General features: G+C 38.3%; 1 protein-coding gene and 1 long non-coding RNA gene across 2 annotated transcripts; one reads left to right on the forward strand and one right to left on the reverse strand.

Moving 5' to 3' along the window:
• Window positions 1-968: 968 nt before the first annotated feature.
• Window positions 969-109,659, forward strand: pacrg (PARK2 co-regulated). Its single transcript, XM_058748363.1, has 5 exons — window positions 969-1,178; window positions 19,299-19,433; window positions 71,211-71,382; window positions 73,211-73,360; window positions 109,268-109,659. The coding sequence occupies exons 1-5, from the start codon at window positions 1,086-1,088 to the stop codon at window positions 109,426-109,428; spliced, it is 711 nt and encodes a 236-aa protein (XP_058604346.1). The 5' UTR covers window positions 969-1,085; the 3' UTR covers window positions 109,429-109,659.
• Window positions 31,900-35,105, reverse strand: LOC131522713 (uncharacterized). Its single transcript, XR_009266621.1, has 3 exons — window positions 34,988-35,105; window positions 32,642-32,698; window positions 31,900-32,528 (listed from the first exon to the last, which is right to left on the reverse strand). It is a non-coding gene; the product is annotated as an uncharacterized LOC131522713 (long non-coding RNA).
• Window positions 109,660-116,682: the final 7,023 nt, after the last annotated feature.

Raw genomic sequence — 116,682 nt, forward strand, 5'->3', positions numbered from 1 at the left:
TTAAAAGTGCCAAACTCTTATAGTGGAATGATTTAGTGCAGTGAAATTCTCTCTAGATTTAGCAGACAATGTGCTAGTAAACCTGTAGGATACAGCATCACTGCTTAAGCGTATGATGCAGGGCGGACACAGTGCCATCATTGAGGTGGAGTAACTGGGAATGTTTTTCCCAGGCCTTGTGGTGAGGAGGGCCCTAAGGTGACTACGACAGTGATTCTCAACCACTAGAGGCATCAGGAAACTTTTAAGTGGGCCAAAAGATGAACTAAAATGATTTAAAATAATATTTATATTGATTTATTATATAATATTTAAAATAATTTTAATGTTTACTAAATTTAATAATAGATTAATATTTCAAAATCTAGTTTCAGTAAAAAGTAAAAAAAATGCAAAACAATGCTGCATTCTTTTCTTTCTTTTTCACTGGGTATAAACCAAATTGTCACATGTACAGAAAGTTGTTTATTTTGCTTCAATGTAATGTGGAAAAGATTATTAATTACATGTCAAAGCATGTTAAATTAAATGACAAAAGTTGTATTGTCAAAAAGGTTGAGAACCACATAACTAGTTTACTCATTAGACCCTTAAAATTGTCCCTGGACAGACACATAAGATGTTATTTGCTGTTTTACTCATCTCTGGTGTCTACTTTTAAAACTACAAAGGTGAGCCAACCCAAAACCCTTAAAATATTTATTGGAAAACAAAATCTAATTAGACTGAATAAAAGATAGATGTGCAGAGAAAATCTATGCCTCATGCACTCACATATATCACTGGAACATAATAATGCTTTCCCGTATTGATTATCATTTTGCTACACTATAATTTCCCATCTCCCTTTCGTTTTTAATAACGTTTGATGAACGACTACAGAGCGCGATTTGTTCCATAGCATGATGAACATCCGGGTTTGTTTTTACCCTCCATAGCAACCGCAGCGCGTCCTCAACTGAGTCCTTGGCAACACAAACAGACAAGCACTAATGCGACGCCATTGAGTTAGCAGGTGTTCAACGTGCAATTTAGTCTTTTAATTTGTATTGCTCTTTTTGAGCTGAAACTGTGTTTAGTTAGAAATGTGTACGAAAATGAGAACATTTCATCCTTTGGCTAAAGGAGAACTGAAAACGGAGGGGTTTACGGTGAAATCCACCATGAAGAATTCAGTGGTGAGTGCATGTTGATTTGTTATTCTTGTTTTGAAGTGTTTTTAGTGATTTTTAAGTTAAACTAATACCAAAATATACTGACAATGAACACACAGTATTTCCAGCCACCATAAACAATACCTGCATAAAGAAGACTATATTACTGTCAATAATTTTCCGTCTGCATTAAACGAGTCAGACGTTGCGGGGGATTTTGATTCATCTTAATGACTCGATTCTTTTAACTCGGTTCACTATTACATTACGCCAGTAGGTGGTGACAAGTGAATGCCTTTTGTTAATGATTCATTCATATGCCTTGTTGTGAACGTAGTTTTGATGGTGAGATATTCATTCAGTTCGTTTACTAGGAGATATGCCTGTTCATTATTTTCGTTCACTAAATGAGATATCTAACGTTAATTGCGTGCCTCTCGGAGTCTTGTTCAGACTCGTTTAGTAAAGTGGGCCCGCGCTCGAATGCTATTTGCTGGCGCTATAGTCAGTCTTAAATGACCGTTATAAAAATTATATTAAAAAGGTTGACTGTTATTGTTTGTGAGGTGTGAATTATTGTAAATGCGATTTGGATTACTTTTATGAAAAGAAAAGCCTAATGACGTATGCAGTTCACATGGAAGCCTATGAGGGTGCATCCTTCGAAAATGAACGAAAAAATATGAGACATGTAAACAAACTGAACGATTCGTTGTTGGATAACGTAGTGCTAGTGTTCTGTATTAATGTTCTTCTGCTTATGTTAATGTGACTATATCTGTGTTAAAGGGATAGGATTCACCCCAAAATGAAAATTCTGTCATTAATTACCAGTGTTGGGCATGTTACTTTAAAAAAGTAATTAGTTATAGTTACTAGTTACTTCTCACAAATAGTAACTGAGTTAGTAACTGAGTTACATCATTATAAAAGTAACTAATTACCAGGGAAAGTAACTATTGCGTTACTTTAAAAAAAATGTTCAAATGTCAAATAACTTTGGATGCCCCCAATATTAAATGTGTTAAATTAATGAAATGGACACTAAAAAGAATAAATTATTATTATAAAACATTGTACATTAATCTACACTATTTATCTACTGACACTTAGTATCAGTCAGTCAAGCATTATAATATAATATTATGATAATTTAATATTATATGATGATACAACTTTAGTAGTTAGAATAACCAAGTATGAATGCATATTTGTCATCAATATAAAACGCACTAAGGATTAATGAGCTTCTGGGTTCATGAATATTAATCACGTTGTCTGCGTTCGCTCAAATTGATTTGCTGAAATCAAAACAGGGACGATAATAGGTGAGCGCCAGCCAATGTGTTTGTCGCTTGCGCATTAGTTCCGCCCATTAACAGAGAAACCGGCAGTTCTGAAGACTTCCAAAGGAACTCCGTTATCTTGACAGGAAAACACAACAAAGAATATCGTTTACATGTAGCGCGTCAATCCTGCATGTTATGAAAGACTCTCTTGCTCTGTATCTTTCTTTGCGTGCGTGTTTGTGAGAGAAAGCGACGGCGAGCGTGGGCTTCACACTAGAGTTTATGGTACGTCAAATACAGCTACACTGCGCATCCATTCAGATGAACTGAAAAATTTAATTCTAATAATATAATATAGTAACGCCACATTTTATTTTCAGTAACGGTAACGGCGTTGTAACGGAGGAAACAGTAATTCGTTTGATTACTCGTTACTGAAAAAAATAACGCCGTTATTGCCATCACTGTTAATTACTCACCCTAATGTCGTTCCAAACCCGTAAGACCTTCGTTTGTCTTCGGAACACAAATTAAGATATTTTTGATGAAATCTGAGAGCTCGCTGGCCTTGCATAGACAGCAATGCAATTGCAATGTTCCCAGTCCCAGAAACTTAACAAGGGCATCGGTAAAACAGCCCATGTGACATCAGTGGCTCAATTTCAATTTTGCGAAGCTACGAGAATAGTTTTTGTACACAAAGAAAATAAAAATGACATAATTTATCCAACAATTCTTCTCCCCGACTTACCGCCTTCCACTATTTTGGAGATTACCATGATGCATGTGTGCCCTTTCGCCCGAAAGTAATGAACATAATCAGCATTGTTTACATTCAGGAGAAAGCCACATGCTGAATGTAAACAACGCTGATGTGAATTAATGAAAGAATATTCTTTTTTTTGGGTGAAGTAACTCAACGTTTCAATTACAATTATTAGGTCATTAGTGATTTCATTAACTGATTCATACATTGGGAACATGCGTTTAGGATTCATGAAGATGCATCATTCCCATCCCTGCTAAAAAAACAAAACAATAGAAGCCCAGTAGAAACCATCACAGAAATTCCAATGCTTTCCATTAAAATACCATTATAAACCATTAGCTTTTTCCAGTAAAACCATTACAAAATTCCTTTTTGTAGTGTGTTTCGGGCATTTTTCCAATGGGATTTAACATCCCACCAATAGAATCCATCACATACCAGTAGACACCATTATAGTTTCCATTAAAACCAATACAATTCCCATTATAACCATTAAAACCATTACATTTTTCTATTGTGTTTTGGGCAGGGTTCTATTGGTTTTTTTCAGCAGGGATGCACTGATTTCTTTTTCTTTATATAGTGGATATTTTCTAACTTGATGATTTGCAGCATTGTTGGATGTACTACTGTACAGTCTTCTGTCTTTCTTTTTCTCTTTCTCTTTTTTTTTTTGCACATATACTGACATCTACAAAACAAACTGTCACTTCAAAATGGACTTTCTGCTTGCTTTAGACATTTATTTCAACACAATGTGGATCCCATTTTTCACCACACAGCTGACAGTTACCCATCATTCTCATCGTGCCCCACAACATCACCCCCATCAGTGCAGGCTGCGGTATAATTGCCTAAAATGGGCCTGTCTCTTGATAGCGTCTACGAGTTGGCCAGAGATGAAGATGTATTAGATGCCCGTAACAAGTATAAAAGCCCATCAGTTTAAACTGGCAGCTCTTATCGCCCTGTTGAAATATAGTATTTTCTTATTTTAGACTAAATCTGTGCAGTAGTTGAGAGGAGCATTTTAAAACATAAGGGCATATAAGGATGGATTTAGAGAAATCATTTAAGAGATTATATATGATTTACATTCAGTTTTTTGTCCTATTATGTATACATAAGCTGCATTTGTTACATCCACACACCATGAAATGAGCTATTTCACTACATGGATTGTGTTCATTTATTCTGTGTCTTTATGTTCACAACTATTAACAAATACACAGACAAACAAATGTCCTTTAGCCCACAGTTACTTCACTAATGAGCCTGTTTAGCATCTGCATGTGACTAATTAATTACCCTCCTACCCTGGCTAAACCCTCGCTCCTGTGCTTAAACTGACCTAAATTTCCCCCATGTGCTAATTAAGGTTGTGATCTAAACTGTGGTCCCTCACAGGAGATGCTAAATGTTGTTGAGGGCATGTCTGTTAATTTATGACTGTTCTTCATTATAGCCATCAACTCACGTAAATATGACAGCCGGCTTACTCTTAAGTTTAAATTATAAGTCTTCCCTAGAGCTAAACAGCTGTTTTGTTTGCTCACTGTCCTGCTCAGAAGGTGCAAATATATTTTGGACTGTGCAGTTTTCCTCACGCTTCACCTCTAGGGAAACAAAGTTGTCATGAGGATAGTTTTGATGGTAAAGTATTGTTAAATTTATGGACAAAACATTAAAGAGGTAGTTTGAATAAAGATTCAAATTCTAAAATTGATTCATCCTCATCTCAGTCCAAACCTATATGACTTTCTTTTCTCATTGAAAAACAAAGCCTTGTTTTAGCTGTACAGAGCAGTCTGTTACAGTATGTTGCTTAATGCTGCAAACTGGTGTTGCATAATATTTTAATTTATTATTATAATCATAAACACTAATTGGTTAAAGAGCATCTGCAGAAAGAGTTTTGACATTTACTGTCTTTGTTATTTTAAAGTAGGATGGATGGGTGGATGGCTGATTGGACCAGCTCTGTTTGCCAAATGTGGCACATGGCAGGAATAACTTGCTACAATCGTCATCTACAAATCGACACGGTCCTACTTTAAAAGTTATTTACCGATAGCGGTTAATGGATCAAATGTCCTGCACACTGACAGGAAATAGCTAATACTTCTGGATACAACAAAGGTGGATAGTGACCAGTGGCTTGTTAGAATCCTAAAAGGACAAAGAGCACCATAAAACAATTCTAAAAGTAGGACTCATTTGCTTGAGACTCATTGAAATAAATGACGATGGATTTTTTTTATTTTTTATATTTCTATTCCGCTTCTTTTTTTTGTTTAAAATATTTTTGGGATACATTAAGATATTTTATGGTGCTTTTATTGACTTTTTTGCAGCTTAAAAGCTCCCTGTTAACTTTAATTGCATGCAAAAAACATGACCAGCAGGCCTGCAGTATTCAAAATGTTATTTTGTGTTCCATGGAACAAGATGATGTTCGGAACATGAGGGTGAGTAAGACGCCGTTCACACAGAACTATTGTTTTTCCATGTAAATGTGCTAAATTATGTTTCTGACAGTTATGAAAACATGGTGCTGAAATTAAAAGTTTTGAAACATTCATTCCACTTCCCTGGGTGTCACGTTTTTAAACACAAAAAGACATTTTGTGTGAATGGCCCTTAAATGATGACAGAATTTTCAATTTTTGGCAAACCATCATTGCACGGTGATTTCTTTAACAAAGATTCTAGATTATATAAATCTGTTCAAATTGGATGGCTGATTGGACCAGCTCTGTTTGCCAAATGTGGTACATGGCAGGAATAACTTGCTACAATCCTCATCTACAAATCGACTCGGTCCTACTTTAAAAGCTGCTAATCCACAGAATATTGACACAGCAGCCCACATATCCTACTGGCTGCATTAAACATTAAGAGGTGTGTTGCTCATTATGTGTGTAAGAGGTAGAAGAGTCAGAGGCTGATTCATCCAACAGTCACATTCTCTCTCTGATGGCAAGCTCATCACTGGAGATGTTTAATATCTCCCATTACCTCTCCCTCTGCTTAGAAATGCAATGCAGAGGAAAGCTCTGCAAAGTTTGTTATACAACAAAGCGTGTCATCCAGTCTGCGGCGTGTGCGCTTCCATGTGCACACAGATTTTCCAAAAATGAGAAAGATCTACTACACATACGTTTCCTGTCAAACTCACCAGCAGTTCATCTTCAAGCGCTGTCTTACCGATTAGACAGTGTCTTTCATTACTGTTAGTGATTGCACCAGAAAGAGAAAGAGACAGAGGCAGGCAGACTGGAATATTTTTTCATGTCATTCTGTATTCTCCTTCATTTTTTTTTATGTCTGTTCGCTGTGTAAATTAATGACTGACACAGCCAGGGAGTGTTTACTTTGATGCTTGTTGTGAACGGGAGGGTTTGGTAGAGGAGTGCTTTTTGATATTTGTGCATTCTGGAAGGCTGTACTGTCAAGAGTGTGTTAAGTTCTGTAGGTCTCAAAGAGGAGAGTATGAATTTATGTAGCCTACATTTATTTCAAGAGCCTTGTTTGTTACATCTAGTGGAGTGATTCTCAACTGGTGGGCCGTGACCCAAAATTTGGTCACAGGTATGTTCTGATAGGATGAGAGGAATATAGCTGCAGTCAGGAGATCCGAAAGGGGCTTAAGCTTGACCTGCTTTTTGTTTCTGCTCTCCCCTTTGAAACTTTATCTACTTTATAGAGTTGCAGACAGAAGGCTAAAACAGTGCTAAATGCAAATTATAAAATGCAGCTAGCCATATAATCACACATAATTAAAGATAAAAAAAGGGCTTATCAAAGAGAAAAAACATACTTCCCATTTCTTTTGTTTTTAACATCAGGATATACTGTTAAACTTAATACTGTTACTTTTTTGTTCCACTATAAAATAAAAAAAAAGTAAATTTAAATTCTACTGAGAAATAACCATTATAGCCAGTAGATACTTGCTTGGCTACCTTTTAAGCTCACTAGATCATTAGACATTATATCATTTGGTCTTTCGGAAGCCTGTCTGAAACTTCTTTCTTATAAAAATTCTGTCTGTTATGTCATTGGCTGACTGGGCAGCAAGGCAGTTACCTTCACTCTTGGACACAGACAGCTACTTCATTACTTTCTGCGGGTCATAAACAAAGCCCCCATCAAAGGCCGTCCATAACCTAGCTACTTACATTGCTGGACATTTAGCATCGCTTCAGCACACACCACTGGCCTGAGATCTGCCTCTAAAACTATTAATATCTACCTCTCTCTGGTCCTTTCCTGTGGTCGCTGATGAATAGCCAGTCTGTGTGGTGAACAGCATGATTTGCTGATAACAGCAAGGCCATTTGATGCCTTAAAAGCTGTGAATCTTGAAGCACACAGGCTTATTATGCTGCCAGGTATTTGTGGCCATAGAAACTGAATCAATACAAGGCCTTGCATCACCGTCTTCTTTCCCATTTATCCTGACACAGAGGATGAGTGGAAGAGCATTTTATTTTTCACATGGAGGTCTTCACCTACTTTTAGAGTGGCAAATGCATCACCCTTTCCATGCCAGGGGCAATCGACGTGAAGAAGTTACGGATGTAAAAATGCCTACAGGTAGCAGTAGATGGTCCTATGGGTCCAATCAGTGACAAGCCTTTTGTCACATAATATGTCTCTTCACCAGTGTCTTGATGAAGAGTTCATTCATTCATTCATGCATTCATGCATTCATTCATTCATAAATCCACTTGACAATCCATCTGTTTATCTGACTGTTTCCATCCATCCATGTACCTTCTGTCTCTGTCCATCCATCCATCCATCCATTCATCCATCCACCCATCCAGGTACCTGTACTATCCAACCAACCATCCATCCATCCATCCATCCATCCATCCATCCACCCACCTGTACTATCTATCCATCCATGTACCCGTCTATCTCCATCATCCATCCATCCATCCATCCACCCATCCATGTACCTTTCTCCACCCATCAGTCCTTCCTTCCTTCCTTCCATCCATCCATCCATCCATCTGTCCATCCATCTGTTCATCTGTACGTCTGTCCATCCATCCATCCACCCATCTGTCTGTTCTTTCCATCCATCCATCCATCCGTCTGTTCATCTGTACGTCTGTCCATCCATCCATCCACCCATCCATGTCTGTTCATCTGTCCGTCTGTCCATCATCCATCCATCCATCCATCCGTCTGTTCCTCTGTACGTCTCTCCATCCATCCATCCACCCATCCATCCATTCATCCATCCGTCTGTTCATCTGTACGTCTGTCCATCCATCCATCTGTCTGTTCATCTGTACGTCTGTCCATCCATCCATCCATCCATCCATTCATCCATCCATCTGTCTGTTCATCTGTACGTATGTCCATCCATCCATCCATCCATCTGTTCATCTGTACATCCGTCCATCCATCCATCCATCCATCCATCTGTACTTCTGTCCATCCATCCATCCATCTGTTCATCTGTACGTCTGTCCATCCATCCATCCGTCTGTTCATCTGTTCATCTGTACGTCTGTCCACCCATCCATCCATCCATCCATCCATCCGTTCGTCTGTCTATCCATCCGTCCGTCCGTCCATCCATCCATCCGTCCATCTATCCATCTGTTCATCCGTCCGTCCATGTAGCTGTCAGTCTCCATCCATCCATTCGTGTGCCCATCTATCTGTCCATTTACTTGTCTGTCTCTATCCATCTGTCCGTCCTTCCATCCATCCGCTTGTCAAGTCTGATGGTGAAATGGATATGTGGATGTCAGTCACAGGGCTGCATCTCAGCACTGATGCTCTATTGATCAAACACCCTCTCTGCTCTGAAGGCCCTTGACTGAACACATAGCATCTGGAAATGTTATTGCCTGCATAATTTTTCACCTTTCTCCCCTTTCCCTGGGCACTTTACTTGAGCATTTCACATTTCAAACAGCAACATGAAACTGTGGATTAGTACTTTAGAGGTTGCATATGCACGCTAACTTCTAAATGCTTTCTTACTTTAAAATTAGATAGCTGTGGATTCTTCTGTGCTTTATAGTTTATCTCCAAAAGCGCCTTGTTATGAAAAGCTGCTTTAAAGATGAATGGATAATGTGCAGAATGGGCTCTCTGTGACCTTTTCTGTGGTGTTGAGAAAAAGTGGCACTCTGGAAGACATTGCCTCTTTAAATTAAGTTCCCTGTTAAAATGCCATCTAGGCTATATTTAAACATATTTTTCAGGATAGCTGATATATGCTTTTTCCGCAATCTATTTAACTCTGATGTACGTCACATGACTAAGTCATTATTCAGTAAAAACCTTGCAGTCCGTCATTGTTCTCCTCTTGTTCTAATTGTTTCATGATACATTCGTGGTGCATTTTTATAACAGCAGAAACAGCTTGTGCTGCTAAACATACAAAGTGTCTGCCTTCTAACTGCTTTCTAATACCATAGGCTTTGTATGAGTAAAATTACAATCACAGATAAATGTGTTTAAAAATGAGTTTTCAACAGGTTTGGTGTCTCAGTGAGAGTGATGGCGATGCCCAAGATGATGCTGATATGAGTGACAGTGGTATAGAAATGAAATAGTGAGAGTTAGGGCACAACTCAGATAAAGCTATTAGATAGCATCTGTGACCCATGATTGGGGTTCGATTCTGTGTCTTTATGGACAGCATGCTAAGGAAAGTATGATTGGATGTGTTTGTCAATAGTGGTTAGCGCGTGGCAGACAAAAGACAATCAATACGTAACATATGCTAGCCGCTCTGGAGATAAGACGACTTACAACTGTTTGGCAGGAAGGGAAAACATCAATATCACCTTTTCAGGCTAAAAATTAGAAAATAAATTCTAAGTTGAAAAAAATAAATCAAACCGATTTGTTTTAGGGTCGAAAGCAAATAGGATCCTGGAGGGAGAAAAATTGGAAGTAGACCAACGAGTGAAAAACTAATAAAACAATCATGAGCAAAAGGAAATGCAGAGTTTGAGTGAGATGAGCCTGTTGAAGCCTGAAGATGGATACGTGAGGATTTAGCAGACGGTGAACTTGATTCAAGATGACAGTACGAAAGAGAGTGCCCTTGAATCTGGTCCAGGGTCACAGCCATAGGATGATCCAGGTGTCATGGACTGTTATCTCTCAAGGCCTTGTGACTGCCCACATGCTGTTAGCACATGAGGAAACATGGCTGGGAGGAAATCAATACACTCCAGAAAAGTGAAATCATGCCAATATGCTGCACAATGTCCTTTCTCTGACATTCTTCTTTAAAAATCTATAGGAAGTACATCGCCATTATGTCGACCTGACCTTTTGGGAAGGGTGGGCTATTGGGAGTCCTAAATGAATTGGATCAGCTAAAGAAGAGACTAGTTAAACAAATAAATAACAAAAGGATGCATTGTGATTACTCCAACTAAACCTGTTTCCTTTCTTTAGCTGATGCTTGTGACAGACGATTTCATTCAAATTGACTTACTGTACACTTATTACAGGGACAGTCCTTGTGGAGAAACCTTAGGTTAAGTGCCATGCTGGATAGTGCACTGGCTCATGGTTTCCAGTCAACTATAACAATTGCACCACATTAGCTACCAGCACTCTGTTTGCAACCCATGGATTACACCCATTTGTGGACCATGATGCAATTTTTTTCTAGATTATCTGACAGAACATTCAAAGAACAGCTTTTATTTGAAATAATGTTTTACTTTCTTAAAAATCTTGTATATTCACAGAATATTTCTGTGATGATGCTAACTTGAGAATTGTGTGGGATTTATACTTTTCTAATTAATATTTGTTCTAAATAAAATAAAATAAAATAAATATAAGTAATGTTAGCTTCAACCATCAACTTTTGAGACTTTTTTTTTTTTTTGCATATAAAGCTTCCAATGTGGCTTCTCCGTTGCCACATTTTGAAACTTAGCCTTTGAACTAATAAATTAGTGGAAACTACTGTGCAAAGCAGCCAAAAAAGAAAAACATTTTATTGCTTAATCTCTTTTCTTTGAGTAAATGGTTTTTTTTTTCTTTCTAACCTTTCACTAAATGTTTTTGTTTCTTTGAATCTTTTAACGTGTTTTATCTTTCAGACTTTGAACACTGCAGTGCAGACTTTCTCTTCTGAAGAGCAGTCTTTGTGTATATTTCTAAGGGAATGCCCCTCTTCTCTAATATTGTCTACTTTGATTAGGAATTGTGATTTTTTTCCTCCAGAGTAGGCAAGGCTTCTGTTGCAAATTCTCTTAAAGGGATAATGAAAAAATTTCATTACAGACCTGTATGAGTTTCTTTCTTATGTTGAACATAAAAGAAGATATTTTGAAGAAAGCTGGTAATCAAACAGTTGACTTCCATAGTATTTCTTTCTCTACTATGGAAGTCAGTGGGGACCAACAGCTGTTTGGTTCTTCAAAATTCTTCAAAATATCTTCTTTGTGTTCAACAAAAGAAAGAAACTTATACAGGTTTGGAATGACATGAGAGTGAGTAAATGAAATTTTTACAATTTTTGGGTGGCCTGTTACTTTAACTGTTTGGTTCCTCTTTGAGTGAAGAGGACAATTGCCTTTCAAGACCTGAGGGGACTCAGTAGGGATACAGTAGGTCCTCCTTTCTCTTTCCAGTTTTCTTTCTTGATGCTAAATGTTGGAAAAGTAATAGTAGTTAGTTCTCAGAGTGATATCAGTTTAGTTTGTTTGCATTCTCTTTGGTGATCTATGATTTTCTTTTATCTGCTTTCATGATTTATCTGGTGAAGTCACCGTTACTTTACTTTAGTGTTACTTTAGAGAAATGTGATGTATGAAACATGATTTGAATCGTATTTGTGCTCTTTTTTTGCTACAATCAATTATTTTGTCATTCAGTTTTTTTCTTTTTCTTTTCTTTTTGCTCTGTTTCCATTGTCTCCCGAGAAAATGCCCCTGATGTGTTAATCACAAAGCCTAGCTCTAAAACAATTGCAGAGACAGTAGATTTGATGATTAGGCTCTCTGAGATGTTGGTCCTCGGCAATTAATTGTTCTGATTACTCAAGCAAAAACCACAGATCAGCGGTTCAATGGAATTAACAATGGAGCATTTAGATAGCTAAATGAAATGATGAACACAATAGCTCTAGCTCATTTTTTAATGACGTGAAACAGTTGTCTAAAGAATATAATCATCCTTTCTATCTTTTTTGTTTATTATTTTTAATTGGGTTCAGAGAATGTAGATGAAATCCCACTCAGCTGCTTTAGATATGCCCTGGATCTCAGTAAGAGGTTCCAGGTGTGTGTGTGTGTCTGTGAAAAATGTGCCAGCTGTTTTATTTTTTGTGTAAATGTCGCACCTAAATTCATACATGCATAATCAAATGGGTTCTATTTCGTCACCTGAGCTTGAAATCAGCAGTGGGATGTTGCCTCAGTGTTTGTCAGCCAAAAGACGCAGTATCTTGTCATCTCTCCTGAAGATGACAAACATTATGAGCTTATTGTGATGATGAACGCAGCTCTGGCTTGATAATCTCATGGTGTTCCAATATAAGAAAATTTTCTTCCAAAGGCACTAGAAGCATAACAGGAAATATGAATAATTATAACTCTAATTTTCTAATTAAAAACGTCTACGCTGGCAGCATAGCATCTCCAAGTCTGCTTCTTGACAGCACGTAATGCACCAACAATCTGAAAAGAACTGCTGACCGACAGTCAAAAAATCTCTCAGTTTACACACATCTACAAGGATACACACTCTTAAAGGTGTCCAGATGCCTTTGTAGATTGCAGTGAATATGCTGATGGAATGTGTCTGATGGTTCACAATCATAGGTGTTATTCTTTAGAGTGCTGTTAAATTGGTCTGCACAGTCCTGAATAGATTCAGGTCTGATTACTTATCATGGCAGTAAATGTAAAGTGTGGCAAGACTGATCAATGTGCTGGATTCATTGAGCTGGCTCAGCAAAAAGTCAGCACCGGTGACCAGATGTGTGTGTGCGCATAACACAAAGAGCTACCAAATACCAGCACTGCTTGTAGCGTGTGAAACACAATAATGTCCTCTAATTCATTTAGAGCGTTCACTACTACATTCATTTGCAAAGCAACACAGCAGAAGACAGATTTTCATTGATTGAATGTGTAGCAGCTGGATGAGGTTTCCACATTACCCACAATGCACATACAGTTTAGTGTAGTGTAGAAATAACTATATTTTTTTTATTCAGTAGAAATATTTTCCTCCTGGAATTATTTCTAATTCTAACAATATAAGACATTCTTTGGCTTTTAGTCATATCAGCTGCTTTATTCATATAGACTGGCATTTAGTTGGCATTAGTTTCATCCGCTACAGATCACTGTGGTGTGTTCAGAGGCATAGAATAGAAATAGCATATTATAAAAAATAATAAATATATTTTCTTTACACATTTTGCTCCCACATTTGAAATATCTGGGACAATATTATCACTTACAGTGGCATTTTTGCCTTGAGCCTTTGTTAATTTCGCGTGCCAGTGTACAGTGTGGTAAACATATGGACAGAAAAGACTCATTCTGGTACAAATTGGAATGACAGATGTATTATGAAAATGTTTTATCGCTTTTCCTACAGCACATGGCTCATCCAGGTTTAGATTAAGGTTTAGACTATTAAAACAACATCTTCATTTTCTGCGAATATTTGTGGCGTCACTGAGTGAAGACGATGCTTATAGGATTATAAGATTATGGAGGAGAGTTTTACTATAGGAAAGCTGAAAAATGCAGATGAGGGTTGTTGAAAGAGGATATTTTTACTATGACTTTTCTTGTATTTGTGTTTTTGTAGAGCTGTGGAAATGTTTGTGATCTTTATATACTGTATGATCAGCTATATTAAGACTGAAAGCTGGATGCTTTGTTGTACAGTATGCTGCCGAGCTGAAGTCAAAATAAATTTATTTAGGTTTTGTACAAGAGTTAGTTACAGTCAGCATTGTACGTCTGACACCATCAATACAGAAAATCAGCATTGTGTGGCCATTTTCCAGCTTTTTATCTTTGACTCTTTTTCATAATTGAACACACAATGTTTGTTTCATCCCTCGTTCTCTTTTGTTCTCCACAGTGAGCGTTGGCGTCTTTGCCCGCATGTTGTCATTTTTCATCAGAATCAGGAGTGACTCAGTTGAGCTCTGTCTCCTCACAGGGGCAACACACTCACTAGCATTCAGCAGGCTACCGGCGGGGAGAACTGTTAAATCAAGCTCTAAACACGACTTTAGGCTCAGGATCTCCTGATGGCAAAAAAAATTCAATTTCTGTCATTTGCATATTTCCTATTCTCCCCAGAAAAGGAAAGACGAGGAGAGAAGAATGTCTCAAATGTCAGATTTGGTTTGCACAAATTTGATAATTAATAGGCTAAATGCCATTAGAACACATCTTTTCTAAATTGCTGTATTTGTTTAACAAACAACAAATGTAAATCTGTTATATTTCATTTATCTGCTAAACGAATAAATGTAAATGTATTTTAAAACTACACATACCCTTTAAAATTTTGGGGTGAGTATGATTTTGTTTTTGAAAGAAGTCTCAGCTCACCAACACTGCATTTATTTGATCAAAATATTGTAAAAAAATAATAATATCGTGAAATACTAATACCAAGTGTAATTTATTTCTGTGATGGGAAAGCTGAATTTTCTGCAGCCATTACTCCAGTCTTCAGCGTCTCACGATCCTTCAGATATCAAACTGCTTAATATGTGCAGCTTAATATTTTTGTAGAAACTTATACATTTTTTTCATTTTTTTTTTTAAATAAATAGAAAGTTTACAAAAATACCTTTATTTGAAAGGATTTTTGTAACATGCATCACTGCTGAATAATAGTATTAATTTCTTTAAATAAAATCTTACAGACCCAACTTTTGAACAGAAGTGTTATGTTTAGCATGTCACTGAAGAAAGTTGAAATCGGGCGTCCTCTTCAAATAAACCAGACAGAGTTTTATAACCATCACAGAAGGCTGTTGTTCTCATTTAAATTCTCACACTTCCAGTGTAAACGTTATATAATGTCCATCTGTCTTGAATAATTTAGAACATAATGTATTTGCAAAATGAGAGAAAAGCCTCTATGGTTTTATGGACATTGATTCCATATCAAACTGCTTACGTTCACATTTCCCCATTTGCATCTACAGTGAATTGTACCACTCATTTCAGATAGATACAGTGGGTCAAAAAAGTATTTAGTCAGCCACCAATTGTGCAAGTTCTCCCACTTAAAAAGATGAGAGAGGCCTGTAATTTTCATCATAGGTATACCTCAACTATGAGAGACAAAATGAGAAAAAAAATCCAGAAAATCACATTGTAGGATTTTTAAAGAATTAATTGGTAAATTCCTCGGTAAAATAAGTATTACAGGCTCCTCTGTCCTCCACTCGTTACCTGTATTAATGGCATCTGTTTGAACTTGTTATCAGTATAAAAGACACCTGTCCACAACCTCAAACAGTCCAACTCCAAACTCCACCATGGCCAAGACCAAAGAGCTGTCAAAGGACACCAGAAACAAAATTGTAGACCTGCACCAGGCTGGGAAGACTGAATCTGCAATAGGTAAGCAACTTGGTGTGAAGAAATCAACTGTGGGAGCAATTATTAGAAAATGGAAGACATACAAGACCACTGATAATCTCCCTCGATCTGGGGCTCCACGCAAGATCTCACCCCGTGGGGTCAAAATGATCACAAGAACTGTGAGCAAAAATCCCAGAACCACACGGGGGGACCTAGTGAATGACCTGCAGAGAGCTGGGACCAAAGTAACAAAGGCCTCAAATCCTGCAGTGCCAGGCGTGTCCCCTGCTTAAGCCAGTACATGTCCGGCCCGTCTGAAGTTTGCTAGAGAACATTTGGATGATCCAGAAGAGGATTGGGAGAATGTCATATGGTCAGATGAAACCAAAATAGAACTTTTTGGTAAAAACTCAACTTGTCGTGTTTGGAGGAGAAAGAATGCTGAGTTGCATCCAAAGAACACCATACCTACTGTGAAGCATGGGGTGGAAACATCATGCTTTGGGGCTGTTTTTCTGCAAAGGGACCAGGACGACTGATCCGTGTAAATGAAAGAATGAATGGGGCCATGTATCGTGAGATTTTGGTGAAAACCTCCTTCCATCAGCAAGGGCATTGAAGATGAAAGCGTGGCTGGGTCTTTCAGCATGACAATGATCCCAAACACACCACCCGGCAACGAAGGAGTGGCTTCGTGAAGCATTTCAAGGTCCTGGAGTGGCCTAGCCAGTCTCCAGATCTCAACCCCATCGAAAATCTTTGGAGGAGTTGAAAGTCCGTGTTGCCCAGCGACAGCCCCAAAACATTACTGCTCTAGAGGAGATCTGCATGGAGGAATGGGCCAAAATACCAGCAACAGTGTGTGAAAACCTTGTGAAGACTTACAGAAAACGTTTGACCTCTGTCATTGCCAACAAAGGGTATATAACAAAGTATTGAGATGAAATTTTGTTATTGACCAAATACTTATTTTCCACCATAATTTGCAAATAAATTCTTTAAAAATCCTACAATGTGATTTTCTGGATTTTTTTTTTTCTCATTTTGTCTCTCATAGTTGAGGTATACCTATGATGAAAATTACAGGCCTCTCTCATCTTTTTAAGTGGGAGAACTTGCACAATTGGTGGCTGACCAAATACTTTTTTGCCCCACTGTAGATAGATGAACCATCACATCCTCTGATAGTTTGGTGCTGGTTGACTTTTCTAAGGGACCTTCCCTTTACGTTGTGTGTGTATGTCTGTTAGTGGGTGGATCGGTGAGTATGTGTGTGGAGTGTGGAGGTGAATGCTCCATGAATAAAGGGAGGTAATTTAGTTGCCTGCAGCGGTTGTGTGAAGTCTGACCTTATCAGAGCAGCCTCTGTTTTTTCTTCTAAACCTGGTGAGTCACCAGCCACACACACGCACACACACACACACACACATACACATACATTATCAGAAATTGAATGATATTGTCAGGGGAGTGTGTCCTGTGAGAGTAGGAGGCGAGAGAGAGCAGTGGAAATGTTAATGTGGGTTTCACCTGCCCAAGCGGAGAGCTGCAGCCCCTCACCAAGCATCCATCAGAGGCTCTCAGAAGCAGTTTAGGAGCCCAGAGAGAGCGAGAGAGATGTGGCCTCAGCTTGGGCAGGTGATTGATCACCTTCATGGAATTACACCATCTCCAATGCGAAGTCAGCCTGAGGATTAATGAGCTGCTCTCTCTCTGAGGTAGAGCGGTTTCCAGTGATTGAAACACAGCTTTCATAGAAAGAGATGGCTGAGGACTCACAACTCATTCCCCAGATGAGTGTGTGTGTTCTCGGTTTAACGGCAGATAGAATGGACTATGCTGTCATCATCTTCCTTCACTCACAGGAAGTGCTCACTTGACCATCACTGTGTGGAGAACATTTACTTCCTGCCCGTCCATCACAGGCTGAATGTTATCTGTTAAGATTATGCTGCCATCTAAATAAATTATTGCGCTAGTAAGCATTGTGTACCAGACTGAATCTTATCATAGACCTCTTTGAAGCTATTGAAAATGAATATGAATTTTCAGAAAACTCTGCCCAAAAATTAATAGTCATTATTCCAGTCATTATTCAGTCTTCTGAAGTCATACAAAAGCTTTGTGAGAGAAAAAGATCAAAGTCATTATTTGTTGAAAAATGGTGACAACATCCCTAATTGTTCTTGGAATGTTCATGAAAGTTTCTGAGAGAAGTAAATGAATAATTATTTTGAGATCTTTTCAATCTGATCTGTTTTGCTTGATCAGTTTCGGTTTGATCAGAGCAGTTTAAAGAGCTATTCACACAGAATGGGTTTTGATGTTAAAAACGTGAGACACTGGGTAGTTGAATAAAAAAAAAAAAAAAAAACATTTTGAAAGTTGAACTTGAGCGCCACATTTTTAGAATGCTGTATTATGCATGAGATGCTGCAAAAGACATGAATGCAGCGGTCAAACACAGCAAGTTTACAATAGAAAAAAACGATGGAAAATCAGTGCAGCAGAATACACAAAACACATTTTGTGTAAATGGCCGCTATTCATGTTTTCTGTTGTTCATCAAATTTTTGTGGGTGAAATGTACTCATTTCAGTAGGAATCCACGCTTTCTGAAATTTTATGTGAGAAAAAGATTTTCCTATGAAGATTGTGCAACAGATTTGCCATGTTGACTGACAGGAGGCTGCTTGGTTTGAAATATTGGAGTGGTCTGATTAATTTTCAACTTCAACTCACTGATTCAGTGAGCTCAAAATCAGCTAACACCAAATTAGTTAAACAGCTAGTGTCCGTAATTCATGTTTATAACAAGACTATGTCAACCACAAATTCAGGATAGTAGGGCCAACTCCTATACTTCATACAGACACTGATTCATTCCTGCAAATAAACGTTGTTGTGACCACAGAGAAGATATGTAAAGCATTTCAAGATATGTATTAATGTGCCAAGAGCATGTTTCTCATATAAACACATTAGCATAGTTGTTTGTTAACCATTAGCTTTATGCATTAATTTAAATTTGAACAACCATAGCAATTAAGCAAAACAGCATCACTGGGTGACTCTCTGCATGATTTTATTCAGATGAAGTCAGAGTTTAATGCCAAAGCCTGGAGCAAAGCCCCGGGCTGCCACATTCTCACTACAGGGGCCTTCACGAGTTCAACTGTGTTCCCGAATAAACAACTCTTATTTCATTTTCTTTAGCTTGTCACAATCTTGTATGTTGTGGCGAATGCACCATTTTATTTATATTGCTAATATGTACTTTGTGTGAATTGCTAGACTTGAATTATATGAGGCAGACATTGTGAATAATTGATGGTTTGTTGTGTGCCGCTATAAAGCAGATAGATGCTTCCTCTGACATCAGACAGAGAGCAGATTTACATTGGGACGAAAGAGGATCAAAACCATTTCATTTTCTGTGATGGTTTTCAGACTGCTATTCACTCTGGTGACACAGCATTTAACAGGCTTTCTCTCTCTGTGTGTCCTGTAGGTGGTGGGCCCTCCGGCTGCAGGGGCTTTCAGAGAGAGGCCAGCTAAACCCACAGCCTTCCGTAAGTTCTACGAGCGTGGAGACTTTCCCATCGCACTGGAGCATGACTCTAAAGGCAACCGCATCGCATGGAAGGTATTTAAAAACATAACTTTTGCTCTGTTGTCTTTGCAGTGCAATATATTTATCAGCTTTCCTTGCACATCACTGTTCACATACAAAACAAACTGTAGTTGATTTCTTTACTTGTCATTTAGATACCAATTTCCTGAAGTAGAACATTTGGTGTGACCATCCTTTACGTTTAAAGCAGCTTTTGCTCTACCTGTGCATAGTTTTTCAGGCAGCCTAGCAGGTTGGATTTCTTGAAGCATTTCGGAGATGATGGTGATGGTAATGGTGTAAACTGATATTTCTCTAGTGCAAAAGATAGATAAATGACTTTATACAATTTTTTTTAGCTGGTGAAAATACTAGTGGCCTAAGACTTTTGCACAGTACTGTATATGTAAACAAAATTCCTATCTTGATAGAAAACACAAAAGTGTGTGTGTGAGAGAAAGAGAGAGAGAGAGAGTGAGTGAGTATTATGCTTTGAAAAGAGAAAGAGCTCTGATCAATCAGAGCAATGCTCATTGTCCCCTCTGCACTACAGTTGCGTAGTGATACAGCTTGTAGCTGTGATTAACCTAATAGCAGACTGTCACGAGTCTCTGTGTGTGCCTGCAGGTTAGACATAGTGTTTATTTCATGAAGGTCGGCAGTAGTATTATCAGTGTTAACCTGCTGTCTGCGCACTAATTCAGAGGAATCAGTACAGTGCCTGACAAGCACAACTTACAATAAACACATGCTCACCTCTCTCTCTTTCATGAGTATTTCTCTTTTTTCCTGGTTGGAAAACTCTGAAAGCCTCGGCATGAATTATTAAAAGCAAATTTCAGAATGAATTTTCCTACGCTTTTGAAAAAATAATGTCTCTTTTTCTTTGTGTTGTTATGAAATTGCTGGGAGCCGACAGGAAGTGGTGTATGAAATTGTAGCTGTCACATCTAATGCATCTGTAATGCTTATTGATTTTCCTTCTCATGCCGCTGTTGATTTGATTCTGCTTTTCACACGCAGTATTTACACGCCTTCACTCTGTAAATATGATACACGTAAGCGTGAGTAAAACCGTGCCCTCAGCGACCCCTGTAATATATGCGGTACCAGGTCACTTAGAGGTCATGCTGGGGTTAGGTGTATGTTAGGTGTAAGTGGAAGCAGTGCATGTGTATATGAAAGGCTAGTTTATTACATGAAGTTTGTGGGCACAGCTGTGTAAGCACAGAGGAACCTTTGGGGCAATAGTTCAAGATACGCTGACCAGATCAATCCGTCTAAAAGAGAGGGAGAGAAAGCTGTAATAGATTTTGCAATTTTTAGATACATTGGCCTGAATAACCTCAATTTTTTAAGCGTTTTTTCCCCTGAATTAAAATTCAGTTTGCTATTTTTTGGGGGGCATGAAATAAAAATGCCAGGGTGGTACAAACTTGATAAAGAAAAAAGATGAAATTCTTAACAAAAAACAGAAGTACTTTGACAAAATCTTTTTATTATTATTTCTTAAAGAAAACAATTTAAACAAAATTGCTTCCCTGATTAATATTATTAAAAAACTGTTGTCATCAAAATCAAAGTCATGTGATTTAATCTACCCAGGCTCATTGGAAATATGTGCTTGTGGTGACGTTACTGCAATATGATATTACATACCTTACTGCACATTCATGTCAAGGTCAAAAAGTTTCTTAATATATCAGATAATTTAACCTTTTTATAACAAGGTTTTAAGCAAGGTTTGTTTGGCAAGTAAAATGTCAAGTGGTATGACTTATTTATTAAATTTAGTTTGAGCGACGAATGGAGCTCAAGCGTAGTTCGGCAGACCACGGCATGACTGCTGCATCAGCTGACGCTCAGCTGATCGTAACTCCTCCCACTACAATTAATAAGATATATAAGTTCATCCGTACTCACACTTGCCATAGTCAGTCGCACAGACATCATGCGCTTACCCTCCTCCATCCTCAACTCCTCCTTATGCAGATACATGATCACTTAACTGCTATCTGTCTAGCTCATTGCTAAATTGTCCAAATTTATTCACATTACTCTACTTGGAATATATAACTGGTGCATGTAAAATATCTGGCAATTGCTTAGGCTTCAGGGGGGTTCAAACTTCAGCAAGGTTTGCCTGTGGATAGTTAAGAACTGAACCCTTCAGAGTGAAGCCTGCCGCCAAATATAAAGTTCAGGACCTCTACAATATTCTGACTCGAACAGACTGGTCCTGACTGAATTAATAATTCATGATATTTGTAAAAAAAACACCATGCAAAATATATTTGTACACTTTGATTAAGATGTGTGCACTCAAATGTTTTCAGAGTTGGAAAATTGTTACTTTTTATTTGATGGTATTTAGAGTTATTAAATTTAAACTTTTCTTGAAACATGTATACAACTTTTTTTGAAAACAACAAAGAGTGCTTCTGTAAGAATTTGAAAAACTGAGAATTTTAAACTCGATTTTTAAAAATATTTTTTCTTTTCTTTGTCATTGACTGCTTATTTACACCAGGGATGGTCAACAATGACGTTTCCTTACATTTAAATCGATATCTTTTAATCTATATCTATGTCTCTTTTTATCTCATCTCATCTCATCTCGTGTCCTCTTCTGAGTGTGTATCCCCCTCTCTGTGCAGCAGGGAGCAGCAGTGCATTCCTGCAGGCGGTTCAAAGTGTTTCCCCTTTTACTTTTTCTCCATACCTCCCTGTCTTTCTGCTTCATGGTAAACATGGTTCTTTAGAAGAAGGCCCTTTCGTGAGTTACGGTGTGCGTTTGCATCTTTAAACATTGAGTTTGAAACTTTTGCTCATGTGTGAGCATTCAGGTGTGTGTATTCAGGGTGGAGGTGTACGTGTGTGTTGATGTGTTTAAATGTCAAGGACAGTGTTTGAATGCACAGAGATGTGAAGTAGAGAACTGATATTTTTAGTTTCTTTCTACGAGTCCTCACAATTCTCACTCGTGCTGTCTCCGCAGTTAAAGCTTTGACATGTGGTGTGTTAAGAACATGTGCAGTAGACTGATAAGAGTAAGCAGGAGGTCTCTCTCGTTCTCTCTCACTATTTTTCTCTCTCTTTGTGTTTGTGCATCTCTTGCACATGGTCCTGCTGCTATCAGAGCAGTCCATCAATTTTATGCTGTTCCAAAGTGTTTTCCAGGGATCTCCATCGAGAGAGAGAGAGAGGAGAGAGTGGTATCTGATGTCGTGGTCACTGATAGGAATGAGGATCTGGCAAATCCCCAACAAACTTGTCTTTCTGCATGCATTGTTCACATTTGATTATTTAACACTGAATACACAGCACATATTTTTTTCTATCCTTAAAACATGCTTTATTGCGTTTACAAAAATTGTGATTAATTGCAGTTGAAAAGCCTGTTTCTTCTGTTCATTTGGTTCTGTGGGGTTGACAGGAACTGTTACGTCATCGCAATAGCAACGATAAGCAATGACGTCGGAAATTACACCGGACTGCTCAGGCTTCCCAAGACCCAACAAAAACTGTTTTTTGGGGCAATGTGAACTAGCTTTAAGGATTGTTCACAACAAGATGAATATTCAGTGTGAAAATGTGGTTAAATATGAATTAACAGCTGTTAATGAATCTGTTTAGACCCACACAAACATTTGCATGCTGTTAATGCAACATATTTTTTAGACAGAGGTGTTCTAATCTTTCTTTTCCATTAAACTGCAAAAAAACAAAACAAAAAAAATCCCCAGTAATATTTGCATTGGAATTGAAAGATTTTTCGTGTTGAACATTTGTGTTGGTGTGAGCAAGCCTGTAAAGAATTTAATGATTCTGTTTATGATTCTGTTTTTCACTTCTGGCTCCTTAATGATTATATTATTTATTCTTTTAGTAGCCTGCTTTCTTTTGTTAGTTTTGTTGATGACTTGTGGCTCAGTGAATAAGTCAAGAACTGATTCAGACAGTGATTGATTCGTTAAACTGATTCAAATCAGTAAATCATACATTTGAGCCTTTTTAATGGCTTATAAGAGACATTTGATTCATGATTCAGACCACAGGCTCTTCTGAATAAGAACAAGTTCTCCATCCATCCATGTCATCCTTCACCTTTATTATTCACCTTCACCTGTCTGTCTCCCACCTGTGATTCCAAGTCTTTCTGTGTTCTACTTTTTTCTGTTCCTATATGTTGTCTTTTGTTTTTTGTTTTTTTCCCCCCTGAATTTTGACATGAGTGTAAAATCGAAGAAGCATTTCATAGAAAACATCAATGTAAACTTGATTCCTACTATCATGCTGCTGACTGGGGAGGGTGGGGGGGACAATCAATTAATCTGATCAAGTGCTTCAGGAAATGGAGAGGGTAAGCGATCTCATCCATTCAATCCCCTGATTGAATTATTTCAGGAGGAGGGGGAGGAGAAGACCTGTATGTGTGAGTGTGTGTCAGTGTGTGTAACACTGCAGACACAGCGCTGAGGTGGTGTGTTTTTATTTCCCCTCTATTTTATCTCCATCTGCACATTAGCATTTTAATGGGCGGTACCTTATGTGAGCACAGACCCTCTCCTGACAGCTATATGACCCATCCAAGGAGAGGTATTACTCTCAGGAGTTAATCCCATGGTCCACTTTGGAATCCAGAGGAGAGAAGACCAGCTCCTTCCGGATGCCTTCAATATCTTAGCAAAAACACCCTGTCATTGGTAGTTGCCTGCATAGATGTTTGTATATTTTTATTTAAATTCCTGGCTGGAGAGAGATCAGGCCATCCAATAACATCCGCTTGCCTTTCAACGGGAGATAGTTGATATGAATAAAGGCGCAGGCATATTTCCAGTGCCGTTTCCAAATGTAAATGCCATCTTCGGCATGGGCGCTAAGTTGCGGGCACTGTTTTGAGTCTATCACCTGAGCCGTGAATGCCATGTGATTAATCACTCGGCATGAACATGATGTTTGATTAGCTGATGGCAGAACCAGTGACTATCCTGGGCTTTGACTTCAAAGGAAGCAGACAGGGAAAATAGTCCTCATTTGCTCACTCTGATTTGGTTCTAACCAAATGATGAATTTCTTGCTTTACAGAACACAAAAAAGATATTTTGAGAAATGCTTTTCAGTGGAAAAACTGTAAATGGTTTAACATCACATTTATGTAATTTTACTGTAAAATACTGGCAAATTCATGTATTTTGTAAAAAACAATGCATTACCATGCAATTTATGGTGAAAACGGTAACGGAGCATGCTAACCAACCAAAACTTGACCCCCCTGCTTAACACTTCCTTCCACTGTAGTCTGCAACTAGTCTTGGAACCTAACCGCAATTATCCAAGGGGGTGAAAAATAAAAAAAGAGAGGAATGAAAATAAAAGACCACTCTCTTGGGAATGGGGAGTAAGTGCTTAATTAATTTTACTTATGGGCTGCTAGTAGAAATGTGTTTTATCGATCAACCACTGTATATTTGCCCATAGACCTGCATAATGTAATGGCCTGGAATAACTCCAGCAAGGCATTGTGGGTAATTTACAGAAGGGCATTTGAAGATTTGAATGTCAGAATCTTCAAACTGACACGATATTTGTGTGGCAACAGTGCTCCAGATCTACTGGGGTTTAACGCAAAGGCAAAATGATGTGAAATGCTGGGAAGTCTGAAAATTGTGTTTTCTGAATGACTGATGATGCTCTTTCCAGCTCTCTCTCCTTCTAGCCCCGAATAAAGAGAATCTGTCCATGCCATTTATAAGGAGAAATATGGAAGCTGAGTGAGTTGCAGTCATTGATGTATCTGAACTTAAAGATGGGCGCCTTTGAGAGCCCAGATTTTGGCCGAAGGAGCGAGACGCACCGGGACTCGGGGGAGTTGGATCAGTCGTTCTGCCCCACCGTGAGCCATAGAGCTGCTATTGATTGACATGCTCATAGCCAGCAGGCTGCAGATCTAAATGGAGCCTTTAATTAACTAAATGGAGCCATAGCAGCTGGATGCCAAACACTCCTCAGCATAGAGAATGAGCAGGGCACACACTAATGTCAAATACTAATGCTAGCAGCGCACTGTGGCTGGTGGAGGGGAAACTGACTCGGGGGAGGCGGCCATTTGATATTCTACCTCCTTCTACCTCACACCGCAGTCTAACTGTCGCTGTCATGCCGGCCCCGTCACTATCTAAGACCCCTGTCACTCACTCCGTCCCCTTGTGCAAAGCTTTTCCCCTTTTTCTTCTTTTTTTTCTCAAAGACATCAGCCTCTCTCTCTTCTGCACACACTCTCTCTCCTCACTTGCTCTCATTCCTGTCCACTCATCCGTTCTGTCAGAGGTTAATTGGTTTGGAAATGATTCTATTCATTCTGGACGGTAATGCTGTTATCCTGAGAAAGAAGAAATACGCCACACACGCACTTAAGCCTAATTTAAAAGAAAGGATGGGTGGGGGGGGTGGAGGAGAGAAAGAAATCCAATTTAATCTACCCTGACTTTTATTTTTTATATATTTTCGCCCAGGCCTGTCCCCACAAGTCTTTTATTTAACTTATGGCGGAATTTCATTACCTTGAAAGCTTTTTCTCCCCCCTCTTTTGAGAGGATAGACGGCCCTAATGTCTTTCTTGTAACCTCAAGGTCGGTGTGTTTGGATTGGTGGAGGTGCTCGAGCGTCCCTGTGATTAATGCACTGTACGATGCGCACGCACATACGCGCTCGCCGCAGATGAAAGTGCCCCTGTCACTGCCCTTGTTGTGAATCAGGAAAGACATTCATATTCAAATTCAGACTCCCACGGGGTTGTTCATGTCTCCCAGGTGTAGCGACACCACCTCCCTGGCCGCATCTCTATCTGGCTTCTTCCTCTGTCTGTCTCCCAAACGGCTGCTCTGTAACTCTCTGCGACTGATCTGACCTTCTCACTCCCTGCAGCTGCTCAGATGATGACTGCCTGTCTCACTGACTGTCTCTCCGGCTGTTCCTGTCTCCCTGCAGCTCTGCAGTCACCCTACAGCTGTTCTCTCTGTCTACAGTCTCTCTGATTGTCTTTCTCTCTCTGTATCTGCTTTGACGGTCTCTGTCCTCGCATGCACCCTCTACTTTCTGTTACTTGTTGTTACTTGCTGTACTCTCATACTGAACAAAGCGTACTGAACTGCCGGTTTGTCAGTCTGCTGGTCTCCATCCATTTACCTGCCGCTCTCCAAACATCTGTCCATTGATCCATCCATCCATCCGCCTGTCTGTCTACCATCCGCTTCCTATCCATTCATTCACCTGTCTGTCTACCTTCCGTTCTCCAACCATACATCCATTTTCTCTCTCTCCATCCATGCATTCATCTATCTATCCATTTACCTGTCGTTCTCCATCCATTCACTCATCCATTCATCCATTCTGTCTGTCTGTCTACCTGCCATTTTCCATCCATTTATCCATCCATCCATTTCCTGTCGTCATCCATCAGTTCATCAATCCACCTGTACAGTCTTCATACTGTACATTAGTTCATCCTTTCACCTGCATATCTACTTGCATGTCTCCACTCATCCATCCACCCAACTGCCTGTCTATCTGCCATCCACTTTCCATCCATCCATACATACATTCATTCACCTGTCTGTCGGTCTGTCTACCTGCTGTTCTCCATTCATGCATCCATTACTCTCTCATCATCCATCTGTCTGTCCATCAAGCATCCATCCATCCATCCATTCATTTACCTGTCTCCATCCATTCACTCATCCATTCTGTCTGTTTGTCTACCTGACATTTTCCATCCATTTATCCATCCATCCATTTCCTGTCGTCATCCATCAGTTCATCAATCAACCTGTACTGTATATCTACCTGCATGTCTCCATTAATTTATCCATCCATTCATTCACCTGTCTGTCAGTCTGTCTACCTGCCGTTCTCCATCCTTGCATTCATTTTCTCATTATCCATCCGTCTGTCTGTCTGTCAACCATCCATCCATCCATTTACCTGTCTCCATCCATTCACTCATCCATTCATTCATTCATTCTGTCCATCTGTCTAGCTGCTATTTATCCATCCATCCATCCATTTCATGTCTTTATCCATCAGTTCATCCATCCACTGTATATCTACCTGCATGTCTCCACTCATCCATCCATTCATCCATCCATCCATCCATCCATCGTATAGACTTAGTATGCAACTCTACTTTACTCCTTATTGACTGTATCTGATGCATACAGTATGTACCCATCAGTTTGGGATTACAGATGCATTTCTGTTTATCCCGTGAACGTATTCATAAAGATAACTAACGCTATGGCAAAAACCATGCTGAATGTAAAAGTGAAATATATATATCATTTTATCTCTCTAGGCTCAGTAGGTCCCACTCCCACATGACACTAATTTCCGATGGCAGTGTGAGTAGGTAGGTTGTAGCCCCACCACACTCTCTCTTTCTTTCTCACTCTCTTTCTCTCTCTGACTCAAATGACATTTAAAGGTAGGTGAGATTAGGCACAATCACCGGCCTATTTCTAGTGCTCTGGGGAGCTCTGAGAACCCCCAGACATTTGCAGAACAGTGACTGATCTTCCGGCAGTTTAGCTATTATGTGTGGGATGTGATTGTAGGGTTGGTTCAGACTGAGGTTCAGGCTCTGTCTGAAACCTGAAAAATGCTATACGGAATATACAGAGGTAGGATGGTATTGAGGCATGCCTGAATCTGATGTTTGGACAAGATGCCTTTATTTTGTGTGTGTGTGTGTGTTTGGCTGAAAGGGATCATTCTACCATTGTCACGAATCCGGTCTATGAACTTCCATTCACTCACTATCAGAGATAACTCGCTCACCACATTGACTCTTGCACTACACTATCTGTTGCACTTCACCCAGGACTTCAATTCCCATCATCCATTGCACTGATGACTCACACACAGCTGATTTCACTATCACACGCTCACACCTGAGAACTATCACACAATCACACACCCTACATAAACCATGGACTTCCTTTCACAGATCGCTGAGTATTGTTCTAGCGTTTAGCACTCCTCTAGTGTTAACTGCCTTACCGAGCCGTTCTGTGTTTTTGTCTAATCTCCAGTATTGTTCTGCGTTTATCACTCACCAAGTGATAGCTGCCTTACTGAGTCTAGTCTCTTGTTCTAGTTAGTCTTGTCATTTCGTGTTGCCTTGTTTCCGGGTTCCCTTATTCCTGCCTGTGTATCTTGGATTAACCCTTGTCTCGCCGTTTGGACTCGGTTTGTACCTCGTTTAGATTATTGCTCATGTTATTGGACTACCCCTCTTCTCAAGCCCTCTGGATATTGTTAGCCGATCGCAGACCCACACTTGCCCTAGGATTACTCTTTGTCTTGCCTGTGTTTTACCTGTTTGCCATTGTTTGACTCCTGCCTTTTGTGACCACATTTTGGAATAAAAGCTTGCATATGGATCCACATGCTTCCTCTGTTCACTCTGTTACAACCTTCCTTTACTCACTCTCATGCACTCAGAGAAAAGGTGCAAAACCGTCATTGGGCGGTACCCTCTCAAAATGTACTAGTATGTAAACTTTAGGTACTAATATGTTCTTTTAAAGTACTAGTATACTTTTAAGTTTCTAATATGTACCATTTAGGGGTAAATAAAGTACAAAGATGTATCTTTTAGCTTTCGTAACTTAGGGTACTCCCTGAGTGACAGCTTTGTACCTTTTTTCTGAAAGTGTGTCATTCCAAACCTGTATGCGGAACACAAAAGTAGGTCTTTGAAAATTGTTTCAGCTGTTTTTATTTGTACAATGAAAGTCAATATTGGACAATGTTGGACCCCTGACTTTCATAAAACACTTCTTTGTCTTGGTCATCTGATGAAGAGCTTTTAGGCTCGAAATGTCACCTGTTTTGAGAACATAATAAATATTTGTGGTGTGCCAACTTTGATTTTTCTGTGTGCAGTTTTTGGTGGTTGAGCACCCGCATTGAGCTTTTGGCCTGTTGGATGTGCGCACTTTGATCATTATCTTTGTCTTGGACAAACCATACCTCAAAATATCTTTTGTGTTTTGCAGAAGAAAGGAATTCATGCAGGTTTGGATGAGTAAATGATGGCAACAGTTTTCATTGTTGGGTTAATTATCTCCTTAATATGTATATTTTTTCATTTTTATGACTTATAATCTATTTCAACTGAGAAATAAGCATTGTAGACAATGAATATATGCTTAGTCATGTTTAAAGCTCATTTGAATTAGTTCCAGATCATTAGAAGCACAGGGATTTCCATGAACCTTCAACCTTTTGCTTTCCATCCCAGATTTGTTCACTGCACCACCCTACCCATGATTACCTACATTAGCAGCTGTATAGATCCGTCTCATCCTGAGTGGATGCCACTGAATTTCCGTCTAGGTCACATTGTAAAGCTCATTAGCGAATTTGTCATGCTTTTCTCCATTATGGGGTCTGACGGCCTTTGTGTCCTGATGGATGTGGCTTTGAGTCACTACATCAGAACTGATGATCCTGCCCCTGAGTCCTTATCTCCCCACGTAACACACGCAAACATGCAGGATAGAGGAGAAATAGAGATGGATAGAGAGAGGGGACAGAGGAGAGAGAGGGGAGGGGTTGCTGACTGTGTGCATCTCTCTTTTCCTTCTTTCGTGATAATGCGAGAGTGATGGAGGAGATGAGCGAAGGATGCTGTCAAAGTGTCACCTTGCTTTGTTCTCATCGTGCATAAGAGGCAGAACGACTGTGCGTAGGCCAGAGAACGACGCGACGTCCTACTGGCTATCAAACACCTCCTTTCACACCAACTGCTCTCAACAAATGGACAGCTACTGTCAGCCTGTGTCAGAGAAAAAAAAGACAAAACAAAAGGAAAGCGAGGTTGAGGGAAGAAACAGAGGAAGAGACGCGGGTAGTGGCTTGTAAGCCCTCAAGAGCGGGGCAGAAGAGGTGGCGCTATATTAAAACGCTGAATTATGGATGAGGGGCCAAGGTGACAACCACATCTGTGACCCCAATATGGCTGAGAACTGACCCAGCACTGTGACTAAATCTTATTACAGCCCCAGAGCACCTCTGACTATGGCCAGCGTACGTGTGAGTTTGTATCACTCTGTGTGGTTGTACAGTAAGTGTTTGTTTTGTGTGTCGTAATTTATGAGTGTGTGTGTGTTTTGTTGTCACTAGCATGAGGCAGAGAGGTAGGCAGGATCCTAAAAGTGCTGAGCTGTTGTGTTTGTCTCCTCCCTTAAATTCCACAAATCAGCATATTTTTCTCTTTGTCACAGACGTCCTCTGAGAGACAGACCCCCCCTCTCACACCTTACAGTATGTGTGTGTGTGTATCAGACCCCCTCAATACTGCTTACAGTGTGTGAGACACAGACCCCCCACAGACCTGTTTACAGGATCTTTGAACAGCCTCTGTGTGTTTTTCTATTATCTCTGCAGCAAGAACACCCACCCAATAGCTCTGTTCCAAAACCTAGTGAACTCCTACATACAGTAGGCACCGACATGGAGATGAAAACTTGTTAGTGTCTGATATGAAATGCTCTCCAAAAGCAGGAACTCAGAAAACTTGACTGTAGTTGATTTCAGTAGAGCTTGCTATTAGCATGTTGCTGTGCTATAGGCACACACAAATATAGGGTAAATGAATCCATATTTCATTACATTGAAGTTTTTATTGCTGCCTTTCAGCATTTCTCAGCAATCTTGGATTTTGTTCACTGAGCTCAATGCAACACATTGTGGGGCTGTCTTTTTTTGAGAAGGATAAAAAGGGGGAATGGAGCACAAATTCTCACTGACGTTCACAAACAAAAACAAATCAGAGTTTAGCTCCAACCCAGTGTTAATTTTGACAGCAAATTTTGATTTTGTTTTAGTCATAGTCTTTTGACTAAAATTCTGTTTAGTTTTAGTCATATTTTAGTCATCTGAATTGCTTTTAGTTTTAGTCGACTAAAATCGAATGGGTTTAGTTACAGTGCATTTATTAAGCATTTCTCTAAAATTTCCAAACTCATTACACTGAAAAAAAATCGGTTGCACATATTAAAGTTATGTTTACTCAACATGATTTATATATGCTAAGTGCACATGATTTATATATGCTCAAGTTACATAATTTAAATTTGTTAAAGGAACATGATTTATATGTGTTCAAGCTATGTAATTTAGGTTTGTTAAATGAACATGATCCATACATGTTAAAGCTACATAATTTGTTATACAAACATGATTTTTATGTTTTTCTATCATATATGCAATGGTTTCAATAAAACTCACCTGGTTCTAAATTTTTATAATACTATAGGCTGGCTTTCCTCAAATGCATTTTGAACATCTACTGTACTTGTCTTAGCTACAACATTAACAACATTACTATAGTTTAAAAAGTACAAGACAAGGAAAACATTTCTTGAATTAAATCACTGTATTTCTAACATTACAATACATTTTTCACAGAGTATTGGATACAGAAATACAGCCTTCTCTGTGTGAAGTTAAAAATAGCATAAATTTCATGAATAATAACAACATATCCACTGTCATTGAGTACAAAATGAGACACCATCAAACAGGTGTAGTGGAAAAGGCGAACAGTAATGATGAGAATTAAGTAGTCCAAAGCTTCCCTTGGCGATTTTGTTTTCAGTTTTAAAAGCAGTAAGACAAATCAAATCACTGTATAATTTTAACAGTACAATAAATTTTTCAGAGCATAGGATGAATGGATGACTATGAACTATGACATTTCCTGTCAATAGACCAGATCAGATACAGTAAAATGCAACAATTCACCATCAAACAGGTGTAGTGAAAAAGATGAACAGTAATGAGTAACAAGTAGTCCAAAGCTCCCCTTGATGTTTTTTTTTTTTTTTTTCAGTTTTAAAAGCAGTAAGGCAAGACAAATCACTGTGTTATTTTTAACAGAAAAAAATATTTTTCAGAGTATGGGCTACAAAAAATAAGCTAAGTTAAGTTTTAAGTAAAAAAAAGCTTAAATTCAATGAACGAATTAAGAAAAACAAAATGAGAACGCTTGACTTTATAATGGTTTAGTAGTGCCAATCTACTGGAAACTGCTGCTCAGCACCCTTTCCACTGCTACATTCACTAGAGAGGGAGACAGAAAAAAAATAAATAATTTTTTATAGAGAGGAATATTTTAAGTAAAAAACAAAAATAATCATCAAATATAATTGCAGTATATTGAAAGAAATACTCACCACTACTACAGAGCCTTTGCCAATCAAATTGCACGTGAATAGATGAGTATCAGATATCTGTAAAATATTAAAAACAAAAATTAAACTGATATAACCTTTTTAGTAACACTTAAGAATGTTTTCATTAGTGAACAGTATTAGAATAATCGATCAACTAACATGAATTAAAAATGGGGGGAAAAAAACAAACTTTGTTACAGTATTTATTAAGCTAAAAAAAGTCATTTATTGCTTGTTAGTTTGATGTGCATTAACGTTTACAAATATAACTTTTCATTGAGTGGATGTAATAAAATAAACGACATTAAAAATAAGCCGGTTATCAGGTCTTTCAACAGTAAAAATGACTGTAAATCAAGACAGTGCACTAACACAATGAATGGAAGAAAAGCGCAACACGCAAAGTGGCAGAATATGTCTGCCCCCCACCCATTCTCACACCAAACTCGTCACATATTGAAGCTTGGTCAGGACCACTTGGCATCACTTTTTGACGCTCAAGGTACCCCTTAGCGTCATTTTTCGACTTGCAGGGTCCTCCGTTGCTTTAAACAGGAAACCCTTAGCGTCAATATGCCGACGCCATACTGGGAATTTTATCTTCATAATTAAAATATATATTGGGTAATAACATTGCCATTATTGCATATATGTTGGGGTGTGATTTTTCAATGTAAACAGCCACAACAGTTTTATTTATGATCACATAACATAACCCAACCCCTGCCCCTAAACCTACCATTTGTCAATAAAACACAAGATATAACGGGCAGATACAACTACCGTCATAATTTATTCCAAAAATATTAATATTCCAAGTCTTCCGAGGCAAAACATTTGATTTGTGAGAGGAATAGACGCGATCGCCGTCTCTGTCCGCCGTTAAGCTCATCCTGTATGCTGCAGTCTCTGTGCGCGAATTCAAAAAATGCCGCCAGAAGAAGCCTTACGTCAGCCTTGGTTGTGAAATGCTATTGGCTCTTGTGTGTCTCGTGACCGATTGCGTTATGCTGTTCTGACAGGCTATTGGCTCTTGTGCGTCTCGTGACCAATTGCGTCATACTGCGGGACGGGAGTATGCTTTTGAATGAGATGTGAGCATGTTAACAGAGCGGGATCATTTTCAGCAATTAAAACCTTATGTTTTGCTCTCTTCTTCTCATAAAGACTTCGTATGGCTTCAGAAGACTTGGAATGCAACACGACTTGTTTGTAATGCTTTTATACTGCTAGTTTATAGTCAGTTTTTCAATAAATACCTGTGACTGCACTTATATTTTCCTGGTACGTGTTTTATATTGTTCAGAAGTGGGTAGGTTTAGGGTAGGGGTGGGGTTAGGTGCTCCAATAAAAGTATAAATTTATATAAAATTATTTCAATTTTTTACAAATGCATGCAAACCATTAAACTAAGACAAACAACGGAGGAGAACATGTTGTCATTTTCCATAAGGGTCTTGACCTGATGCATAAAAGCAAGCAATTGAAAGCAATGGAGTTCCTATTTTGTCATATACTGACGCCTAGGTGCACTTTTTCATAGTGACGCGAAAGGCGTTTGACCATGCTTCAGTTTTTGACGCCTTGGGACTGTGAATGGGTTGGTCCGCCTTCTAAATAAAAAGGCCAATCATTGCGTTGCGTAGCTAGAGGCTCCATTTGCCAAGGTCCATTTGCCTGAGACACGCACTTTGGCTAGGCCGACATGAAGCTTAACGCCATTTCAGCATAAGACACAGCATGTAGTATTTTGGTACAGATTTAAAATACATTACTAAAATTTGAGTGTTGGCAAGCATTTTATAAAATTTAAACGATCTGTAACATACCCTCCCCCACCTCAAATAAATTGGCGCCACCAGTCACTCCCTGACAGGATTTCCACATTCGTTGCAATTAAGGCCTTCGAGTGAAATAACTTATCTTGAAAGAGAATTTGCAATAAACGCAGTCTACAGAATAACGAGTATGTTCATTATGATAAAATTTAAAAGATAGCTCAGCCAGAGGGCATTTTAACGTTTTGTACTTAGCATTCCCTCCCCCGCCTCAAATTAGTTGGCGCCACAAATCACTCCCTGATGCATAACTAACGGTATTAACGTTACTCATACACAGAAAAAAATAAATAAATGTATACTGCTTGAATGATTGTACACAATAATAATAATTTTAAAAAAAGCCCGTTAATATACACGTCATGGTTAACCACCTTAACGTTAAACATTAGCACTAACTTTGCATATCTGTGGGGTTGCTAGATAAAATCAGTACATAAAAACATTCAAAGGGACTAACGTTAATAACTGTTTTTCAAATGGAATTTCAGTTCAAAGTTTTAATTACCTTTTTACACTGTTGAAATCCACCGCGATGCATCAGCTTCCAGCTCCAAAGCGAGAGTGAAAATGGCGGACTGGAGAGCAGTTAATTAGTTTTCCTTGCGCGTTCCAATGGGGCGGAGTTTCCAGAGAAAACATAACTAAATTATTACATTTCAACATGATTAATTCTAAAAAGTTGAATATCCTTCAACATTAATTGAATGACACAGGACCAAAATATGTTTAGATGAGAAACATAAATTATTCATGTTGGAAATACTAAATGCATTTTTGCAAATTCAACAATCCTCCATTGTCATTTTTTTCAGTGTATATAGGTTTGATATTAAGGTTTTATCATGATAGACTGCGATTTAACTGCGGTGACACAACATGCCTTTGTTAAAATTAAATAAAACCACTTCTAATAAAGAAGATTCTCCCTTCTGTTTATGTTCACTTAAGATGTAATCAAGTGTGTTTATGTAAAACTCATCAAAACGGACATTTCAACATAATTTTGTGTGTATTTTTCTGTTCATGCGACGTGAAAGAGTACTCACGCACTGTGAGATGCGCTGTCTGTGTGTGTATGCTTCAGTGTCTGCGCTCAGAAAACCGGACCGAATTGAGTTCTCTCTTGCGTCGTCAGATTTATCCATATGCCTGCTCTTCTCTTACTCCCACATATTTACATTTTTGAATGTTTTATGCGCCGTGCAGCAAGTGTATTTACCCCTTATACAGCAGATTCGTTCTGAATAAATCTCTTCCCAAATCGTCCCTCCCTAACATTTTCGTCTCGTTTTTTAATCGTTGGCGTAAATGTCAATAGATTTACGTCATAATTTTTGTCATTCAAAAAGAGTTTTCGTTCGATATCGTCTCGTTGTCGTCAGTGAAAAAAATGTTGTTGACGAAAATTATGACACAAATTATTCGTCAAGGAAATTAACACTGCTCCAACCATAATGAAACACACCTGCACCAGCTAGTTAAGGTCTTCAGACTCACTAGAAACTTCCAGGCAAGTGTTTTGCAGCTGGCTGGAGTTAAAATCTGCAGGACATTGGCCCTCCAGGAGCAGGATTGGACACTCATGTATCATTCCTCTATTGGTCACATGTCTTAAAGGGATAGTTCACCCAAAAATGGAAATGACCCCATGATTTACTCACCCTCAAGTCAGTCTAGGTGTGAGTTTGTGTTTCTGGTCTCACGATTTTGCATGCATATGAATAGACGTCAATGGAATGAAAAGTCCAGTGTGATCACCCCTTTAGTCTCCTGGATGCGTGCGCAAACACTGAATCTTAATTGTGAGGATGATATGTTTCAACGACCATTATAAGGCTAAACAATAGGGAGAGAGGGAGTCTTTCTAGAAGAGAAGAGGCAATGTAAAGGTTAGAAAATGAGGAAAGGATGAAAACAGAAACAGGAAGCAGGTTTAGTGTGCCTTTTGGTGTTGAGTTAAACAGTGCATGGTCTGTCCTAATGAGGGACAGTTAGGCTGTGTGCATGTGTGCAGATGGTCTGTTTTCCTCTAGTGGAAATTGTTTTGGCCTGGGAAGCTCTGAGAACTGTCAATACAATCTGTTAGTCCAGTGAACATCAGTACCATCCATCCTTGTTGCTTGTTAGACAAATTACTCATTTCAGCACTCTAAAATCTTTCTGACATGGAGCTTTAGGGCGTGTTCACACTTGGCGTCTTTTTTGACTAGAAAAAGTTGACAAGAGCGCTTTTTTAGTCAAATAAAAAGCTGGCAGTGTTTGGTTTACGAATAGCAGCCGAGGGCGTCTTTTGTTGCTATAACAACAGCTGCAACGGTAGCCTAGCGCTGTGTGCTGCAGAAACGTCGGCTTTTGAAGTTAATGGGGAGGGTGTCGGTTCACAACGACGTTTGTGGGAGCGCGACATTATACGGGGAAGGAAACTGTATTGTGCTTCCAACATTTTAGTCCAGGAGCTCCGGTTGGATGATGCACGATTTCATACAACGATCTGTCTACCGGCTATCGTCTCCTTTTTCTTGTTGTTTTTGTTGTTATGGAAACGACTCGCCACTCGCTTGTCATTGGTCAACTGTCAAAAAGGCGCTTGACGTAGGGTGTTTTTTTCAGAAAAGTTAAACTTTTTTCAACTTGAAAAGACGCTCTGAGCTGCAGAAAAAGATGCCGGCGGTGGCGTTTTAAAAAGCGCTCAGGACTTTTTTGAAAACACGGTTTACTCCATAGGATTATAATGTAAAACAGACGCCGGCAGCTTCAAAAAAGACGCCAAGTGTGAACACGGCCTTAGATTGTTTTGTTGAAATATCACATTTTGGGATCATACAGCTATTGTGAACCAATAATGCAATGAAATGCCGGTCGTTTTCATTGTCCTGACTTCAGTTCATCAGCACTGCAAATGTTTTCTGCTGACATGCTGTCACGGTCCCTTTAAAGGGGGTCTAGTGGCATCCGACAACCTGCAAGGCTTCACATGCCGTAGTCAAGCCTAACATTATTAACCGTTCTGCACTCTACAGTTTTCCTATCTTCGTTTTCAACTATTTATTTGAATCTACAAATCCCTGCTGTGAACTCTCAGCATTTTTTAGTTAGACTTCCTGCGTGACACAGTATTTATGTAAAATTGTGTATCTCTGTGAACCATGCGCTTTGATGTTGCATCCGAGACTTTGAAGTGCTCGAACGCGTCCATTGGTCAGCCTCGATTTCTTCATCTTTGATCAAAGCAGGGGTGACTAGTTAAATAGCGGTTACTTGATATCACACCTGATTCGGTTTACTTTTCTGATGCGCAACCGCTTCAGACCACCAGATGAAATCATTTTTCACTCTCTCTGGTCTCTGATGGGATGACAGGAAACCCTGGAGCTCGAATTTGTTCGAGGAAAATTAGAAGCAAAGTGTTCATTCAGTCCTCAGAGCCGGCCCGCCTTCTCTCCCGCTCGGAGAAATGGCTTCCATTTTCCACAATCTTAATGACCTTTCATAATGGCTCTTTGTCAGGGCTTTTATTTATGACAAAATTCAGTGCAATCTGTCAGTCTGGGGGGCAATGGCGTTTATAAGAAATGGGCACACTAAGGGAGACTCCATTATGAGAAACATTGTAGTATTGCTTTCCGTCTGCAAATAATAACAATAAAACAACCTATGAGTAAATTTGAGCTTTAATGAAATTAAGCTGGAGCCAAATGGTGCATTTTAGAGAATCAAAGTAGGATGGAATTGAGTCGGGCTGAATTAGGATGTTTATTGGAAGTGGTGGGCAATCAGAGCTGCTTTTGATTGGTCAGTAGAGGATTGAGTGTGTTTACCATCTTATAGTCTATTGCTCTGTCTCAATGAACGTCAGTGCCATAGTCCAGCATCTCCAGTGCCACCTCTGAGTCATGAGCGGCCCTTTCATCTTCCTGTCTGAGCACTTTAATAACCGTAATGGCTTTCACGATAAATGACCCTTGGCCCAGGCAAGAGTGCGCATTGCAGGGTTTGAGTCTCACGTGAGAACTCTTGTTGTTACCCACCCCCAAAGGCCGAGGTCTGCAGCAGCACCACTGCTCAAGAGACGCTAAATCACTTCCTAAGTGGACACAAATGTTCTGGTCCTGAGCCATGGCGGTTCCGCCGTACTGCTTAGCATCTTTCTCCCATTCCCTCCCCTGACAGTTAGAGGTGAGATGAAGTGCTGTATTATTTGGAGTCGCGTGCTAAATGAAGACAGGTTGACCCTTCCTACGCTCGACTCTGACAGCCTGTCCACCTGACGGTCGTGTCTGCAGTCCCCTCCTCATGTCTTCATGCAGATGTGATTTTATTAAAGGCACTGGGGCTGAGGACACGGCTCAGCTCATTTACCATCAGAGGGCAGGACAAGGACAAATGCAAATGGAAGTAATAAAGAAAAGGTGGAAATCCAAAGAGAAAAGTTCAAACCAGTGTCCCACAAATAGACTGAACATATCAGAGCTTCAGTCAAATCAATTACAGCTCCTAATAAATTCTGTAATGACTTTATTGTTCTGTCTGTAAATAGTGCAGTCTGTAACTCATTGAGATGCTTTTATTTGTTACTAGTTGTTAGGACTTTTGCACTTTAACACAATTTGGCTCTGTTCTATTGAATACTTTCAAGTATAGTTTCAAGTACATTTCTTTTATATGATACATGTGAGTTGGTATCTCTAAACATGAAATTATGTCATTATTTACACACTCTTGTGTGTTAAAATTAGTTTTTAAATATATTTTTATTAGTGCTGTCAATCGATTAAAAATTTTAATCGCGTTAAACACAGTCGTGGACTGTGATTAATCATGATTAATCACAAATTTAAAATACTAGGATTTACCTGTAAATGTGTTGAAATAAAGAAATGCATGACAAACTAGTTTAAGGAAACAGAACCTTTCACACTTCCGCCAGGTATGAGACATAATCCTTATTATCCTTTTATCATTATTCTTTTGTTTTTATTCAGCCATTATCAGACTTTATACTGGCAATAAAATGTTTACTAAGCCACATCGCTTCAATCCCAGTATACATTTACCCAACTATTATCAGAAGTATTTCTAAATAAATACAACAGAACATTTTCTTGCGACCTTACGTGAAGTATTATGACAAAATGCATTATGAAGAAGAATTGGACCTGTTCTGCAGCTGCATTAGAGCTAATATTAACATCATGCTTCATAAGACAATTTATGAGATTAATAGTACACTTTTACTCAGAACTCACTTCAAACCACCATCGAGTGTTTATAATAACTTCCTTTTGCGATCACATGTGGAATTTGGTCGTTTACTGTTGTTAAAATATGCTATTTATAGCCTTTTATATCGCTTTACAAATTAGCATTTCAGATGTACACATTCAACTCAAGAAAGTCACATACAAATATCCTATCGTAATCGTGTGTTTATTATCATATATAATCTATAGTGGCTGTTGTCATGTTTATTTCTGCTGTGTAAAAGCCTTAACATGTAACGTTATGCTCTGGCTGAAACTCACGTTGTTTGATGTTACAACCGCCTCTCTGTTCTTAAGTTGCCAGGGATACATTCCAAGTATAATACACATTAGTAAAAGGATCTATTTGAACCGCAAAAAAAAAAAAAAAAAAAACCGCAACCCACGGCTCTGTAATTTTTCCCGCAACTGTATTTTCAAAATAGCCCACTTGTGCCGCTGCCTTGGCAACACTGGTTCGCTGTACCCTCATCACACAATGATAGATAACCTTCCGCGCTGCAGTGATGGGAAGAAGTTGGGGTCAAACCTTATCAAGTGATTAATTTGCATTAAAAAAAATATTAACGCGTTAAATTTTTTAGATTAATCGCATGCGTTAACGCGTTAACGTTGACACCCCTAATTTTTATCATTTATTTTCCTTTGTAGAAGGATTTTTTTTAGAGGAATATTTATTTATTTATTCACAATATTTCATCACCATATTAGTTATCTGAAAACTGTGTAACAGAAGATACTTAATGGATAGCAAAATTTAACATTATAATGTTGCAATGCCTAAATTCACAGCATACAAACTATTTAAAATTTTGGTGTGTTGTAATGGAACAAGTATTTTCAATTTTGGATTAGCTATACCTTAGAAAGTCAATGATTTTGGTTTTCTCCTGTATTTATTTGCATAATATGATTTTATAAAAAGTAATCTGATAATTCTCTTGGTACATTAGATGTGATGCAAAAGAGGTTGAGATTAAAGTGAACTAAATGCTCTTCTGGGTACTGCCAGAAATAGCTGTATGCATGAGGTCAGATTTCAGAGTTTTGTAAATGAATGCCTGCATTAGTTCTGTGATATTGCAGTCCTTTTATCAGAGGTGAGAGAGATGTTGAATGAGAATGACCGATAGAGAGAGAGAGAGGAAAAGAGCACAAGTGAGCTTTTTAGTCCATTCAGCGAGGAAAAGTGCTCCATTCACAGCATTTAATGTGCTCACATTCCCTTACACTTCCTCCACAATCCCTTTCTCCTGAAGAGCCGAGCAGGTGTCTGGAGCACACACACACACAGGAGCCTTTTCTTCCTCCTTCTCATTTATATTCTGATTAAGAGCAAAATGACACATCAGTGGAGTTTTTCTCCACCGCCTGGTTCCTCCTCACTGCAGTGGCCCTGAAGTCTGGGTCTGGCTTTGCAAAAGCTCAGCTGCAGTTAGGTTTATCTAGAGTACATGGATGTGTTCAATCATCTGAGCTTTGTGTGTCTTATTGCCTTTGAAATGGATTAATTCTCTGTCAGTTTTTGTAGATGCATACATACATAAATATAAATTCAAAATATGTACTGTATACACACTACTTTTCAAAAGTTTGGGATCTGTAAGATTTTTTATGTTTTTGAAAAAAGTGTCTTTTTTTGCTCACCAAGGCTGCATAAATTTCATCCAAAAATTCAGTAAAACTAAAATATTATGAAATATTATTACAATATAAAATAACTGATTTTTATTTAAATATATTTTAAAATGTGATTTATTCCTGTGATGGAAAAGGAGAATTTTCAGCATCCATTTCTCCAGTCTTCAGTGTCACATGGTCCTTCAAAAATTATTCTAATATTCTGATTTGGTGTTAAATCTTTATATGAGCATTCCATTCATTTTAATTGTAACACTATTAATGTCTTTACAGTCACTTTCGATTAATTTAATATAGCCTTGCTGAATTAAAGTTAATTTCTTAAAAAAATGTTACTGACCCCCTACTCTTAAACAGTATGTGACCCAGAACCACAAAACCGGTCATAAGGGTCAGTTTTTTGAAATTGAGATTTATACATCATCTGAAAACTGAATAAATAAGGATAGGATAGGGCAATATCTGGCCGAGATACAACTATTTGAAAATCTGGAATCTGAATGTGCAAAAAAATAAAAATAAAAATAATAATAAAATAATAAATAAAAATATTGAGAAAATCGCCTTTAAAGTTGTCCAAATTAAGTTTTTAGCAATGCATATTACTAATAAAAAAAATATGTTTTGATATATTTACAGTAGGAAATTTACAAAATATCTTCATGGAACATGATCTTTACTTAATATCCTAATGATTTTGGCATAAAATAAAAATGGATAATTTTGACCCATGTATTGTTGGCTATTGCTACAAATATACCCGTGCTACTTATGACTGGTTTTGTGGTCCATGGTCACATATATAAACATACAGAATGTTGTCCATTTATGTCAAGGATAACAGTAGCAGTAAAATTGCACAAAATACTATAACATTGCTGTATTTGGGAGCAATTACTTTTTGTTTACCATTTTTAATCTAATTTTACACAAAATACTTCATATTAGCTAAACTTTCTCAATACGGGGCATTTTCCCACTCCACATAGTATCTGTATCATTTTAGAAATGTGAACCTTTAGAAGGCTCATAATTACATGTCCATTATTGACTTATATCATTGTTCCACAACCCGAATTCCTGAAATGTTGGGACGTTTTTTCAATTTTGATAAAATGAAAACTAAAAGACTTTCAAATCACATGAGCCAATATTTTATTCACAATAGAACACAAAAAGAACATAACAAATGTTTAAACTGAGAAATTTTACACTTTTATCCACTAAATGAGCTCATTTCAAATTTGATGCCTGCTACAGGTCTCAAAAAAGTTGGCACGGGGGCAACAAAGGGCTGAAAAAGTGCGGTGGTTAGCGTGACACAGCGCGAAACCAGGCGTCTTTTTTTCCTCAATGGAAAGCATATTTTTACACTGTCTGAATCATTCCCTGTATAGTGCACTATGTGCTATTCACCGTACAGACAATAATAATTCTGTGAACAAGTGACTGATCTCAGCCACAGCTTCAGCGTCTATTTATAGTGTAGTGGGCGGGTGCTTCGGATTCTACAGAGCATTTGATTGGACAGAAAGTTTGATGAGAAGCTGAAGTACGAGGTGACATCAAAAAAATCGTTGATCCATTTTGGCTGAAGTGACGAACTGCAAGCTTTGAATGCTTATATCTTCTAAATGCGAATTTTGTCACTGTTTTGGAGCATACTTGCATATAGATAACCTCAAGACTAACATATTGATACTAACACCCAAAAAACTTCAATTTTGATTGAACCTTTAAGTTAATTGATATCAGGTCTGTAACATGATTAGCTATAAAAGGGATGTCTTAGAGAGGCAGAGTCTCTCAGAAGTAAAGATGGGCAGAGGCTCTCCAATCTGTGAAAGAGTGCATAAAAAGATTGCGGAATACTTTAAAAACAACGTTCTTCAATGTCAAATTGCAAAGGCTTTGCAAATCTCATCATCTACAGAGCATAACATTATCAAAAGAGTCAGAGAAACTGGAGAAATCTCTGTGCGTAAGGGACAAGGCCAAAGACTTTTGTTGGATGCCCGTGTTCTTTGGGCCCTCAGGCAACACTGCATCACTCATCGGCAGGATTCTGTCATTGACATTACTAAATGGGCCCAGGAATACTTCCAGAAACCACTGTCGGTAAACACAATCCGCCGTGCCATCTGCAGATGCCAACTAAAGCTCTGTAATGCAAAAAGGAAGCCATATGTGAACATGGTCCAGAAGTGCCGTCGTGTCCTGTGGACCAAGGCTCATTTAAAATAGACGTTTCAAAGTGGAAAAGTGTTCTATGGTCAGACGAGTCCAAATTTGGCATTCTTCTTGGAAATCACAGACGCCGTGTCCTCCGGTCTAAAGAGGAGGGAGACCTTCCAGCGTGTTATCAGTGTTCAGTTAAAAAGCCATTATCTCTGATGGTATGGGGGGCAGCTTGCATGTTTTGGAAGGCACTGTGAATGCTGAAAGGTATATAAAGGCTTTAGAGCAACATATACTCCCCTCCAGACGACGTCTATTTCAGGGAAGGCCTTGTGTATTTCAGCAGGACAATGCAAAACCACATACTGCAGTTTTTACAACAGCATGGCTTCATAGTAGAAGAGTCCGCGTTCTGCCTGCAGTCCAGATCTTTCACCTATAGAGAACATTTGGTGCATCATTAAACGAAAAATACGTCAAAGACGACCACGAACTCTTCAGCAGCTGGAAACTTATATCAGGCAAGAATGGGACCAAATTCCAACACCAAAACTCCAGAAACTCATAACCTCAATGCCCAGTTGTCTTCAAACTGTTTTGAAAAGAAGAGGAGATGCTACACCATGGTAAACATGCCCCCGTCCCAACTATTTTGAGACCTGTAGCAGGCATCAAATTTGAAATGAGCTCATTTTGTGTTTAAAAACATATAGGACAGTCTGAACCCTATCTACAGTACCATCTGCTAGTAGTAGTTTGTTTCTGTGCTTTATCAGCTATGCTGGCAAAGATCTCAGCATCCAACATACCAGCCAAAGGTGAGAGGTTTCTGCTGAGTTTGGTTTTCTACTCTCTCTCTCTATCCATATCTCTCTCACTCAGTCTCTTTACATTCTCGGCCGCTCTCCCTTGCCTGGAAAGCTCAGACAGATGCTGTGTCCTGTGTAGATGTGTGGGTGTTTGGTCTCCAGAGAGGCCTGACTGCATCCCTGCCTGCTGTGTTATAACCCCGCGCTGAGGCCGACCCCCTGACGACATGGATCGATACAGCACAGCAATGAAGTGGCCCATCGATTAAGCCCATGACAGGGCATTTAAAGGTTTAATCTGGCTAACGAGGATAACCTTTCCGTCTGAGGCAGCAGCCTGCATGAGAGGAATGTACTTACAGAAATCAGAAGGCCCAGAGCTGGATTAGATGACCTTTAGTGCTTTAGACTTATTTCTGGATGAATACATCCAGTGCAAATTTAACTTTTTGCAAAACATCCCAATGGTGGGTGAATTGAGAAAATTGACTGTACTGTCCATAAATTATCCTTACCACCTGCTATTCTTTAAAGACGTACTTGATTATTTTTTCAGCCCCTTATAGTCTCTATATTATTTTCTCAGTGAGCCCTGTTTGTCCTCACAATGAGAAGAATATAAATCAGTTAAGTTCAAGAATTTGTTCAAATGATGTGTTTTGAGCACAATGATTTCAGTTCTTAGCTTATTCAACAGGACTGTTCCTTTTAAGCTCACTTCACAAATAAAGTTATATTTATAGATTATAATAATAGACAAAGCATTAAATCTTTTCTGGCACAAGAAGCTTATCAAGCCTTTTTATCCAGTTTTGTTTGGTATCTTTTTTGTGAACATTCTCTTGCTACAGAAATCAATCTTTCCAAATTCACAATATTGCTTTTTTACTGCCAAGGAAATAAAGCATATCAGGTTGAATTTGATTGATTAATCTTTTATTTTTACAAGTCACAACAGTTTTGTCAATGGATTATAGAGAAATAGCATCTTTGGAAGCAAAGGGAGCAATATTTTTATGCATCTTCGACATGATCATAAATAACTAAAGATTCAGTTGGCTCCAAATACTAAGTGAAATGACATTAATAAACGTGCATTTGCTGTGAAACAAATCATGTCTCTAATGCCTTTGGTCTTTATTATATTTCAGCATAAAAATGAGTGGGCTTACGGTATGTGGACTTATTAAGGTCATTAGCAAGAGTTAGACTATCATTTTTAAAACACAACTTAAACCATGTATTGTGTTGCGGTGTAATAACATTATTGGCCAACTGGCAAATAATACCATTTTATTTACTCTAGGGCTGCACGATATATCGTTTCAGCATCGATATCGCGATATGCACATCCGCGATAGTCACATCGCAGGATGTGCGATTTTTAGTATACTGACCGTTATATTTATACTGATCGTTTTCGCGACAGCTATCGCATCACGCCACCCCCCGACGCACTGTCTTCACTGGACGCGAAAAAGCGACCGTTGCAAATCCTTTGAACTTTGTGTCAGTACGTCATAAAAAGAATGAGGGATTTACTCGCAAGGATTTGCCGTGTCGCGCCGCATCCAGTGTAGACGGCATCACTGATTATAATGGGTTCTATTGTATTTTGTCAGCGCCCTTTGTAGACACGGTGAGAGTCACTCAGATATATGTGAACACTGAATTCCATTCAGTTCCGTGTCTATTTGTGCCTGAAATGACACATACGCGCGAAACTGTCAAAATGCATGTCTCTGCAAGTATCCTTGTAAACACAGTTGCTTATGGCTTAGGTGAAGGTAAAAAATTGATAAAGAAAATGGATAGTATGCTCACAGCAGTTTAATGTTCCTAAGGCTTTCAGTGTCATGAATGTTAATCAAACAGCAAAACACAGAGAAAAATCACTTTTGTAGCTTTAACAGATTTATTAGATTTAATTTATACAGTGTTATTTTACATTTGATTATTCAACCCGTATACCTGAATACTGTTAGACTTACTGGAAAAAATATAAAGCACTATTTATTTATTTTATATCTTTGTTCTATTATATTTATCTATGTTTGTAATTTGTTCATTTTTCTATGCTGATTTACTCATCTACAATATTTTTTTTCCAAATAGAGCTTTTCAAGTCATCTGGAGTTTTTTTTTTTCTTTTCATATCGCAATATATATCGCAGAAATACAAAATATCGCAATGTGAGTTTTTTCCAATATCGTGCAGCCCTAATTTACTCACCAATTTCACGCATGTTTGTTGTTAATTTTGAACCCTGCATCCAGGTGTTTTATTAACCCTTCCAGCGATTCCCCCAGACCTAATGCAGGCTGTTGCCGTTATTGTCTTTATTGCTGTTCTTATTGCTATTGTTTGTCTGTCTATATGCCTCTGACAGTTTAACACAGCCTGGTAAGATAATCATTTCTGTATTTGTCATGCACATGTCTGAGTGTGAAGAGTCAAGGCTTGACTTCGAAAACACTTCATAAATATTCATGTGTGCCATTCTTTTAGATGTGAGTGTACTGTAAACACTGCGAACTGCGAGTCTGCTCATAAGCTGTGTTTGTTATTGCCGAGGACATTTTTAATTTCATGCTTTTGGTCTGTCAGCCCTGTTTCCTACTGAGAAGCTTTTTAAACTAAACTTCACCCCTCTCCACACACCATCAGGACTCTGCAAATGACCGTAATCTTTTCTGCCACTTTTAAGTCCTCAAACGGCTAATGCGAGCGAGTGTGCTCCAGCACCCTACTGTTGCTGGATCTCTGATGGGGCTCTGAATGCAATTAAGGACATCACAAACACACACACGCACCACATTGACCCCTGAATGTAGATACAGTAGCTCTTAGACAGAAAGACAGAGATTATGTGTTGATTATGCGATATTGTCATAATAGTACAATTTGCAAGCAAACTATATATTTTTGTGGCACTAGACTGTGCAAAACTCCCTGCTACAATGCTAAGATGTTTTATGGTGTTATGCATTTGCTAATATGCATTGATATGCATCAAGGTCCTCTTTCAATGTAAATCTAAGATTTTTATTTCAAATAAGTTTTTAAACATTATATTCATCAAAGATGAAGACTAGAGTAATGGCTGCTGAAAATTCAGCTTTACCAAAATATATTAAAGTAGAAAATATTTTAGATTGTAATAATACTTCCTTATATTACAGTTTTACTGCATTTTTTTATCAAATCAATGCAGCATTGGTGAGCATAAGAGTACTGTATTTTCAAAAATGTTTAAAAATCTTACTGAACCCAAACTTTTAAACATGCACACATTCTCCCTGTGTTGTGTGAAAGAAAAAAACATAACAGAACCGATTACATTTGCAAGATCAGTTAAACAAGTATGTGTGAGACTAGCAATGAAAACACAAAGTTTGAAAACGCTGCAGTCTCTCAAGGGTACAAACCTCTCTCTGTCCTCAAACAGCCTCTTAGAACATGACACGCCTCATATCTGCTGGAGGGGTGAAAGAGTCAAGCTCTCCTGTGAAATGAGGTGTGGGCATTCACACACGCGCACACACACACACACACACACACACACATCATCATCAGCAGCAGCCGTAATAACTTTAAATGTGTATGACTCCCTGTGAGCAATATAGCAGTACCATTACAGATCAGTACAAAGAGAACTCTCTGTATGTCTCCTAGAGAGAGAGAGAGAGAGAGAGAGAGAGAGAGGGTGTGTGTGAAAATGAAGATGATAAGGAAGCTGTATGAGAGGAGTTTGTGGGTACATTAAGGTTTCAGAGCCTGCATGTATGGCCTCAGGCTAGCTGCTAATACTTTCATGTGAGAGCTGTACATGAGAGAAGATGAGCTTCACCTGGAGTGAGATGCAAACTCAAGGCTTCTTCCTCTTCCTCCCCACAGACTGATTTTTGGCTTCTAATCTAGGTCTTTCTGTTCAGACACATTTTTTGTCTGTCCGTGTGCTGAAGCACTATTAGCATTGTTCTTCCAACCATGGGCCTGGAGAACTCCCTGTCACAACATACCTCCTAGCCAACGGCCTCGAGGAGTGTGTCGCTGCAAAAGGACTACAAGCTCCCAAGACACAATAGTGGCTCTGTTCCAAAATGTAGTGAGTTGACAGTGTAGTCAGTATTTTAAGACACAATTTAAGCCTATATATTGCCTTTTGTACAATTTGTGGAAAATGTCAAAGAGCTCAGTCGAAAAAGATGGTGGACAATGCAAAAGAAATGTTACATTTAAATATACTCACTCATTTAATGCCAAAAAGTGTATGTTTTTAGTTTAGCATCATGCTAACTACAAATTTTGGATTCGATTGGGTGTTAATTTGCAACCATATGCTAGTTAGGTACGTTTTGAAGCATGGCAGCTGGTTTGAGCTGGTTTAAGCTGGTCCTGAGATGTTTATAAGCTGGTCCTTAGCCAGGCGCAAGTTGCTTAGGACCAGCACATGACCAGCTTAAATCAGCTCATAACCAGCTTATAAACAGCTCAGTTTAAACCAGCTCAAACCAGCTGCCATGCTTCAAAACATACCTAACCAGCATATGCTGTTTTTTTCCACAGGGTTTACTCACCCTCATGTAAGTACCATTGTTCCAAACCTGTTCGCCATTGGTTCTTCTGTATAACACGGAAGATATTTTGAAAAATGTCTCAGTGTTTTTTGTCTAATGTCAAAATATTCACATGTTTGGAATGATATAAGGTTGAGTAAATGATGACAGAATTTCCATGCTTTCCTGGTAGTAGTTGTAGATGGCTGTAGTTAAAAACAATAGAAGTCTGTGGTACTTGTGCAGGTGCGTGTTTTTATGCATGTCCGATGCTCTGTATTGAACAGGCTCAGATTTACGAGGGTACAAAAGCGTTTAGATCGTAAAGTCTTCCCGTCAAGTTGTTTTTACGGCTCTGCTGCCGTCAGCTGTATGGTTTTAGCTTGTTTATTGCTGATAGTGGACTAATCATATCCAAATGACCAAATCATCAAAGCTTGCCTGACCATGCAGCTTATCAAAACCACCATTTTATGGTTGAAGACGCAGGAATTGTTCCCTGTTGGGTGTTTTCGCATGCCGGCATTTTATTGCTTGTGTGATGTAGGCAATGTTGCTTAGTTATTGCTCTTTCTTGGCAGTACCACATGTGGCATCTCAAACTGTGCATTTATCCTTCACATTCTCCTGATTAGCATAAAGTTACTAATAATTTCACACATCCGTAGCTGTTGTTTTATTCGTGTTGAAGCCGTTGTCTCCCAGATGTCTCTGATGTTCTCTCTGCGTTTGCATTTGTTTGCACTTTTAAGTGATAATTTTTCCCCTGCCAGCACTCTGGAAACAGATCTTTGATAATAATGAATCAAGGTTGTGGCAGCCATTAGTAAACTGGCAGTGTGCGGAATGGTAGTCTTTTACAATCACAGCCATCTGTGGATCGTTGCAGCATACACACACATAGACACACACCTTGTGAGTGGAAGAGAGCGAAGGAATGATCTTCACGTCTTGTGCTTTTGAGCTGCTGGATCCATCACAGCTTGTTCCTGTGTGTTCAATGTCCTCTGTCCCCCTGTCAGAAAATGAATAGAGGTAATAAAAGTATGCGTATGTGGTGTGTCTGACATGTGTTCTCTTTGTAGGTGTAGCCTGTGTGTTATGAAGGTAAATGTAAAGCTGCACATCTGAAATATGACAGTATAGTATATGCACCTGATTCATCTGGCAATACTTTCTCCTTAACTCTCTTTACTTTGTGGCATAAAATGCAATAAATAACAGAGGCAAAGATAGAGAGAGGGGAAATGAAAGAGTAACATCATCATGCGTGTGCCTGTAGGAACATTGAGGGCTTTATGTGGCGTGGAAGAAGAGAGCACAGATCTGTGGGAAATAAGGCACAATGTGGCTCTCCGTGCTGTCATTCTGGTTTTTATATAGTATGAAAAAATTATAGCTCTCGTAATACCAAAATGATTTTGTGTGCCATCATTTTCTGCAGAATCAGACATTCTCTGAATCAGTCTTGTTGAGAAACCATTGTGCTTGTAGGATGTTTATTATAGGATATTAGACATTTTGTCAGAGTGCAACCTCAGTGCGGTATGTCAGAGAGCTCTTCTTACACATTAGCACAAACAAACATCTGTCAGAAAACTTCTCCTTTGAATTTGATTTAATTAAATCCTTGCAAAAGAGCCTAGGGAGATTATGAGGAGGGGTAGAGATAGACAGAAAGGAAGGGAGAGTCTAATAAAGGGGCATTAAGAGCAGCTGAGTGTGCAGATTGAGCCCTGGGCACAGCAGTGGTCACCCGGCTGCTGCCAGCCACCGTCTGGCCAATCTGGAGTGGTGGAGAGCAGGTCTCTCTGAGGCTCTGCCTGCAGCTGCACTCTCACTCATCTGCTCATTAAAACTGCTACACATAATTGAAGCCTATTTAAAGTGGGCAGACTAAAGGGGCGGTCACACAAATAGCCATTTGCAGCAGTGAAGCAATCGGAAGTCATTCATTTACAGTGAGTGTTGCAGATGCAATGTGGCAGCGTCAACAAAGTTTTAAAAAATTTAACTGAGTGGAGAACATTTGATCCGTCTTCTGTGAGATATGTCTTGTCCCAAATGGCATTTTCTGTGTACATTTAATAATTCCAGATGACCTAAAACATGTGATGAATGAGCTGGAAATCATTTCAGATTTGTTGCTGTTATTGTTAACTCATTATTTGACCAGATTGCCAAGATGATTTTTTAATAAAACATTGCTGTCTATGCAGAAAAAACAAAACAAAAAAAAAACTGCTGCTTTTCAAGAGAAAATTGAGACAGGGACTGTGGTGTTTTCTTTTGCCATAAACCTTTGATCAATAGACGATTTAAAAGAACAGCATTTATTTGAAATCAGATGTTTTGTAACATACATGTTTTGACTGTCTTATTTATCAATTAACGTGTCTTTGCGGAATAAAAGTGTTACAGTAATTTCTTGAAAACTTATTGACTTACTAACTTTTGAATGGTAGTGTATATTTCATTATAGGTTTTAATTGTATAGTTTTTTGTAAACATTAACAGCGTTGTAGTGAAGGCTGTCATGTAGCATACTACTGTAAATATATATGAAAGAGATTGTATACTAAGTATTTTGTGTGTGTGTGTGTGTGTATAGAAAATAAATATATAAAATTATATTCCATTAGAGATGTCACAGTTGTATCTCTTTGATGTTTACAGATACAAGTCAGCTGATTATGGTAATAAATGGGGTTATTAATAAAACAAGCTTACAGTGCTCTAACGAGCTTGTTTTGTGTATAATTGGTCAGCATCATGCTCAGTTTAATTAGTCTCTGAGCTATCGTTGACAGGAGCAGGTTGTGTTTGAAGCATTCACATCATCATCAATAGCATCTGGGAGTGGAATGGGCGTAGCGCTTACTGCTTCTTTTACTGGATGGTTTAGTCAAAATTACCAGTCAGTTTTCAAGTGTTTAAATTTTAAAGTCTCATAAAGTGGCCGACATGAAGGCCACACAGCATTTTGATTTAATAATGAATGAAGGCAATCAGATCAGCATGTGTAATGGCTTTGGCTAGAGTCTCCAGGCGCTTCAGGTCCGGGACTTATTAAAAACATCCTCACAGGGAGAGAACAGAACTGATAACTCAGTATACCTATGCGCCTCTAAGCGCTAAACCAGCCGCTGAGGGAATCAAGTCTAAACCTCTGAACGTCCTCATAGCTAATGCCCAAGCAAAGGCTATTTTTTTTTTTTTTTTTGCTAAAGAGAGTGTTGCTAATGAACTCAGACCTAATCAGGAATGAAGTGATGATTGCATTTAAATTTATACTTGGGGCAATTGGTTTCTTTCCATAGCAACCATGGCAACTAAAAGAGCATATATTTACTCTGAATCCTAGATAGCAGATGAGAAGAGAAAAATGATTAATTATTAAGATTTTATTCAGTACTGAAAAGTGTCAAAAAAAATGGTGGTTAATGGTTGTTTACTATTACTCTCTGTTAGGTTAGCAACATGCTAACATCAAACTCTAATGAAATCAGTTTTATATTTTACAAATGTGTATTTTTGTTCAAATAATGGCAGCCTTGGTGAGAATACAGAATGTAACTATGTAAAACATTCTAAATCAATCACATTCTGGTTAGTTATGATCAGAGCCATTGAGAAACAGAGTTGCAACATGCTTTGATCTCACCATCACAGGGTCACGTGGTTCACAGAGTTCTCGATAGTTCCAAACAGCTGTTGAATGGGTTTAATCGGGACAGACAGCAGTTTCACATTCGCAGTAATTTCTAGTAATTATATTGTGTGACAAATGTGACAGAATACCTTAAGTCTAACTTTTAATCAATTACATAATTGCATTATATTTTAGTTCAGTTCTATTTAGTAATATGTTTGGTACTAAATAATATGTGCAATAATTATAATCCACAAATGACCATTTAAAATATAACATTTTTCTAATATGTCTATTATTTATATTAAAATTAGTGTAGCATTTAAGGTTAAAACAGAAAACGTTTTTAAATTACAATGGCAAATTAGAGACATTTGGTGTCCATAAAAATAATATTCATATGTAATGCCATGGTTTAACCACTAGATGCCTAATGAATACATGCATTTAGCTCTGCTAGTTACTCAGAAGAGTATTGGTGGTCATAATCACTTACTTATTTTTTTTTTTAGGTTAAATTTGAAAAGGTTAATTACTGGCATCGCAGTGTTATTTTATGATATTCACATAAGCATACAACATAAGTGAATATATTTATATTTATATTTATATTTATGCATTTAGCAGACGCTTTTATCCAAAGCGACTTACATTGCATTCAAGTTACAGTTTTTACATTTTATCAGCTCTTATCAGAATATTAAAAAGAGCATGCAAAAAAGTTTCAAATAATGTTTAAAAACAAGGCAACCAGTTGCATTCAGTTAACCTCCTACAGTAAGAGAAAGATTGCAGACTAAAAACTTGACAGAAAGTCTAAAACTATGACAACTAACATCTGGTTGTGGTCACTGTAAAGGTGTTATTCATGTTATCTAACTGCAATTATATTATAACTGTCTATTATCTAATGATAAATATTAACTTTAATGCGCTTCCTAAAATACCACTACTGGCCAGATTTCCGAGAGGTCAACTAATGCATTGAAATTTCAAATAATTTACCATTTACCAACGAGTGTCCTTGGGAAACACTGAAACGAAGAGGTTTAATGTTATTGGCTGCTCCTTGACACGCTTTACTTCCCCATCCCTCAGTTTCTATGGAAGCCTTTGCGAGTGTCGCAACTCTATTTCTCAACGGCTCTGGTTATGATGCCCTATGTAGGCAGCAAGGCAGCTCACTAGGTTTTAAAGTGGTTATTTTGTTTGTAGTTATATTAGCAGTTTGCTCACGATACAAGTAATGTTAAAAGGAGATATATCTTCTGTGTTGGTGAAATCTCTGTGCTTTAAATCTTTTGATAACCAGGTTTATGTGTCTTTGGTCTCCCTGTCTCTCTCTGTATCAAGACACCTCAGAAGCGATCAGAGCACTGTCAGTTGTACGGATGTGTGTGTCAGCAGACCGACAGCCGTGATTACGTCTGATTATAATGACAGATGGACGTGATGATGACATTTAGTCAGCACTTAATATTTTATTCTCTCTTTCATGTCTTCCCATCTTTCTTTTCATTTCTTCTGTTTTATGACTGTTCCACCTCAGCCAGGGTTCAGCATCCCCCATCTGCACTGGACAATGATTTAGAGCCATTAAACTCTAGTTTCTTCGAGTTTCTTGTCTTAAAGTGCGTTCACATTTACTGTTGTTTGGGGAATTTTCACAGACGAAATCCAATCATTTCAGTAGGAATCCATGCGATTGGTCATTTTGTGAGGACGAAAGATTTCAGTTCATTCTTTGCTTTGACGAACAGTAAGCTGCTTGGTTTGAAAGTGACTTCTGGGTGAGCTGTGCTTCATATATATTATAGACAGATTTGTTTTTAGCCAAAATTTTGCAGCTAATACAAATGTTTACCTATTCTCTAATTTTTGTCCACGTATCTCTTTTGTCTTTCGCTCGTTCTTTTTCACTTTGTTGATTGATTTGGAGAAGTGGCAACGGTGAAATGAGATAAAGGTGCGGTTTTAGTAAAGTGCTGTTATTGAATATCACTGCGTGCCGGGAATTGCTAATAAACCGTGTAAACAAAACATTCATCATTTAAATAGCCTTCTCTATTATGCCGTTTTTTTTATTATTTATTATTTGACAGAGTGCCAAGCACATTTATAGAAACAAATATTGGATACATGACTGGATCCGTCATCTAGCATGCTCTGTCACATGCTTCCAGACAAGCCTTTACTGTGAATACTGTAAACATTTATGCATACAAAGAAGAAGAGAAAATTGCCTCCAATTCAATATGTTCTCCAATTATCATGTGTAATAGGCTGTGAAATCCTCATATCTACGCAGTCAGTTGGAAAGGCAACAGAAATGGCCTGAACACTTAGCCTAGATTCTCTGCCCTCAGCGTGCTAATGACAGACAGCCCTGTCTCCACCGCACACAGAGAATATCAGCCGTATTTCATTCAAAGGCCTCACAAGAATCCTCATATTTTCTCATTAACTCGCACCTTTTCCATTTCTGGCAATCTTTCCCTAAGCCCAAAAGTGATTAGCAAAGCCCAAAAGTGAATTCCACTTCCACCTCTCTCCACACCCTATTCTCTTCATCTTCCTCCTGACTCTAGACAGGATTGGCACTAGTTACTAGAAGAGAAAAAGTTTGCTTTTACCAGCCGTTGCTAACCGTGTTTCAAACTCGTGCAGTGAGCAATTTAGCTAGAGAAGCTCCACTTACAAAGATAGACACAGAGAGGTGACAGGAAATGATGGCGAGAGAGAAGGCTGAGAAATATGTGAAGCCATATTCAAACTCACATTGCCCATATGAGTACTAGCTCAAGTGCCAGATCCTGGCATAGGTAATATAGGCAGTTGCCTGGGGCAGCAGTGTACGCATACAGCTCTCAAATGTGCACTTCACTTCTCTATCACTCATCCACAGCAGTTTCACTTCTGCTCCCCATTCTCTTTGGCCCTCTCATTGAAAGTTTTAATTTTACTTGCTTTATTAAAAAAATAAAATAAAATAAGTATAGTTTTTGAATGAGATTTGAACTGGAGAGTTTTATTAATGATATTTTATCAATTTTATAAATAAATGTAATTGTATTATTTTATTGTATCATTGTGTTTAATTATTAATTTTAGTTAACATTTTGTTTTTAACATTTTTATTTAATTTATATTGTTTTTTATTTTTGTTTTGTTTTTGTTGTCTTTTTTTGTTTTGTTCAAAGCATACGTATATTGTATAATTGTATTATTGTGTTTAATTATGGATTTTAGTTAATATTTTGTTTTTAACATTTTTATATGTTTGTATTTTCTGTTGTTTTTTATTTTTATTTTTTATTTTCTGTTTGTTCCGTTTTATTTTTTATTTTGTGAATTTTGATTTTATTTTCTTTATTTTGATGTGATCTTTTGTTTTGTCTTGTTTTCAAAACATAGGTATACAGTACAGAAATAATTGTTTTCTGCGACTGGTGAGTCTGGGCCTTTAATCTGGGTCTGGGTTCAATATGTTGTGGCATATATATTAGATTCTGTCAGTTTTTACATGGCTTTTTTTATAGTTATTTCTCTGTCTGTCTCTGCTCTTCCTCCTGCTGAATGTATTTAGTGCCTGAAGAAAAGAGATTCTGCTCTTAGAAGCAGAATGAGAAATAAGACCATCTATGTCTATGTATTGTGAGTGTGTGTGTGTGTGTTGTAGAGCCATGTTGGCTCAAGCTGTTTGTGCCCGCAGCTTTTTCAATAATCCCGTCAGAGACAAGCTCGTCTCCGTCTGCTGGCCGCTCACTGAGTTTCCTGACAATACCTGTCAACTCTCTCCCGCCTCTCACAGCCCCACGGCTGCAACTCCAGCCTGTCTGCTCTGGAGCACTGCTGTTACAGCCCGTCACCGTCCTGGAGCTCTTCAGCACCACCGGCATTAGATGTGTGCCAGTGGTTTCTCCTGACATTAGCTTAAGTACAGGAAAATGTGTGTTTGTTTGGTGATGGAAAGCTGGGGGTGAGTCACACAGCATTACTGTTATCCAGGCCAAATATATGATATACACACACAGGCTTTGGATTTCTTTATCTTATTTGCCTCTCCTATGTTATACGTTTTTCTTGTTTGTGTCTCTGTAGTCATGTGGCATGTGCTTTATTATCCTGCTCATGTTTGCAGATCAAAAGGCTTCAGTATAGTGTAAAGGAACTTTTTATATTATATTACATTACATTATTTATTATATTATATTATATTATATTATATTATATTATATTATATTATATTATATTATATTATATTATATTATTATTTTATACAGGTTTTTCTGTGGGTCTTACAAAGGTTTTAAAAACAATCTTAATTCACCCTTCCACAGATTAAGGCCTTAAAAAGTAGAAAGTCTTACATTCATATAGTCATGGAATTAAATGTTGCTGGCACGTAACGTCGGAGCCAGGGAAACGAGGAGGCGAGGAACTTCTTAAACAATAGACTTTATTGAGCCAAACACAGGGAACGCTGGAGACATGGAATGACAATCACAAAATGCCAATTAAGACTGGACACAGAGGCAGGGAAGCAGAGGACTTATAAACATAGGGGAAAACTAGATAATTAAGACACAATGCTGGGGACTAATAAACTAATGAAGAGAACTAGACGGGATCAGGAAACAGACCAAATATGGGCACGAGAGGAGGGGAAACACAAGACACAGAAAGACAGGACTGACATTACTCCCACCTCCCGGAAGACGCGTCCCGCGCCTTGCAACATCCAAGGGGGGTGGGCGCTCTGGATGCCTCAAGGGGTAGGGTTCAGGAACAGAAGGCCTCCAGGGCGACGCCCGTTCCAGGACCTATGGTGGAGCTGGGAGCTTGGGAGGCCATGGCGGGTCAGGGGACTCGGGAGGCCATGGTAGGTCCGGGGACTCGAGAGGCCATGGCGGGTCAGGGAGCTCGGGCGGCCATGGTGGGTCCGCCTCCGAGGCTGTGGCCCCAGCCCCCGCCTTGGCCTCTACGGCTGGAGTCCTACTACCGCCCCCCAAAAATTCCTTGGGGAAAGTAGGGGTTCTACCTGGGCGGCGTTCTGGAGGAGCAGACTCTTGGGGGCGCTCTGGAAGCGCGGACTCTGGAGAGGCGGGCACCGGAGGGCGTTTGCGAGGAACTGGCACCGGAGGGCGATGTCGAGGAGCAGGCTCTTAAGCAAATATGCATCTATATCATTTAAACAAATGTTTGAATGACTGATGAAAATTTTATTTCACAAACCTTGTAAACTTAGTTGAATCCAGCTGTGAGATCTTGTGAAGTGTGCATTTGTATCCTGCATGATCGCATGTGCTCTGCGTGACGGTCGGTCCGTGTGAATTGAATGCTTTAAATTTTAAACTTGTGATTTCAAATTATGCAGTGCTTTATGCATTTGCCCACTGTCATGTTCATGTCATGTCATCACTATGTGCTGTATGTAAAATGAGTGTTACCTTGGCTTTATTTGAAAAATATGATTCCCAATGCACACAAACTTCCCAGATTACTGAGTGTCCTGTTGGTTTCAGTGTTTACTTCCTTTTTAATTATATTTTTATTAAATATTTATTTATTTGTGAAAAATACTTTGTCATCTAAAGTGTAAGTATATTTATTTTACACATTTATTTTTTAATCCATTGTCAAATGATTTCAAATTTCTTAAATATTAAAGGTGCAGTGTGTAGATTTTAGCGGCATCTAGCGGTTGAGGTTGTGAATTGCAACCAATGGCTCAGACCCCCGATCACCCCTCTCTTGTAGCCTGAGACAGCAAAGAGTAGCCGGCAATGAGGTTTATTCATTTATTACAAAGGTAAATTAAGGAGTTATATTTACGTAGTTATTCAATAAATCGATATGTTATTGCGAATATTATTGTTACTTGTTCATCATTGTGTCAGTGTTTTATTCGCACTGAACTGTGCTCTGTTTGTCCTTTAAGAGCTACTGTACAAACATGGTGGTGACTTCCATGTAAGGGGACCCGCGGTGTATGTAGATATAAATTGCTCATTCTAAGTTAATAAAAACATAATGGTTCATTATATAAGGTCTCTATACACCTCTGAAAGCATAGTTATGTATATTATATTGCATTTCTGTCAATAGATCCTCCTAAATATTACACACTGCACCTTTAAGTAAAATTTTTTTTAAATATGTCAGCTTTATATCGGCTATCGGCCCCCCTGCTTTCCAAGATATCGGCATCGGCTGTCAAAAACCCCATATCAGTCGACCATTAGATGTGACCCTGTCTCTCTCTCTCTCACACACACACACACAGCGCGTTACTCTACACTGCGCATAACTCCGCATTTGAACAGTCAATAGCAAATACTTAAACTAATAACAAAACATACTTACAGTTGCTGATTCAGAAGTGCCAGATTGTCATAGCAAAGTTGGAATTGACCCTTTTTTTTTATAGAAATAGCCTTTGTGCACAGCCAGCCTTGTATTCTCCTAGGTTCACAAAATGGTCGTCTATAAAATGCGTTGCACAAATTCGAACATTTGGGTTATGCTGTTCTGTTGTAAACAAATCTTAACCAATGATTCCTAAATGCATCTACTTTCGGAAGGCCAAATAAAGTGCTTTTGCTTTCGCACAGAAACACACAGCGTCTCCCTGACATGGCTGCATCAACACTACTGTGGTTACTGAAACCACACCTTTCTTTCTTTGCGTGAACATTTGGGCAGCATTACGCAAATATTTCCACATCGTGACGTAGACATGTGGGGGCGTGTTTTAATGAGGCGTTTTAGCCCGGTCTGGATCTGCCTTCTCATGAGGTGCAACCGGCGTCAGCTTTTCTGTCATTCAGCAAAGCTCTGTGTGTGTGTCAGTCGCATTTTATGTTTTGTGAGTCTTATTTACTGTTGTTCGTCATCCAAAGTACATAAGCACAGAAACACAATGTCCAAGGCTGAGAGAAAGACTAAGCATAGTCAGGGCGAGAGCAGATCACGTTTTAGATTGTGTATTCCTCCCTGCCCTCGCTACATCACGAGTAGGGATACACACAGGCGGAGTGACACACTGGAGTGACACACACTCCAGTGGCCGAGGTGTCAAAATCGTGAGGTAAACCATTTTCAGCCCGCGTATTTCGTCCCCGCCTCTAATTATTATTGCAATGTGGCGGGACTGGGTAAACGCGGTTATAGAGCGATGCCTCGGGTAGAGCAGACACTTGCCAGTTATCTGTCCCCCGACGCGGCATCGTCTCTAAAGGCTCCGGTCTTTCCCTCCAAGGCGCTAAGAACAACATCAGCGCTGGTGGGCAAAGGGTACACGGCAGCAGGTCAGGCTGTTGCGTGTCTGCACACGATGGCGGTGTTGCAGGCATACCAAGCCGACCTGCTTAAAGAGCTAGATGAAGGCGAAGATATCAAGGCAGATGATATTTCAGAACTAAGGAGAGCTACTGATCTATCTCTACGCACCACAAAGGAGACCGCCCGTGCCATTGGGTGGTCCATGGCAGCTCTGGTGGCGGTGGAGAGGCATTTATGGGTGACCCTGTCTGATATGAAAGAGAAAGACGGGGTCTTCCTCATGGATGCCCTGCTTGTGCCTTCTGGTCTGTTTGGCGACGCCATCAATTCCGTCGTCGACAGATACCAGGAGGCTCGTAAACAGGCGGCGGTGTTCCAGCGGCTTCTCCCTAGCCGTTCTCTAGCTCTGGGGACTCCCGGGTGGGGGCAGTCTCAGCCTTGTTCCAGCTCCTCATACAGGGAGGTTCAGAAAGTGAGTGTCGCCTCTCGCGCTCCCCCGCAACGGGACCGAAATCAGCGGCGCTCTAAGCCGGGGGCTTCTAAGACGAGGCCCGACCTGAGGGTCGTGCTGCACTCGAGGAAGCCCTCGAGGAAGCCCTTGATGAAGCGGCCCTGACAACCAGGGGCCAGGACTGCTGAGGGCGGCCCCTACTGGGGAAGAGCGGGTTGCATCACATTACACGGTGTCCGTCTCTCCTCAGAGCCCTCAGGAGATCAGTCTGCTAACCCTGCCAGAGTTCCAGGTGGCAGCGATCTCCAGTGAGCATATATCTCACGGCCTTATGCCCGGAAACGTAGTGGAGCTGAGATGCTCGCCACCCCCTCAGGGGTCTCTATAGCAGTTAGTTCGGTTGTCTCCTGCCGGTCCTCTGCTACAGGGCACCGAGCTAGCAGCTCAAAGCACACCAGAGGCCAGCCTCAAGAGGCTGGTTCCCTTAGTAGATTATTTAGTAGCATGGAAACTACTGCCAAATGTATCTCGTTGGGTCCTGCAGACTGTAGAAAAAGGCTATCGTATCCAATTCGGCGTTCCACCGCTGCCATTCAGTGGGGTCTTTCCCACACTGGTGGACCCCGAGCAGGCTCTGGTATTAGAACAAGAGGTAAACACTCTCTTGAGGAAGGAGGCCTTCGAGGTGGTCCCTCCTCACGACAGAGAAACCGGGTTCTACAGCTGGTACTTTATCGTTCCGAAGAAGGATGGGGGGTTGCGCCCAATTTTAGATCTACGTCAGCTGAACCGCTCAGTCATGCGACTGAAGTTCAGGATGCTCACTATCAAGCAGGTTGTGTCTCAGATCAGGTCCGAGGACTGGTTTGTCATGATAGATCTAAAAGACGCATACTTCCATGTCTCCATCCTTCCCACTCACAGGAAGTTCCTGAGGTTTGCTTTCAGGGGCGAAGCTTACCAATATCGGGTTCTTCCCTTCGGCCTAGCACTCTCACCCCGTACTTTCACGAAATGTGTGGATGCTGCTCTGACTCTATTGCGACTCCAGGGCATCCGTATACTCAACTACATTGACGATTGGTTGATTTTAGCTCAATCAAAGCAGATGGCGGTTCGGCATCGAGATGTCGTTCTCGCTCATATGAAAGAGCTGGGGTTAAGACTAAACACCAACAAAAGTGTACTTTCTCCATTACAGTGGACCACTTATCTGGGCGTGGTGTGGGATTCGACCACGATGCAGGCTCAGCTGTCTCCTGCTCGTATCGAGTCGATCCTCACTGCAGTCGTGAGAGTCAGGGAAGGCCGGTCACTCACTGTCAAACAGTTTCAGAAGTTGTTGGGTCTGATGGGAGCTGCGTCCAATGTGATACCTTTTGGCATGCTGTATATAAGACTCCTACAGTGGTGGCTCAAGTCCAAGGGGTTCTCCCCGAGGGGAAACCCGCTATGCATGATCAAGGTCACGCGGCGAGCCTATGTGCCTTGGACATGTGGAGGAAACCTTGGTTCTTGTCTCAGGGCCCAGTGTTGGGAGCTCCTTGTCGCGGTGTAACGCTAGCGACGGACTCATCCCTCACCGGTTGGGGGGCAGTCATGAGTGGCCACTCGGCCCGATGTCTGTGGAGTGGCAACCATCTAATGTGGCACATAAACTGCTTGGAGATGTTAGCAGTGTTTCGAGCTCTGAAATATTTTCTCCCAGACCTGAGGGCAGTGCACATTCCTGGGCATCTCAATGTGGGAGCAGATGTCCTGTCGAGGCAGGGGCCGAGCCCCGAGGTGGTGAAGCAGATATGGAAATTTTTGGCCAGGCTCAGGTGGACCTATTTGCGACTCAGGAGACATTGCAATGTCCCCTCTGGTTCTCGCTGACTCATCCAGCTCCACTAGGGCTGGATGCCATGGTACAGACATGGCCGAGGCTTCGTCTGTACGCTTTTCCACCGATCACTCTGCTCCCGGGTGTTCTGGAGAGAGTGTGCCGGAATGGGGTTCGTCTGCTGTTACTAGCCCCGTTCTGGCCTGGCCGAGTATGGTTCGCGGACCTCGACGGCTCTCGTCTCCTCTCACAGGCGGAGGGCACGATATTTCACCGCCGCCCGGAGCTGTGGAAGTTGTGGGTGTGGCCCCTGAAGGGGCACAGCTCATAGCTTCCGGTCTCTCAACCGTGGCTGTTGAGACCATTCTCCAATCCAGAGCACCCTCAACGAGGAAACTATACGCCTTGAAGTGGAAGCTTTTCACTTCTTGGTGCAGAGACTGCCAGCTCGACCCAGTTAACTGCCTGGTTGGTACAGTGCTGGAGTTCCTGCAGGCCCGATTCTCCACAGGGTTAACCCACTCCACCCTGAAGGTTTACATGGAGGCTATAGTTGCCTACCATGCCCCTCTTGGTGGCCAGTCAGTGGGCAAGAATCCCCTAGTTACACATTTCCTCTGCGGTGTGCTGAGGCTGATGCCTCCGGTACGATCTCGTGTCCCTCCGTGGGACCTGGCTGTGGTGCTAGAAGCCCTCTGCAGGCCTCCATTTGAGCCCATTGAGGAGATATCTGATCGCCATCTTACGATAAAGACTGTTTTTCTTGTGGTGATATCATCTCTTAAGAGGGTTTGGGATCTACAGGCCCTTTCAGTGGCCCCTTCTTTTCTCAACTTTGCGCCCGGTCTGACCAGAGCGTTTCTCTACCCTCGTGTGGGGTATGTTCCTAAAGTCCCCTCCTCGGCATCACGGCCTGTTGTACTCCAGGCCTTCTGTCGTCCTCCCTTCGGGGAGCCCGACCAGGAGAAGCTTAACCCTCTGGGGTCTGAGGTCATTTTGGGGCCCTTGAGGTGTTTTGACATGCCCTGATATTTGTGCTTATTTCAGCTACTTAAAACATACTATTGACCAACATATAATTTTTTTTGTATTCAGCACAAACTGTGCTACAATAATATGTGACGAAGTTGGATGTACATGTTTGCATTTTTTAGAAAAAAAATATTATGCGTGGTTAGTAAGTTTTGGGAAAAAAATGTAGCTGAAATAAGGCCTTAAAACCCTCACTAAATAGTTCTGAATAAGACTTTTGAGTAATCAGTCTTGTAGGCTAGAATATTTACTTCAAAATTATGTGAAAATCATTCTGCTTACTCATTCACAGAAAACAATATATTGATTTAAATTTAAAAAGACAAAGGGCCCTCCCCTAATGGCCCATCAGTGCGACTGTGACTTTGAGGCAGGTAAGAGAGAATGTGAGGAGATTGGAAAAAAGTTTTTTTTAAATTATTTGTATTTTATTTACAACACAGTATAATCAAAACATACATAATGAAGGTCAAAGACACATTATTGTGCACACTTATCTAACCACAGAGATGTGAACAGACTTTGAGTCATTCCTGCAACAGATTCTGTTCAACAGGTGAAACAAGTAAATCATACCTGATATTTATGTGTGTTATTTAAGTGTTTCTAATTCTTTCCATGGATTCAAGAAGAAAAAAACATAATCAGTAAAAAAGGAGCTTGTTTTAACATAGAATATCAGTGTAGTTGAACATCTGATGTTGGTACAATGCTCTCAGAGGAAAACAGTTTGAAGAGACATCAGGATACATCTGGTGCTGGTATCTGATTCAATAAAATACAAACAAAAAAAACATTTGTGAGCATGTTAATATCAGGAACATCTGTATATATATATATATATATATATATGTTTTGTAGCCATAGACTCACACATGTTTTGTACTATCATAAAAAAAGAGAAAGACATCTTATATCTGAGAAACTAATTACCGTATTGACCCGAATATAAGACAATGTTTTTTTTTGAAATATATCTGAAAAAACGCGGTCGTCTTATATTCGGGGTCTAGAATTTGACATGTCAATAATACACCCACAACAATAGGTGGCGCCAAAAATGCATAAAACGAGTGTGCCGTGAAATATGTAGTGTAATGTGTGTTGTAAAGAACGTGAGTGAAAACACTTACAGCGGCATGAGTTGTGACTGTCATGTTAGTCTGATGAGAACAAAGTTCCTGTGTAAGTGATTTTAAAACATAAGACAGTACCCAGATTTGAAGACTACAATAAGATTTAACTTCTACTGATAATAAAATTTTGGTAAGCTACTATGAGGTGGATAGCCTAAATGTTATATAATTCAGATGGGCTACCTGTTATTTCAGTGGTATATCAAAAAGTGTATATTTTTGCAATGTCATTGTTGGTACATTTTACCAGTATTTACCATACTTTCAAAACAAAAATTAAAATAGGAAAAATATGCAATTTGAAAATAATTTAAGAAAAAATGTGTTTTACAGAGAGAAAAAAAAAAAAGATTTGGTTTTCAAAAAGCCTTTTTCCAAAAGGTACATCTGGAAAAAGGGGGGTCGTCTTATAATCAGGGTCGTCTTATATTCGGGACAATACGGTATTATTGTTTAGCACGTTATTAAAATCTATTTCTGAACAGAGTAGGCTATTAATAATAAACATGTACTAAACATACTTAGACTCGTAGCATTCATCATGTTACAGTGTACACTCATATTACTTGTATTGTTTTATATACAGTAGAGCATGAAAACATCATTGCGCCGTAAGAAATTTAAATAAAATGAATTGCCCATCATATTCAAAATATTTTACACGATTTCAAACATTGTAGTCAGGAATTATAGTTTGGGAAAACCCAACTATGATTTTGTAGTCATATAGTCTAGTATGTATGATTTTATAGTTGCCTATGATATGATTCTGTAGCCACAGACTCAAGCATGCTTTGTACAAAACTATGTACTTTGTACTATACAAAATGATATTTTATATCTGAGAAACTAATTTTTATTGTTTAGCACGCTATTAAAATCTATTTGTGAACAGAGTATTAATAATAAACATGGTTTAAACATTCTTAGACGCGTAGCATTCATCATGTTGTCGTTTGGGAAAAACCCAACTAACTGTTAGTAAATCTGTTCAAGTTTATGTCACAATAAAACGTTAACTAATGCAAAAAAGAAACATTACTTACTCATCAGATTGATCTCCTCTACTGGATGAAATCTTGTTCTTCTTTCGAGGGAAATCCTTCCTTTAGTCAGTGCGAACAGTAACAGTAGCCGCGATGAGGATCTCTTCTTTGTTTGTGTTGGGCGTTTGCACATGCGCACGTCCCACGCGGCTATTTACATATGAACGGCGCGAGCCGCGCGGGGACGGGATCACATTAGAGATAATGAGTCAGATGGGAAAGATTGAACATCGTGTTGGTATCATACGAATTACTTCATCACATAATGTTTGTTTTCGATAGGATTTCAACTTCAACAATTTCTAGCTTTCTATAGATATAACTCCCATGTCTGTGTATTGAGTATTTGCTGAGTTACAGTTCATTTTAGTGACGCATTTCTAAAAACAGTTCGCGGAGATGGAGAAGACAAAGAGCGCACCCTGTTTGTTTTCCAAAAGCACAAAGTTGTGTTGTTATTGTGAGATAGTAGACACTTAACAGTTTCGATTGATGTACAACACTTATTTGTGTGACCAAAATCAACAGAGTATTTTTAGTGTCTTTTGCACTGATCTTAAAAAAATACCGTCAAAAAATACAGACTGGCGATACCGTCGACCCTAGAGAGTTAACTGTATGTGTCCAGTGTGAGCAGAGCCTCAGTCGGTGGATTGTAGATGCCATTACTATTGCATACGAGTCCTCTGATCTCCCCTCGCCGATGGGGGTCAAGGCTCATTCGACCTGAAGTGTGGCAGCCTCCAAGGCCTTTCTATCAGATGTATCAATGCAGGACATCTGCAACACTGCGGGATGGTCTACGCCCCTCACGTTCGTCAGGTTCTATGACCTAGATTTGTGAGCCACTCCGGGCTCTTCTGTTCTCTTGCCTTAGTTGTGCTCTTCCACACTAGGCAGGGATTGGTAATTCTGGCGGCGTGGGCATCTCGTTCCCGTAGCGTTTTCGGACGCAGCTCGAGTTCCTGAAGAGGAACGTCTCCAGGTTACGCATGTAACCATGGTTCCTCGAGGGAACGAGACAATGCGTCTCAAAGCCATACTTCCAGCATCCCTGCCAGCGCTTGCTTCATTCCTAGAAGCTGACGCTGGTTGCACCTCATGTGCTTTTAAAGCTTCCTGGTCATTACGTCACTTGCCCGTGACGTCTCGCCCATCTATTGGACTGATTACACATACGATTCAGAGCCGGTCACGTTGAAGGTGTTCCTGTAGCGTTTTCGGACGCAGCGTCTCGTTCCCTCGAGGAACCACGGTTACATGCATAATCTGGAGACATTTTTTTTTCTTTGTAAAATTAATTTTAACACATTTGGAGACGCATATTGACGCATTATGTTCCATTCAGTTTATTGCTTACATTTTCTTTACGTTGTCTTAAAAAGATTTCTTTACTTGCAAAATCTTTACTTTTGTAAAATCAAAAAATGTTTAAATTATTATTATAATTGTTATTATTGTTCTGCTCAAGTTTCATGAATGAGGCCCATTATCTTCCAGTAGGACTTTTGTCTTTCCTGTACATGACATACAGTATATAGCATATATGAACAGTACTTCAATGTGGTGTGAAGAGTACGTACATTTCGACAGAAGAAGCCCTGCCTTTATTACATATGCCCCTGCATGTCAGCTGGTGATTTCATCACAGCCATCTCCAGAAAACAGAATTATTTCCTTGCAGAATGAGCCTGAAAATGTATACCCTCCTCCTCTCATGCCAGAAAAACTGCTCCTCTATCTTACAGCGACAGTCTGGCAAAGAGAGTGGATGTCAAGTTATTTTCCTCCCTCTGAAGTTCCCTGAAATGCAATGACATTTTTCACTTGCACAGGTCACACTCACATAGCCAGGACATTGCTTTGAACATTTACCTCCTCTTGCACATGGAGGGCACATTTCAAACTGTCATAATGTGTGTCAGGCTGACTGTCCAACTTGAAATTTGTGTAGTATTTGTTGAGAGCATGTCTGCATTGCATTTAGAACCATCTCACTCGTCCCCCATGGCACAGGGAACTCACAAAGTCCTTTGAGTGTCCTTGAGTTCCTCCTGTCTACAGTGAGTGCCTCTTCCTCTTCTAGTGATGGTATAAAATCAAGTGGCCAGTTTGGTCATTCATCTTCATGATAGACACCACGGGTTGGCCATTTCCCCCTACAGGTGTCTTTGTGCTCAGCACGCTGGGAGAAATGTGCTGCGGGCGTTCACATCAAGCCTTATGTCTCACCTCAGTACCAGAGCGTGTCTGGAGTGCCGGCAGTTAGTTTCGGCTCTGCCTCATCCGTTCCACTGCAGCCATACAAGCTCAAACCGCACCTGCCTGTCTTTCTGCCCAATCTGTCAGGCATTAAGAGCTTTCAACAGCTCTGCTCATGGGCAGTTACAGTTTTAATGGCTTCCAAAAGGATCATAATTGCATCCATTCAACAAAAACTCTTTCAGCGAGACCAGCACTTTTCATGTTTCACTGACTCCCATATTTGCCTTTTCCCCTACACCTGTAATTTCAGTGCTCAGTTATTTGCCACTGAAATCTTTGCTCTCCTCATAGCAACCGATATGGGACGAGCCTGGTCTCTGTCTCACTGACCACTTTTGATCAGATTCGCTCTCTTCAAATCCCACTTGACATTTCACCCTTGTCTTTTGAATAGACTACAAATTAAATCATGTGTAAGTAGTAAAGAATGGGCTTTGATTTTTATAAGAGTCAAAAATAAATCTGTTTCATTGTAAAACAATCTGTTTTATTTACTTCAAATACCTTACCAATGGTGTCTCTTTTGAGCCGATCAGTCTCATTCTGTGGTTTATGTATGTCACATTCGCAGCATGTGTGACGCCTCTCATATTTCTTTGTTTTTGCACCGGTGACAAATCATTTGTCTTTCCTTTAACATCTCTGGCTGCTCTAAATCAATATGTTACACAAATAGACGTGAGAGCTATCAAAATCCTTTTAAAGGACAAGCGCTCACACACCAGGAGTGAGCGCAGTTCACTATTTAAGAATTGGCTCTCTTTCTGTTCACAAGTGTGAATTTGAATTAAATTTGCCACACCCCACAGGATATTGAAATGGAAAATGAATGACAGGAAGTGGAATTTATTGGATTAGTGAACACAGGCTGTGTGAATACTGTGATGTTTTAATAAGTGTGGTAATATGAAAACACACTGCTTTTGTGTGTGTTGTGAAACAGGCCTGAAGGGTGTTGTTAGGCATGGTGCAAGATGGCCTTTAGTGCCTTATTGCTTTTAAAGTTGGTTAGACCTACTATATAATAAGAAAACATACAGTATTTTATTAAAATGTTATTTTAGTAGGCAGATTTATTAAGTATGTTCTGCTGGAAGATACAGTTCCTGACATAACAAACCGTGGCTGTGTGAGGGAGAATAAGTGACAAGAAGTGTTTTATATTTTAATTTAAATTTGTTTTCATTACAAAAAATTAATATACACAACAAAAAATATCATTAAATTAAAAAAAATCGATGAATGATTAAAATAAAATAGTTAATAAAATTAATGGTATTAATAAAATACATTTTTGCTATTGTGGCCTAGTAATCTAGACTTGCACTACCATTTAAAAGTTTGAGGTCAGTAAGATTTTTTTAAGAATTTTTTTTAATCAATTTTGTGGTGTCTACAAACATAACGTTAATAATAAGTAAAAGTACTGCTGAAAAAATCACAGGACAAAAATATAAATTAAATATAAAATATATTTTCTGTTTTTATTTTTCATATTTAATATTTAAAAATAGAAAACAGTTATTTTAAATTGTAATAATTATATTTTACTGTATTTTTGATCGAATAAATGCAGCCATGGTGAGCATTGAGACTTATTTCTTGAACATTACAATTTTACAGACTCCAAACTTTTGAAAGGTATAGTGCATATAAATGTTTAATTCAATAATTTAAAAAAACAAAAAACAATGTAATAATTATTAAGGTACAACTTTGCATTTGTGGCTTAATAATCTACACATATTCTGCTGTCTGTATGGGAAAAAAAAATTAAGTGACACTGGACTCTTTCTCTGCAGGGGTGTGAGTTTTGTAAAGGTGGCTCAGCACACTTGGCTATAATGAGTACACACATACATGTTTGTTTTTCTATCATGGCAGAGCCTTTTTGACTTCTATTGTCTTCTGAGTTAATTAAATGCGTTACATATAATCTTAAACCTATTTCCCACAGAAAACGTTTTGGATGTTTAGCTTGTCATTAATACATTATTTAATAAATCCATTTTTGTTGCCCGGTCCCCATAATGTTGGTGTTTTAATATCCATGTTGGAACATTTAGTCCTCACAATGTAGACAAAACCTGACCCGCCCACACATACACTCACAGTGTCCCAGTGATTAATGCTACAGGCAGAGATTGTGTCCCACAGACATCACCCCAGTGATGTGAGACATCTGTCTGTGGTTAGCTGCATGTGTCTCCTCTTGCTTTTCATGTTCCGAATCCCCACTATGCCTCTGTGTGTGTGTGTGTGTGTGTGTGTGTGTGTATCATCTATCTACCAGCACACTGCACATATTTGCTTTTGTACTCCAGTTTTGCTGTATGACTCACCAAGATGATCTTGACCGAGTCAGAAAAGGTCAAGGTTAGCCAGTAAATTGGCTCTAAGCAATCAGCCCTCTTGGTAAGCTTATGATGCCGTGTTTGTGAGTGTGTGCATGTGAGTGTGTGCATGTATGTGTGTGTTTGTGTGTGTGTGTGTGTGTGTGTGTGTGCTTTTATCTCAGAGGAGGGGTTTGATGAAGTTCTGGCAACTTTCAAGCTCACAGCTCCTGGTATCAGTGACACTACGACAAAGAACAGTTGTAGAGGGGTCATGTGACAGACACACACACACACACACACACATACACGTTTGTGTGCGTGCTCACACACTGTAAAATCAACCAATAGCAGAACAACATAATAAACAGCTACACAATGCATTGCAAATAAAATTATATATATATATATATATATATATATATATATATATATATATGTTCTTCATTAAAAAATAATGTCTTTGTTTTCCAGTAATATATTTAAACATTTTAAAATATTTAGTATTAATAAGTATTTATTTATTAATAATACATATTTTAATATTTTAACTACTTGAAAAGTACATGAAAAATAGTTTAGAGAATATATCTTGAATTATTAATATATTATTATTATTATTATTATTATTTTACATTTTACCCCAAATTTTGTTGTTGTTGTTTGTTTGTTTATAACAAAAATATAACACATTTAGTAAAGTTTATCTTAAAAATAATAATATAGAGTTATTGATTTAGGATATACTCACTGAAAACAAGTATTAATATATTTTCCTATGAACACAACATCATGAAACCTACTGACAGACTTGTGACAGAAAGAAGAAAAGAAAGAAACAGGCAGTAGTGTGTGTGACTGTATGTCAAATACTCAAGGACAGGAAACATGCCTTGTCTATTCACGTCTGTTTCCATGCTCATAACCCAATCAAAACAGGTGCGAACGTGTGATCCAACAGGAAGTCACATGTCTGAGTGTTCTAAAGCCCCTGAACAGCTGTCCCCCCCAGTCTCCCCTCCAGAATGTGTGCTGGCATGCTAAGGGGCACTAAAACAGGGGCTGCTCTTTATGCGGCTTGGAGCTTAGGAGTATTTGTTGAGGCTAATATAAGCACAGGCGCAAAGAGGGGTTATTTAAAAACACACAAACCCTTTGGCCTTCCACTCATTTGAAGCAGCTCCTACATTTTATAGTGATCAGACACACTTAAAATAACACTGACCCTGTATGCGTGTGTTTGTGTTTTAAACAGGTGGAGATCGAAAAACTGGACTACCATCACTACCTACCCCTGTTCTTTGACGGACTGTGCGAGACAGTTCACCCTTATGAGTTCTTTGCTCGACAGGGCATCCATGACATGCTGGAGCACGGTGGCAGTAAGATCCTGCCTGTTATTCCACAGCTCATCATACCCATCAAGAGTGAGTGTCATTAAGATGAGACCTGCTCCCTAGTGCTCTTCCTGTCCAATATACTAATTACTGTCCAAAGTAACTAATTCTTTTTTTTTTTTTGGTAAGTCACAAAATCATTCAATGGGGGTCAGTCTGTCCTTGGTACAGAGTATGCACTTCATCTGAAATCTTGGGGGAAGAATAGGAGAAGCATTCCAAAGCTTGCAAAAGAGAAAATAAAAATGGCATTAAATTAGTAATAATATTACAGTATTAAGGGAGGCCTCCAAGAGGCTACCTTCCAAAACTCTAAAGCAGTCACTCTTCATAAATCTGGCTTATGGAAGGTGGTAAGTAGCAAACCTTGAAATGCTGAAAATGCATATCACAGCTGGAGTTTGGCCAAAGGCATGTGAGGAGCTCAACAATTTGAAGGAGAATCCAGTGTGATGAGAGCAATATTGGGCATTGGTACTTTATTTTTTGTTTTAAAAACAGTTTTTCCAGCAAAGCAAAAAGACACCTTTTATGTTTCTGTATGTCTCTGTGTGTTTTTTTTTTCTTCTTCTTTTTTACAATGTAAATTTTTATTGGTTAATTTTTTGCTTGTCTTCCTGTTTGAAAAATGGTATTATAAATGCACGGCACATCTTACTGACAAAATAAGCTTCTTTCATGCAGACTTTAGAAAACTTAGGATACATTAGAAAATCATGGATAGAAGAAGGAATGGATGAAGCTAATTGGAATAATAATAAAAAAAACACAACAAATACTGACCTTACACATACAGCAAAGGTCACACTGAAGAGAGTGAAAACAAGAAGGTCAATGTTTTGTACTGGTCAAATCAAAGCCCAGAATCAAGAATAAATGAGCTCCTGTGGGATGATTAAATAAAATAATCCTTCTTTTTGATTGCAACATAGATAGATAGATAGATAGATAGATAGATAGATAGATGAGAACACTTTTTCTTCCCTCTCTCACAGGAACGACTGAAGATACGTTTGTATCAGGAGTTAAACTAACGCAATTACTGAAGTGTCTAAATGTCGTGCTCCTGTGGTATTTAGAGAAGGAAAAGGTATGTGAGGTCGTTCATTTTTAGAGCCTAATATGAGGGAGGAATTAATGGTTCCTTTATTTAGAGATATTTAGAAACAGATCTTCACTCCTCCAGACGCGTCACACACCATGAATTATTGAACACTCCTTCGGTGCAAATGTCACACCGCTGGAAAACAGTTTGCCGTGTTTGTTTGGTAATTAGAATTTCATAGTGTGTTATACAGATATAGGAGAGCAGTAAATGGAGGTGACTGGTAAAGTACAGCACACAGCTGCCACTCAAAAGATTTTTAGATGAACTATCCCTTTTATTTTTATATGAAGGTACCTCCTAAATCAAGCAGGCTTTAAATGCATCAAAATATCAATGATCTAGTGACATAATTCAAGAGGTAACCAAATATATATTTAATGACAACCAAAAGCTTATTTCTCAGTAGAAATCACATCATATGGAAAATACATATTTATGAATTAAATTGCTTCTTTCAACTGGTCTGTCATTCTTTCCACTAACTATTGAACCACAGGATTATACAGGCTGCAGATGAAGACTTTTTTTTTGTAGTACTGAATTGATGCTTTCTTCCCTGCATACAGAGCCTTTAAGGAGGTGTTTTTCAACTTTGGATGCAGAAAAAGAAAGTGCAAATATAACAATCCAATCAGGGTTGTAAAATGTTGTAAAAAAAATAAATTCCCACACACTGTCAAAATATTTCTGACTTCAAAATGTTTTTGGACCTTCTTTTTGTTTTCTTCATCTCTCTGTGTTTGTCTACAGATGCTCTCAACACAAGGAGCAGGCAGGTCATCTGCACCACGCTGAAGGTTCTGCAGCACCTGGTTGTATCAGCAGATATGGTTGGTGAGGCACTGGTCCCGTACTACAGACAGATCCTCCCCATCCTGAACATCTTCAAGAACATGAACAGTAAGCAACTCATATAAATCTGTAACTGCTTTTGGTTTTTCTAAAAGGTTTTTTAGCTTTTGAGATCACTTTTGTAAAATATATATTGTATATATCAAGCATAGTGTTAGTTCTGGCAGGTCACTTTAGTCAAGCTCGCGTCAGCTGACTCTAAGCTGATCTACATCTACCTATAGGGATGCGGCACCTATCACAACACCCATACAGTATATACGGTCCTTCAGTATTATCAGCAGCTTTCGTGTTGCTCAATGGCTAATTACCCTTCTCCATCCCCAGCTCCTCCTCTCATCCACTCAGGATTCAGCCTTCTAATTCCCCTTTGAATCAGACTAATTTCTAAAATGTTTACATTAAATTATTGAACATTAATGATACTTGCAATACATTCATGTTGTTTCTGTTCTGTTTACCCTAAGAGGGTTATCGCTGCTCTCTCTGCTCTCATCCGCTCTCATCCATGCTTGGCTGCATGGATGCTCAGGGAGTTCTTGCCCAGAACAGAACCATACCGCCAATCCAAACTATATGCTAATTGTCAATCATCTTTGATGATAGTGGTCCTGACAGAAGTACTTTTAAAGGGGTGGTTGACTGTTTTATTTCCTAGGCTTGTTTGTGTTTATGGAGTGCAGTCTAATGTTGTTAATGCTTCGTTTTTAAAAAACGCATTATTTTTCACATAGTTTACCTTTATTCCACACCGCTCTGTCCCTTCTCCTATAAACGCGCTGATAATTTCCTGCTTTTATGAAGCCCCTCCCTCAGAAATACGCAATAGGCTCAGATTGGTTAGCTGGTCCAGTGTGTTGTGATTCGCTAAACTGCCTCTAGTGCACGTCTAAATGTCCTGCCCCTCAGCTCAGTGGCGTGTGCTCCGGTTGTATTGTAAACAATGGCGTCGTCTATATTGCTTATCAGTTTGAGCCCGATTGAGACCCAGAGAATATTACTGAAGAGGATTGTGCAGAACCTGTGCAAGCACAGCTCTTAATGGTATGTTTTTTATTTGTTGTTTGTTGTTGTCTCATACTTTTAGATATGCTGTTATTTGTAAATGCTACTGCTTTTGTTAGCTTTTAATATATGGTTTTATCCAGATTAAAGCTTTAATACAGTATGGCAACCGCACGCGTGTCCATGTATAACGCTTCTCATAGCTATGTGAAAATAAGTGTATAAATGGAACATTTCATTGTTGGAGCTGATCTGATGATCTGAATGAGAGAGAGAGAGATGCAGAGCGTGTGCAGACCAGGGCAATGCGAGGAACAGAATTGAGAACCGCTGCTTTAGAACATTGATTTTGAAACTTGTGAATCCATTAGAATCGTTAGAAGATAGAATTGTGATTCATATATGAATAGATTTTTACGTGCACCTCTAGTTTTCTCTTCCTCTTCTCTAAAGCAGCACTACATGGCCTTGCCCCCTTTGCTGCATGTTCCCAGGGGCAGGGTTTATCTGGGTTCGTGACGTAGCGAACCCAGGAAGTAGCTCGTCGTAGTCCCTACGAGCCGTTTTTGTAGGCATTAAACTGCCAGAAATTTTAAAAGATATCTCCGTTTGCATTGAACTTTCAACGCCGCAACTTTGCAGATATTGTTTATGCTCAAACAGCAACATTACACACTAACTAACGTTAAAAAAGTGAAATTGCAATCAACCACCCCTTTAATCAGCAAATCTCTCAAGGCTGTGTGTAAAAACACACAAATGTTGTTCTCCAAGGGATGATTTTATGCACAATACACAGAGGAGTGCCTTGGAAAAAGGGCTTATTGTTTTTATAAAACAGCAATTTTTACTTCTATAATATGTTTTCTAAGACTACATTCATTGCTTTTTCTGTGGCATGGTTTTACGTTTCACTTTTCTTTTTTTTTTTTGTATCTCTGATCCGGCCACATAGAAAAACACTGACAATTAACATTGATTTTGCATTGATCCCTGCGGCCCTTGTCTTGCTGGAGATCAGTGCTTGTCTTTCAGGATTCAAGCCTTCAGCTGTGATCTTTAAAGCTGGTTTCAGATCAGCAGGCATTGGCACTGCTCTGAGTCACTCTTATTGAACATTCTACATCATTACTGAACATTTATGCCGACTTTCTACATGCCAATACAAGAATCTACATCATCTGGCGACTGAATTTCCATTGATTGTGTAGTTACATTTGTGTCTCTTTGTCATCTGATGTCTTTCATCCTTTTAAACACGGTCCTGAGGACTGATGTGAGCGTTCTGTATTCATTGTGTCCTGGTGTCGAACCGGTTCACGCGTCCATTCTCCACCTTTGTCAGGCAGACTATAGGCCTGCCAGACATCTTCAGACGTGAGGACAAGCATTGTGGATCAATCACCTCATCACAGGCTTAACCAGCCGAAATGCTGCCACCTCACTCCTCTGATCAATATCCAATTTGAATCTTTTGTCTTCTTAATTCCGTTACATTATCTGCTAATGTTTTGTTTGAGCAAAAGAAATAGCACTGGAGGAGCAGAAAGAAGCTTCTCTCATTAGCTCCAGGCTCCATGCTAATCTCCTCTGTGAATTAGCGCTAGGTAAAGTCTCTTAAGTGTTTAATGCCTGGTTTACAAGTTAAGATCAGGACTGGTTAGATTGGTTTTCTTTGGCTGTAAGGCACTACCAGACACTGTGCATCTTGTGAATTTGGAAATGAGCAGTTGCTATTTTCGTCTGCAGTTTTAAAAACAAACCTTTTAGTTCTGTGGCGTAGTTAAGTAGTCTGATTGTATGAGACAGAGAGATGTTTGGAGACTTGCGGTTAATTGAAGTTGGGCTAAAAATGATCCGCTTTTCTCCGTTGGATTCCTCTGGGGGGAGTTGGTGGTTACGTATATTCTGGACGTGCTGAACTGGATCACTCTCAGAGTAAGTCACGGGCCTCTTTGTGTATGTGTGTGTGTGTGTGTTTTCATGCCTTGTGGCAATGTGGCCAGAGGGAAATTGTGTCTACATAGTGGTCTTTTGTTCCCCAGGATGCAGCTGTTGGTACTGTGGTGTTGTGTGTCTATGTATGTGTGTTGTCCTCCTTTCTGTGGTTTTCAGATCTTGAATTTTGAAGGTCACATTTGTCCAGCATTTTTGCATGAATTAAGCTATATGACAGTTGTGTGTAATTTGGCCAGTTTGTGTGTATATTTTCTTTACACTGCAAGGAATTCCAGTGCTGTTAAATATTTTTACATACTATTTTTATATTTTATATACTGCAGTAAGGTCTCTTTCTTTCTTTAATATTTGTTAATATATTAATCTTTAATATCTTTTAAGTCTTTAATAAATTGTTAATATTAATATTTGTATTCAGCAGGGATGTGTTAACTTGATCAAAGTGACAGTAATGACTTAAGTTATATAATAAATGCTGTTCTTTTGAACTTTAAAATAATAAGAAGAAATAATTCTTGAAACCCAAATCAGCATATTAGAATGATTTCTGAAGGATCATGTGACACTGGAGTAATGGCTGCTGAAAATGTAGCGTTGGCGTTGCCAACACAAGAATTAACAACATTTTTTAGGATATTAAAAGTAAATTGGAATAATATTCCCCATATTACTGTATTTTAAACAAATAAATGCAACCCTGGTGAGCATAAGAGACTTCTTTCATTTTCCAAACAAAATATTTGTAAAAAAAAATCTAACTTTTGAACGGTATTGCATTTATATGATATGATACGATATGATATACATGTATGTAATGTAAATGTTTCTCAATTCTTTCTTTTTAACCTTTATAATAAATAATTATCCAGTATGATTTTTATGTACATTTTTAGATGCTTTTGTTCAAAGCGGCTAACAGTAAATTATACATTTTGTCAGCTTATGTTCCCTAGGAATCAAACCCCTGATCTTGGCATTCAGAGCTACATAAACCTTGCAATTTTTGGGTAGACTGTTCCTTTAAAAATAAAATTTGTGGTAAATTTGTTCTAGGCAGAACTCCTTGACCCTGGAGTAGTCGTAAATTAACTATTTCAGTGTGCGTTTTCCCAATGTTCTTCCACTCTGTTTAAAACATTAAGAGTCTGGAAGTTTAACCCCTTCAATCAATATGTAGCACTGATATCGTGCTGTCTTTTTTCACTTTCTCTGGGTTTCTAAGACTTTTGTGGTCAATTGAGCTTCAGGTAAACTTGATTTACCTCCTGATTAGCCTGCAGCATTTTCGCTTGTGTGAGTGCGTGTTTGTGTGCTGCTGTACTTGAAACTACTGAATATGCGGGAACTGTAAATGCATGCGAATCACAGATGCAGTTTACACGCTTCTGTTGTTTTCCGGCTGGGATGATTCCTGCTGTTAATCAAACACGGTGACGTCTCTTACGAGGGACAGATCTGCTCCATCATGCAGTAGATTACACACACGCACACACACACACACACGGCAGTAACTTCCTGCCTGCTTGCCTCTGTCCAGTACACACTCCTTGAGGAGAACACACTCCCTGCTTAGCAGGACGCTTCCTGACAAATGTGTTTGAACAAATGTCCCACTAATGATGCTTAACGACCCCGAGCTGTTCTGCCGTTAGCCTCTGCTTCACTCCTGTTCCCTGCATGTGTGTGTGTGTCTTTTTTATTGGCCTGCATTATCTTTGAGCCGTTAGTCTGCTTTTCACATTAATCTGCACCAGACCTGCTGTGATACACTCTTTTTGGTCCTATGAATCTTCCTGCTGGGAATGCCGACGAGTCTGATAAGCACAAACACACACACAGGAACATATATATAGTGTGGTGGCAATGATGCAACTCTGAGAGGTTTTTGTTAAAACTAAAAATACTATTTGTGTTCGTGGGGTGGTGAGTTCAGAGGTGTGGGGCTGGCGATATATTATCTTGGTGGTGGTCTGGTTATGTTGTTCCTTGTATGTGCATGGCAGAGGTGCTGTTAGCCTCAGGGGTGTCTTATCACATGTTGCCAGTAGTAGTTTGTACCTCCACTTAGCAACCTCCTCCCATTGTGAGACTGGCTCTGGAGGGCAACAGTCACTCAAGGCAATGCAGGCCTTATATAATTCAAATGCAATTCCATATGCACATAGATTCACATGTTTTTGAGTGATTAGCAGGCCTAGACAGAATCTGTGGACTTTTGGGGGATTTAAAACTGGATTTAAGCATGGTGAATGTGTTAAAGTTTAATACGGAGAATGTAATACTTATATTGGAAGCTAATAGTGTATTTAAATTAGCCAAAATATTTAATAAATGAACACAGAAGTCACAGGGAAATTATCGGTAATAGACAGGACCAGGACCAGAAAATGTATATGGCTAGACCAGGGTTTTTTAATGCCACAAGTGGTCATTTTGCGAGGGACCCTTTCCTAAATTATAAAGACCATATATTTTCTTGTATCAAGAGCCATTTGTACTGTGAAAAATAAAAATATTATAAATATTTGTTAAGTGTTCTCTGGAAAATATTAACCTTCTATTACATTGACAACAAATCTATGACAATTAAAAAAATAATAAATCTATGTGAATTAAAAAATAAAAATATTTGATTATTCTCACAGTTTCTGACTAGTCTTTAAAAATCAGAGTGAAAATGTGCATTCTGATATACTGGGAAAACAAATTTTATTAAATAAAAATAATTTGAATAATAATTATTACTAATTTATAGAATTTTCTGAGTGTATATATAAGTATACGTGTGTATGTGTGTGTTTATATTAGGCCTATATTATTATTATTATATTATATTATATTATTGCATTACATTACATTACTGTGGGCCCTATTTGTGACCCCCTGGAGATCCCCATACCCCAGTTTGCAAATCCCTGAGCTAGACTGTAGTGTGTGTGTGTGTGTGTGTGTGTGTGTGTGTTCAACTTGATTATGTGTGTATGCCTATACTTGTTCACTAGAGAACATCTGCTCATATTGCTACCGTATCTAGTGCTAGTCCATGTTTTTGAGAGACTTCTTAATAAATTTTCGTTTATCACTGCTGATACGAGACCCTCTACTCCTGTAAAAAGTATATTCATAAGAAAACGCTCACACAAACACAATGCAATACAATATATAGGTTTCATACCCCACACCCTACGGGCTCGTCATTTTCCTGTCACGTGTCTTCCTCTCATGGGGGATTTGAGCCAATCTGGCCTCCTGCAGGACTCTTACAGCAGTGATGAATTCATCATCTCAGCCACTGCTACCCCCAGAGAGAAGAGAACAGCTCTGCCAAACCCACCCTCATGCGTACGGCTCTCCCTGTGCCCACCTGACCTCTCTCGTCTCAGCATGCTTCATAGCCCTTAATGATGCTGCTTTAACACAACCAGTCAATTTATATATTCTACTGTATATATACATTTTATTTATATATATGCATAGAAGCATACGGTGTAGATTTCCCCGCCGGCTGCTGCAGTTTTTATCATCAGCAGGCTGGGGGCTTCGAGCCAGTCAAATCTGAGACGGGCCCCTCGGGTTTCGTGCCGAGCAGCGGCTCCAATTTAAAGGTCAACTGATAACGGCCCAGACTCATGAATACCCTAAAACATCCTCCCACCTGCCTGTCTCTGCATACATCTGTCTATTGCTCACATACACACACATGACCTCATGCACCTGTGTTTCTACCTTTATTTCTCTTACTCTATTTTTTTGTCTCTGGCCTCTCTGAATTTAATTATGTTTCCTTTTATTTTTTATCTTTCTTTTGGAAGACACTGTCCATGGAAGCCTTCACAGAGAGTATTTTATAGGAAAGCAAAGGTTCACTGGAGGTTAAACTAGAGGTTGTGGTAACCTTCAGTGTGCGTCTTTGGCATTGAGCTCTGGTAAAAATAGGTTTTAAAAAGGGATATACAATATATCAGTACCATATTAGAATTTTTTTTAAATGTATTGCATCATATTGGATATATATTGACTGAAATTGGATATTAAATTGTTCGTGCACATTTTCTGTTTTTAAATTTTGATCGCCTTTGCCATCTAAAAGTTAAATTAACAATTTAAAGTTCTTTAAATAACACTGTTACATGTAGTCTTTATCAAATCTCAAAATGAACATTAATTTTTCACACTTTACAATATAATATTGTGATGCTCAAATTCCCTTGTAGCCCCTAAAATTAGTAAGCTAGACATTTATTTTGAATTTATTTCGACAAAATAGTGTGTAATTTTAATATTTTTTGGTTTAATTTTTAATGTTTTCATTTTCTGTTTTGCCTGCTTTAGTTTTCCTTTCTTCTCATTTTACTGCCACTAGCTAGTGAGTTAGTTAAATTCAGAATTTGAGATTCTGTTTTCTGAACTGAAAATCAGTGTTTTTTGCTTTCTCACAGACAAAGCCGGAGTAGCTAAGCTGTTTTGTGAGTTTAATAAGTGTGTGTTTGCTAACTGTTTTCACCAGGTTGTGTTAACATGCAGAAGACATGATTTAAATTCATCTAGTTGATATTATTCTAGAAATATTCTAGTAATCTAGAATTATCCTGGAGTATCGAATTTAAGGGCTCTGAGTTGTCCAATGATCTGACAGGCATTTTATCTGGGCAATTAGTTCAAGATGGAGTTTGTGTGTGTGTGTGTGTGTGTGTGCATTAAACATTCTCTGTATTAGACATTCAAACACTGACTTGAATGCTGTGGTCTTTTAAAAATGACCGATGGGCTCATTCGCTTTCTTTTGCTCTTTCTATTGATCCCTCCAGTCTTTAAGACTTGTGATCTGTGTGTGTATTAATCAGTAGAATCCGTGATCTGCCGTCATCTGTTGTGCTTTTATCCTAAAGTTTTCAGCAATGTTAATGCAGCTCCTTTTTGAGGCTCCTTTTGAGCTGGGATTCCTGATTCAGACCACCAACAGTGCTGCTTCTGCCTTCATCTGATCTTCTCACAGATATGAATGTGCGTCCAGTGTTCCCTATAAGGGATGCATACGTATGAACACATACTTATAGTATTTTAGTATTTTAAATAGAGTCCATCTGCATATCCATTGATTTTTAGCTTGGACCTGAGGCTGTGATAAATATTGTTTGAAACGGGGCTGATTCATTTGCACGATAAAGAACAGTACAAGGACTTAAAGTTCATAATGGCACATATGGAGGCCCACAAAGGCATGCGCTACTATAATATAAAGTCTATTATATAAATCTCTACATTCTTTTTTTGAGAGAGAGACAGAGAGAGAGAGAAAACATGGCCTCTGGTAAAATTATTTATTAATAATTATGTTTTATTATAATGTAATTTAATCATGTGTATTTTAAAAATGTTTAATCATTTATTATTTTATTACATTTATATTTACGACATATGTAGATTTAAATATCTTTAATTTTATAGCTTTTATACATTTTGTAATGCTTTTTTTTTTTGGAACAATTGTTATAATTTAGACTAAAATGTATTCTAATTCACACACACACACACACACACACACACACACACACTCATGTTTACTTAGCTATCTAAATGGGGACATTCCATAGGCGTAATGTTTTTTATACTGTACAAACCGTATATTCTATCGCCCTACGCCTGAACCTACTCCTTACAGGAAATCTGCATTTTTACATTTCAAAACAACTTTGTTTAGTTTATTTTTAAACCTGTTTTACAAATAAGGACGTACCCAAAGGGAGGTTTTTGGAGATTTTGTCAGGTTTAGCTCACTTTTAGGTACAAATTTGTCCCCAAAATATGGTAAGCAATTATAAAGTAGGTACAAACACACACATACACACAGTGAGTGATGGGATGGCAGCAGTTTATACCGTGCTGATGCAGACACAGTAAAAAAATCTCCTGTGACCCAAGAGCAGCTAATCACACCATCACACTCTTACTGAGATAGAGAGAGAGAGCACTGACACCTGACCAGACCTGCCTCCATATGTGGTGAGAAGCAAAACCATCTGTTCTAGAGGGCAAATGTTCCACACCTGAACCAACTCAATATGTGTGTGCATACATTCTTTGAATTTACACTACTCTTCAAAAGTTTGGGGTCGGTAAGATGTTTAAAATTTTGAAAGAAGTTCATTTGTTTGCTCAAAATACAGTAAAAACAGTAATAGCATGAAATAGTATTACAAATTAAAATAACTGTTTTCTATTTTAATATGATTAAATGAGATCCATTCCTATAATGGCAAAGTTGAATTTTCTGCATCCATTATTCCAGTCTTTAGTGTCACATGATCCTTCAGAAATCGTCCTAATTTGGTGCTGCTTTGGTGCTCAAGCTACATATCTTATTATTGTAAGTGTTGAAAACAGTTGTGCTGCTTAATATTGTTTTGTGGAAACTGTAATGCATTTTTCCAGAATTTGATGAATATAACGTTCAAAAGAACTGTATTTATTTGAAATAGAAATCTTTGTATAGTAACGTCTTACTCTCATTTTACTGCCACTTTTGATCTTTTTAGTGTAACCTTGCTAAATATATATATTTTTTTTTTTCACAAAAAACATACTGACCCCCAACTTTTGAACAGTAGTGTAATTAGATTTAATTTTAGTGTGTCAAAGCCAAGGTATCAAACAAACAAAACTCAATTTGATTAGTTTAATTATATTTGTAAAGCTAAGGGTTTAAGGCATATCCCCATAGTGTCTTTACTAAAAATGTTTAGTCTCATGATGCAGCATATTCATGAGCACACTAGAGAATCACACACACACACACACACACACACATATATATACAGTAATACACACAACCAGGCAGAAGCACATATACTTCATGATAGATGACCGCTGTTCCTGTGGTAAGCTAGTAAACTCATCGGTCACCACTGACAACGCCATTTGTGCCTGTACTATCATACGTACACAATCGCACAAACCACACACACACACACACACTGCGTCTTGCGTGATAAAGCTTTTAAATCTGTGCGGCTACTATCCAGACTCCATTTCCACTCTACAGCACCTGTGTGTATCCTTAATTCAGTGTTAGCCCTCCAGTCCAATGCTTCCTCATTCACTACCACCTGAGACCCAGACACACACGTACACACACACACTCCTGACACCAGGCAGCTGAAGATGGTTCTATTTCAATGCAAATAGCATCTCATCCACAGGGTTGAGGTCTCTAGATTAGATTTGTGAGTTTTCCGTCTAGCTGTACTCTGCAGCAGGGACTCCGTTAATCGGGAGGATTGACTTCTTCACGCCGTGGATTCTGTTTCTGAGTTGAGCAGAGTTTGGTTTAATAGACTGCCGATCCCTTGCCAGACCTGCTGAAAGCACGACCCTTGCTGAGAGCTGAGCTTGACTCTCTAATAGTGACTGGAGTAGATAGGCCCTGCTCACACCTGCTATTAAAATCCCATGGCAAATGGACAGTCGAAACAGATCGCTGTTTACACCTTGTTTTGCCTCATAGAAGCATTTGCTTTAAGATGGTTATTCACAGGGGTGCACATAAGTTTTTCAGCCTGGTTCTCATAAGAGCACCTGGAGATTTGGTTTGAGCCTCACACTGCACATATAGTGTGACCCATTAAATATAACTATAAAAAATTAATTAATAATAGTGATATATAGTGATTTATAATATATTCATAATAGTGATTTTTTATAAAATAAAATAATAAACAAATTAATACATAAATCAAGTGTTATCATACTATTATATTTTAAAATAAATATTAGGGAGTAAGGGAGTATTACATCAAAATACAATTATTGTATAGTAGACTTAAAATAAAATGGTACTATGCACTTTTTTTCTTTTTTAATATGAATTTTCATCATTTTCAAACTTTTTCCGGCGAGTTTGAAGAGCATTAGTGAATGAAATGTCACAGTTTTGAATTGTGCTTTGAAAACGGCAGCGGATAGCCTAGATTTATGCTTTCAGTTCGAATATAAATTTTATACAGTATTACAGTTTGTGGATCTAAAATGGTAATTGTGCATTAACAGCTGTCAACTCTGTATGCAAATGAGCTGTCTGAACTCTTACATAGCGAGCGATTTTTATTTATTTTTTTATTTTGGTCGTGCATGCACACCTGTGTACCACTTATGTGCACCCTTGTTATTCATATCTTTTGCTTTAGTCTGCCAGTAGGAAAATGCACATTTCCAAATATTCCTTGTAAATACTGTTATAATCCATTAAGACTATGTACAGTACAGTATATCTTTTACAACTTCACTATTAGTGTATGTTGATTTTTTTTTTTTTTTTTCAATTTATCTTTATAGTACTTTTCACAATGCACATTATCTCTGTTGCAAAACATGTTTATTTATTTATTTATAGTTGACATTTCTATCACTTTGTCATATCTTTTTCCCCCTGGCGAGCTCATTACAGTTCATTCTGGGATTGCTTTCTTCTATGAATGATTCTCCCCTCCCCCATTTATCTCTATAACATTTTACAAAATGAACATTATCTCTTTTTCAAAACCTGTTTTATTTCATGCTTTTCAGTACTGAAAAAAAACAAACCCTTTTATATTTGATATTTCTCTCACTGTGTCTAGCATCTTGGATTTATTTATTTACTTTCTTTTCGGAATTGTTCCCCCCAAGGGATACCTGCAGTGCTGCCATAAAATTTGGGCAAAACAAGGTGTCTAAAGATGCAGCAAAATTAAGCTGTCAATGTTTCGGAACAGACTCTTTGTCAGGAATGCCTTAAAATACTGCCTCCTTATGCAGGACATTGGGTTTTGGAGCAGATTGTACTAGAGAAGTTTAATGTTCTTAAGCTCCTTCACTCCAGTGTTCTTATTCTCATCTTGTATCCTCAATCACACAGATTACAGCCAATTAATCTCTCACCTTTGTGCCACTCCCACAGGAGTCTGACCTAAATACATCAAGATGAGTTTTTAATCTGAGTGTGTATGATAAGAACGGTCTTCAGAAGGCTGGTGCATGAGTCTCAGAGTGTGCTTTGATGACCAGACCTCTGGTGGAGCTGTGAAAGATCTCATTTGAGATCAGCATGGATGCTTCATCTGTCACACAGCAGTGTGGTTTGATTCAAGCGTTTTGACATGGCATAAAAGCAAAGAAATTAGACAAATTAGGTTTGTGGTTGAATATTAATCTTCCTTTCATATAGTAGAGAGAGAGAGACATCTGCCATGTATATATCTCTGTTACTAAATTTGGGCCAGGCTTACACATTACACTTTTTTAGTCTTCAGTATTTATTTATTTATTTTTGTACTTTTGTTTGTGCTTTGGCATAGAAATCAAAAAATAGAAATGCAAATATGTTGTTAGACCAATAAAACACACTACAATACAGAAAGAATGATTTCCAGGGCAAAAAAATAAATAAAAATACAGGACAAAATGTTTTTGATAATGTTCAGTTTGTTAAGATTGGACCCTTTTTTAACAAAAACAGTAGAAACATGACTCAAATGTGTAGAATGGCCCACCCATCCTGTGTTTCACTTTCATTTCCTGTTTCCTCTGTGAGAGAGAGAGAGAGAGAGAGGGTAAAAAAGAGACTGGGCAAAAAAAAAGAATATAATAAAAACAAGAATTTCCTCAGAATTTGCGTCTGGCCTGGTGAGGGCTGACTGGAGCTCAATGCCCAGAGGTCCACAGCTGGCCCCTGACCCACAAATGAAGAATTAGCAGAACGGTCTGGCAATTATAGCCCAAATCTTTTGGCTGAGCAGGAATGCCAGAGAACATTCCTGCGCTGGGAACACCTCCCCAAACCTCTCCAATTTGATCCAGACATAAAACACTCTCACATGCATGCAAGACTAACCCCTGAGAGTTAAGAAAGAAAGATGGAGCATGTTGAAGGGCAAATAAAAGAGTCTCTCTTTCCCTTTCTTCTTTCTAAACCAACCAGCGTTGAAGGAGAACCTCAAGACGGAGGACCTCCCTGCTAAAGAGACCAGCTTAGGTCAATGTGGAATGGTCAAGGCTGGTTTGTTTCTGGTTTGATAAAGAAGAGAAGAGGACTGGACCTAGTCCTCCTAGTAGTTACGGTTTCTCTTTGAGAAGCAATCTGAGCTGTGGTTTTTTTCTGCTGTAACACCTTACAGAGTGAGAGAGAGGAAGAGAGAGAGATCAGTGGCAGTGATAATTGCATGGTTGAGGTGGACTGAGGTTAATGAATCTCTCCTTCATCGCTCTGACCTTTCTAGTATCAACCCTCTGTTCTTTCTGGACATTTTTTAATGACAACCTTTAAATAATTTATCTAACTTATTTCCCTTCATTAGCCGTCGCCTGTGACATTTTCCCACTCCGCCTCACATCTTTCAGAGAATATCGTCATTGATTTTTTTTTTTTTTACTTGATATTTCTTCAATCATGATTCCATTAAAAATGAAGTTATCACACACACACTTTCTCTCTACGGTGCATGGCTGAGGTTTGAACATGCAGGAGACGTTTGTAATCAGAGACTACTGTGAGCTCATTAAACGTACCTGGAGTATAGCACACTATGAAAGAGAAAGGGAAAGCATTTATTTGGAATATACAGGCTCTGTAAATATTATCAGCAAGTAATGATCAAACTCTGTTTACAGTATCGAGGGTGACTATTATCACATACCTAAATGCTAATCTAACCTAACCTAAGTTTTTGTCCAGCTGATCAAATGCAATTATTGTCAATTCTGATTGTTGGCTTTTTAAACTTGTCACCTAAAATGATCTAACTGGCTAATATAGATTTTTTTTCAAAGTAGCAAGAATCACTTGTGATAGGATGACTTAGTAGCATCAGTAGGAATGGACTGAATATTATGCTATTATAACTGCTGTCTTGGAGTTTCCTGTTTAATTATAATAACTGCATACATTTCAGCAACATTTGTTGAAAAAAATACTTTTATATGTGTGAAAAAATGTAAAATACCGATATATTCAATAGAACAATATCAACATATTATCATTTGAAGGATCATGTGACACTGAAGTAATGGCTGTTGGAAATTCAGCTTTGCCATTACAGGAATAAATTACATTTTAAAATATATGAAAATAGATTTATTTTAATTGTAATAATATTTCACAATATTACTGTTTTTTTTATCAAATAAATGCAAGCATTAGACTTCTTTCATAAACATTAAAAAGTTTTAAATGGTAATATAAATTAAATTATAAATATGCAAAATTATTTTAAATTATCAGTTTATAATTCTAAATATGAAATTACAAATTTAAATTCATAAAAATGTAGCATTTATAAAAATTGTTGGGGCATTGAAAACTACTGACCTGGCCACAAATCCTTACCGTTTAGCCCTGAAGGTGAAGTAAGATTTATTTCTGGCTTGTGCAAATCTAAGATGCTTTCATGGCTGGTTGCCAGAGCGTTTCTATGTAATTGCTAAGGTTTTTGGCGCGATGAATTCGGTTTGAGGTCACTAGGTGGTTGCTTACAAGTTTATAGGATCTTTATTGCCATACTAAAATACTAAAAATTATACTAAAAATGGAGGAATTAGAGAGATATGTGTGTGGTGTAGAAGAAGAATGAAGAGCGAGAACAAGGTAAGACTTATTTAGCAATGAGTTTGAGAAAATGAAATGCAGAACTACTCCTGATTCCAGATGTTGACCTGAACGGAGATTTGATTAAACTCCTCTGGCTCACAGTTTCAGTATGACGGGAAACTCTCGTTGGGAGCGGTGGGAACTCCTGCTGTTTCAGACACTCTAATGACTCTCAATACCCAGCCAAACGGCCGCACCCCCTCAGGCCGTGTGTACTTCCGCCTGAGCTTTTCACTGAACTGATCATTTTCATGATAAATGGATCAATTAGAGAGATTGTCGGTTCTGGCCATCTTTCCTTGCGCTGGACATCTGTTGTAGTTTTGTTTATTCTGCATTTCTGCACTTTGAAAGGATACTCCAGAAAATCTGCTTCTGGCAGGAAATGCAAACAGTATGTTTGTTTGCGCGCTTGCCCAACTTTACCCGCGTTCGGCGAGGGTGCCATCCGTGTCCATGTGCCATCTTGTATTGAGGTTGTCAGATGAGGGTTCAGATTCTCTTGACAGGTGTTAAGCACAGGAAGAATGAGGAAATTACAGAGAACGGGAGATGGAGAGATTAATTAATCAACGCCATATGTGGCTGCGTGAAAGTTGAGACAGCATCTGTACGTTCACAAACAAAGTAACATAATTAAACACACTGCCATTTATGAGGTACTGTACTGCTGTGTTTACAGGCTGATTTGATTTCGGTGAGTAATAGGGCTGAACCTCAGCTCTGATTAGAGTAAACAGATCTCATCTGATACGACATCAGCAGTTAATGAGAGCTGAAATGAGAAAACACAATACAGTCAGTAAGAGAAAGTATCCAAGTCCCACAATTCCATGCCAAGATGGACATTTCCTAACTTCCTGGCTTGTAAATTGTGTGTTTTTTTTTTGTGTGTGAAATGTGCTCTGTGTGTGTGAGTTTGCCTTGAGGAATGTTTCTCTGTGTGTGTGTGTTTACTTAATTATTCTTTGGGGACAAATTTGTGCTCAGAAATTAACTAAATCTGACATCCAGGAATGTCCTTATTACAAAAAAAAAAAAAAAATCATAAATATTTATAAATTAATTAATATATTTAATTAATCTGAAAATGTGAAACATTTTATTTTTGGATTTTTATCTAGTTTTTAGGGTTTATTGTGATTACAATTAACTTCATATTAAAATAATACAAATATTTTGTCCTTATTTAGATGAAGTAAGTAAAAGGGTGTGTGTGTGTGTGTGTGTGTGTGTGACTGTAAGAAATATTGGCTCACAGATTTATCTGTGGATGACTGTTGTGTCTGAAATGCATTTTGTTTTCCTGGGAAAGCACAACATACACACCCACCGATGCCACTCTAACCGATTGGATTTAAATCAAGTTGTATGACGGCTTTTCAAATGAAGCAGTGAAACAGATGGAAAGCCTCAATGAAACAAGAAATGCAGTAGAGGGTTTGGGGGATGGGTCTGTCTCCCACCCCCTTCGTCATTCTCTCATTTTCTGCCTCCTCACTTCTCCCATCTCCCTCTCTCATCCCATCGCCAGTTTCCGCTATTACACACATTCTCATGCTGTAATGAAATATCCTATTTCTGCAGCTGTTGCATTTTCTGGACAGCTTCCCTAGAAAGGACGAACCAATACTTTTGTCATGAGTGTGATAAACAGTTAGTATAGAGGCCTTGTGTGTACCATCTCCTCTACTATCTCCTTCACTGACTTTATATGTGCATCTACACGGATGTGTACCATTCAGAATCGATTAGAGAAATTCTGGGGTAACACTTTAGTATAGGGACCAATTCTCAGTTGCTTATTAGCATGCCTATTATTGACATATTGGCTGTTTATGTAAAGCACATATTCTGCATGACCATATTCTACATCTCTAATCCTACCCAATACCTAAATTTACTTACTATTAATAAGCAGAAAATTAGGAGTTTATTGAGGCAAATATTGTAGGTAATGGTTTGTTAATGGCGAGAATTGGACCTTAAAATAAAGTGTGACCAATTCTGAGAAATTCAGATTCAATTTTGAATTGAGGTAACAAATAGAATGTAGGTTATGTAATTTGCAATGATCATTTTCCAATATGTATTGCCCATAAATGTTTCAAATCGTTGATGCCAAACATTCCAGAAGCATTAGATTATATTACAAATTTGTAATCTATACACAAATATATAAATTAATTAACAGAATTGTGGTGAAAGTATATATTATATTTCAATCCACTTTTAAATATATGTCTTTTGTGTGCTAATTGTGACATTATTGACATGTTTTTGTTTCATATTTAAAAATTAAAATATATTTCTCAAATATATATAAATATGCTTTATATATATACTACCATTACAAAAGTTTGGGGTCGGTAAGATTTTTTAAAATTAATTTTTAAATAAATTAATAACTTCATTCAGCAAGGAAACAAATTTATCAAAAGTGACGGTAAAGACATGTTGTAAATGTTTTTTATTTCAAATAAACTTGAAATAATTTTGAAACAAATGTATTATGGTTTACACAAACATATAAGTCAGCACAATATTTTCAACATGAAATGTTAATGAGCACCAAATCAGCATATTAGAATGATTTCTGAATGGTACAGTAATGGCATTTTATATTCATATTAATTTATTTAAAAATCACTGAATGTTACTGAATTTTGCTTTTGTGAGCATAAGAGAACATTTCAAATTCTTACTGACCACAAACCTTTCAACAATAGTGTAAATATCCGCTACAACAGAAAAGAAATGGAATGAATAGCCTAATCAGTCAAAATATGTATTAATATTTATTAATGCTTTGTTGCAGCTTGTGTTGAACTTAGAAATATTCCTCTGATTTGTTACTGTGTTGAATGTGTGTAAGTGGCAATTGAGTAAATTCTCCCATTCATTCAATCTCAGCATCCTGTGTAGTATAGCCAATTCAAATTCCAGCTCATGAATTGAAAGCAAATTTTGCTCATCCCCGCTGTCATACCATAAATCTTTCAAAGGAACAAACCAGATAAAATGGCAAACCTGAAGTTGTCCCAGAGGCTTGTGTGAGTGTTATTTTCAGCTGTTGTTCTGCCCATGTCAGTTAATAATGCATTTTTGTTACACTATAAAGTTAAGCTGGCTAATCCCCTTTTCCCTGAGAAGAAGAAAGAATGTGTGTAAATTTTGTTTTGTAATGAATCTGGGGCTGTCATCAGTATTCACAATGTGGTATTGTACTGTAAGCTTGTCAGAGCTGTTTTTCATGAGTGGAGAGTATCCTAAAGGAGCAAAGCTGCTTTTGACCTGATAAGCTCATTTGAATTCCACATTAATTACTCAAGTACCCTCTAACTCTGTAACGAGACCTCACAGCGAGAGCGAGAAAAAGAGAGAACGAAACAGGAAAGGCGGAGGTAAAAAAGAGAGACGGAGAAAAAAGGGAGAGAGGGATGGTAAATTAGCCTGCCCGCCTCCAAGCATTTTCTCTGCCTTGTCAAGGCTAAACTGAGGGCAGCAGGGAGTGGGGTCCAACGTGTCAGAATCTCCGTGGCAACCAATCCCTCAGCCTCCCGTCTGCACACACACACACACACACACACACACGCGTGTGTGAAGCTGCATCCTACTGTGCCCAGGCTGGTGTATGGTTTGCATCTTTGGCCAGATTGCATCTGTTATGGCCACAGACAATTTATGACACATTTCTCCTCATCTTTTTTCCTCTTCAGACATTGCTGTTCTTATCTCTTCCCTCCTGTTTCAGCTCAGCTCTCGCTTCACTTGAGCCTAAAAACTACATCTCCCACAAGCCTCCTGTGGGTTCTCTGATTTTATAATGCACCTAAAAAGATTTTTAGCCTGCTTGTTCAGTTGACTTCATTAAAATGAACTAACTTAATTTCATCATATTCAATCCACAGTTACTTAATCGTTTTGTGTTGCCACTACATGAATCTCTTGACAGTGTGTTTCTTGTTGCAAGCGTGTTTTGGGAGAGTAAATGTTACACAATGTCCGTCGCTTTATCATAAATGTAATACATGTAGCATGTTGTTGTGTGCTGTTTCTAGTATATTTTAATACTAATGCTTATTAAATTAAATTGAAAGAACATAAAATAAGCCTTTAAAATGAACCTGATGATGTGTGAGTTAGAACTACTCGTTCAGTGCATTAATTGAACCTAATTCAACTAAATTATCTTGGCTCAGTGAAACTGATTTAATCTGAATGAAAGACATTACAAAAGTTTTTCCAATTCAGTTATGTAAGATTAATGGCATTTTTAATGTGTTTTTGAATGCGAGTCATTCAGTTAGAATTTAGATTCTAAACTAATTTACTAAATTATTAAATAAATCATTTTTAATATATTAGTTACAGTGTTTTGAATATTGTTTTTAACATAATATAATGCTAAGCAAATTCATTATGTTGTTTTAACATAAATGATAAGAACAAATGTTTCTTGATCACCAAATCAGCATGATTTCTGAAGGATCATGTGACACCGATGACTAGAAAATGACTGCTGAAAATTCAGCTTTGCCACCACAGGAATAAATTATATTTTAAATAGAAAACAGTTATTTGATATTGTATTAATATTTAACAATATTACTTTTTTACTGATCAAATAAATGTAGCCTTGGTGAACATAAGAGGCTTCTTTCAAAAACTTTCAAAAACAGTTTTGAACAATAGTGTGTATTCAGTAATGTGATATAAAATCAAAGAGGTTTTGGTGGTACGGCCTCCTCCTACCCCCCTAAACCCTCAAGCTCCAAACACAAGTTCCAAGTTTAGCAGCAGCCTAAACCATGACCACTGCATTTAGACCTAAACACACATGCACATTTTACAAAGACACACACACACTGAAGCTGTAGTGAAATGCACTGGGGAGTCTGGGAGACTCGCTTCATGAGTTTCTGTGACGTCTGTTTACAGCTTAGGTCGGTTTTTAGCTCTTCCTTGTTATTTCTGTACAGTTTGTACATGTGACGTGCTTTTTGTGTATGTTGAGTCTTTAGCTTAACTACACTGATAAAAAAAAAAAGTTGAGCCAACTTAAAATTTTAAGGCAACTAGCTTCAACTTATTTTTGTAGGAGACTCAAATTTTTGTTGTATAAACTTGAAATGACTCAAAACTCTGCTGAAGCTGGTTGCCTTAAAATTTTAAGTTGGCTCAACTTTTTTTTTTTTTACAGTGTAGAACTAATCATTTTGACACACATGTGACCCTGGACCACAAAACCAGCCTTAAGTCGCTGGGGTATATTTGTAGCAATAGCCAAAAATACATTGTATGGGTCAAAATAATCGATTTTTCTTTTATGCCAAAAATCATTAGGATGTTAAGTAAAGATCATGTTCCATGAAGATATTTTGTAAATTTCTTACCATAAATATATCAAAACTTGATTTTTGATTAGTAATATGCATTGCTAAGAACTTAATTTGTACAATTTTAAAGGCGATTTTCTCAATATTTTGATTTTTTTTGCACCCTCAGGTTCCAGATATTCAAACAGTTGTATCTTGACCAAATATTGTCATATCCTAACAAACCATACATCAATGGAAAGCTTATTTATTCAGCTGTCGGGTGATGTATAAATCTCAATTTTGGAAAATTGACACTTAAGACTGGTTTTGTGGTCCAGGGTCACAAATGGTCTTGAAAGCACAAAAATAGGCTTTTTGAAAAGTCTCCCAGCATGCATCTATCCCATTCTGCTAAACATTACTCATTAAATCTGGCATACGGAAGATGTGCAAGCTATCCGCATTCTCTTTCCTTCTCTTTTCTTTTTTCAATCTCTCAAAGGCGAATCCAAATGTGATGAATCGTCTCCGTTCCACCGAACTTTGTTTAGAACGAACAGACAAGCCGAGCAGGAAGTGATCCGTTAAACAGCGATGGGCCGCTACACACAGAAATCATTAAAACGCAGGGAAAGGAGCAGAAAGCACTAAACAGACAGTTATAGAGGGCCCGATTACAGAGCAGGAGGGCCCTGGCCTCAATTAGAGCCTGAATATATATGTAGTCTGGACTCTAATGAAAATGGAGCCTTGTGCCAGCCGTAATTTCCCCTATTGAGCAGATACAGGCAGCTGAAATCACAGGATTAATCTGTTCTCTCTCTCTTGGAGAAAAAGAAGCAAGCGTTTCGCTCTCTCCCTCCCTCACTCTCTACCTCTCTCGTCCTTTGCTTTCATAAAACTGTTACCTGCAGCCATTGCTGAGACATCCACTGGGGAGTAGATGGTTAGACCTGAATACTAATGACTTTGAAGCGTGAGTAGCAAGTGTGTATTTATCTTTGCTCTTTAATCAACATTCCCAATCAATTGTATGCGTGTGTGAACATGTAGACTGGCACAGATTTCCTGAGCTTCTCAAACAGGTTTTATGGGTGATGAAACAGAATTTCAGTTTGATAATTCATGTGAGTCAAATGCTGTTTCACAACACTGAGTCATTTTAGTGTGTAATTAATGCTCTGAGCACACACACATACACAATTAATAAATAGTCTTGGTTTACACCCATTTATGTCAGTTTGGATATGATTGGTTAATGTAGTCGTACGCTTACATGCACAAACACAACTGAGACATGCTGTCATGTGTTTTGCATTTGTGTATACTGCTGTTTTAATCTGTCGTCTTGCTTAAAGGCATGTTTCACCCAAAAATTTAAATAATTTACTCACCCTCATTTTGTTCCAAACCTGCATGAATGAGTAAATGATGACAGAATATTAATTTTTGAGTGGACTATCCCTTTTAGTGATGATTTAGCCATTTCGCAATAGAAAGTGCATCCTGCGGTCACAAAAAAATTTCATATCTCACAATTTCAATGACATTGCACCACAGTGTCATTGGAAAAATATGCCTCTATCTACTTTTTTTTAAAAGAAAAAACTCTAAAAACTTACCTATACATACAACTCACTGCAGTTTCCATCCTAAATGTACACTAGCGGCAGTAAAACGCCAGGTTTTATTCCTTTTCCCACAACTATTGTTACAAATGATTGATTAATAAAGATTTATTTTCGTGCAGGGTCATCTAAACACTTTTGCCATGCTGCATGGTTTGTAAGCTAATACATTTTGACATTTGCGTCTCATGACTAGATCCATATGTATGGCTTTTCTGGCATAGTAAACATGCTCAGTAGCTCACCTGATAAAAGAGCTCAAAGACTTGTAGAAGCAAGATAGAATGGCATTGTTGCTTCAGCAAATGTGTTTTTATATCATATTAGCATTTGTTAACACTATCGGTTTGCTTTTAGTGTAGGTAGTAAGTTATTTTCAAATGCAATTAAAGCACTAATCTTTTAGCGGCACTCTAAATATCTTTGCATATCTGAACTGTGATATGTCCAACTAAGTAATAAAATGTTGCCAGTTTCACATTCATCTGTTTCATATTAAACTAAACACACTTTAAAAATGTTGCAAAACATGCAAAGAGCAACATAATTTAGCAATTTTGCAATGAGCCTGGGTTGGACATCTGGACATGTGGAAGAGATATTTTCTGTGTGCTGTTCTTTAAACACATTAATTACCTCACCTTTAAGTGTGTTTTGTAGAGCATGTTGTGTGTAGTTTACTCTATCGTAAGAATGTTGTCTGCTTTTTTTCAATCCTCCTTCTCTTCCTCTCATTTCCATCAATGCAGTTTCTCATTCTGTGTCTCTTACATTCTCCACTGCTTTTGTCTGGTGGCGTTGATGGAGAGGATCATTTTATGAACAGCGGTGAGGTTTCGTCTTTTTATTACCTTTGTTTACTTTTTTCATTTCTGTTTCTAAAGACATTGGTGCTTCTGTTCAATATTTTATTCACTAACGATGATGACATTTTAAACATCATCATAATAAAAATGTCAGATTCCTTTTACTTGCTAAGGCTCATTTTCCAACATTTTATATACCTTAAATACACATTTAAACAAAGACTTTTCTGTAATATCATATAATTCAGCTTGACACTTGGTTTACGGGTGAAATTTGCTGCAGTATTTCTTCACTTTCTTCGCACATCGTATTTAACACATTGTTTAAACTTTAATGGTCATGGTGTAGATGATGCCACAACTGTGGGACAGTTGTAATTTGATAGATGGTATAAACTATAGCATTGTACACTGTTTTAATGTGACTTTCATATTCTAAATAAATAAATAATATATTAGTTTTCATAAAAATCAACCCCTGGGAATTAATAGTGCCTTTAGTAGAGTTTAACACAACATTAACCTGCACCTACCCGTTCTCATACACTTACATGACAAGAGTGAAAAAAATATATAAACAGAATGAGAGAGAGCTGGGTAATTGAAGAGAGAGAGACAGAGTGAGGAAGTGTGTGATAGCCTCTGGTGGCCCATCTGTCTTCTCTTGCTCTCATTCTGACTGATGTAATAAACTTGACTGCTCCTTATTCAGGCTTCTGTTTAATGTTGCAGCTTTGATTACACTCATAAGGCACACCTACTTAAAAAAAAAAAAAAACTTTTTTTAGAAAGCATGAAATGACAGCTACTTTAGTCATGTGACCCCTGAGAGAGTTACAGAGGTCAGACGTTACTCAGGGAAGCTCTTCTGTTTACTGTACAGTGAATCATTTTACTCAACATGTTCATAAACACTGGCTTTCATGTATAAATGATGTGGGGAAAGTGGGAACCTAGTCTACAGATCTCTATGCAGGGGCCAAAATGACCATTTGCCAAGTGTTGGTAGTAACTTTAATGTTTTTTTTTTGTTGTTTTTTTTTATCTCCATAATTATATAAATATATATTCATTGTCTTAAACCATTATTATTAAGCCAATGATAATACAAATAATAAAGTAATATTTAATATAATGTATACACATTTAATTATCATATCATATTGTAATATAATTACATTACTTTTATATGTCTTTACTTCTAAAGCCCTATTCGGACTGGATTAGTTTTACACGGGTAGATGGAGTAATGTTAATTTACCACAGGACGTCTGTAATATTAATGGCCAATTCGCACGGGATAAGAAATCTCAGTAAAACTACCAGAAGTGGGAGGAGTAACTCGATTTACACACCGCCGTCACCTCCCTGTCGTCATGTGTGTGCTACATCCATCGATTTATTAATTAAATTAATTAAATTATGATTGGATTCTGTTTGCAATAGACACTTACCTAAAGCTAACAGAAGGTTCGTGCCTCTAACAAGTGCTTTCGACCTTCTTTTTGATCTGAATGGTATGCATTGTCATATGCAGAAAACATTCGAGGTTTTCCGCAGGCTTGTCCCACCGCCTACAATGCAACTGAATGTTTCTTCAAGCGTGGAAAAAACGCGGAAAACTACTTTTAAATAGGAAATTACGGAATATTTATGTACATACAGGTGCATCTCAATAAATTAGAATGTCGTGGAAAAGTTCATTTATTTCAGTAATTCAACTCAAATTGTGAAACTCATGTATTAAATAAATTCAATGCACACAGACGGAAGTAGTTTAAGTCTTTGTTTCTTTTAATTGTGATGATTTTGGCTCACATTTAACAAAACCCCACCAATTCACTATCTCAACAAATTAGAATATGGTGACATGCCAATCAGCTAATCAACTCAAAACACCTGCAAAGGTTTCCTGAGCCTTCAAAATGGTCTCTCAGTTTGGTTCACTAGGCTACACAATCATGGGGAAGACTGCTGATCTGACAGTTGTCCAGAAGACAATCATTGACACCCTTCACAAGGAGGGTTAGCCACAAACATTCATTGCCAAAGAAGCTGGCTGTTCACAGAGTGCTGTATCCAAGCATGTTAACAGAGAGTTGAGTGGAAGGAAGAAGTGTGGAAGAAAAAGATGCACAACCCACCGAGAGAACCACAGCCTTATGAGGATTGTCAAGCAAAATCGATTCAAGAATTTGGGTGAACTTCACAAGGAATGGACTGAGGCTGGGGTCAAGGCATCAAGAGTCACCACACACTCAAGGAATTTGGCTACAGTTGTCATATTCCTCTTGTTAAGCCACTCCTGAACCACAGACAACGTCAGAGGCGTCTTACCTGGGCTAAGCAGAAGAAGAACTGGACTGTTGCCCAGTGGTCCAAAGTCCTCTATTCAGATGAGAGCAAGTTTTGTATTTTATTTGGAAACCAAGATCCATGAGTCTGGAGGAAGGGTGGAGAAGCTCATAGCCCAAGTTGCTTGAAGTCCAGTGTGAAGTTTCCACAGTCTGTGACAATTTGGGGCACAATGTCGTCTGCTGGTGTTGGTCCATTGTGTTTTTTGAAAACCAAAGTCACTGCACCCGTTTACCAAGAAATTTTGGAGCACTTCATGCTTCCATCTGCTGACCAGCTTTTTAAAGATGCTGATTTCATTTTCCAGCAGGATTTGGCACCTGCCCACAAAAGCACCAAAAGTTGGTTAAATGACCATGGTGTTGGTGTGCTTGACTGGCCAGCAAACTCACCAGACCTGAACCCCATAGAGAATCTATGGGGTATTGTCAAGAGGAAAATGAGAAACAAGAGACCAAAAAATGCAGATGAGCTGAAGGCCACTGTCAAAGAAACCTGGGCTTCCATACCACCTCAGCAGTGCCACAAACTGATCACCTCCATGCCACGCCGAATTGAGGCAGTAATTAAAGCAAAAGGAGCCCCTACCAAGTATTGAGTACATATACAGTAAATGAACATACTTTCCAGAAGGCCAACAATTCACTAAAAATGTTTTTTTTTATTGGTCTTATGAAGTATTCTAATTTGTTGAGATAGTGAATTGGTGGGTTTTTGTTAATTGTGAGCCAAAATCATCACAATTAAAAGAACCAAAGACTTAAACTACTTCAGTCTGTGTGCATTGAATTTATTTAATACATGAGTTTCACAATTTGAGTTGAATTACTGAAATAAATGAACTTTTCCACGACATTCTAATTTATTGAGATGCACCTGTATTTACAGCTGGTCTATTTGCACAGGATTAGTATTGCCTTTTTAGAGAAGGTAAAAGTCACCGTAATCTTTACTGACATCGTCCGTAATGATTACTGAGATGGCACATTCGGACGGGACTAAAATTTAAAATTTACTTTACCCCACCTCTCCATGTAAAACTAATCCCGTCTGAATAGGGCTTAAGACACTTACAACTGAAAAAAAAATAATAATAAAATCTTGCTGACCCCAAATTTTCGAACAGTAGTATATACATATTTAATGATATTTTAATGAAAAAACAGTTTCATTTTGTTAGACCACTCATCATCTGAATGTTTGGGAGGATGTTAGGGTCTACCGTGCTTATGAACCTCTTTTTGGTCCCAGGATGCATCCCTTTCTCTCTCTCACTTGAATCCAAATCAGAGTTTTATTAGTTTGTACAAATTACAATATTTCCTAAAAATGGAACATATAAATTGTCTTTCGCGCCATCTCTCCATATGATGAATGGGTTATATCAGTGTCCTGTGCCCCTCCACCTCCACGAATGCCCCAGTTTAGCAGCCAAGCAAAACCAGCTCTGCCTGGCGCCCCATCAGTCATCACACATGCAGTGTAACACTGCAGGCACAAATAGAATCATGTCAGATAGCACGGGGCCAGGAAATATGAAAACAAATAGCCCTGTGTTTGGCTAATAGCTGTCATTTAAGCATCCACCCTGAGGGAGGAGAGAGAGGGAGAAGTGAGTCTGCGTCATGTGTACAGACGGTAATGAGGTGAGCAGCGAGAGGCTATTCCTTTACCACTACACCACTGATGAGGAGGGTAGTCATGTGGGACGGAGTGAAAAAAACACATCCCAGCGCAGGTCTCTTTCTCTCTCTCTTCCTGTCTTCCTAGCTCTCTTTGTCTTACTGTAATGCTTTTTGCTTCTTTCTAGTGGTCTCTCTCCCTCACTAAATTTGTTTTTAACACTTATTTTGCAATATTCGAGTAAGTGAACTTATTAAATGTGCCTGTTTTTATGTAATGATGTTTAGAGTTGAAAAGTGAACAGTATTGGTTCAGCACAATGTTTTTTGCTGGGCTCGAGAACAGTGTTTCATTTTCTGTCACATTGTCAAATACCAGAATTCAAGTTTTAAAAAAACTAAGTCCGATTTGGAACATGACATGAACTTTCTTGGTACTAAATGTAGGATGACAGACTTAGTACTCCTCTAGCTTACAGTAAACCACAATGTAACCTCAGTTTCCTCTTCCTTTTAAATAAAGGGCATCTGCTAGCAATAAACCAACATATGCGCTTAAGACTCCGACATGGTTCACCAACTCTCAAACATGCCCACACAGAATGAAAGATGGAATGTTTTAGCAGTTTCCTTGCTTTGAGAATCTGGAATCTGCTCTGCCTGAATGGGAACGAAAATGTCTAATCTCTAATCTATCAAGTGTGTAACAGGTTTGTTTTGACTTGGATTTATACAGTAGGTTGTTTGCTCTCAGAAGCTACCTTATTTCCCATGATTCCCTACGTGGTCCTGGAAAGCTGCTCTTTTTATAAAACACTAATTATCATTTATACACAAACCTCACACACATACACACACACTGGGCTTTATGTAAATAGCACTCTTAAACTCTGCTGGTTAAGGAGGTGTGTTGTCCATAAACACACTGAGCTCCTGCCTGAAGACCCATAAAACACTCATTTACTGGAGAGCTGCACCTCTTCTCGTAACAGTGAGAGAGAGAGAACACAAACCCTCCAAACATTTTGTGTCACATAGCTTTGGATTTTAGTAAGAGGGAGTGAAAGAAAGACAGAGAAAGTGAGAGCTTATCAGAGCACTGGTGTCATGGTTGGGCTATGCATTTAATCACTCTGACAGGCCATGGTTTCCTTTTCTGCCCTCCCTTTTCCCCCACAGCCAATCATATTAAAGAAATGAATAACCTCCACCAATGAAAACCCCTGGAGTGGAATGGATTGGAATGCTAATAGGCCCCATGAGGGAGGTAGAGGAGTGGAGAGACGGATCAGATACTCCGTCTAAAGGCTCTTCATCCCACTAATGGAGGGAGCAGAGAGCAGTTTAACTCATGGACACAAGAGGAGAGGCTCAGAATTGCTACAGACCATTAATTCATTACCGTGACATGCAGCTAACTGATCACTGTTAGGAAATACCAATCGCAGCAAACAAAGGGATAGTAAAAGATGGACGTTTTCGTGTTTATTACATCTCAGCAAAAAGATACGATTTAATTGGAAAGTGCTTGAAGGGTCCATTTTCTACACTTTCAATTTATATTTATCAGAACTCCATTTGTAATGTTAGTCTTATTGTCGTAATCTAGTTTTATATGACCTTTTATCTCTCTCTCTCTCTCTCTCTCTCTGATCTTTTCTCAGCTGGTTTTGCTGCTGTACCTTTAAAACATTTATATGTGACTTCCCTCTTTTGTGATTGGCTAACGACTCTGAATGTTGCTTGCTTAGGACATTATTAGGACATTATTAGGACATTATTAGGACATGATTAGGACAGTCCCAGTTGCTAAATACTGAAAAGAGGCTGATATAGACTGTAAATGTGGGCAACAAAGAAATTATTTTAAAAGGAAAAATTTGACTCCTAGATTTTTTTTTTTTTTTTCTCTAACCAAATACACTCAAAAATATTTAGGCCTAAATTTTCGATACAAGTATTTGAATTGCTTATAAAATTTCCATCAATTTGAATGAAACATTTTTTACATAAATATACACCTGCACTTAAAGGGTTAGTTCGCCCATTTAAGACATGAAGTTGTATGCAATCCTTACCAGCACTATAGTGCATACACACTGACCCACCCTTTAGTCACCTCCCTGGTCAGAGTTCTGGCCGCTGGAAGTTTTTCAAGATAGTACTCCCGGTTAGTTTCCGGGGCCTCAAAACTGTGCGTTTTTACGTGAAAAAATTATTTGCGTTTCAAAGCTTGATTAATTTACATCACAAAAAACACGCCTGACAAAATTCATACCTCAGTTTTAATCGGCACTATTTTCTTTCCATTTCTATCAATCCGGCGCTGCTGTCAACGCGTCAACAGTGCGCATGCGTTCAGATCAGCTGTTCCATAGTGTTTACACAATCGAATGACAACGACATAAAAGTGGAAAATGAACAATGGTGCGAACTTGTAAATTCCCAGGCTGTGACCACAAGAATGTGCGGGATCACCGTTCAGATTCCATCGTTTTCCAGTTTCGGATATAGCTACGAGACAGCTTTGGCTGGTTGCCATCGGCTACTCTGCGGAGCTAAAATATCGAGAATCAAGGATTTCCGTGTGTGCAGTGCTCACTTCAGCGAAGACGATTACATCCCCAACCAAGGAGGAAAAAGAAAAAAATGATTTTAAAGAGTTTTGCTGTACCAGTACCACGGGTAAGCTCTATTTACTATCTTTATGATCCAATGTCTAAACTGTACGGTAAACAAGCTGATGTTTAGACTCCAGTGGAAAAGTCGCGCTATCAACAGCTGATCTGAACGTGAGCACTGTTGACGTTGACAGCAGCGCGGATTGATAGAAATGGAAAGAAAATAGTGCCGATTAAAACTGAGGTATGAATTTTGTCAGGCGTGTTTTTTGTGATGTAAATTATTCAAGCTTTGAAACGCAAATACTTTTTTCACGTAAAAACGCACAGTTTTGAGGCCCCGGAAACTAACCGGGAGTACTATCTTGAAAAACTTCCAGCGGCCAGAACTCTGACCAGGGAGGTGACTAAAGGGTGGGTCAGTGTGTATGCACTATAGTGCTGGTAAGGATTGCATACAACTTCATGTCTTAAATGGGCGAACTAACCCTTTAATACACTTAATGTGATGCATATGTCAGTCATTCATAAAAGAAACAGGTAAGAAACAGCATTTATTAAAATTAATCTGTTAAAATGAATTAACAGCATAATCTGTTCACTGTGAAATTAATTAAATGTATTCAGTTAAACAATATGAACATTATTATAAGACAACTACATGTGGAACAAGCAATAATTACTTAGCTAAAATATGAAACTGAAAAACATTTTATAGGATATAGCAGGTTATGCATTTATGTGAAATGCTTCAATTTAATTTATTTCTGTAAATAAATTTACAATTTGAACAATTATGGAAGTTACCTTGGAAATCAAATCCACAACAAAACAATATCGTACCACAATAAACACATACCACAATAATTGGCTAGTCATCATAACCATGGTAAATATTGTGGTATATGAGCATAGTAACCATATTACCATCACGATACCGTGGTGCAACCACAGTAATTGTCTGACTGCAACAGCTCACAACAGACCCCAAAACATCCTTTTATGGTGGTCTGAGAACATTTGGGGTCTTCACATATACAGTGCTGCTTCAAAGTTTGTGAACCCCTTGCAGAATCTGTGAAAATGTGAGTAATTTTAACAAAATTAGAGAGATCATACAAATTACATGTTATTTTTTTTATTTAGTACTGTCCTGAGTAAGATATTTTACATAAAAGATGTTTACAAATAGTCCACAAGACAAAAAAAAAACAAAAAAAGCTGAAATTATTAAAATAACCCCATTCAAAAGTTTGGGAACCCTTGGTTCTTAATACTGTGTGTGGATACCTGGATGATCCATGACTGTTTTTTGTTTTGTGATGGTTGTTCATGAGTCCCTTGTTTGTTCTGAACAGTTAAACTGAGCACTGTTCTTCAGAAAAATCCTCCATGTCCTGCAGATTCTTTGGTTTTCCAACATCATTTGCATATTTGAACCCTTTCCAGCAGTGACTGTATGACATTGAGATCTATCTTTTCATACTGAGGACAATTGGGGGACTCGAACACAACTATTAAAAAAGGTTTTTTCAAAACTATTCAAAAACTTTTCACCCCCCGGCTTTGTGCTTTGTGTTTCCTTCTGGAGCATCAGTGAATGTTTGAACCCTTTTTAATAGTTGTGATTGAGTCCCTCAATTGTCCTCAGTGTGAAAAGATGTATCTCAAAATCATACAGTCACTGCTGGAAAGGGTTCAAATATGCAAAAGATGCTGGAAAACTGAAGATTTTTCTGAAGAACAGTGCTCAGTTTAGCTGTTCAGAACAAACAAGGGACTCATGAACAACCATCACAAAACAAAAAACAGTTGTGGATCATCCAGGTAACCACACACAGTATTAAGAACCAAGGGTTCCCAAACTTTTATTTAACTCTTATTTTGTTAAAATTACTCACATTTTCACAGATTCTGCAAGGGGTTCACAAACTTTCAAGCAGCACTGTACATGTTATATTGGTCTGAGACCTCCTGGAGTGTGTTAATGCCCTAAGATCTGGACTGTAGTTGAAGTATCGTCTGCTAAAGCTGTAGCCAGGGCAATGACTAGACTAAAATGAAATAACCTCCCTTTCTTCCCAGCATGTTAAACAGTATACTTCATTATGATGGGTCAAATCTGGGTTTAAAAACTCTTTATTTTCGTAGAGAAATTCCTCTCATTCCCAGCTGTCTCGGGCCCCCAGCTCATCTTTCACAACCTAACATTCTGGACCTCAACATAATGTTTCAAACATTTATGTTACTGCTTCTCCTTTTTTCTTTTCTTCGCATTTTCTTTATTGGGCTTTTAAAAAATTGTCAATAAATATTTCTAAGCCATGAACCAAATCCATGAGTTCTGAGATGAATCACAACTTTTGTTTTGAAGCAAAAGAAAGTCAAATAAATAAATAAAACTGAAAAGGGAATAAAACACAGAAGACAATGTGCCTTAATTTTTTATTTTAATAGATTTTTTTAAAATATTGAATTATTGAAGTACTCATCCCACGAAGCACTGTGAATGATGCAATCATTATATTATATTATAATCAACAAGATTTTATAATATTTTTATAATGTTATCGTTGTATAATAGACAGATAGATATATAAAGTGTTTTCCAAAATCAATGTATAATCCAGAAAAAAAAAAAAAAAGGAACTCAGTCATTTTTTTTTCTTCCAGGGCCCAACTGTTCTCTTTTTCTGCATTGAGAAACAAATAATTCAAACAAATTAAAGCACTGTCATTGCATGAACAATTGCCCATACAGCCATTATGAGTTGTAAATGAGCTATTCACATATGCACACCTGTTCACGGTGCAAAGGTACATTTCATCAAGCTGTTGGACATGAATATTAATGCTAGCACCATTAGCAGAGCTCACACAAGGTCAGGACCTGTGAGAGGAAGCGCTGAGAACGTTTAAAGAAAAAAAAAAAAAAAAGAACATTTTTATGTATTATTTAGGGTGACCTCTAATTTGACATCTTTGTTTCTTGCTTTGTGCGTGTAAGAGGGTGTAGCGGCTTGTGATGTGTATGTTTAAGCATATGTGTTTAAGTGTATGTAAAGAACAATAGGTGTTTATTATGTACAGTACGTGTGAGATACATAATCTGTTTATAAGGTGCTAATGATAGATATGACAGAGACAGAGATGATGCAGTGCTGAGTTAGTGATGATGATGTGTGTGTGGGTGTGTATGACACACATTCTCATCATCTGTCACACACACACACACAGGGGTTTTTTTCTATTAGATTTTTGTGATTAGCAGCCATCTGAATTGTGTGTTCATTTTGACAGATTTACAAGGACAGGAGTTCTCTTGGTCCTTTGGCAAATGTCTTGCCTCACATTGTTGTACTGTTTGTACGCTGTTTACAACCTGCCGGCCGTTAGCAGGAGTGAAATCCAATATCAACATACCAGTTTAAACCCAAACACAAGAACCATCAGTTCTCCAGCTGCTGCCCCAGTGCAGACGTCCAGCGCTGAACACATCCAGAGAGAGACTGAGAAAGAGAGAAGGATTAGTTGTATAGACTGTGCCGTGGCGTGACAACCCTCTTGACGCCAACCTGTCTGCCTAGATGTGAAGAGGAAAGAGTAAGAGAGAAAGAATGGAGTAAGGGGTGAGAATAGAGGTGTGGAAAAGGAGTTGAAGAGGGGGGATGGAAAAGACAGCTGTTGAAACTCATCTCACACTCACAATGAACAGATGAGAGAAAGAGAGGGGGGGGGGAGTACAGACATAGTCTCACAGATGGAAGTGGATTTCCTCATGATTAACATTTTACTGAGAAATTTAAAGAGAAATATTTGTTCAAGACAAAATAACATTTCCCTAGTTCACAAACAGATTCAAATTTGAATGTACTTGCGTTGCCAGATTGTGACTAATATCTGGTCCATATTGCAACTTTATCTGGCCAAGAACCGCCCACTTACACAGGAAGTGACTGTCTGACCATTTCATGTGACCAAGCCAAGATTTGCTTTTTTCTATGTTTTTGGGTAAGTAAATCTGAAATGTATAGAAGCTTGAAAGATAATTACAGATTATATGAAAAAGTCATATCCCACAATATGACTTTTTTCCTTACAATTCCGACTTTATTCATCACATCTGTGTATTTATATCTCATATCTGCAATTTTATAGGCCTATCTCACAATGTGACTTCAGTTATTATGTTAATTTATATCTCACAACAATTACCTTTTTCAATACATTACTATTCAAAAGTTTGGTATCAGTAAACCTTTTTTTTCAACAAGGACATTAATAAGGTTACAATTTTATTTATTTATTTTTTCAAATAAACAACTGTTTTCAACATTAATAATAATATGAAATGTTTCTTGAGCAATAAATCAGCATATTCAGAATAATTTCTGATTTGGGTTGGACCCTGAATATATAATTTATTTTAAATTGTATTAATATTTCACAGTTTGACAGTTTTTACTGTGTTTTGATAAATTAAATAAAGCTCTGGTCAGCATAAAATCTAATAATATCTCTCAAAACATAAAATCTGACTCACCCCAGACTTTTTAATGATATATTTATCATTATACAGTATATATATTTTTTACCTTTAGGAAACTGGTTCCAAGGAAATGTGATACAACTCTGAGAACAAACCAGAATGCACAAGACTGGAGGAGTGTCCAGCAAAACTTATTCAAAGATTGGATGCCATGAACGTTGTAAACTTTGGTAAATCCAGCCACTAATTATTGCTCAGAAATGCTCTTTGTTGCAGCCTGGGAACTTGTAAACACAACTTTGGTTCATGGCAGACTGATAAAAATCTATGCACTTTGATTCCCAGAAATGGCATAAACAAGATTGTAATTTTTTCTGAAAGCTTTTGCCATTTTCTCAGTGTTCTCAGAGGTTATTAAGCAGTCCATGGATGTGCCATCTGAGTCTGAGACAAAGTTTTTACAGAACAATCTTAATCATTGATACAGAAATAGGTGTGTTTGTTTTCCTCAGGTTTTTCAAGGCAATCTCTATCCAGGGGGTTATGGGTATGATTTTGGTTTCTGAAAGATACTGAATCCTCCTTCCTGCTTGAACTTCTCGCTACCCCTGAACTTTGTAGAATCGAAGCCTGGACTCCACATGATTCCAAACAGAAGCATATCTTTGCAGTTCATGCACAGATGGCAAATGAAGCCACCTCCTACCTCTTCAAAGCATTCTCCATATACCTCTTTTCTTTAAAAGCCTCTGGTGAGGATTTTTTTTCTGCTCAGACTCATTCAGGCTCATTCTAACCCCCTACTTTCTCCTGCTCTGGTGAAAATAGATTGACAAAGATGCTGAGTGAGAGGGAGAGAAAGCGAAGGATGCCTGAAGGCAGGATTAACGGACAGAGTTGATTTTATTTTCCTGTGTTTGAGGGTCGTACTGATGTGTATATGAAGCAGTGCCTGCAGTGTGATTGGCAGCTTTCTCTGGTGTGGCCCATGAGCCAAGCCACTTGAGCATGTTAGTACAGAATATGTGCGGTGTATGGGATACAACAGTACAGATCCACAGCAGACAGTTGGTCACACGTTGGAAATGAGGGTCTGAGGTCCAGACAACATAGGGTGGTCTGTAGCATCTATTTTCAGATCCAAATTGACTGTATACGACTTGTCTAGTCAACAGGTGGGCCACATAAGGGATAGCCTTAAAGGGATAGGACATTTGTCATCATTTTATCAGCTGGAAAAAATCGCTCTGAAAGTGATCCCATTGATATTGTTTCTCTGTGCCTTTATCGTGGTAGCTGTTGAGTGGACTCTGCTATTCTTTAATATATAGATCGATTTTTAGAACTATATCTTTATCGTTATCTTTATAGTTATTCTTGGGGCCAGATTTACTAAACGGCAAATTTGTTCGCGAGTACGCAATTCCAAAACAGCGCCGATGGATGTGGAAATTTCTGCGGGAGACTTACAGACAGCTTGCAAATTAAAGAACACAGACGCAACATCTCAATATAACCAACGCAATATACCAAGTGCAGCGCAAATTAGTGTAGTCGCAAATAAGCAGAACTGATGCTCAACAGGTGCAGGTGATCTACTTACGACACAGGCGCAAAATAAGTGTGGATCAATAAAACTGCCATTTAGTTACTGATAAAGGATTTGGTTTTAGCTAAGAATCTAATTATAAAAAGACAAAAATATTATGCTATTGCTGTCAGATTTGATAGGTTTCACCTTCAAGTCTATAGAAGTTGCACTAGCTTGACTAGTAAGCAGCTGCCTGGAGGCATAACTAAGATGGCCACCGAGCTGCTGTTACAGATGAGCATATTAACACACCACAAGACCTTTGTACTAATATTTTATTGACTAGCTGTGCGTTTTGAGACCTGTGTGAGGAAGTCGTGTTCGGAGAACATGGAAACGATCCACAAGTCAGGCAGATGAAGACATACAGTTACAGACTAGACAGACAACACACACTCACACATGCTAGAAGAGAGAGACTCCCTACTTACCTGCTCTCTTTTCATCTGCCTGTCATCCTTTCCTTTAATGAGCAAGCAGGAGAGACAGAGAGGTGCATGTGTGTGTTCAGACTTCTGGTGTAATTGGGCCTGTGACCTCAGAAGGAAGTTTGTTTGGTAGGTAGCTGGTGAGCTTTTGTGTATGTGTGATGCTGGAGGAGTGTGAACGTATTGATTTGTGTGTGTGTGTGTGTGTGTGTGCTGTAGCTTGTGATTGATGGGTTTCTCTAATGTCATGTCAGAGAGCGGCAGAGATATGCACAAGAACATCCGGTAAACACACACATTCCTCCTCCAGATGAATTATTCGAGGTTTGGTCACGCACTCCTGCTGAATATCTTTAACAGTCATTAGATCTGCTTCTTTCAGAAGATCTGCGTGTGTATGTGTGTGTGTGTGTGTGTGTGTGTGTGTGTGTGTGTCTTACACACTTTATTAGGGCTTTTAAACATCACAAAGTATGCTAATGTGATGCAATGTGTTTGTGTTGTGTGCAGAAAACTCAGGTGATGGTATTGACTACAGTCAGCAGAAGAGGGAGAACATCGGAGACCTGATTCAGGAGACGCTGGAGGTGTTTGAACGCTACGGGGGCGAGGACGCCTTCATCAACATCAAATACATGGTGCCCACCTACGAGTCCTGCCTTCTCAACTAAATGGAATGGAGAACTCACTCACAAACACACAAACACAGTCTTATACAAACATGTAAACACTCCCACCTTATGTTGCAAACCTAATTTTGGACTTTATTAAAGTTATAATGCAGATGTTATGAGTCTGTGCACAACGGCTGTCTGTTTCAGAGAAGACACACACACAGCTTCCTGAGAAGATAAACAGACACAGGTAGCTCAGGGGTCAATAAATCTCTCGGTTGCAACTAACTTGCATTTCATTTTCATTCTGTAAAGAATTATCTAAAGAGAAAGGCAGAAAATGCGCACACATCCAATCCAAGCTGGCCACAGGTACAGGAAACAATGCTTTTAATGTAACAAAATTGAATGGTTATTTTTATATCATGATTATCTACATATTGAAGCATTAATATCAGTGAGAATACATATCTATATTTTGAGTATTATATATATACTGTATATCACATAATTTCAACCACATACAAAACTTATGTCTTGCCACAAAATCTCTTCCAATCACACAGATAATTTTCAGAAGGTCGCTGATCTAATGTAGCTCACTTTCCTGATATAATGAACATTTTCTTGCTTTTTTCTTCCAATTTTCCCAGTGGTTTCTGGAAAAAAAAAAAAGAAATATTGAGACTCCCCTCTGGCTGTTTACTCACCTTCCAACATCCACCGCCTGAAATTTCTCTTCTTTTTACTTGTTTTTTCCTTTTATCTCTTCCACCAGGGGTGTAGCACCTATTGTAACTGAGAATAAATTTGCTCCCATGATAACAGTAATGCATATTTCCTCTTTACCAACGTGCATCTTTCAGCAAATCAGAGTGATCATCACTTAATTAATATTCATAAGCCATGGTTTGTGTGCTGAGCCTCTGACAGAAAGTAAACCAATTTATATGAGAACTACAGAAGAGAAGAAAAGTCATGTTTGCCAAAATATGCAGTTTTATATTCATAGCCAACAATCCTTTCTGTATAATTAATGAACCTTATTGGCAAACACTAGTGACTTACATTAGTAGGAAGTTTAGTTGTTATACTTTCAAAATATCTCATATGAGTGTATCCGTGGCAACTAGGCATTTTATAGGCTTTGAGATTTTTAATATACCTACCCACTTTTCAGATGATTTCAACACCCCTGCCTCCTGCTTTCTTTATCTCCTTCTCACTTTCTTTATCTCTGTCTATTCAGGTCAGCTCTTTGTTGGGTATTTCTATTTTCTATTTAAATGTTTTAAGTCTTTTTTTTTCTCGGCAGTGGTGTAACAAACCTAGCAAAATCTAACACAGATGAACTAAAAGTCACTGGTCTTAGCTCTAAAGGTGATGATCCCTAAGGAAATACACTTACATATACACACAAATCTACACTCAGACAGGAAGCACACTGGAAGAGACCTAAAGGGGCATCGAGAGTGCACAAAATAACACATGACAGATAGCAAGTATTTAGATAGCAACATTATATGCTTTTGAAAGCCATGAACCTGTATGAGCTGCAGGCTGTGTGCCAGAACACAATGTCTGAATGAAACGCTCATTTATCAGAGCGCATACACACGCACGCACTCAGTCGGGGGCTTCCCTCATGCTTAACAGCCTCTATCTTTTCCTACCTGTGAAATCAGACGCCTCGAGAGTGTGTTTCTTTATTTATTTCACCGAATAGTGATTTTATAGCATATAATGTCCTCTGAGTCTTTTCACTTAATGCTTTTACAATCAGATTAAGCAGCCATCTGTAGATCTCCTTCTTTCTGGGATTATTAGAAGGGCTCTGAGCTGTTCTTTGGACACCAGGCCCCCATAATCACCCCATATATATTACTTTCTGACGCTAGTGGATCATGCTGTCATAAGAACATACCGTAACATGAAGGATGTGTAGTGTTTTGCCAAAGTATTTCCTTTCAGCAGCTGCTAGGGGGGAAAAAAAATCTGTGTTGTTGTGTTTTTAAAAGTGAGTCCCATGAGCTGATGTTTACAGTGAGCTGAGATTTCTGAAACATTTGAACTCAGTTCAATCTGGATTTGATCACAAGCCTGTAAATTACAGCTCTGAACAGACACAAGGGGGAATTGAGGCAGGATTTGCCCTCAAATCAGTTTTACTGCAACAATCGGGGTCAATAAAGAGACCTGGAGTCCCAGCTCGAGTCCTAGAAACCGAGATGGTGAGAGGAATAGTTTCAGTCATCATTTACTCACTCTTATTCTTTCAAACCTGTAAGACTTTCTATCTTCTGCAAAACATAAAAGAAGATATTTTTAGTACTTTTTGGCCCACACAATGAAAGTCAACAAGGTTCAAAACAACTTTCCTTGAACGGACAGAATACACTGAGACATTTGTTTTAAAGAAGAAAGGTTTGGAACAGCATGAGGGAAAATTCTTTGGATCAACTGTTCCTCTCATTTGCCTGATTTGGCTCGGATCTAATTGGCTCTCAGGTGAATCGCTGAATGAAATCGGTATAAAACAGGGATGGAGACGTTGATGTTAGAGCAGAGGGAAGGAAAAACATTAGAGTGTAAGAATGCCAGATTGTTAGGAGCAACAGTGCAGAGGGGAGGGAGGGAAAGCGAAGGGAGCTGCAGGAATAAATAGCCCTCTGGGATCTATTCTTCTTGTTCGGCGCATCTGCCAGGGGCCACACGAAACCCTACGCCAGCCAGTGAGCATTTGCAAAGCCCTGAGCTCAATGGAGATTTATTTCGGAGTGACTTCATGCTTCAGGTGTCCCCCACACCTCTCAGCCACAGAGCATCACTCCACAGAACAGACTGGAGCTCTGATGTTTATTCCAAAATTTGACTCAAAATTTGGACTCCTATAGGCCTCAGAGATGTGGTGATGAAAACAAAAGCATGTTACAAAATGTAACAAGTTGCTCCACCCCTGCCACTTTTCACCATCCGATCCTGGTGAATTTTTATCTTTTAAAATCCAAATTCTCTAATAAATACATCAGATTACTGCAGTAAAATGGGATGTGAATGCTTTTTGAACTTGGAATCAGTGCAGTTTTGCAATTCTGAACTTCTGTGTAACATTTTGTCTTTCTCCAAGCAGCAGAATTGAGCTGTTTCGTTGAGCAGTCTTTTCTAATATCGGACTGTTTGAAAAGGGAGTTTCTTTAAAGTGGTGCTGGTGTGTAGTGTGTGAGCGCGTGGTGTGTTTTGAAGAAGGCTCACAGGAGGCCGATGGTTTTTCGGCAGGAGACTGGAGAGATCTTCCTCTCTCACCAGCTCCGGATCGACGGGGTTCTGCTGTCTGATCCTCGCTCCTCCTCTACCTCAGCCAGACGCTCTTATCAGACACAAACACATCTGCTGTTGCTCTGCACACACACAAACAAGCACCGTCCTTATCCTTTGGACCACCATGAGAACCAGTCACACACATTCACCTGGAAATTTAAAATGTATTTTTAAAACCTGCATGTACAGCAGGTCTGGTCAGTCCTATGAATTGCATTCCATTTTAATTACTTTGATTAATCACAAATATATATACTGCATCAAAATGTTGACGTATCATTTTCTAGTGCTTTCACTTATTTATATTACTTGTATTATTTGTATACTTATTTATTATTTATATTCTGATATAATCTTTTTTTTAAAAATGCCTCAGTAAAAGGATTAGTGCTGTCAAACGATTAATTGTGATTAATCGCATCCAAAATAAGAGTTTTTGTTTGCATAATGTTTATACTGTGTATATTTATTATGTATATATAAATACAAACACATGCATGTATATATTTAAGAAAAATATGTTATGTTTACATATATTTTATATTATATATAAATATATTTCATAAGAATATAAATATATAAATATTTTTAAAAAATATATACAGTATGTGTTTGTATTTATATACATTATATACATAATAAATATACACAATACACATACATATATTATGTAAACAAAACCTTTTATTTTGGATGTGATTAATTGCGATTAATCGTTTGACAGTACTAAAAAGGATAAAATATTATTTCATATAATAATACATTCAAATAATTTAAACAATATAATGAAATAAAGTTTAAAGATTTTTTTTTTTTTTTAAAAAAGCAAGCGTGAATGTCCACCCCTAAACCTAGCCCTCAGTGGAGCATGAGCGCGTATCAATCAAATTTGACAAGTTCTTGCAAATTCATAACCAATTTGCCAAAATGTAAAATAGTTGTGTATTCCCCTCAGAGTGTTAAATATATTTTTTTAAATGTTTAAACATTTATGAATTAATAATATACGGTCAAGATTACACCAAGTCAACTTTAAATGTAAAACGTGGTGAAGCGTAAAATGAAACAGTTTACCTTGAAAAATACATATTTTAAACATTTTGTTAAAAAGTATTTTATTAAATTGAAACGTTTTTCAAAATTAAATGCAACAAACATGAATAGGAAGTGTACAATCAAAACAAATTAAACAAACACCAGATATAATTTTTGATATTTTTTTACTAGTGGGTGCAGGATAGTTCATGTAATAAATAATAAATAAATAAAGGATAGCAAAATAAAGTAAACTGTGACAGATTATACCCAAAAATTCTTCATACAGAGGGCTACCAGTAAAATTGGTAAAAATTTGGGACCAAGAATTATTCAGACACTTTGACCGGACCATGTTTTGCTTAAGTGTTTTTTCTTTAATTGCTAATTCAACCTTTTTACACCACAGACTCAACAAAATTAGGCATTGCTTGGTAATTGGTTGACCTAAACTGGTATTATCTAATTGTGTACTTAAATTTAACAGCTAACAGCTATTCAAACTAATTCACTACATACTTTTCTATCAGAGTTATTTGACATAGATGAATTTGTTCTGACACAGTTTAACTCTCAAGTTCTTGTCATATTTTATGTGAGAAATGTTGAAGGTGTCTGAATAAATTTTGGTTTGACTGTGTATTTTGAAGATCTTTACAATACATTTTATACTAGTTTTTTTTTTTTTTTTTTTTTTTGTCTTTATGTCTTTGTCTTTTTGTCTTATGTGTCATTGACTCAAGAATGTCTTGGAGAAACTGTGTGTCGGCACATGTGGCATAAAGGCCTTAAACCCCGAGTGAGTGATGAAGGACTGTGTGTTTGCTGTAATCTTCACTGCAGACCCCTGGGGAGCCATGAATGACGTGGTGGCCCATGGTGAGGTTATACTGCACTGCGCTGGACGGGATGGAGAGAACAGGATCCATCAATGCTGTCAGCGCCCCAGTCCAACAAACAACACCCAACATGTGACCGGCACTCCTTACGAAACAAAAATATGTGAATATATTGGAAGATATAATGTGATATATGAAATAAAATATTTTGATATGGGACTCTAGAGCTTATATTTTCCAATATATGCATGAACCATGTTGATACATATAAAATATATATTTAGCAATAAGACAAAAACAATACAGTACTACGTAGCTTTATTGAAACACTCATTCCATTTTAACACATGGGTTTACATACAAAATTACATACAAATACTTATTTTACCTGCTGTGTATGTAACATACATATATGGATATACATTACAAAATATATTTGTCAGATTTGGTTACATATATATGTAACATACATGTTCCCATATAAATGTTAATATATAGGGGTGGGCGATATAGCCTCAAAATTATATCACAATATTTCAAGAATATTTGCAATGTTGATATTTATGATAATATACAAAAGAAATATGGAGCAACATTTTATTGGTGAATGCAGGCAGCATTGTTGGCAGTCAGCAGCATTTATTAGTGCAAAAAAATTATTTTTTTAAATACAAAGATAGTATGTTAAAAGTGCATTTTAGTTCATATTCATGGTGTCTCAAAATAGCACAGTTGAGTGCACTTAGATGATCTTAAGTTGACCTTAAGAAGCACTAAAGGATAATTTTTAGTATATTAAGTACGAAGTTAGTGCGCGAAAATAGAGCACTTTAAGTACATTATGGAAGTGCACTTGTTTTTCACCTGGGTTGTTCGGCAACACTTTGATTATTCGGCCGACCACCGGTATATATACATGTACATACACCGTGTTGGGAAAGTCACTTTGGAAATTTAATAGGTTACATATTACAAGTTACCCTACTTAAAATGTAATAAGTAGTGTAACTTTTCAATTATTTTATTAAAGTAATGTAACTGATTACTTTTTGATTACTTTTCTAAATTTCTAATGTTTTCAACTTAATCATTTTCAAACATGTAAACCAGGCAGGGTTAACCTTACAGTAATACTCAACACATTACTGTCAGATGTTCGAAATCCTTCATCACTTGAATTAAGTTTATAATATTTTAATTTTAAATGAGACATTGGTTGCCAAATATCTTCATTTGCATATAAATGTGTCTTGGCAGTGTGTGGACACAACCACCCTACAATGATAAAAATTCACTCCTTTTTTTTAATCCCCAAAAACCTAAACAGTCTCAATTATCAAGCCATTTTGATTTTGGAGTGAATAACCAGCGCTCTCTTCCACCTTCAATACCACGACTGAGGTGAGACCCTTGAGCAAGGCACCAAACCCCCAGTTGCTCCCCGGGCGCTGCAGCAATATGGCTACCCACTGCTCCGAGTGTGTGTTCACAATGTGTGTGTGAGTGCACTTGGATGGGTTAAATGCAGAGCACAAATTCCGAGTATGGGTCACCATACTTGACCACACGTCACTTCACTTTCACTAAATCCGTTTATGTCTGGCTGCGTAAATCATTTTACTCCAGACTCCAGGCAGGTTTTGTTAAAAAGTTAAAACTCAAGGATGGATCAGTACCCATTGTTCATGATCCAGCTGCACCTCCAGAAGAAGTAAGTCTCACACTTTATATTTTTTATGATTATTTGCAAATCGCCTTTGCTCTCCCACAGGGGCTGGGTGAGCAGAGCTCATTAGCATGTGAAGACATATACAGCGAAATGAGTTGCTGTGAACAGAACTGTTTTTGACAAGGTAAAAAGGGTGTTGTATTTCATGACCACTGAGACCATTTCGAGAAGACCCTAAAGAATCATACCAATTTGTGGAAAATGGGCATCCGATGTCCCCTTTGAAGCACACACACACATATATATATATATATATATATATATATATATATTTCACACATACATGACACAATAAATTTGCTCATATTTGGATACATATATTTTGCATACATGTTCAGATATACATGACATTATACTGCATATATGTTAAATTATATGTGTAGCCAATAT

Source organism: Onychostoma macrolepis, chromosome 17 (genome assembly GCF_012432095.1).
Source record: "Onychostoma macrolepis isolate SWU-2019 chromosome 17, ASM1243209v1, whole genome shotgun sequence".
In the NCBI taxonomy this organism is placed as follows: Eukaryota; Metazoa; Chordata; class Actinopteri; order Cypriniformes; family Cyprinidae; genus Onychostoma; species Onychostoma macrolepis.

Excerpts from the sequence above, each read along its gene's own strand:
- pacrg (XM_058748363.1), top strand. The coding sequence starts at position 1,086 with ATGTGTACGAAAATGAGAACATTTCATCCTTTGGCTAAAGGAGAACTG. Across the intron at positions 19,434-71,210 it reads GCAACCGCATCGCATGGAAG|GTGGAGATCGAAAAACTGGA; the intron begins GTATTTAAAAAC and ends TGTTTTAAACAG. Across the intron at positions 71,383-73,210 it reads GCTCATCATACCCATCAAGA|ATGCTCTCAACACAAGGAGC; the intron begins GTGAGTGTCATT and ends GTTTGTCTACAG.